The 144,179-nt window shown below is 51.0% G+C and overlaps 3 protein-coding genes and 2 non-coding genes across 5 annotated transcripts; 2 read left to right on the top strand and 3 right to left on the bottom strand.

Annotated features, from left to right (window-relative positions):
• Positions 1-26,316: 26,316 nt before the first annotated feature.
• On the bottom strand, positions 26,317-47,707 carry IPO7 (importin 7). The gene is made up of 25 exons (XM_040410591.1): positions 47,498-47,707; positions 43,319-43,400; positions 42,945-43,098; positions 42,116-42,274; positions 41,882-42,038; positions 41,710-41,799; positions 41,536-41,630; positions 41,354-41,438; positions 40,923-41,057; positions 40,738-40,837; positions 40,403-40,479; positions 35,614-35,730; positions 34,564-34,653; positions 34,324-34,489; positions 33,468-33,628; positions 31,418-31,546; positions 30,957-31,023; positions 30,757-30,882; positions 29,297-29,394; positions 29,050-29,145; positions 28,734-28,954; positions 28,454-28,659; positions 28,168-28,371; positions 27,956-28,072; positions 26,317-27,362 (listed from the first exon to the last, which is right to left on the bottom strand). Exons 1-25 carry the CDS (start codon positions 47,579-47,581, stop codon positions 27,265-27,267), a joined length of 3,114 nt encoding a protein of 1,037 aa, XP_040266525.1. The 5' UTR covers positions 47,582-47,707; the 3' UTR covers positions 26,317-27,264.
• On the bottom strand, positions 31,616-31,796 carry LOC120981271. The gene has a single exon (XR_005774683.1). It is a non-coding gene; the product is annotated as a small nucleolar RNA SNORA23 (small nucleolar RNA).
• On the bottom strand, positions 41,105-41,283 carry LOC120981272. Its single transcript, XR_005774684.1, has one exon. It is a non-coding gene; the product is annotated as a small nucleolar RNA SNORA23 (small nucleolar RNA).
• A 15,788-nt stretch (positions 47,708-63,495) lies between the features above and the next one.
• TMEM41B (transmembrane protein 41B) lies at positions 63,496-73,397 on the top strand. The gene is made up of 7 exons (XM_040410196.1): positions 63,496-63,707; positions 70,811-70,928; positions 71,005-71,133; positions 71,387-71,480; positions 71,980-72,084; positions 72,179-72,317; positions 72,514-73,397. The coding sequence occupies exons 1-7, from the start codon at positions 63,617-63,619 to the stop codon at positions 72,681-72,683; spliced, it is 846 nt and encodes a 281-aa protein (XP_040266130.1). The 5' UTR covers positions 63,496-63,616; the 3' UTR covers positions 72,684-73,397.
• A 10,724-nt stretch (positions 73,398-84,121) lies between these two features.
• DENND5A (DENN domain containing 5A) lies at positions 84,122-141,407 on the top strand (the record flags this gene model as incomplete). Its single annotated transcript, XM_040409406.1, is given in 34 exon segments — positions 84,122-84,224; positions 103,754-103,813; positions 106,279-106,294; positions 107,823-107,928; positions 108,148-108,191; positions 108,193-108,231; positions 108,233-108,278; positions 108,280-108,511; positions 108,514-108,563; positions 108,565-108,633; positions 108,635-108,800; positions 111,577-111,599; positions 111,601-111,765; positions 113,330-113,342; positions 113,345-113,617; positions 113,620-113,645; positions 115,080-115,295; positions 115,495-115,728; positions 115,789-115,794; positions 122,704-122,849; positions 122,978-123,071; positions 128,638-128,769; positions 128,900-129,052; positions 129,131-129,212; positions 131,481-131,565; positions 131,670-131,798; positions 131,943-132,064; positions 135,104-135,249; positions 135,399-135,517; positions 135,868-136,049; positions 136,118-136,200; positions 139,956-140,079; positions 140,192-140,360; positions 140,457-141,407. Coding segments are annotated over 34 exon segments (3,837 nt in total), but the record flags the coding sequence as incomplete, so codon positions are not given.
• Between the last annotated feature and the right edge of the window lie 2,772 nt (positions 141,408-144,179).

The following is a 144,179-nucleotide window of genomic DNA, read 5'->3' as shown; positions in this document are numbered from 1 at the left end:
ACCGGGCCAAAGGGATGGCGAATAGAGAGGAACAGTTGTGGGATGTCCGCCGAGCGGTGAGCCTGAGTGCGCAACTCATATTCCCGTAAGCAAGCTACCGGGCAGAGCGCCGGAGAAGAGTGAAAAGAGGGATAGGACACAGACCGAATATTGGTCTTGGTGCGCCGCGTGATGTTAAAAGTAACACCCTCGGGAGTAAAGGATCTGGCATCATGATCCAGAGCCCTGACATCAGAGACCCTCTTACAGGAAATCAGGCAAAAGAGGGTCAGCAATTTGGCCGACAGTTGACGGAGGGAAAGAGCCGCATTGTCTGGCCAAGCCGAGAGGAAAGAAAGGACCAGGGAAACATCCCAGGTAGTGGTGAAACGGGGCCGAGCCAAGCGAGAACCCCGTAATAAGCGAGACACCAAAGGGTGTTGACCAGCAGGAACGCCGTCAAACCCCTGATGAGTAGAAGAAAACGCTGAACGGAATAAATCGATGGTCCGATAAGCTTTTCCTGGTTTAAAGAGAGACGTAAGGAACTGCAACAAATGGGTCACAGGTGCCGAAATGGGATCCAGGTCCCGTTCCATGCACCAGCTAACCCAAGCTGCCCGGTAAGATTTTCGGGTGCTGGGAGCCCAAGCGTTGTCCAGGAGGCGTCTAGTTGCCTCCGAAATTCCCTCGACCTCTCCTGGAGTCCTGAGATTCGGCACGCTAGAAGTTGAAGGGAGCCCTCGACCAGCAGGGGATGTGGTGCACCTAGAGGGTCCTGGAGGAGATCCGTCCGAGCCGGAAGGAGGAGAGGTACATCCACTAGGAGATTCAGGAGGATCGGGAACCAGGCCTGAGACCCCCAGAAGGGTATCACCACCACCAATTCCGCCGACTGACGACGAGTCTGTAGCAGCATCCTCGGAATCATGGCAAACGGAGGAAACGCGTAATGTAGGGCTAAAGACCAGTCCTGGAGAAACGCATCCACCGCCTCTGCTTCCGGATCCGGGCGCCAGCTGAAGAACCTGGGCAGGTGAGTATTGAGCCGGGAGGCAAAGAGGTCTATCGAGCAAGGACCCCAGATGTCCGAGATTGTGGAGAACATCTCCGGATTCAGCCTCCAGTCGCTGCCGTCCGTGAAGCATCGGCAACTCCGATCCGCTCGGTAGTTGTGAAGACCCGGAAGGTACTCCGCTTGAATCATGATGTCCCTGGATAGACAGTAGGACCAGAACTCCTTCGCCAGCCTGGCTAAGGTGGCAGATTGGGTGCCGCCTAGATGATTGACATATCTGACCGCCGACACATTGTCCATGCGTAGACGGATACATGCGTGAGCTATGCCCTTGGTGAAACTCCTGATGGCAAACGAGCCCGCTAGAAGTTCCAGAGCGTTGATGTGCAGATGGGTCTCGGTCTCCGACCAACGACCCCCAGTGGAAATACCATCGCAGTGGGCACCCCAGCCCTGGAGACTCGCGTCCGACTCCACCGTGAAATCTGGTTGGTATCCGAAGATTGCTCTGCCGTTCCAGGCTTCCAAGTTGCTTATCCACCAACGAAGTTCCTCCCGGGCTTCCTGATCCAGAACCACCGCGTCTGCAAACGAGGCCCCGGCACGGAGGTGGGCGATCTTCAGACGCTGTAGAGCCCGATAATGGAGTGGAGCGGGGAAGACTGCCTGGATAGAGGAGGCTAGTAGCCCAATGATGCGAGCCAGGTGGCGTAGGGATAGGGAGGAAGTTGAGAGAGCATGTCTCAACTCCTTGCGTATCGTCCGCAACTTCTATGAAGGAAGACTGAGAGATTCCGCAACAGAGTCTACCGTGAAGCCCAGGAACTCCATCCGTCGAGACAGTGTGAGGCAGGATTTCTCGAGATTGAGTAGAAAACCCAGACCCGTCAGAAGATCCGAGGTCCACTGGAGGTGTTGTAGCAGAGACGCCTGACATTGGTGCATAATGAGGATGTCGTCCAGGTATATGACCAGACGAACCCCACGACTCCACAGCCAGGCCATGACTGGGCGCAGTAACTTGGTGAAGCACCAAGGCGCTGAGGAAAGGCCGAACGGTAGGCAAGTGAAGCGCCACACTTCGCCCTTCCACAGGAAGCGCAGGAGATCCCTGGATGAGGAGGCAATTGGGACCGTAAAATAAGCATCTTTGAGGTCCAGCTTCACCATCCAGTCCCCCGGAATCAGCAAGTCCCGAAGGAGGTGAATCCCCTCCATTTTGAAGTGGCGATAGCGCACCACCGCATTCAGGGTCCGGAGATTTATCACTGGACGCATTTGACCACCTTTTTTCTCCACTAGAAAAATGTGGCTGAGAACGCCCCCCGGGGTGGAAGGGGCCCTTTCTATTGTATCCTTGCGAAGAAGGGAAAACAATTCTACATCCACTAGTTCCCTGTCTGGTAGTGCCAGGGGTGCGGGTGAAAGGACGAGATCTGGTGAACCCGTCAGTTCTATGTGGAACCCCTGTACCGTGCTCAGCACCCATGGGTCTGATGTAATGCTGGACCAAACGTGGGAACATAGACGGAGTATATCCCCGACACAAGGAACCAAAGAAGTCCCCACTGGGGAAAGACTTACCGAAAGATTTTCGGAAGTTCGGATTCCCTCTAACGGACCTGGAACGCCATTGGCCGCCTCTGGCCGGGAAGAACGGAGGATGATTCCTTTGGTCCTGGAAGGGAGGTCTCTGGCTGAAGGAGCCTCTACCCGAGCTGCGGGCATGAAAACTGGAGCGGCCGGACAGACGGCCCTAGTGGAGACCCACCCCTGAAAGACCCTTTTCATGGAAGACTGGGCCTTGTCTAGGGCGGTAAATGCACCTACGTATCTGCTGAGGTCCTTAATGAAGAAATCCCCGAATAGCAGACCCTGAGCATCCTTCCCTGTCTCAGTGAGTGCCAGGTTGGCCAATTTCGGGTCAATTTTGAACAGTATGGCTTTACGCCGTTCAATGGCCAGGGAGGAGTTGGTGCTGCCAGCAATACAAATGGCTCTCTGTATCCAGCAAGTAAGCTCCTCCGGATCTATCGGAGAGCCGTCCACTCTGGCCGATTCGGCCATCTCAAAGATTTTGGCGAGGGGGCCAAATATGTCAAGGAGCTTGTCCTGACAACTCTTAATTGCGGAATCTAGCCCCTTACGGGGGTTCCAGCCGGTTTTAGCCAAAAACTGTGTCATTTTTGGATCCACAGGTGGTGTTTCACAGACCTTGTTGGGGATCAATGGTCTGGGGCATTCAGCTCTGAGCTTGCTGCGCGCCTCTTTGCTCAGAGGACGGCGCACCCAATGCTCAAGGTAATCGCTCACATGAGCTACCGGTAGCCACTCCGCCGACCTAGGGTGGTGGAGGGCATCAGGATCAAATAATGGGTTGCCTGAGGGATCCACCAGGGTAGAAGCCCTGTTAGAGGCAGTGGCGGATGCGCCCACGGACCCAGAGGTGGAAGGCCTAGGGCCAGCGGTATCTGGAAACTCAGATTCCATTTCCCTCTCTCTATCAGAGTGGTCGCTAGCCTCCGCATAAGCCTCCATATCAGATTCAATATCCGAATCTATATCAGTATTTTGTGCTCTAGCACATTTCCACGTTCGCGCCCTTTCTGCCTGGCGCGGCAAGGCTCTTTTGCGCGATCTAAGCACGCTATCATGGGTGGCTTGGATCACACCAGTCAAAGTCTCCTGGGCAGGAGGTTCAATGGTAGGCTGCGGGCTAGTAAGTACAGGCAACTGAGCAGAGGGGCCAGGGGCATGGGCAGACAAGGCCTGGGAGATGGTTTGGGATATCATAGAGGACATGGATCCCATTGCCTCAATAATAGCGCTGGAGACCGAGCGTTGTAGCTCCAGGGCCTGTGCACTGATGGCCGGTGAGTTGGGGTCCCCAGTGGATGGGGGGGGATTAGGCCCAGAGGGAGAGCGGTCAGAAGACATGATCCTGTATATTATATGTGTATCCTGAATGCAGGGGAACTAATAGGGCTGCCTAGTATAAGGGTCGCTAATCTGGGGCAGAGAGAAAACCTAAAGAGGGGTTAATCACCCCAAGCGCCGCAATGTAGGAGCCGAGCGACCGACCTGCACGGCAGTATCCTCCGAAATCCCGCGAGAGGACGGGCGGGATCTCCCCAAGATGGCCGCCGAGATCTCGGAGCCGCGGGAAGCAAGCTGAATATGCCGCCGACACCTGAGCCGCCGGGAACCAGCGGGGAGGAATCGGAGCGGCGAATGAAGGTAGGGAGGAAGGAGGGGGGACGCAGAGCGCACTCCAAGTAAGAACGGAACAACCAAGGAAAATAAAATCGCAGGATGGAGCGAGGAAGGGGGGGGGGGAGAGGGGGAACGACCCCCTGATGAAAACGCAAGGCGTAGGGGAAATATAGCAGTATAGTAATCAAATACCCACAATGAGGGGAAAAAAAGAGACCCTGTCAAAGGGCAGAAAGCTATTTATAATAGACAAGCCCTAAAGACACAGGGTACTGACATAATGGCTTCATAACATGTAAAACACTCCATGAACTACAGAAATCACTTAGCTTTTGGTGGAGCAGCAAAGAAAGAGGAAGTGATGCAAGAGGACACTGCTTATTATAGGATCTGTCAGGGGAGGGGCCTGTATTGTTATGATTATGTTAATTTCTCCTTTGCTGCTATTGGTGGAAGTAAAGAAGGAGAAAGCAATATCAGCCTCCGTGTCTTGCTGTAAAACTCAGGATCAGTACAGGATAAGTAATGTATGTACACAGTGACTGCACCAGCAGAATAGTGAGTGCAGCTCTGGAGTATAATACAGGATGTAACTCAGGATCAGTACAGGATAAGTAATGTATGTACACAGTGACTGCACCAGCAGAATAGTGAGTGCAGCTCTGGAGTATAATACAGGATGTAACTCAGGATCAGTACAGGATAAGTAATGTCTGTACACAGTGACTGCACCAGAAGAATAGTGAGTGCAGCTCTGGGGTATAATACAGGATGTAACTCAGGATCAGTACAGGATAAGTAATGTATGTACACAGTGACTGCACCAGCAGAATAGTGAGTGCAGCGCTGAAGTATAATACAGGATGTAACTCAGGATCAGTACAGGATAAGTAATGTATGTACACAGTGACTCCACCAGCAGAATAGTGAGTGCAGCTCTGGAGGATAATACAGGATGTAACTCAGGATCAGTACAGGATAAGTAATGTATGTACACAGTGACTGCACCAGCAGAACAGTGAGTGCAGCTCTGGAGTATAATACAGGATGTAACTCAGGATCAGTACAGGATAAGTAATGTATGTACACAGTGACTGCACCAGCAGAATAGTGAGTGCAGCGCTGAAGTATAATACAGGATGTAACTTAATGATTTTCCTATTTCATGACGTAAAGTCATAGTTTTATTAAAGACACGGAGGCGAGTATTGCTTTCTCCTTCTTTACTGAACCACCAATAGCAGCAAAGAGAAAAAATTTACATACAAGGAACCGTAGCAACCAAGGTCCCTCCCCACTGGCCCCTATAATAGGCCGCTCTTCCTCTGTAACTTCCTCTTTCTTTGAAAACTGATGCTGACATCCCGAACATCCACACGAAAACGCCGAACTTTAAACTGGAACGGAACATCCAACGCCCATTTAGCGCAACCAACTAGCCAACCTGGCTAAACTGCAGAAGACCTCAACCGATAATACGGCAACCGATAGCGGAAATAGCTTCATCCTGAAAAATAAAGCAGACCATAGGCCTAGGTGAAACCAACGTGTCAGGACATAATGTACGGGAGCCATCTACGCAACTGACTCAACAAGTGTAAAATGTCAGAAGACAATATAAATGGCTAAATAACATGCAAACAATGGCAATGAAACAAACATTAGGACAATCAATACCTAAAACAAAATAACTTAAGGTTAATAATACATAGAGGTAATGATGCATGACCCCTGTAACAAAAAACCGCAAGACAAAACCCCAAGGGAGGGAATAGGGTGAGCAATACTCGCCTCCGTGTCTTTAATAAAACTATGACTTTACGTCATGAAATAGGAAAATCATTAAGTTTTACATCAAGACACGGAGGCTTCGTATTGCAAGTTCAAAGCCCGTCAAAGATTGCAGTGAACAATTCAGATGGAGGCCGAAAGCAGTACTCCCTGAACTTGGAAACCTCGGACCCATCAGGAAGACGTATAACATCCCCAAATCTAGCCCCCCAAAACCGCCCAAACGGTGACAGAGGTCCTATACGCAGAAGGGGCCCTGAAGATAGACGTGTCTACACCCGCCAAGACCTGACCCCTAAAAGCCAGCGTGCTAACGTAGGGGAAAAAACCCCATCCGAAAAGATGACAATAGGAAAAATAAATGAAAAACTGGCCGAACACCAATGTGCCAGGGTCCTGGACACGTATTCCCCAAAGGAACGCCCTGGAACAAAAGATCAGGGAAGAATAAAACTGGGAAGGACATAAGACAATGCTAGTCATGATGTGACGCGGAATGTTACAAATGACCCCCTCCGGGGTAACAGAACATGCGTCGTAATCAAGAGTCCTCACCATCGAGACCCTAATGAATGCAAAATAACGCCAGGAAAAAAGCTGACAACTGCCTAAATGTGAAAGCGCCACAGCAGGGATCCGTCGAGGATAAAGGGAATGGCGCAGACCCCGAGGGTTGTGTGGGAGATCCAACCGGCTCGAAGAAGGACCGGGGTCTTCTTCCTAATCTACAAAAATGAAGGGAAACAGACCTGGGACCCCTAGAACGGAACCACTATAACCTGGGCCCCCCGAAGGCGGAGAAACTGTGTAAGTGTCCTCTGGGTCAATGAAAATGGATAAAACCTGTATAGGCGGGACACAGACCCGTCCTGGAGGACTGCGTCCGTCGAGATAGCCTTCGGGTCCGCACGTCCGCTGAAGAACCGGGTGCGATGACTGTAGAGCCGAAAAGCGAACGACGGACCTCGGACCCATAAACCTGAAGTTGTCGTGAACACCCCGTCAGGAGCTCCAACACCAGATGTGTAGGAGGGTTACATCCGCCAACCAGGGACCCCAGTGGAGAGCCCGTAGCCCTGGGTACCCCCGCCCTGGAGGTTCGCATCCGATTAGATGGCCAACTCCGGTAGAGATCCACAGACCACAGTCACGATCTATGTCTCTAGGCTGACTATCCCCCAACTCAACTCCTCCCGAACCCGGAAACACCGCGTCCGCAAGGAGGCACCGTACCGAAGAAGGGCGATCTTCGGTCGCAAGAGCGCCCGATAATGCAGTGGGGCATGGGAAAACAACCTGCCATGATGAGACCAACCGGACCGAAATGCGGGCTAGGTGGCGAAACGGGAGATGAGGAGCGCATGTTGCAACTCCTAGCGGAAACCTCCGCCACTTCGCCGCCGGCAGACTGAGGGACCCTGAGGGTAAATCCAAAGGATTCCAACCTTTGGGTCGGAGTAAGGCAGAATCTATCCCAGTTGAGGGGGCAACCGAGATCAGACAATAGGTCCGCCCTGGACGTTTCAGCGACCCCGCTGGATCCCCTTCATTTCGAAGAGATGGTAAGAAATTACCGCCTTCAAAATGTGAAGGTTGATGCCCTGTCACATCCGCCCATCTTCCTTCTGCACGAGGGAGATAAAGCTGATCCCCCCCGCCCATGCCGGGTGTGTCGGCTCTAGGGACAACCTCTGTCAGATGGACTGCAATTCCGCGTCCACCGATGCACGAACCGTGCTACCGGGTGAACTAGCGGAGGGGAAGGAATTAGATAAGGGGACCTCCTGAGGTCTATGTGAAATCCCCTCCCTGGTAAGTACCCATGGGACCGTGGCAATACGGCTTCAAGCGTGGGAACAAATCGGCAGTCCGCTCCCTGGCCAAGGTAACATAGAAATGTAAGAGGCTGAAAAAGGGGGGTAAGAACACAGAAATACTGGATATGAGTCAATTGCTATAACACTGAATTATTAGCTTATGCGCTAGCATAGAAATCCCCAAACCGGGGAGCACTTACCCAATGGTCTGCGAATGTTCGGGTTGCCCCGGAAGGAGCGAGAACGCCATTGATGTCCTCTTGTGGCGAAGAACGGAGCTGCGTTGCCTTGGTCCTGAAACTGAGGACGATGTCCACCTGGACCTCTGTATGTTCCACGGGCCTGGAAATTTGCACGGCCGGATATGCGGCCCCTACCACTGCCGGCCCGATGAGAGGCCCTTCCCTGGAAGACCCTACGCATGGATGCTTGGGCCTTGTCTAGCGCTGTAAAAGTGCCCACGAACCGGCTCATGTCCTTGATGAAGGACTCGCCGAAGAGGAGGCCCTGGGCGTCCTTCCCTGCCTCAGTGAGCGCCAAATTGGCCAATTTGGGGTCTATCTTGAACAAGATAGCCTTGCGCCTCTCAATTGCAACGGCCGTATTAGCGTTGCCAGTAAGGCATATGGCCCTCTGGGCCCAACCCCTCAATTCCATAGGGTCAATCGGGGTACCCTCAAGCCTAGCCGCCTCAGCCATCTCCAAAATCCTGGTCAATGGACCAAAGACGTCTAAAATCTTGTCCTGGCAGCTGCGGAGCGCTGAATCTAGGCCCTTTTTTGGGTTCCAACCCGTTTTAGCTAGAAACTGCGACATCTTGGGGTCCACCAACGGGGTGTCACACACCTTATTGGGGACCACTGGCCGGGGACACTCGGACCTAAGCTTATTGCGTGACTCGCGGCTGAGCGAGTGACGCACCCAATGCTCCAAATACGCTCCCACATGAGGGGAGGGGAGCCATTCCGCCGAACGAGGGTGATGAAGCGACTCGGGGTCGAACATCGGTTCGCCCAAATCATCCAACACAACCTCAGAACGGGTAGCAGCGGAAGTCGACGCCACCTCCTTGGCAGAGGAGGCCGCCGCAGCGGAGGCCGAAGGTCCCTGACCTGGGGGGGGTGAGATCCTCATCTGTGCCGTAATCCAAATCCGCTAACTCCTCCTCGTCTGAAGCTCGTTCCGAGTCAGACAGGTCCGGTAATTGCGCTCTAGCGCATTTCCATGTCCGCGCCCGTTCTGCCTGGCGGGAAGAGGCCCTTTTCCGTGATCTAAGCACGGCTTCTGGGGTGGCAAGGTGCGCACCAGTCAAATTCCCCTGTAATACAGGGGGTTCAATAGAGGTAGGCTGCGGTACGGCAATGGGGTCTAGCAAGGGAGCACTAGCAGGACGTGCGGACATAGCCTGAACAATAGTCTGTGACAACACCGACGACATGGAGCCCATGGCTGCCACAATCGCGTCCGAAACTGATCGTTGCAGGGCAAGTGCCTGCGCATCAGTGTCAGTGGGGTGAAGTCCCACCGGAGAGGATGGGGGGCGACTGGCCGTAGGAGGTGGGGTAGGGGCAGACATGTCTGAGGTGAATGCCTAACAAAGTTAGCCTAAATGCCTAACTGGGGCAGCGTTGGGGCAAGATTAACCCAGGGGACCAGGTCTGATGTCACCTGAAGCGTTAGGAGCCGAGGAGCAGGAGCGCAGGAGCCGCCGACCGTGCAGGGAGTCGGAACGAGTGACCGGAAGCCGGAACTGTGGAAGGACCGCCCCCGGAAGCCCGCGCAATGCGATCGACCTCACCAAAATGGCCGCCGAGATCTCGCGGCTGGCCGATCGCAGAGGGCTTCCAAGATGGCCGCCGAGATCTCGCGGCCGGCCGATCGCAGAGGGCTTCCAAGATGGCCGTCGAGATCTCGCGGCCGGCGATCACAGAGGGCCATCGAGATGGAAGGAAACGCCGGGAATGGCGCCGCCGAAATAGAGGGTGTGGCGCCAGCGCAGGTAGGAATGCATCTGGGGGGTGGGGAAGCAATGAGGCGAACGGCCATACTAAAATACCTCCAGCAGAGTAATATGAGGAATGAGCTAGGGGAAGTTCTGGGCACAAGTGGAGTACAAGGCTGGTTGTCAGGACCTGAACCTAGAGACGCCTGTGTCCTAGGCTGTAACTCATCAAGCTGGGCATTCAGACTTCTGGACAAATGCAAGCCCAGAATGAACAGAACCCGGTTGGGGAGGAGGGAAGGAGGGAGAGCCCATATGCGGCCGCATGAATATCCCCAAAGCGCGAGGATAAGCGCAGAGGTACATAAACCCCCCACCTGCAAAGCAAGATGCAAACGCAAGCGGAGCGCTGAGCAGCAAACAGGGTTAGTCACCCTATGTACGCAGCTCAAAACTACAAGAGATAACAATACAGTAGCTAAAAACAGCAGAAACTAAATGATGTACTTAGCTTGGCAGCAGCAAAGAAAGAGGAAGTTACAGAGGAAGAGCGGCCTATTATAGGGGCCAGTGGGGAGGGACCTTGGTTGCTATGGTTCCTTGTATGTAAATTTTTTCTCTTTGCTGCTATTGGTGGTTCAGTAAAGAAGGAGAAAGCAATACGAAGCCTCCGTGTCTTGCTGTAAAACTCAGGATCAGTACAGGATAAGTAATGTATGTACACAGTGACTGCACCAGCAGAATAGTGAGTGCAGCTCTGGAGTATAATACAGGATGTAATTCAGGATCAGTACAGGATAAGTAATGTATATACACAGTGACTCCTCCAGCAGAATAGTGAGTGCAGCTCTGGAGTATAATACAGGATGTAACTCAGGATCAGTACAGAATAAGTAATGTATGTACACAGTGACTGCACCAGCAGAATAGTGAGTGCAGCTCTGGAGTATAATACAGGATGTAACTCAGGATCAGTACAGGATAAGTAATGTATGTACACAGTGACTGCACCAGCAGAATAGTGAGTGCAGCTCTGGAGTATAATACAGGATGTAACTCAGGATCAGTACAGGATAAGTAATGTATGTACACAGTGACTGCACCAGCAGAATAGTGAGTGCAGCTCTGGGGTATAATACAGGATGTAAGTCAGGATCAGTACAGGATAAGTAATGTATGTACACAGTGACTGCACCAGCAGACTAGTGAGTGCAGCTCTGGAGTATAATACAGGATGTAACTCAGGATCAGTACAGGATAAGTAATGTATGTACACAGTGACTGCACCAGCAGAATAGTGAGTGCAGCTCTGGAGTATACTACAGGATGTAACTCAGGATGAGTACAGGATAAGTAATGTATGTACACAGAGACTGCACCAGCAGAATAGTGAGTGCAGCTCTGGAGTATAATACAGGATGTAACTCAGGATCAGTACAGGATAAGTAATGTACAGTATGTACACAGTGACTCCTCCAGCAGAATAGTGAGTGCAGCTCTGGAGTATAATACAGAATGTAACTCAGGATCAGTACAGGATAAGTAATGTATGTACACAGTGACTGCACCAGCAGAATAGTGAGTGCAGCTCTGGAGTATAATACAGGATGTAACTCAGGATCAGTACAGGATAAGTAATGTATGTACACAGTGACTCCTCCAGCAGAATAGTGAGTGCAGCTCTGGAGTATAATACAGGATGTAACTCAGGATCAGTACAGGATAAGTAATGTATGTACACAGTGACTGCACCAGCAGAATAGTGAGTGCAGCTCTGGAGTATAATACAGGATGTAACTCAGGATCAGTACAGGATCAGTAATGTATGTACACAGTGACTGCTCCAGCAGAATAGTGAGAGTGCAGCTCTGGAGTATAATACAGAATGTAACTCAGGATCAGTACAGGATAAGTAATGTATGTACACAGTGACAGCACCAGCAGAATAGTGAGTGCAGCTCTGGAGTATAATACAGGATGTAACTCAGGATCAGTACAGGATAAGTAATGTATGTACACAGAGACTCCTCCAGCAGAATAGTGAGTGCAGCTCTGGAGTATAATACAGGATGTAACTCAGGATCAGTACAGGATAAGTAATGTATGTACACAGTGACTGCACCAGCAGAATAGTGAGTGCAGCTCTGGAGTATAATACAGGATGTAACTCAGGATCAGTACAGGATCAGTAATGTATGTACACAGTGACTGCTCCAGCAGAATAGTGAGAGTGCAGCTCTGGAGTATAATACAGAATGTAACTCAGGATCAGTACAGGATAAGTAATGTATGTACACAGTGACTGCACCAGCAGAATAGTGAGTGCAGCTCTGGAGTATAATACAGGATGTAACTCAGGATCAGTACAGGATAAGTAATGTATGTACACAGTGACTCCTCCAGCAGAATAGTGAGTGCAGCTCTGGAGTATAATACAGGATGTAACTCAGGATCAGTACAGGGTAAGTAATGTATGTACACAGTGACTGCACCAGCAGAATAGTGAGTGCAGCTCTGGAGTATAATTCAGGTTAAGTAATGTATGTACACAGTGACTGCACCAGCAGAATAGAGAGTGCAGCTCTGGAGTATAATACAGGATGTAACTCAGGATCAGTACAGGATAAGTAATATATGTACACAGTGACTGCACCAGCAGAATAGTGAGTGCAGCTCTGGAGTGTAATACAGGATGTAACTCAGGATCAGTACAGGATAAGTAATGAATGTATGTACACAGTGACTGCACCAGCAGAATAGAGAGTGCAGCTCTGGAGTATACTACAGGATGTAACTCAGGATCAGTACAGGATAAGTAATGTATGTACACAGTGACTGCACCAGCAGAATAGTGAGTGCAGCTCTGGGGTATAATACAGGATGTAACTCAGGATCAGTACAGGATAAGTAATGTATGTACACAGTGACTGCACCAGCAGAATAGTGAGTGCAGCTCCGGAGTATAATACAGGATGTAACTGAGGATCAATACAGGGTAAGTAATGTATGTAAACAGTGACTGCACCAGCAGAATAGTGAGTGCAGCTCTGGAGTATAATACAGGAGGTAACTCAGGATCAGTACAGGTTAAGTAATGTATGTACACAGTGACTGCACCAGCAGAATAGTGAGTGCAGCTCTGGAGTATAATACAGGATGTAACTCAGGATCAGTACAGGATAAGTAATGTATGTACACAGTGACTGCACCAGCAGAATAGTGAGTGCAGCTCCGGAGTATAATACAGGATGTAACTCAGGATCAGTACAGGATAAGTAATGTATGTACACAGTGACTGCACCAGCAGAATAGTGAGTGCAGCTCTGGAGTATAATACAGGATGTAACTCAGGATCAGTACAGGATAAGTAATGTATGTACACAGTGACTGCACCAGCAGAATAGTGAGTGCAGCTCTGGAGTATAATACAGGATGTAACTCAGGATCAGTACAGGATAAGTAATGTATATACACAGTGACTCCTCCAGCAGAATAGTGAGTGCAGCTCTGGAGTATAATACAGGATGTAATTCAGGATCAGTACAGGATAAGTAATGTATGTACACAGTGACTGCACCAGCAGAATAGTGAGTGCAGCTCTGGAGTATAATACAGGATGTAACTCAGGATCAGTACAGGATAAGTAATGTATGTACACAGTGACTGCACCAGCAGAATAGCGAGTGCAGCTCTGGAGTATAATACAGGATGTAACTCAGGATCAGTACAGGATAAGTAATGTATGTACACAGTGACTGCACCAGCAGAATAGTGAGTGCAGCTCTGGGGTATAATACAGGATGTAACTCAGGATCAGTACAGGATAAGTAATGTATGTACACAGTGACTGCACCAGCAGAATAGTGAGTGCAGCTCTGGAGTACGCAGGTTCGCACAGTGTTGTTCTGCCTCCGGTGATAGATTCAGTAGGAGGAATGAATGTACTTTGTAAGGAATGTTATATGCTCTTGACTGGCAGCTATGAAATTATAAAGGTGGCTCTACACATCAGTCTTAAAGTTGATCAAAATTCAGAATTTCAACCAGAATTATTATTTTTTGGATGAAAGTAAACAAATGATCATTTACAGACCATTTTTACATGAAAAGAGGTTGCGGCGTTTGAGGTTTTGCCGGATAGTTGTAGACCAGCTCGGCTATTTTAGGTGAGATTGTTGGTCCGGCTGTTCCCCTGCTGCTCAGTCCGTGTCCGGCCGCCTTGATCTGCGTTGTCTCTTCTTGTATATAGAAGACCACCGAGTGTAACACCGCCCTCCATAGTGACTGATTATCAGGGTGGGAGGGCCATGCTGCCATTCCTCAGCCTGCAGCGCCCCCCTGAGGCTGTCCCCTGTCAGTGTCTTTCCCTCTTCTGTAAGTGCACTGTGTTTGTAAAGTGTGGCCCTGGTGGTGGAGCAGCTCCTCCGGCCGGGGCCCTGCCTCTCTGGGCTGTTTTCTGACGTGAAGCTAAGTTGGAATATTAGCTATCAGGAGGGTAACAGTTGAAGTGCGTTAGTGCTCACGGCCCCACATTGATGAGATGTCTGTACACCCCCCTCCCGCACAAGTCATACAGTAACTGCCTGGTCCTGTCAATCAAAGCAGTCAGGGAGGGGCTGGCCACAGACTGGGGCAGAGCTTGTGTGCAACAGTGACACCCTCATTGCTCCAAAAGCCTAATTTGCATATTAACCACCTCCGGACCGCCTAACGCAGGATCGCGTTCCGGAGGTGGCAGCGCTGCGCACAGTCACGCATATACGCGTCATCTCGCGAGACGCGAGATTTCCTGTGAACGCGCGCACACAGGAACGGAAGGTAAGAGAGCTGATCTCCAGCCTGCCAGCGGCGATCGTTCGCTGGCAGGCTGGAGATGTGTTTTTTTAACCCCTAACAGGTATATTAGACGCTGTTTTGATAACAGCGTCTAATATACCTGCTACCTGGTCCTCTGGTGGTCCCCTTTGTTTGGATTGACCACCAGAGGACACAGGCAGCTCAGTAAAGTCCCACCAAGCACCACTACACTACACTACACCCCCCCCGTCACTTATTAACCCCTTATTAACCGCTGATCACCCCATATAGACTCCCTGATCACCCCCCTGTCAGTGATCACCCCCCTGTAAAGCTCCATTTAGACGTCCACATGATTTTTACGGATCCACTGATAGATGGATCGGATCCGCAAAACGCATACGGACATCTGAATGGAGCCTTACAGGGGGTGATCACCCCATATAGACTCCCTGATCACCCCCCTGTCATTGATCACCCCATATAGACTCCCTGATCACCCCCTGTCATTGATCACCCCCCTGTCATTGATCACCCCCCTGTCATTGATCACCCCCCTGTCATTGATCACCCCCCTGTCATTGATCACCCCCCTGTCATTGATCACCCCCCTGTCATTGATCACACCCCCTGTCATTGATCACACCCCCTGTCATTGATCACACCCCCTGTCATTGATCACACCCCCTGTCATTGATCACACCCCCTGTCATTGATCACACCCCCTGTCATTGATCACCCCCCTGTCATTGATCACCCCCCTGTAAGGCTCCATTCAGACATTTTTTTGGCCCAAGTTAGCGGAATTTATTTTTTTTTTCTTACAAACTCTCATATTCCACTAACTTGTGACAAAAAATTAAATCTCACATGAACTCACCATACCCCTCACGGAATCCAAATGCGTAAAATTTTTTAGACATTTATATTCCAGACTTCTTCTCACGCTTTAGGGCCCCTAGAATGCCAGGGCAGTATAAATACCCCACATGTGACCCCATTTCGGAAAGAAGACACCCCCAGGTATTCCGTGAGGGGCATATTGAGTCCATGAAAGATTGAAATTTTTGTCCCAAGTTAGCGGAAAGGGAGACTTTGTGAGAAAAAAATATCAATTTCCGCTAACTTGTGCCAAAAAAAAAAAATTCTATGAACTCGCCATGCCCCTCATTGAATACCTTGGGGTGTCTTCTTTCCAAAATGGGGTCACATGTGGGGTATTTATACTGCCCTGGCATTCTAGGGGCCCCAAAGCGTGAGAAGAAGTCTGGTATCCAAATGTCTAAAAATGCCCTCCTAAAAGGAATTTGGGCACCTTTGCGCATCTAGGCTGCAAAAAAGTGCCACACATCTGGTATCGCCGTACTCAGGAGAAGTTGGGGAATGTGTTTTGGGGTGTCATTTTACATATACTCATGCTGGGTGAGATAAATATCTTGGTCAAATGCCAACTTTGTATAAAAAAATGGGAAAAGTTGTCTTTTGCCAAGATATTTCTCTCACCCAGCATGGGTATATGTAAAATGACACCCCAAAACACATTCCCCACCTTCTCCTGAATACGGAGATACCAGATGTGACACTTTTTTGCAGCCTAGATGGGCAAAGGGGCCCATATTCCAAAGAGCACCTTTAGGATTTCACAGGTCATTTACCTACTTACCACACATTAGGGCCCCTAGAATGCCAGGGCAGTATAACTACCCCACAAGTGACCCCATTTTGGAAAGAAGACATCCCAAGGTATTCGCTGATGGGCATAGTGAGTTCATGGAAGTTTTAATTTTTTGTCACAAGTTAGCGGAAAATGATGATTTTTTTTTTTTTTTCTTACAAAGTCTCATATTCCACTAACTTGTGACAAAAAATAAAAAGTTCTATGAACTCACTATGCCCATCAGCGAATACCTTGGGATGTCTTCTTTCCAAAATGGGGTCACTTGTGGGGTAGTTATACTGCCCTGGCATTTTAGGGGCCCAAATGTGTGGTAAGGAGTTTGAAATCAAATTCTGTAAAAAATGACCTGTGAAATCCGAAAGGTGCTCTTTGGAATATGGGCCCCTTTGCCCACCTAGGCTGCAAAAAAGTGTCACACATCTGGTATCTCCGTATTCAGGAGAAGTTGGGGAATGTGTTTTGGGGTGTCATTTTTACATATACCCATGCTGGGTGAGAGAAATATCTTGGCAAAAGACAACTTTTACAATTTTTTTATACAAAGTTGTCTTTTGCCAAGATATTTCTCTCACCCAGCATGGGTATATGTAAAATGACACCCCAAAACACATTGCCCAACTTCTCCTGAGTACGGAGATACCAGATGTGTGACACTTTTTTGCAGCCTAGGTGGGCAAAGGGGCCCACATTCCAAAGAGCACCTTTCGGATTTCACTCGTCATTTTTTACAGAATTTGATTTCAAACTCCTTACCACACATTTGGGCCCCTAGAATGCCAGGGCAGTATAACTACCCCACAAGTGACCCCATTTTGGAAAGAAGACATCCCAAGGTATTCGCTGATGGGCATAGTGAGTTCATGGAAGCTTTTATTTTTTGTCACAAGTTAGTGGAATATGAGACTTTGTAAGAAAAAAAAAAGAAAAAAATCATCATTTTCCGCTAACTTGTGACAAAAAATAAAAAGTTCTATGAACTCACTATGCCCATCAGCGAATACCTTAGGGTGTCTACTTTCCGAAATGGGGTCATTTGTGGGGTGTTTGTACTGTCTGGCCATTGTAGAACCTCAGGAAACATGACAGGTGCTCAGAAAGTCAGAGCTGCTTCAAAAAGCGGAAATTCACATTTTTGTACCATAGTTTGTAAACGCTATAACTTTTACCCAAACCATTTTTTTTTACCCGAACATTTTTTTTTATCAAAGACATGTAGAACAATAAATTTAGAGCAAAATTTATATATGGATCTCGTTTTTTTTGCAAAATTTTACAACTGAAAGTGAAAAATGTCATTTTTTTGCAAAAAAAATCGTTAAATTTCGATTAATAACAAAAAAAGTAAAAATGTCAGCAGCAATGAAATACCACCAAATGAAAGCTCTATTAGTGAGAAGAAAAGGAGGTAAAATTCATTTGGGTGGTAAGTTGCATGACCGAGCAATAAACGGTCAAAGTAGTGTAGGTCAGAAGTGTAAAAAGTGGCCTGGTCTTTCAGAGTGTTTAAGCCATGGGGGCTGAGGGGGTTAAAGAGGCACTCTCACCGCTCCTGATATGCGTGTTTTAATAGCTTTATGCATTCTCCATGTAATAATAATTCTGGAACATCTAATGGCTCCATGTTCTGCTGTTCCTTTATTACTACTGCTAGAAGTTATGAATTAATTGCTAGCAGTCTGCAGTAAGGGTACAGAGGGGCGGTAACCATTGGGGGGGGGGGGGGCTGCACAGTGCAGGGACACCCCCTAACTGGTTACCACCCCTCTGTACCCTTACTGCAGACTGCTAGCAATAACTTCTTGTAGGAATAATACAGGAACAGCAGAACATAGAGCCATCAGAATAGATGCTCCAGAATTGTCATCACATGGGGATGCATGAAGCTATAAAACCAGGCGTCAGGAGCGGCGAGAGGTCAAGAATGGACCCTCAGATCTACAAAGCACCTTTGTAATCCGATGCACCCCAGCCACGTGTCCGCAGATATGGAGGTCGCCAGCGAGAGACAGCTGTCCAGTCTGATACAAATAGGAAGTTCCCTTACGTCCTACCAGCAGCACAGATGGGGTTAACCACCCCCCATGGACTGGTAGGACCGGTGGAATTTTAATGAGCCCAAGTAATAATTAAACACTTAAACCTCCCCCATAAAGGAGGGAATCACCTCCAGCCCATTGTGTTTTTTTCTGTCCTCCGGACAGGTGGACTGGGCGGCGATTCCCCCTCTCTTAGGGGGGAATCTTTTTTTCATGTTATCTGAGGGCTTTGCCTCCGCTTTTACTACTATGGCTTGTCCGGCAGCTTACCTGCTGCCGGCACTGCTGTGCGTTTTTCGGCGTCCTTTTCCTTGCGGCTGCTGGGCGCCGACATCTTCCGAATCTGACGTCACTTCCGGAATTTTTACCTTGCGACGCGATTTCGCGTCATTATTGCGATTTTTTTTTTTAATATATAATCCGCGATTTTCCCTCTGGTTGGAGGTTTTATTATATTCCTTCCTGAGGGGAAACCTTTTTATTTACTGTTATGCGTTTTCTCCTCTGGGGGCGGGGACTCTGCTCTGAGGCCACTCCCTCCCTATTTAAGGAAGCATTGTGCACCAGGTCGTTCTCTGGCTGCACCTGCTTTTTAGGCTAGCTCCCAGAGTCCCATAAGCTGGTGTTCCTCCACTTGTTGGTGCCTTATTTCTGGTCCTCATTTTCAGCTTCCGCAAGTCCGCCTTTCTTTTACCTTTCTCCTGAAACATTTATTGGTTGTTTACAAATGTTTTACTTATCCTTTTTTTCTTTTTTCCCGCAGTGAGGTCGGTCAACGGTTATTCTAAGCTGAATTTACCTGCACTCGTCAGATCGCAGAAGATAAGCAGCTTGGTAGGAACCAGCTTAGGAGACTGGTTGGGAATCCCTTGTTCCGTTGACTTTAAGAAAAAAAAAAAAGCCTCCACGGGATTCGAATGGCAGAAACGCAGTTTCCAAGCGGAAACATTTTTCGTGCTATGATTGTAGCGCGCTTTTGGAGGATAGCTGTCCCTACTCCAGGTGTGACGGCTGCCGTCCGAGGGTTCAACCTTCCACCGAACCTACGCTGCAGGATATGTATCAGTGGGTAAAGACCTATGTTGATGGATCCATCAAAGGGGTTATAAGCCTGCTGGATGAGAGGCTTCCTACTCAGACTCCTTTGGAGTCTTAGGCTCCAGTAGAGAGACCGTCCGTAGTCTCCTTGAGTTTCTCCTCCTCGGATCAGGAGGAGCTTACTTCATGCTTCTTTCCTCCTGATAAGACGCAAAAGTTACTTAAGTCCATCAGGTCGGGGACCATGATGTTGACCCGGGGGGAGCCCTCTGATCCCGCTAGTCGGGCACTTCGTGTCTTTAAAGCGGATAAGACCCTCCTCACTGTCATGCGCACAGAGTGGAAGAAACCCGAAAGGGGTCCGATTCTAACTAAAGATTCAGAACCATGTTTCCGATGGCTAAACCCTTGGTGGAATTGTGGGGTTCCATTCCCAAGGTGGACATGGCGATTGCCAAACTGTCCAAGCGCACTCTGGTTCCTGCGGACGATGGGTCGAGTCTGCAGGATCCCCTTGCCAGGAGAGCAGAGTGCACACTCAGGAGAGGTTATACGGCAGCTGCAGCTTCCGCGTCTACGGCCATCGCTGCTACAGAAGTTTCTACCTTCCTCCGGTCTCGATTAAACCAGATCCAGATGGATGTGGATCAGAAGGTGTCTCGGGACGACATTCTGGCGGTTTTCAAGACAGTCAACCTGGCGATGAATTTACTGTCTGATACAGCGCAACAACAGCTGAAGTTGGCGGCCAAAACCATAACCCTGGTGTCAGCGGCCCGCAGGCCTTTGTGGCTTAAGCCTTGGGTCGCTGACAATTCCATGTAGCCTTCCCTTTGAGCCTAACCGTTTGTTCGACTCAGAGTTGGATAAGATTATGGAAGACCTGTCAGATTAAAAGGGGAAAAGTCTTCCCCAACAGTCCTTTCGGGGGCGGGGCAGACAAAACCGTGGTGGTCAAGAGCCCGGAGGGACTGGGGAGCGCAGCGAAGAGGTTCGAGACGCTCTCGTGAAGGAGCCAAGGATAAAAAATCCACCTTCTGACTACGGGCCTCCTCAAGGCTCTTGGATGACTCCTGCCATCCTGCCAGAAGACTTCCCCACTCCCCTGCCTCATCTTCCCATCGGAGGTCAACTCTCCCACTTCAAGGACATCTGGATCCGAGAGATTTCAGATCCCTGGGTCCTGAATGTCATATCAGAGGGGTACTCAATCAATCTTCTTTCTCTGTCTCCGGACAGGTTCATCAGAACCAAACTTCCACAGGCCGCAAGGCAGTCGGTTCTGGAGGCTTACATTCAGGATTACATCCACAAGGGGGCTCTGGAGGAGGTTCCGGCAGGGGAACGGGGCTTAGGGATTTACTCACCAGTGTTTCTGGTTCCCAAGGCGTCAGGGGATCTCCGGATGATTATCGATTTGAGATTCTTCAATCGATACGTAAGGAAAGTAAGGTTCCGAAACCATCAGGTCAGTGGTTCACGTTCTCAATCCTGGAGATGTGACGGCAACCCTGGACCTCAAGGATGCATATTTGCACATCCCAATTCATCCTGCTTCCAGGAAATATCTCAGGATCGCGGTCCAGGTTTCAGGTGTCACCAGACACCTTCAGTTCGTTGCCCTTCCCTTCGGCATTTCTTCTGCCCCTCACACTTTCACCAAGGTGGTAGTTTCTGTGGTGGCAGCTAGCACTCCAAGGACTGACCATCATTCCTTATCTGGACAATTGGCTTTTAAAAGCCTCTTACTTTGTGGTCCTGACCCACCATCTTCATGTAGCGATTTCCTTTCTGTTCCGCCTAAGGTGGATCATCAACTGGCAGAAGTCGAACGTGAGCCCGTCGACTTCAGTAAGATATTTAGGCTTCATAATCGACTCCGTTGGGAGATCTCTCCGGTTGACTCCAGAAAGAAGATCCCGAATACAGAACATGGCAGAATTCCTATCCGTGCCTTGGCGAGTTCCAATTTGGACTCTCATGAAGATGTTGGGGCTCATGTCTGCGTAAGCAGTCCCTTGGGCTTTATGGCACCTCCGGCCGCTGAAGTCGGAGGTTCTCTCCAAATGGAATGGCAGCCCCGCCGGGCTGAACTCCCTGTCTTGGCAAACTCAGCATTCCCTCAGATGGTGGAGCCATCTTTTAGACGGGAAGTCTATGACCCAGCCAACCTGGGTCATATTGACAACAGATGCGTCCCAAGTAGGCTGGGGTGCTCATCTAGACGATTCTCCAGTGCACAGATCCTGGGCTCCTCTCATCCAATCTCCGCAAGATTCAAGCTATCCGGCTAGCCCTCCTTCACTTCGCCCCTCAGATCCGGGGCAAAGCGTTGAAAGTCCAGTCAGACAATATGACTGTGGTACTTTACATCAACAAGCAGGGAGGCACAAGATCACTTACCCTCTTATCAGAGATCGGGGTGATTCTGGATTGGGCAGAATTGAACCTTTCACACTTATCTGCGATCCACATTCGAGGCTCCCTCAATATGATAGCGGATCGGTTGAGCCGCGGTCTTCCAACAGTGGAGTGGTCTTTACATCCGGAGATATTCAAGCAGATAGTCCTCAAGTGTGGAATGCCAGAGGTGGATCTTATGGCAACAAGGTTCAATGCCAAGGTGGAGAGGTTTTGCTCCCTTTACAGTGAGGACAACCCCCTGGCGATAGATGTTCTGTCAATATCCTGGAGGTTCAGGCTGGCTTACATCTTCCCTCCCTTTTCCATGATACCGAGGGTATTGATGAAAATTCTTCAGAATCAGGCTTCGGTAATAGCCATCATACCGTTTTGGCCCAAGAGATTCTGGTTTACCCAGCTCATTCAGATGAGTCGGGGACATTATTGGAGGCTCCCCCCACGGCAGCCCCTGGTGTCATGGGACACTCACCTCTGCCCAGATCTGCACAGGTTCAACCTGACAGCCTGGAGGTTGATCAGTCCCTTCCCAGAATAGAAGGGCTTTCAGAGTCGGTCCTGAGAACGCAGTCTCATTCAAGAGCAGACTCTATTAAGAGAGCCTACTCACAGATGAGGATTTTCTCTTCTTGGTGTTCCTCAAAGGAGGTGGCGTCTGCAGATCCGTCCCTCCCCATCATCCTTCAGTTTCTGCAAGATGGCCGTGACAAAGGCCTTGCGCCATCTACCTTGAGGGTTCAAGTTTCAGCCATTTCAGCTTGTTTCAACAAGTCTTTTTCGCAGGACCCACTCATTAAACGGTTCCTTAAAGGAGCTGAAAGATTAAAGCCTACAGTACTGAAACCCATCCCTCAATGGGATTTATCAGTAGTTCTCAGGGGGTTAGCATCTCCCCCCTTTGAGCCTTTGGAGGAGGTAGATTTCAAGTTTGTCACATGAAAACTTGTTTTTTCTTCTTGCTGTGACTTCGGCCAAGAGGGTCTCTGAGCTTCAAGCTCTATCAGCACACGAGCCCTATACCATTTTTTTGCAAGACCGGGTCCTTTTAAGATTTCTCCCGTACTTTAGGCCTAAGGTTCCTTCTTTCCAGAATATCAACCAGGTGATATCCCTCCCGGTTCTTTCTAGACCTTCTAACTCCTCCGAGGAACCTGCTATACATCCTTTGGATGAATCGAGATGCCTCTGGATTCAAACATTAGTGCCACTGATCATCATCTGCGGGCTTCAGTTCGGTGCACAATCCCGCGGCGCATGAGGTCTCGCGGGATTAAAATTGGTTATGAAGCACAGCGCAGCCACAATTAAAATATAAGGAGGGCCCGGTCGCCACACTTAAGGAAAAAAAGCACATGCAGGGCCCCTAGCCTGGCGTCTCCACTCCTCTGTATTGCCGCAGCCCAGCAAACAATCTTCCAGGGGCCGGTGGTTGGGGACCACTGCTGTAGAGCATCCAAATTATAGTCAGCAGCCGAATCCCTTTGCAGGGATGCATTAAAATTCCCCTGTTCACCGGCACCGTACGGCCATTCTCATCACTGACATATTCCACAGCACTGTACAGACATTCCCATCACTTATATATCACTGACATATTCCACAGCACTGTACAGACATTCTCATCACTTATATATCACTGACATATTCCACAGCGCTGTACAGACATTCTCATCCCTTATATATCACTGACATATCCCACAGCGCTGTACAGACATTTTCATCCCTTATATATCACTGACATATTCCACAGCGCTGTACAGACATTCTCATCCCTTATATATCACTGACATATTCCACAGCACTGTACAGACATTCTCATCACTTATATATCACTGACATATTCCACAGCTCTGTACAGACATTCCCATCACTTATATATCACTGACATATTCCACAGCACTGTACAGACATTCTCACTGATATATCACTGCCATATTCCACAGCGCTGTACAGACATTCTCATCCCTTATATATCACTGACCTATTCCACAGCGCTGTACAGACATTCTCATCCCTTATATATCACTGACATATTCCACAGCGCTGTACAGACATTCTCATCACTTATATATCACTGACATATTCCACAGCACTGTACAGACATTCTCATCCCTTATATATCACTGACATATTCCACAGCTCTGTACAGACATTCTCATCCCTTATATATCACTGACATATTCCTGTACAGACATTCTCATCCCTTATATATCACTGACATATTCCACAGCACTGTACAGACATTCTCATCACTTATATATCACTGACATATTCCACAGCACTGTACAGACATTCTCATCACTTATATATCACTGACATATTCCACAGCGCTGTACAGACATTCTCATCACTTATATATCACTGACATATTCCACAGCGCTGTACAGACATTCTCATCACTGACATATTCCACAGCGCTGTACAGACATTCTCATCACTTATATATCACTGACATATTCCACAGCTCTGTACAGACATTCTCATCACTTATATATCACTGACATATTCCACAGCGCTGTACAGACATTCTCATCACTTATATATCACTGACATATTCCACAGCGCTGTACAGACATTCTCATCACTTATATATCACTGACATATTCCACAGCGCTGTACAGACATTCTCATCACTTATATATCACTGACATATTCCACAGCGCTGTACAGACATTCTCATCACTTATATATCACTGACATATTCCACAGCGCTGTACAGACATTCTCCTCACTTATATATCACTGACATATTCCACAGCCCTGTACAGACATTCTCATCCTCAGTGGGGCTCACAATCTCATCCCTGACTACTCTGCATTCAGAGCAGGTCTCTTCTGCGGGGGGGGGGGGGGGGGGGGGGCAATGCTGTGAGGACCAGTAAGGCCAGCGGTCTGACATTTATTAAGAGGATTCTTTATCGTTTTGATGCTTTATCAGCAGAGTCTGACGTCATGTGACTTCCCTGCACTGATCATTGTTAATCCCGGTCTGGGGGCCGCTCACCCCGCTCATGTGACTTCCCTGCACTGATCATGGTTAATCCCGGTCTGGGGGCCGCTCATGTGACTTCCCTGCACTGATCATTGTTAATCCCGGTCTGGGGGCCGCTCACCCCGCTCATGTGACTTCCCTGCACTGATCATGGTTAATCCTGGTCTGGGGGCCGCTCACCCCGGTCATGTGACTTTCCTGCACTGATCATTGTTAATCCTGGTCTGGGCGCCGCTCACCCCGGTCATGTGACTTCCCTGCACTGATCATGGTTAATCCCGGTCTGGGCGCCGCTCACCCCGGTCATGTGACTTCCCTGCACTGATCATGGTTAATCCCGGTCTGGGGTCAGATTTGAACCGTGGACACCAGTGCTAACCACTGAGCCACCACTAAGCCACTGGATGGGAGACACGCCATCAGAAAATCTCCCTGCTCACCACCTTTCCTTCTCTCAGCTAGAAGACACCCTAAAACCCCTGAATGAAGACAGACTTCTGGTCACTAGTCCTCCACGAGGCCCGGCTTCACATATTTTCCAGCAAAACTACAAGAAGAACCACTTCCAAGTTCAGCCTAGACCCGACTCTCCCTGAGGATTGACCTCTGTAGCCACAATGAACGTAGACTAATGACCTCCCTCTCGAAGAACCTTGTATCTCAGGGGTTGACATCATCCAACACCTCCAGTTATTCTACAAATAAAAAAGGTAAACTTCTAGAACCAAGACATTCTGCAAGACCGCGTAATCAGAAGTCTCCAGCTATAAGAAATCAAGTGTTAGAATTTGGCTCATTTCAGACAAGTGTATTGAGTGTAGGAAACTCCTGCTCACATAATGGCGCCAGGGCAGGAACACCGCCGCCTTACACGGGATCATACCGTGGGTCATAGGAGCAGCGTGCAGGACACCATTGTATTTCTCGCACTGACTACGCTGGAGTCGGTGTGGAGAAGTAAAGGCCACATTTCAAGGGGTCGCTGGTTAGAGTTCCACCTGCTTCTTCACTGTGGTGGGGCCCCAACTCCCAACAGATCGGCTATTTGAATGTGTACAGCGCCGAGTAGGCTGTAGCGCCAGTTGTCAGACACCAAGGATCCTGAGGATAGGTCATCAATATTCTACTGCCGGAACTGCTTTAAGCTGACGACGTGAATTATCTTGGACAACCCCTCTGATCAACTAGGGTTTGTTACAATGTGTCAGCGAGGACAATATATCTGCAGCCCGCCTCACCGTTGCTTAGGGGATTTCACACAGTGTGAACCTAGCCTTAATTAGGGCAATTAGCTGAAGGCCACTCACATGGCCGTACTCTGCAGCGAGGTCGTGTCTGTCCTGGACACTTATCAGAAACCCTAAACATGGAAGCCCACCCAAAGCTTCCTGCAGACGGCTGGCAATTCATCTCTACGCTTCTAGGAGGTATAACAGAGTAATGGCTCAACAGTGATAAGAATGGGTGCTCCAGAAACGATTAGCGACATGTCAGCAGAAGGGAGAGGAGACGTGCGGCCAGGATGAGGTCTGCCGAACCTCCCTGATGTTGCCAGGCCCAGATACAAATCAGCACAAGGCAGGGATTAGCCGAATTCATCTTGGTATCTTTTTAATAGATTGCATATACAGATGTTTCAGCCACACACTTCAAACTCTTTGAGAGTAGAGATTCGTGTCCAATTATAACATGCGTCAGAAGATGAAGGCCGTCTGTCTCCGCTTACGTGACCGCTTCGAGTCCAAATTGAATCAAACATCTTAGAGGTTTAAGAGAAATGGAAGAAAAGAACAAAAAGGACAGAGGGTGTCGCTGACGGCAGCAGCAATGTCTTACCAACCCCTTCTAATTCAAGTTACCTCCAGGGAGCGACTCGGAGCCGCCAGAACAACCTGCAGCGAAGTGGACGCCGCCGCCGCCGGCCCCGCACATCCCTTCTAACGCAGAAACTGAAAAATCAGCTGCCAAATTCTTTTTTATTTCACGGGGCGGGAAGGTCAGGTATAAAAGTGCTGTTCATGTCCGTATTTCATAATTGGTGTAGTGCTACAAGTGTTCAACATTCTGCATCAGGAGCGGCCGGGTCTGTCCTATTCGGCTACAAATCATTGGCCGCCATTTTATTCTACAATAAAAAGAATGAACATTGATCTGAGGCAACAAATGTGTTTAGGCTAAAGACACTAAAACGGGTGAAGTAAAATTGGCCCTTGTGAGTCGTGAAAGATTTTAAATAGTCCCGCGTTTTCCACCAGATCGTGAAGATTTCTACCCCCTCCCACAGGAGAAGAAGAAAAAAAAAAAAGCTGCCACGATGACATGTCCCCCGTGGGCGCCAGATCTCCTCAGTTTGGAAGCAGAGCTCAAAAAATAAAAATAAAAAAGAATATAAAGGAAACCCCCGTGTGTTTGCCGTCCCAGGGCCGCATGATCCGCTCTCACACTCTCCAGAATCCTAGAGCCACTTCTGGATCCACTATCGGAGGAACACAAGCTTCTCACTACAATCAGTCACACGTCAGCAGGAAAAGGAAGTGACAGCTCAATTCATGCCTGGGGCCGGGCCGCCAAAATGGAAGGAACTTGGCACAACTGGAGCATTGAACTTGTATCCTCCGTGTTTCTCAATCATTTTGGATTCTGGAGAGAGAAGAAATGGTAAGAATCTGCGTGACACAATCTCATCCAGTGCCGGAGCGAGCCGTGTACTAACCGCCTCCGATTACACAGGGGCTGTAGAAAAGGCACACCTGCAGTGTAAAGCATGGACAGTGTACTGTCTATACTACATAGAACAGTATAGACGTGGTGCACATAGAACGCTTTATTCAGTTCAATACATTTAGGGCCGATTCACACGACCATGGTGGGCTGCATCCCCCAGACTGACGGCATCTATTGTATACGTGACGGGGTCAGTGCGACAGACCCGCAATCTGAAGTCATAAGTCACTAGTTCATGTTTCCCAGACCGGCCTCAGTCGTGTGAATCAGCTCCTACTCACACAATTTATTTATGGAAAAAACCGTGTGCGCGTTTGTTCTCACTCCCATCAGTAGAAATGACTCATCTGCAAAAACATCCCGAAATACGACAAGCATTTATAAAAAACGGATGTTACCAGCCCCAAGGACTTGAGGGTTCACGTGCTGTGAAATAGTTAAAGCGCGATTATAACGTGGTGACATTAGTGTTCCGAGGAGCAGCGCCCACCATTAGGCGGTTCCCTTACCATGAGCCGCCCGCCTCTGATCTGCCAGCGTGGCGATGTCCTGTAACTGCTTTCCTTGCTCTTCATTTAGTCCTTGTGTGAGAGCCTGATACCAGGCCGGGTCCAGACCCTGCAGCTCTGAAACAAGGCGATCACAGCGATTAGCCCCCGCCCGTCCGGACCCGTGAAATGCAGGACACGGCCCGGGGGGGGGGTCACCGACTGGTACTTACTTTGAAATATAGCTTTAAATATCTGATATTCATCTACAGGGTTGTCTTCATCATCGATCAGCGTGGTATAACCCTCAAGTGCCGTTTCCTCTGCATCATCTTCCTCCCAATCCTCATCATCCCCATCCTCTCCCGCTTGCTTAGCCAACATCTCCAGGTATTCCTGGCCGTCTTCATCTATGTCATCCTCATCACTACCAAGTTCTGGAAGCAGGTAAAAAGAAGCTACAACCCCAAAATCAAAAATCACCAACGCAAAATCCTGTCAGGAGTTGGCATTTCTTACCAGCTTCGTCTTCCTCCTCGCCATCCTCCTCATCGTCACTGTCGTTTTCTTGCTCTGCATGGCAGGCATAAGCTCTCTTCAGACCATTAAATAAGAGGATGAAGGCGGGCAGAATTTGTGCGGAGATCTCGGCCAGGACTTGGGGCCGCTGCTCCAGTTCTATAATGGCACACAGTCCCAGGACGCAGATCTTCCGATCATGTAACCTGCACGGGGAGAACGGCTCGTGTCAGTGCTTGTATTACCAGGGCGGCGGACCCCCAGAGCCGAAGACACTCACCCCAGGAAACAGTCCACATCGTTCAGCCACTGCTTGATGAAGTGGTTTGTGACGGGCTCCACGGTGTTGGGGAAGCGCAGGTTTTCCAAGGTGTTGAGAAGGAGGGGAGGACTGTAGTACAAAGCAGCTATGGCCACCTGGAGGCACATGGTTCTCAGCTCACTCGTCTTCACTTCCCGGGTCAACCTCTCCAGAGCGGCTTCAACAAATAACGGGATGCACTGCACAAGGGGAACAGAGCGGGCAAAAGCTGACGACCAATAACCAGGAGAAACGGGCGGCCACCTGCCGAGATGCATCAGCCCTCAAACCTCACCTGGTCAATCCCACGTCCCTTACACTGTAAGATGACAACTTCTAGCAGCTTAGCTGCGTGACATTCAGCGTCTTCCCCAGCCACACCCGTCAGCACCTGTCAGGAAGAATATCCACGTTACACCAGGACCACATCATGTAATCCCTGACGTCGGAGGCGTTTCTTCCGATATATGGAGCTGCAGTCACACCCGCGCATCCAGGGGTCATTACTGGGGCCGTGGACCACCGCCATAGTGTGCACCCACCTTTTTACACATACTGTAGATCATCTCCAGGTACTTGGTGTCTGACAGGAGGGTGTCCGTGTCCACAGTCACATAGTTATGCAGCAGAGGCATCATATCTGGTCGGGATACACAAGACCGTTACACACACTTCATCTTTAATTATTAATTAAACCCATTATGAAGGGAAAGTGCAGGACAAATGAGCTCCTTAAGTTTGAAGTTACCCCGACAGCAAAGCCAAAGAAAAAAGGCCCCCCCCCCTGTGAACACCGCCCCCCCCCCCCCACCTGTGAACACCGCCCCCCCCCCACCTGTGAACACCGCCCCCCCCCCCACCTGTGAACACCGCCCCCCCCCCACCTGTGAACACCGCCCCCCCCCCCTGTGAACACCGCCCCCCCCCCCCACCTGTGAACACCGCCCCCCCCCCTGTGAACACCGCCCCCCCCCCCCACCTGTGAACACCGCCCCCCCCCCCCCACCTGTGAACACCGCCCCCCCCCCACCTGTGAACACCGCCCCCCCCCCCACCTGTGAACACCGCCCCCCCCCCACCTGTGAACACCGCCCCCCCCCCACCTGTGAACACCGCCGCGCCCCCCCCCACCTGTGAACACCGCCGCGCCCCCCCCCTGTGAACCCCGCCCCCCCCCCCCCCCTGTGAACACCGCCGCCCCCCCCCCCACCTGTGAACACCGCCGCCCCCCCCCCCACCTGTGAACACCGCCGCCCCCCCCCCACCTGTGAACACCGCCGCCCCCCCCCCACCTGTGAACACCGCCGCCCCCCCCCCACCTGTGAACACCGCCGCCCGCCCCCCCCCTGTGAACACCGCCGCCCCCCCCCCCACCTGTGAACACCGCCGCCCGCCCCCCCCCCTGTGAACACCACCCCCCCCCCACCTGTGAACACCGCCCCAAATGTGAACACCGCCCCAAATGTGAACACCGCCCCCCCCCCACCTGTGAACACCGCCGCGCCCCCCCACCTGTGAACACCGCCCCCCCCCACCTGTGAACACCGCCCCAAATGTGAACACCGCCCCAAATGTGAACACCGCCCCCCCCCCCACCTGTGAACACCGCCGCGCCCCCCCACCTGTGAACACCGCCCCCCCCCCCCCCCTGTGAACACCCCCCCCCCCCCCCCCCCTGTGAACACCGCCCCCCCCCCCCTGTGACCCCCCCCCCCCCCCCCCCCTGTGAACACCCCCCCCCCCCCCCCACCTGTGAACACCGCCGCCCCCCCCCCCCACCTGTGAACACCGCCCCCCCCCCCCCCCCTGTGAACACCGCCCCCCCCCCCCCCCCCCCTGTGAACACCGCCCCCCCCCCCCCTGTGAACACCGCCCCCCCCCCCCCTGTGAACACCGCCCCCCCCCCCCCTGTGAAAACCCCCCCCCCCCCCCCCCACCTGTGAACACCGCCCCCGAGCAGATGGATCCTGGAGCAGGAGGGAGAAATCTGCGTCAGACTAACCCGTGAAGTAGTCAAATCCGTCCTGCTGAAAGACCTCAAACACCAGTGGAAGGAGCTGCCACATCTGAGCCGACACCTGCTGGCAGGTGAGACTGTGCGCCAGGGAGAAGATCTCTTCATAAAACTCTAGATGCACAAAGATGGAGTCATTTTTCAGATCCCGAACCCTAACCCCAACATTCCCCAGAGCTGCGGCCTACCTAGAACGTGCTGCTGCAGAACGGTGCCGATGACCTGGAGGCAGATCCCTTCCAGCTGCTGAGTGATCTGAGGAAAAACACAAAACCGTTCAGTCGCCAACACACCCAAGACGTCTCCGAAGGCCGTTTGATCCAGCTGGAGGTAAAAAGGCTACATCCGTGATTCCAGCCCTAAAAGGGCTATTCCCACCTCGCCTCCGCCAGCCCGAGGCCAGGACTACAGAAGCAGACGATAGCGTGTGAGATGTAGAACCATGCTGCTCGCTGTGCCTGTAGTCCCACCGGCTCTAGAGATGGGCGCAGGTCCTGCCTCAGACAGGTACTTCCTGAGGATATGGCATAAATGGTTGAGAAGGGAATAACCCTTTAAAGTGACAGACCCTAAAAAAGAACGGATGCTACTGAATGATGCAGGCACAGATCGGGCGGCCCGAGGGTCACTGACTACTTGTGCTGCCCACCTCTTTATGATCCTCCACAACGCTGAGAAGGGTGTCGATCGTGTTGAGGATTCCCATGGCTGTAACGGCCTTATCATCGCTGCCCTCTTCATCGGGACCCGTCTGAATGACTTGATTGAAAGTCATTGCCTAGAAAACGAGCACAAGAATTCCAGTCTCACCTTTATTATTAAAAGGGTCGATCCGATCACCATCATGCCTTGTCAGAGACTTTGGAGGCTGGCCAGTGGTGGGAGCGTCCAGAAGACGTCACTAGACCAGTACTATGAACTCCTTATTATCTCGGGCCGCAGGATTCGTGTGAGTGCAGCAGCCAGCCAGCAGGACGCCAACAAGCTGCTTTACTAGACACAGACCGACACTGTGCACACAGCCCTGCAGCCACCGGGTACTAGACACAGACCGACACTGTGCACACAGCCCTGCAGCCACCGGGTACTAGACACAGACCGACACTGTGCACACAGCCCTGCAGCCACCGGGTATTAGACACTGTGCACACAGCCCTGCAGCCACCGGGTACTAGACACAGACCGACACTGTGCACACAGCCCTGCAGCCACCGGGTACTAGACACAGACCGACACTGTGCACACAGCCCTGCAGCCACCGGGTACTAGACACAGACCGACACTGTGCACACAGCCCTGCAGCCACCGGGTACTAGACACAGACCGACACTGTGCACACAGCCCTGCAGCCACCGGGTACTAGACACAGACCGACACTGTGCACACAGCCCTGCAGCCACCGGGTACTAGACACAGACCGACACTGTGCACACAGCCCTGCAGCCACCGGGTACTAGACACAGACCGACACTGTGCACACAGCCCTGCAGCCACCGGGTACTAGACACAGACCGACACTGTGCACACAGCCCTGCAGCCACCGGGTACTAGACACAGACCGACACTGTGCACACAGCCCTGCAGCCACCGGGTACTAGACACAGACCGACACTGTGCACACAGCCCTGCAGCCACCTGGTACTAGACACAGACCGACACTGTGCACACAGCCCTGCAGCCACCGGGTACTAGACACAGACCGACACTGTGCACACAGCCCTGCAGCCACCGGGTACTAGACACAGACCGACACTGTGCACACAGCCCTGCAGCCACCGGGTACTAGACACAGACCGACACTGTGCACACAGCCCTGCAGCCACCAGGTACTAGACACTGTGCACACAGCCCTGCAGCCACCGGGTACTAGACACAGACCGACACTGTGCACACAGCCCTGCAGCCACCGGGTACTCGACACAGACCGACACTGTGCACACAGCCCTGCAGCCACCGGGTACTAGACACAGACCGACACTGTGCACACAGCCCTGCAGCCACCAGGTACTAGACACAGACCGACACTGTGCACACAGCCCTGCAGCCACCGGGTACTAGACACAGACCGACACTGTGCACACAGCCCTGCAGCCACCGGGTACTAGACACAGACCGACACTGTGCACACAGCCCTGCAGCCACCGGGTACTAGACACAGACCGACACTGTGCACACAGCCCTGCAGCCACCGGGTACTAGACACAGACCGACACTGTGCACACAGCCGTGCAGCCACCGGGTACTAGACACAGACCGACACTGTGCACACAGCCCTGCAGCCACCGGGTACTAGACACAGACCGACACTGTGCACACAGCCCTGCAGCCACCAGGTACTAGACACAGACCGACACTGTGCACACAGCCCTGCAGCCACCGGGTACTAGACACAGACCGACACTGTGCACACAGCCCTGCAGCCACCGGGTACTAGACACAGACCGACACTGTGCACACAGCCCTGCAGCCACCGGGTACTAGACACAGACCGACACTGTGCACACAGCCCTGCAGCCACCGGGTACTAGACACAGACCGACACTGTGCACACAGCCCTGCAGCCACTGGGACGGTCCTGCTTTACAAGACCCAAATGTACACTTCAGATCCTGTGTAACATCCACTGAGTATCTGCCATGATGCCCACTGGCTAGTCAGTCCCTATAATAAGCATTTAGCAGTTCTATAAACAGACTCACCAGGTGCTGCGTCATCTCCACCGCTATGGGCGTCACCTCTTCGCTGTACTCGCAGATCATCTTCTGGATGACATTGGTGAGGTCATCGTTCTCAGTCTCGCGGATGATGTGCAGCAAGGCTTGCATCACAGGCCTGATGAAGGGGGCGATATACTCCTTGGCTGAAAAGTAAGACTTTATTATATAGGCTGCACAGGGCAGTGCTTGGGGCGCTCAGATATCCATGGCTGTCAATGTCTGCAGGTTATCAGCCTCTCGTCCTTTTCAATGGGAAACCTGTAGCGGAGTCTGTGGATAGGGATAGAGCAGCGCGGCAGCCATGAGGAGACGGCCCCATTGATGCGAGTACCGCAACAAATACACTTGAGAAATCAGAGCGGCGCCTCAACTTCCAAGGTGAATTCTTCTGGGTTTATAGTTCTGCCCAGCAGCGTCTATGACCTAATGCCCCCCTCGCCTGCTCCCCGCCGCTCCTGTCGGCCATATGCTATATTTTATGAATATGCTTCCGCACTACGAAGCGGATGTGGGAAATGAAGCAGTCAGTGCTTGTCGGAAACATCAAGCTATTTGCAGACTAGCCTCACAGCTCCAGAGGATTGAGGTCTCCGTCCAGCCCCATTCACTATAATGCATGCAGCAATGTTTTTCCAGCCTGCTGAATCTCTGCGGCTAGCCTGCAACCAGCCATAAGCAGCTTAGCCCTATTGAATGCAGACAGACGGCAAATCTGCAGCAGGAATCAAAGGCCATCACATGCCGTTCTACATCTGTCTCCCTGCAGCCACCACTAGGGGCACCTACGGCGTACCTACCTACACACTGGGCAGAGACTAGAGCCACAGATAGGACGCACCTTTCTCCTGATTGCTGATGAGAACCTGAAGGGCGATGGCGGCCTCCACTTTCACAGGCATCTCCCGGTCATCGATGAGACACCGTCTGGTCAGCTCTAAAGCCGTCTGCAGGTTCTGGTCATTCTTGAACTTCACTTCACAGAAATAGTGGAGCACCCAGCAGGCCTGCGGAGGGAGGACGACCAGTCAGAGGAGCCCCCGCACTGACGGTGGAGACGCTGCCCCACAGAGCCACTTACCCTCGCCCTCATGTAGCCCAGCTCGCTGCTGAAGAGGGGGAACACGTGGTTCTGCAGCATGAACTCCATCTGATCCTTGTAGATCTTTTTCTGCAAGAAAGTAATAAGACCAGAATAAACGGACGCTGAAGACGTCGGAATATTAGACCCAACTGTCCAGAACTTGCAGGGAAGAGTTACCTGTACAACAGCGAGTGCCGCTCTGAAGGAACAGTACAAGGCGACTCCCGTTAATGATACTGAGCCCTGGGGAGGTACGTATATGACCGCCATTTATACCAGGCGGAGGCAGTGTGCATTGCTCCAGTCCACAACCTTGAAGGGGTCCTCTCTCTTCAGTAAGTGGCTCTTACTAATGTACAGCGATTCTCCATGTCGCCTCCGTCACTGGCTGGATTCGTTTTTCCATCACATTATACACGGCTCGTTTCCACGGTTACAGACCACCCTGCAATCCATCAGTGGTGGTCGTGCTTTCACAATATAGGAAAAAGCTATGTGCGCTGCCATGGTCGCGGCCACCAGAGAGGCTGATGCTTTTTCCTATAGTGTGCAAGCACGACCACCGCTGATGGATTGCAGGGTGGTCCTGTAACCATGGAAACGAGCCGTGCAATGCGACGGTAAGATTAATCCAGCCAGCGAAGTAGGCAATACGAAGAATCCCAATACATTAGGAACGGCTTGCCACTTACTGAAGTGAGAGGACCCCTTTAAAAGGATCTTCTGGGACTTGGATATTGAGGACGTCCTCTGAATCAATATCAGATCGATGGGGGTCCGACACCCCACCTGCGCCATGTAAATCCTGGTGCGCTGCGGCACACCAGAATGGTCACTGCACGTGGACAGAACCTTCTGCTTCCAGTCCACACCAGTGGCCGCCACAAACCGCTGACATCCTCAGGACAGGCCATAGAAATACCAGAAAACCCCTTTAAGATTCAAGGACTCAGACGCAACAAGAACTGCAGATTCAGGAACCCCCCCCGCAGAATATAAGGCAGACCACCGACAGCGGGCGCGCCCTGGAGGAGGCGGCGCAGGTACCTTCAGTAGGATTTCTGCCAAGGACCCGATCATATGGAGGGCGCCGTCTTTCTTTCGGGGATCCGCTGCGGGCTCCGTCAGAATCTGGTAACAATATCCCATCGTCTTCTGCAAAACCTGGAGGAAAGAGCGTAATGTGAACCCCACCATGACGGAGAGGACAATCACCCCCAACATCTCATACCAGAGCGTCTGCACTTATCAAGATCTCTGCTCACTGTCAGTAAAGAGAAACACTTGTTTACATTCAAAGGCTGAAACAAAAGTACTTCAACCTAGACCTGCTCACAGCTGACTGGCTCGTTACAATGTACAAGTGCCACCCCGGCCTAGTCCTGCTCACAGCTGACTGGCTCGTTACAATGTACAAGTCCCACCCCGGCCTAGTCCGGCTCACAGCTGACTGGCTCGTTACAATGTACAAGTCCCACCCCGGCCTAGACCTGCTCACAGCTGACTGGCTCGTTACAATGTACAAGTGCCACCCCGGCCTAGTCCTGCTCACAGCTGACTGGCTCGTTACAATGTACAAGTCCCACCCCGGCCTAGTCCGGCTCACAGCTGACTGGCTCGTTACAATGTACAAGTCCCACCCCGGCCTAGACCTGCTCACAGCTGACTGGCTCGTTACAATGTACAAGTGCCACCCCGGCCTAGTCCTGCTCACAGCTGACTGGCTCGTTACAATGTACAAGTCCCACCCCGGCCTAGTCCTGCTCACAGCTGACTGGCTCGTTACAATGTACAAGTGCCACCCCGGCCTAGTCCTGCTCACAGCTGACTGGCTCGTTACAATGTACAAGTCCCACCCCGGCCTAGTCCTGCTCACAGCTGACTGGCTCGTTACAATGTACAAGTCCCACCCCGGCCTAGTCCTGCTCACAGCTGACTGGCTCGTTACAATGTACAAGTCCCACCCCGGCCCAGTCCTGCTCACAGCTGACTGGCTCGTTACAATGTACAAGTCCCACCCCGGCCTAGTCCGGCTCACAGCTGACTGGCTCGTTACAATGTACAAGTCCCACCCCAGCCTAGTCCTGCTCACAGCTGACTGGCTCGTTACAATGTACAAGTCCCACACCGGCCTAGTCCTGCTCACAGCTGACTGGCTCGTTACAATGTAGAAGGCCCACCCCAGCCTAGACCTGCTCACAGCTGACTGGCTCGTTACAATGTACAAGTGCCACCCCGGCCTAGTCCTGCTCACAGCTGACTGGCTCGTTACAATGTACAAGTCCCACCCCGGCCTAGTCCTGCTCACAGCTGACTGGCTCGTTACAATGTACAAGTCCCACCCCGGCCTAGTCCTGCTCACAGCTGACTGGCTCGTTACAATGTACAAGTCCCACCCCGGCCCAGTCCTGCTCACAGCTGACTGGCTCGTTACAATGTACAAGTCCCACACCGGCCTAGTCCTGCTCACAGCTGACTGGCTCGTTACAATGTAGAAGGCCCACCCCAGCCTAGACCTGCTCACAGCTGACTGGCTCGTTACAATGTACAAGTGCCACCCCGGCCTAGTCCTGCTCACAGCTGACTGGCTCGTTACAATGTACAAGTCCCACCCCGGCCTAGTCCTGCTCACAGCTGACTGGCTCGTTACAATGTACAAGTGCCACCCCAGCCTAGTCCTGCTCACAGCTGACTGGCTCGTTACAATGTACAAGTGCCACCCCGGCCTAGTCCTGCTCACAGCTGACTGGCTCGTTACAATGTACAAGTGCCACCCCGGCCTAGTCCTGCTCACAGCTGACTGGCTCGTTACAATGTACAAGTGCCACCCCGGCCTAGTCCTGCTCACAGCTGACTGGCTCGTTACAATGTACAAGTCCCACCCCGGCCTAGTCCTGCTCACAGCTGACTGGCTCGTTACAATGTACAAGTCCCACCCCGGCCTAGACCTGCTCACAGCTGACTGGCTCGTTACAATGTACAAGTCCCACCCCGGCCTAGTCCTGCTCACAGCTGACTGGCTCGTTACAATGTACAAGGCCCACCCCAGCCTAGTCCTGCTCACAGCTGACTGGCTCGTTACAATGTACAAGTCCCACCCCGGCCTAGTCCTGCTCACAGCTGACTGGCTCGTTACAATGTACAAGTCCCACCCCGGCCTAGTCCTGCTCACAGCTGACTGGCTCGTTACAATGTAGAAGGCCCACCCCAGCCTAGACCTGCTCACAGCTGACTGGCTCGTTACAATGTACAAGTCCCACACCGGCCTAGTCCTGCTCACAGCTGACTGGCTCGTTACAATGTAGAAGGCCCACCCCAGCCTAGACCTGCTCACAGCTGACTGGCTCGTTACAATGTACAAGTCCCACCCCGGCCTAGTCCTGCTCACAGCTGACTGGCTCGTTACAATGTACAAGTCCCACCCCGGCCCAGTCCTGCTCACAGCTGACTGGCTCGTTACAATGTACAAGTCCCACCCCGGCCCAGTCCTGCTCACAGCTGACTGGCTCGTTACAATGTACAAGTCCCACACCGGCCTAGACCTGCTCACAGCTGACTGGCTCGTTACAATGTACAAGTCCCACCCCGGCCTAGTCCTGCTCACAGCTGACTGGCTCGTTACAATGTAGAAGGCCCACCCCAGCCTAGACCTGCTCACAGCTGACTGGCTCGTTACAATGTACAAGTCCCACCCCGGCCTAGACCTGCTCACAGCTGACTGGCTCGTTACAATGTAGAAGGCCCACCCCAGCCTAGACCTGCTCACAGCTGACTGGCTCGTTACAATGTACAAGTCCCACACCGGCCTAGTCCTGCTCACAGCTGACTGGCTCGTTACAATGTAGAAGGCCCACCCCAGCCTAGACCTGCTCACAGCTGACTGGCTCGTTACAATGTACAAGTCCCACCCCGGCCTAGTCCTGCTCACAGCTGACTGGCTCGTTACAATGTACAAGTCCCACCCCGGCCCAGTCCTGCTCACAGCTGACTGGCTCGTTACAATGTAGAAGTCCCACCCCGGCCTAGTCCTGCTCACAGCTGACTGGCTCGTTACAATGTACAAGTCCCACACCGGCCTAGTCCTGCTCACAGCTGACTGGCTCGTTACAATGTAGAAGGCCCACCCCAGCCTAGACCTGCTCACAGCTGACTGGCTCGTTACAATGTACAAGTCCCACCCCGGCCTAGTCCTGCTCACAGCTGACTGGCTCGTTACAATGTACAAGTCCCACCCCGGCTTAGTCCTGCACACAGCTGACTGGCTCGTTACAATGTACAAGTCCCACCCCGGCCTAGTCCTGCTCACAGCTGACTGGCTCGTTACAATGTACAAGTGCCACCCCAGCCTAGACCTGCTCACAGCTGACTGGCTCGTTACAATGTACAAGTCCCACCCCGGCCTAGTCCTGCTCACAGCTGACTGGCTCGTTACAATGTACAAGTCCCACCCCGGCCCAGTCCTGCTCACAGCTGACTGGCTCGTTACAATGTACAAGTCCCACACCGGCCTAGACCTGCTCACAGCTGACTGGCTCGTTACAATGTACAAGTCCCACCCCGGCCTAGTCCTGCTCACAGCTGACTGGCTCGTTACAATGTAGAAGGCCCACCCCAGCCTAGACCTGCTCACAGCTGACTGGCTCGTTACAATGTACAAGTCCCACCCCGGCCTAGACCTGCTCACAGCTGACTGGCTCGTTACAATGTAGAAGGCCCACCCCAGTCCTGCTCACAGCTGACTGGCTCGTTACAATGTACAAGTCCCACCCCGGCCCAGTCCTGCTCACAGCTGACTGGCTCGTTACAATGTACAAGTCCCACACCGGCCTAGACCTGCTCACAGCTGACTGGCTCGTTACAATGTACAAGTCCCACACCGGCCTAGACCTGCTCACAGCTGACTGGCTCGTTACAATGTACAAGTCCCACACCGGCCTAGACCTGCTCACAGCTGACTGGCTCGTTACAATGTACAAGTCCCACACCGGCCTAGACCTGCTCACAGCTGACTGGCTCGTTACAATGTACAAGTCCCACCCCGGCCTAGTCCTGCTCACAGCTGACTGGCTCGTTACAATGTACAAGTCCCACCCCGGCCTAGACCTGCTCACAGCTGACTGGCTCGTTACAATGTAGAAGGCCCACCCCAGTCCTGCTCACAGCTGACTGGCTCGTTACAATGTACAAGTCCCACCCCGGCCCAGTCCTGCTCACAGCTGACTGGCTCGTTACAATGTACAAGTCCCACACCGGCCTAGACCTGCTCACAGCTGACTGGCTCGTTACAATGTACAAGTCCCACACCGGCCTAGACCTGCTCACAGCTGACTGGCTCGTTACAATGTACAAGTCCCACACCGGCCTAGACCTGCTCACAGCTGACTGGCTCGTTACAATGTACAAGTCCCACCCCAGCCTAGTCCTGCTTACAGCTGACTGGCTCGTTACAATGTACAAGTCCCACCCCGGCCTAGTCCTGCTCACAGCTGACTGGCTCGTTACAATGTACAAGTCCCACCCCGGCCCAGTCCTGCTCACAGCTGACTGGCTCGTTACAATGTACAAGTCCCACCCCGGCCTAGACCTGCTCACAGCTGACTGGCTCGTTACAATGTACAAGTCTAGACATTACTATGAGCTAAACAGCAGCACAATCTCACTTCTGCCCTGTATTTTGGTACAATGTATCTGCGCAGGTAAAATGTATTTGTCTGGAGTCCGGGCAGTTTAGTTCAGAGGATTATCTAGACACAATCAGCTGTGTGGACAGGATTCTTTCCCTGACAGCAAGCAGAGTCCTTGAACAAGGTGAAGAATGAGCGGTCCCCGGCCGTACCTCCTTCCTCTTACTGCAGGACGTGAAGAGCAGGGTCTGGGCCGCAGTCGTGGGGGAGATAAAGTCCTCAAACACGTCTAGGAGGAGAGAGAAGATGTCAGACAAGCGAATTCCTCTAAGGTAACCAGAAGCTGTGCCGACACGACACCCGCTGATAGGCTACTCGCGTTTGCATATATCTTCACGCCCGCAGGTTGCTGCTGCAATTGTGTGTTTTAGAGGGTCTTTAGGCGACAGCTGAAGCCCACGCGAGGAGGTTCAGCCTCCGCAGTCTCTCCGAGTCCAGCTGACGACTTCCGATTCAGCCACAGACTCGCCTCGTTTAATTATCTTACCAAATTTCATGCGGATGTATTCATAGGGGTCCTCCTGCCATAGCTCTTCATCAGAGTCCGTGTAGCACATCAGAGGGAAGATGACGTCCTGAATGATGCCCTGAGGCCACGGAGAGAAGAAGGTGGTCAGCCACAAGGGCCACGCACAGCAGAGGACGACCAGGGGGTACAACGTGGACACTCACCTGGATGTGCGGCTTCAAGTTCTTCCACGTCAGAGCATGGGACACCCCCTGGTTGAGATAGTTGAGCGTCTGCTGCAGGACTCGGGGCGCCAGGTATTGCTTCTCCTTGTACTGGTAGAGAACCTTCAGCAGAACCTAAACCAAGAAGAGGACATGAGCTGCCAACCCCACCCTTCTATGGAGCGTGTCTGAGAGTTTGGAGGCTGGCCAGCGGGGAGAGCGTCCAGGAGACGTCACTAGACCAGTACTATGATCTCATCATTATCTCGGGCCGCAGGAATAGGTAGTGGAGCAGCCGCCGGCAGGACGCCAGCAAAACTGCTCTACCAGACACAGACGGACACTGTGCACACAGCCCTGCAGCCGCCATATACCAGCAGGTAGGTACTGCTTTATGCTGTGTTCAATCCCATTGTCCCCACTGCACGAACCTGCTGAGCGCCAACTGCAAAGGCCTTCAGAAACACTTCAGCAAATTCATTGTACTCCTTGGACACGTTGCCCGGACTCCCGTACCTTAAACGCGAGGAACAAACGTTTTACTGTCAGTCGTAGAATATTCTATTCCCCCCCCCCCCCCCCCCCCCAATCCAAATCCCAGGGCGCCGGGTACCTCTCAAACAGCCGGGCCAAGATGTGCAGCGCCCACTTCTTACACTTCCACCATGGCAGCTCAGGCCGGTCATCCTCATCAACCTGGAGGGTCTCCTGCAGGAGAAGGGACCATGATGGACAATATGGCAGAGCAGCCATCAACCAGGGTGACCCCAGATCCAGGGATACTCACGGCAGGAACGTCCCGATCCACCACAGTCTTCAGGATCTCTATCCATTCAGTCAGGTTCGGCTGATTAATCAACTCCAGCGGCAACGTATACTGCAGGATGCACAAGATGGCGGAGTCAGCAGAGCCCGGTACTGTACAGGCGGCAGCCGTGACGACAGCGCCCACCGCTCACCTGGACCAGGGCGTAGAAAATCTTAAAGATCTGTTTCTGGATCAGGACCGACTGCTCGGAGGGGTCAGGAAGCAGACGGATGAAGCGCTCCTTCAGCATGGGCAGGAAGTGTTGCATAGCGGCAATGAGCGGACTCCTCTCCTCCGGTTTCTTATATCTGCGGAGGGAACAGAACATGGAAATATAATGGAGGGGAAGACCACTGCTATCTGGGTGTGAATGGACGGCACTTACTCGTAGTTTTTCACCAGCTGGTAGAGGCAGAGCAGGATCCCCAGCCAGCAGGCGCTGTTATCCGACTGCAGATAGAAGCCGATCTTCTCCACGACGGCGGTCCAGCGGTTCGGGTAGTCGTGTTTGATGATGTGATGGATGCAGGTGGTGAGCTGGACCCTGCAGCGGGGATCGCACACACAAAAGCATTACGTACCAGCCGCGCGTAAACTGCATGGACGTCACAAGAGAAACGGCCAAACCCTGCGCTTTATTACAGTGAGAACCAGCACCGCGTGCGCACGGAGAAGTGTGTCCGAACACAAAACCGCATTTTCATTCAGTGACAGCAAACATCTTAAATGGCGAGAGAATCACTGATAAAACAGTAAAAGTGAAGAGTTCTGCACCTCGCTGATGCACTTTCACTCCCGACCATTCCCAAGATGTCCGCTTGCTGGGAACATTAAAGGGGTTCTGCAGTTTGTTTAAACTGATGAGCATCAGACTGGCGGGGGTCCCAGGGGGCGGACCCCCGCCGGTCAGATGCTGATGATCTATCCAGAGGATACCCCTTTAAATGTTTATGTTCAGAGACTGGAAACCCATTTGACCTAGTCCAGCTGATGCGTTTGTTACAATGTATCAGTACAGCCAAGAGTGAACTGCTGCGTGGACAGGAGTAGGTCAGGATATATTTTCAGCTTTTGGAGACGAGATGTCTTTCACTGACTGCAAGCAGAGGAATGATGAGGAAATGATAGGAAGTTCATTAGAAACTTGCAGAACTTCCCATGATACAACAAGGAGGTGCCTGGCCCTTTAAGAGTGCTGCAGACGAGGACCTCACCTGATCAGCTCTGGGGACTGGATGATGGCCTCCACAATATTCTCTCGGATGCAGTGGCGATCCTCCTCGGGGATCGTGTGAGTGGGCACTTCTCCGGGGGTCACTTCGCGATCCGGCCAATACTGAGTGATCATATTCTTCAGGTATATGACACCTGCAGGGAGGAGGGGGAATGACAACCTGTGATATCAGCTCCTGGGAAAGCTGGGTGGATGAACTAGCAGGATTGCGACACCCAGCTTTCCCAGGACGACTCGAGGAAGGTTCCGTCTGAGCCGCTCCCTTAAATTACGGATCGGCTTTAGAGGCGGCGAGCAGCTGCACGGACACCGCGTATCCTGCAGATTCTAATCCTCGCCCGGGGCGGCACTCACCTGCTTGCCGCACTGGCAGCTCCAGCTGCTCGGACATGGTGATCTGCAGCAGGGTGGACACGAAGTTCACAGACTTGTGGGACTGGAGGGGGAAAAAGAAAACAAGCAGGAATGAAAGACTGATACACTGTAACAAACCCTCAGCTGTGCGCAGGACAGGTTGGCTGCTTCTGGATGTAAAGATTGGCTTTCTATTTATTGACAGCAAACAGAGTTCTTGAAAACGATGAAGTGATACAGAAAGTAAGACCCTGAACGGCGCCCGATCGTCCCTCGCGTCTGCAGGCGCCAAAGGGAATTGGGTGAAGGGGACACCTGCATGCAAACTCTTAAAGGGACCATCACATTTTCTGGATGCAACTGTAGCAAAGCCTCAGCTGTGTGTGAAGGACTAAGTCTCTGGGTTTCAATCTTTGGAGAAACGGGTTTCCATCTACTGACAGCAAGCAGAGCTCCTGTAATTGTCAGACATTGACACCAGGTGTATGAACAGTTTATCTACATAGGACTGGACCGTCCCTCTCCCAGCAGACTTTCAGTCCTGTCATGATAAGCGGCCGGCGCGGGGGAGGGGGATCAGCGTCACCTGGGGTCACACGGCCACAGGGAGCGGAGGTACAGACTGCAGAGAATGCGCTGAACGTTGCACATCCGACAGGCCCGGCTCTGCTTCATCAGCCGCCACCCAGCTTTCCACGGACCCTGAAAGACCCTACCAGTCTCTGACTGCTGTGCCCACGTCAGTTCATGGACCCGGAGGCTCAGGATGAGCACGACTATCCGATTAAGGGTCCATTCACACGTCTAAGTGTTTAGCGGATCCGCAAGACACGGACCGCACATCACAGACAATATAATAGAAAATGCCTTTTCTGGTCGGCGGACAAGAATAGGGGACATGTTCTATTTTCTTCAGGAACGGAATTGCGGATCCCGAAAATGCGGATGTGGATCCGTTCAAGCCCCATTGAAAGTGAATGGGTCCGCAAATTGCGGAACGAACGCGGACCCAAATTACGGACATGTGAATGGACCCTAAACAGGAATATGAATGGTGACATATGGGGCCCCCAGGATCTAGAAGGCCTGTGTTTCCATTCCTCACCATATTAGGAGATTTCTGCTTGCTGTCAGTGAATTTAATCTGTTCTATGCTGCGTGACGATGCAAGGGGAACCTGATGGTGCGCGACCGCAAGGTCTGATCCGCTCAGGGAGAAGAGCTCCGTTTGGGGGCGACTCTGGGGAGACTAGCACCCGCCATGCAGCGAGCAGGCAGGACAGATGCATCGCGCTCTCTTCAACAAACTTTATTCACAAAGGCCCAGAGAACGGCGTGTCGGAATGTCACTGCATGACGAGAAGCAGAAGGGCCCCAGAGAGGGGAGGAGCCCGGGGGCCGCGTCAGCTGCTGTGAGTCACCGCACAGAACAGGAAGTGGAGAGAACGAGGAGCCGGCAGCCGGGGAGGGGGATGGAGCTGCAGAACCGCAACACCCTGAACTACAGGGCTCCCCCGTCACCTCTCCTGGGGTGTGACCGCCACCGGACGGCCCAAAGCTTCCTCAAACCCCTGCAGGTCTTCTGACCCATCACAACAAGGCCTCAGCGGTCAGAACACGCTCCCCAACATCCTCACTACCACTCCCAGCAGCTGCGGACAATGAGCTGTAGTACTATGCAGAGACTGAATCTTAACCCTGCCAACATCTGACCGGCAGGGGTCCGACACCCGGGGCCCCCACTGACCAGCTGTTAGAAGAGGCGGCTTCCTGGTCACTACACCGCCCAGCGTCTCGGAGTGCTTGTGATTACACTACACATGGCAGGAAGACCCCTTTAAAGGAAGGCCCTCCCCGGATCATCACAGTAACAACTTTTTCAATGGTACTCTTAATGAGCCAGTTATACGTCGTGGACCGCTCACCGGAGAGCAGCGCCGCCCCCCCGCTCACCAGACCCGGAGAGCAGCGCCGCCCCCCGCTCACCGGACCCGGAGAGCAGCGCCGGCCCCCGCTCACCATACCCGGAGAGCAGCGCCGCCCCCCCCCGCTCACCGGACCCGGAGAGCAGCGCCGCCCCCCCCGCTCACCGGACCCGGAGAGCAGCGCCGCCCCCCCGCTCACCGGACCCGGAGAGCAGCGCCGCCCCCCGCTCACCAGACCCGGAGAGCAGCGCCGCCCCCCCGCTCACCAGACCCGGAGAGCAGCGCCGCCCCCCCGCTCACCAGACCCGGAGAGCAGCGCCGCCCCCCCGCTCACCAGACCCGGAGAGCAGCGCCGCCCCCCCGCTCACCAGACCCGGAGAGCAGCGCCGCCCCCCCCCCCGCTCACCAGACCCGGAGAGCAGCGCCGCCCCCCGCTCACCGGACCCGGAGAGAACCCTCATCCTCCGCAGCTGAGACTCGTGGGACTCCCGATGCAATCACTACTGTAAATAAGACAGAAGTGAACGTCTGCAGAGTAGACAGACCGGGGCCATCCGAAGTCAATTCGCTCATTCCTACTCATTTCCATGGTTACGACCACCCTGAAACCCAGCAGTGGTGGTCGTGCTTGCACGCTATAGATAAAAGCACAGCCCTGTGTGAGCTCCCGTGGTACTTGGCAGCCGAGAGGCCACGCTTTTTACTACAGTGGGTAAGTGCGACCACCGCTGCTGGGTTGCAGGATGGCCGTTACCATGGAAACGAGCCGTGTATAATGTGATGGAAAAATGAATCCAGCCAGAAGGAGGCGACATGGAGAATCGCTGTACATTAGGAAGCGCCCGGTTACTGAGGTCAGAGAACCCCTTTAAAGGGAACCTGTCATCAAGATTCCCGATAAGAAGCCGTTCATATCCTCCGTCTCCATTATCTAATAGAGAACACACTAGTCTTACCCCCACCTGTGCCCAGCGTCGCCCGCTGCTAATTGTGCACTCCGCTCATTGCCCATGGTGCGCCCCTAAATCCACTAGTCAGCTCCCGCGGGCAAAGTGCGCAGACAGCTGGTGCATGCGCGCTTCGTTCGCTGAGGCTGCTGCCAGGACTGACCAGTGGATTTAGGGGCGCACCATGGGCAATGAGCGGAGTGCACAATTAGCAGCGGGCGGCGCTGGGCACAGGTGGGGGTAAGACCAGTGTGGATATGAACGGCTCCTTATCGGAACTCTTGATGACAGAATCCCTTTAAGTCTCTCACAGCTGAAGGTTTGTTACAACGTTTAGACAATGTTCTGTGGGCGGAACACACCCTGACATTCTGGTACAATGTGTCAGTGCAGGTAAGATTATCAGTCCGGAGTCCTGACCGTTCACAAAAGGTTGTACAGACAGGAAACTGTAACAAACCCTCAGCAGCGCAAAGCGTTAGGTCAGGAAGGGCTCACAACCTCTAGATATAAAGGAGTGGCTCAATTCATTGACAGTAAGCAGAGATCTTGAAAATGAGAACTAAAATTTAACTACTTTCACACTTGCGTTTTGGGTGGATCCGTAACAATAATCCAACCGCCTGCATCCGTTCTGAACAGATCCGTTTTATCTGTAATCTAGCCAAGTCGGATCCATCCCCATTGACTTTGTGCGCCAGGACGGATCCGTTTTCTATTGCGCCAGTTTGGCTGCAGGCAGCGTTTGGTGTCCGTCTCAAGAGCGGATCGGAGGCAAACGGACGCATTCTGAGCGGATCCTTCTACATCCAGAACGCATCAGGGCAGAACTGATCCGTTTTGGACGCTGACCCCTAAACGGATCTCAGAAACGGAGACCAGAACGCCCGCGTGAGCGTGGACTCCGTATAAACAGTTAATATTCAACTATTTATAAAAAAAACACATTCTCCCGGATTAAGACATTTTCTCGGATTCTTGCTCCCGCTGTTTTCCGCGGTGGAGCGTCCATATTTACATAAAGTCACATGTCCACCGGTATTCGCGGCGATGACATCACTACGGACACACGGTAATGACAGCGCAGAAAATGTCTGGGAAATCCTAATAAAATGTATTAATTGTTCAGATCTTAAATTATTACAACTTTATTTATATTCCAGTCTGTCCCTTTAAGAGGATTTTTTTTGTTTTTTATTGTTATTTCTCTTCATTTTTTAGAAGGAAATGTCTGAACCGGGGGGAAACTACGGACGTGACACGGAGTAGACAGGAGCTGCCACCCTGGAGCGGGCCCCGGCTCTCACCTCGTTGAGCTGCCGCTCGGCCGCCTCCCTCAGGGCCGGGTCCATGGTGCCCCGCAGGGCCTCGATCAGAATGCTGGGGTCCATGGTGCCGGAGACGCGCCGCTTCCCTGTCACAGTCCGGGGCTAGAGACGAGCTGCGCACATGGAGCCGCCACACAGCTCAGCGCCCGGCGCGAAAGGAAGGAGAGCGCCAAGGCCCCGGATGGATCCGCCCCCCCCGAAGCGTCGGACAACGTCACTTCCGGCCCTCACCGCGCTGCCTCATGGGACTTGTAGTCTCTGCTGGTAACGGGTGGAGGCGTTCTGAGCGTCACAAAATGTCTGCCAGAAAGACACAGTGAGGAGCGGCGGCCCCAGCAGGTTACAGGTCCCAAATGCTGGGAGTTGTAGTGCAGCAGGCTGAGGGGAGTCCCTGGGTGACTACTGCAGTACACGGAGCCTCTAGTGTGTAAATGAGGAGATAATACCGGGCCACAGCTTCCTCTGTGACTGCTCATCCTGAGCTTCTCGGTTCATGAATAGAATGCTAGCCATAGAGGGAAGACGACTAGCAGCCCAGTGCAGACGAGCGCGTCCTCCGTGCTGCAGGCAATTAGCGGTCCCGGCTGAGCATTCGCTGTTTGCGGAACCGTTGGTCCGTGATCTGCGATACGAGCCAAGGTCCCACGGAAGCACTTCGTAGCGCCGCCGCTCCGTATCTAGCGTTTTGCGGACCGTTCGAGGCTGGTCCCCGTATATTGCGGACCCACGCTCGTGTGCATAAGCCCTAAGACGGGGAGCTGTGGCTGCCACGCGTGGTGGCCGAAGACGTGGCTCCGGGTAATACTCGCAGGGACGTAAGGTGAACGCTCCGGAACGTGCGGCGCCGTCTTCTACCACCTCAGATATCTTTAGTCACTGACTATAAATATCTTGTATCTGCTGCAGCGATTGTGGCGCCATCTCACCACCACCCGTCATATCATCCGCCGTCGCTGAGGACGACACGTAGGACCCTGATCAAACTGGTGTCACAGCAAACGACGCAGAGAACCGATCCGTCATGGAGCCTCAGCGCTACGATCCGGGTGAGCGAGCTCTGGCGATGGGCGTCCATGATGCCACCCCGGATACCGTCCCGTGGAAGGGCTCATGAGTGGGAAAAACAGGCTCCATTCGCACCACCGGATATGTTCTGCCGCCCCCAAATTGCAGATCCGCAAACCACATTCCGAATTTAGCAGAACACCGCCGGCCCTAGGGTAGAAATGCCTGTTCTTGTCTGCAGTTGCGGGCGATAGGAGATGTCCTATCTTTTCTGCAGGACCACAAATCCGAAGTACAAATCCGGACGGCACACGGTGTTCTGTGCGAAATCAACCTGTCACGTGGATTTGGAAATAGAAGCCTAGAATGTGTCGGCGGATAAGAGCCATGTGGCCCATCTAGTCTGCCCAATATACTGAGTACTATGGATAGCCCCCGGCCCTATCTTATATGAAGGATAGCCTTATGCCTATCCCATGCATGCTTAACCTCCTCCACTGTATTTGTAGCTACCACTTCTGCAGGAAGGCTATTCCATGCATCTACTACTCTCTCAGTACAGTAATACTTCCTGATATTACTGTTAACCCTTTGCCCCTCTAATCTAACCCTATGTCCTCTTGTAGCAGTTTTTCTTCTTGTAAATCTTCTCTCCTCTTTTCCCTTGTTGATTCCCTTTACATGGAGTGCAGAATTATTAGGCAAGTTGTATTTTTGAGGATTAATTTTATTATTGAACAACAACCATGTCCTCAATGAACCCAAAAAACTCATTAATATCAAAGCTGAATATTTTTGGAAGTAGTTTTTAGTTTGTTTTTAGTTTTAGCTATTTTAGGGGGATATCTGTGTGTGCAGGTGACTATTACTGTGCATAATTATTAGGCAACTTAACAAAAAACAAATATATACCCATTTCAATTATTTATTTTTACCAGTAAAACCAATATAACATCTCAACATTCACAAATATACATTTCTGACATTCAAAAACAAAACAAAAACAAATCAGTGACCAATATAGCCACCTTTCTTTGCAAGGACACTCAAAAGCCTGCCATCCATGGATTCTGTCAGTGTTTTGATCTGTTCACCATCAACATTGCGTGCAGCAGCAACCACAGCCTCCCAGACACTGGTCAGAGAGGTGTACTGTTTTCCCTCCTTGTAAATCTCACATTTGATGATGGACCACAGGTTCTCAATGGGATTCAGATCAGGTGAACAAGGAGGCCATGTCATTAGATTTTCTTCTTTTATACCCTTTCTTGCAAGCCACGCTGTGGAGTACTTGGACGCGTGTGATGGAGCATTGTCCTGCATGAAAATCATGTTTTTCTTGAAGGATGCAGACTTCTTCCTGTACCACTGCTTGAAGAAGGTGTCTTCCAGAAACTGGCAGTAGGACTGGGAGTTGAGCTTGACTCCATCCTCAACCCGAAAAGGCCCCACAAGCTCATCTTTGATGATACCAGCCCAAACCAGTACTCCACCTCCACCCTGCTGGCGTCTGAGTCGGACTGGAGCTCTCTGCCCTTTACCAATCCAGCCACGGGCCCATCCATCTGGCCCATCAAGACTCACTCTCATTTCATCAGTCCATAAAACCTTAGAAAAATCAGTCTTGAGATATTTCTTGGCCCAGTCTTGACGTTTCAGCTTGTGTGTCTTGTTCAGTGGTGGTCGTCTTTCAGCCTTTCGCCCCACAAGCTCATCTTTGAGGATACCAGCCCAAACCAGTACTCCACCTCCACCTTGCTGGCGTCTGAGTCGGACTGGAGCTCTCTGCCCTTTACCAATCCAGCCACGGGCCCATCCATCTGGCCCATCAAGACTCACTCTCATTTCATCAGTCCATAAAACCTTAGAAAAATCAGTCTTGAGCTATTTCTTGGCCCAGTCTTGACGTTTCAGCTTGTGTGTCTTGTTCAGTGGTGGTCGTCTTTCAGCCTTTCTTACCTTGGCCGTGTCTCTGAGTATTGCACACCTTGTGCTTTTGGGCACTCCAGTGATGTTGCAGCTCTGAAATATGGCCAAACTGGTGGCAAGTGGCATCTTGGCAGCTGCACGCTTGACTTTTCTCAGTTCATGGGCAGTTATTTTGCGCCTTGGTTTTTCCACACGCTTCTTGCGACCCTGTTGACTATTTTGAATGAAACGCTTGATTGCTTGATGATCACGCTTCAGAAGCTTTGCAATTTTAAGAGTGCTGCAACCCTCTGCAAGATATCTCACTATTTTTGACTTTTCTGAGCCTGTCAAGTCCTTCTCTTGACCCATTTTGCCAAAGGAAAGGAAGTTGCCTAATAATTATGCACACCTAATATAGGGTGTTGATGTCATTAGACCACACCCCTTCTCATTACAGAGATGCACATCACCTAATATGCTTAATTGGTAGTAGGCTTTCGAGCCTATACAGCTTGGAGTAAGACAACATGCATAAAGAGGATGATGTGGTCAAAATACTCATTTGCCTAATAATTCTGCACGCAGTGTATGTATTTAGCAGTTTCTCTCATATCCCCTCTGTCTCGTCTTTCTTCCAAGCTCTACATGTTAAGGTCCTTTAATCTTTCCTGGTAAGTTTTATCCTGCAATCCATGGACCAGTTTAGTAGCTCTTCTCTGAACTCTCTCCAAAGTATCAGTATCCTTCTGGAGATATGGCCTCCAGTACTGAGCACAATACTCCAGATGAGGTCTCACTAGTGCTCTGTCTACTGGTAATGCCTCTCCCTATACACCCCAGCATTCTGCTGGCATCTCCTGCTGCTCTATGACATGGTCTGCCTACCTTTAAGTCTTCTGAAATAATGACCCCTAAACCCCTTTCCTCAGATACTGAGGTTAGGACTGTGTCACTGATTGTATATTCTGCTCTTGGCTTTTTACGCCCCAGGTGCATTATCTTGCACTTATCAACATTACATTTCAGTTGCCAGATTTTTGACCATTCCTCTAGTTTTCCTAAATCCTCTTCCATTTGGTGTATCCCTCCAGGAACATCAACCCTGTTACAAATCTTTGTGTCATCAGCAAAAAGACCCACCTTACCATCGAGGCCTTCTGCAATTTCTCTGATATTAAACAATATGGGTCCCAGAACAGATCCCTGAGGTACCCCACTGGTAACAAGACCTTGTTCTGAATATACTCCATTGACTCCAACCCTCTGCTGTCTGTCCCTCAGCCACTGCCTAATCCATTCAACAATATGGGAGTCCAAGCCCAATGACTGCACTTTATTGATAAGCCTTCTATGTGGGACAGTATCCAAAGCCTTACTAAGGTCCAGATAAGAGATGTCTACTGCACCTCCGCCATCTATTATTTTAGTCACCCAATCAAAAAAATCTATAAGATTAGTTTGACGTGATCTCCCTGAAGTAAACCCAGGCTGTTCTTCATCTTTCAATCCATGGGATTTTAGATGTTCCACAATCCTCTCCTTAAGTCTGGTTTCCATTAGTTTCCCCACTATTGATGTCAGGCTTACTGGCCTATAGTTGCCCGATTCCTCCCTACTACCTTTCCTGTGAATGGGCACAACATTTGCCAATTTCCAATCTTCTGGGACGACTCCTGTTGCCAGTGATTGGTTAAATAAATCTGTTAATGGTTTTGCTAGTTCACCGCTGAGCTCTTCTAATAGCTTTGGGTGTATCCCATCAGGCCCCTGTGACTTATGTGTATTAATTTTAGACAGCTGACTCAGAACCTCTTCCTCTGTAAAGACACATGCATCAAAAGATTAATTAGTCTTCCTTCCCAACTGAGGTCCTTCTCCTTCATTTTCCTTTGTAAAAACTGAACAGTATTCACTGAGGCAGTCAGCTAGTTCTTTATCTTCTTCCATATACCCCAACATATCAATTCTGAAGATTTCACTCTGCAGAAAAAACCACATCAAATCTGCACCAAAAAAAAAAAAAGCAAAGGAATCCACACAGAATCTCTGTAAAACATCCCGCACCCGTGTGCAGGTAGACATATACTCCACAGCTGCGCTCACTATTCTGCTGGTGCAGTCACTGTGTACATACAATACTTATCCTGTACCGATCCTGAGTTACATCCTGTATTATACTCCACAGCTGCGCTCACTATTCTGCTGGTGCAGTCACTGTGTACATACAATACTTATCCTGTACCGATCCTGAGTTACATCCTGTATTATACTCCACAGCTGCGCTCACTATTCTGCTGGTGCAGTCACTGTGTACATACATTACTTATCCTGTACTGATCCTGAGTTACATCCTGTATTATACTCCAGAGCTGCACTCACTATTCTGCTGGTGCAGTCACTGTGTACATACATTACCTATCCTGTACTGATCCTGAGTTACATCCTGTATTATACTCCAGAGCTGCACTCACTATTCTGCTGGTGTAGTCACTGTGTACATACATTACATATCCTGTACTGATCCTGAGTTACATCCTGTATTATACTCCAGAGCTGCACTCACTATTCTGCTGGTGCAGTCACTGTGTACATACATTACTTATCCTGCACTGATCCTGAGTTACATCCTGTATTATACTCCAGAGCTGCACTCACTATTCTGCTGGTGCAGTCACTGTGTACATACATTACTTATCCTGTACTGATCCTGAGTTACATCCTGTATTATACTCCAGAGCTGCACTCACTATTCTGCTGGTGCAGTCACTGTGTACATACATTACTTATCCTGTACTGATCAGGAGTTACATCCTGTATTATACTCCAGAGCTGCACTCACTATTCTGCTGGTGCAGTCACTGTGTACATACATTACTTATCCTGTACTGATCCTAAGTTACATCCTGTATTATACTCCAGAGCTGCACTCACTATTCTGCTGGTGCAGTCACTGTGTACATACATTACTTATCCTGTACTGATCCTGAGTTACATCCTGTATTATACTCCAGAGCTGCACTCACTATTCTGCTTGTGCAGTCACTGTGTACAGACATTACTTATCCTGTACTGATCCCGAGTTCCATCCTGTATTATACCCCAGAGCTGGACTCACTATTCTGCTGGTGCAGTCACTGTGTACATACATTACTTATCCTGTACTGATCCTGAGTTACATCCTGTATTATCCTCCGGAGCTGCACTCCCTATTCTGCTGGTGCAGTCACTGTGTACATACATTACTTATCCTGTACTGATCCTGAGTTACATCCTGTATTATACTCCAGAGCTGCACTCCCTATTCTGCTGGTGCAGTCACTGTGTACATACATTACTTATCCTGTACTGATCCTGAGTTACATCCTGTATTATACTCCAGAGCTGCACTCCCTATTCTGCTGGTGCAGTCACTGTGTACATACATTACTTATCCTGTACTGATCCTGAGTTACATCCTGTATTATACTCCAGAGCTGCACTCACTATTCTGCTGGTGCAGTCACTGTGTACATACATTACTTATCCTGTACTGATCCTGAGTTACATCCTGTATTATACTCCAGAGCTGCACTCACTATTCTGCTGGTGCAGTCACTGTGCACATACATTACTCATCCTGTGCTGATCCTGAGTTACATCCTGTATTATACCCCAGAGCTGCACTCACTATTCTGCTGGTGCAGTCACTGTGTACATACATTACTTATCCTGTACCGATCCTGAGTTACATCCTGTATTATACTCCAGAGCTGCACTCACTATTCTGCTGGTGCAATCACTGTGTACATACATTACTTATCCTGTACCGATCCTGAGTTACATCCTGTATTATACCCCAGAGCTGCACTCACTATTCTGCTGGTGCAGTCACTGTGTACATACATTACCTATCCTGTACTGATCCTGAGTTACATCCTGTATTATACTCCAGAGCTGCACTCACTATTCTGCTGGTGTAGTCACTGTGTACATACATTACATATCCTGTACTGATCCTGAGTTACATCCTGTATTATACTCCAGAGCTGCACTCACTATTCTGCTGGTGCAGTCACTGTGTACATACATTACTTATCCTGTACTGGTCCTGAGTTACATCCTGTATTATACTCCAGAGCTGCACTCACTATTCTGCTGGTGCAGTCACTGTGTACATACATTACTTATCCTGTACTGATCCTGAGTTACATCCTGTATTATACTCCAGAGCTGCACTCACTATTCTGCTGGTGCAGTCACTGTGTACATACATTACTTATCCTGTACTGATCAGGAGTTACATCCTGTATTATACTCCAGAGCTGCACTCACTATTCTGCTGGTGCAGTCACTGTGTACATACATTACTTATCCTGTACTGATCCTAAGTTACATCCTGTATTATACTCCAGAGCTGCACTCCCTATTCTGCTGGTGCAGTCACTGTGTACATACATTACTTATCCTGTACTGATCCTGAGTTACATCCTGTATTATACTCCAGAGCTGCACTCACTATTCTGCTGGTGCAGTCACTGTGCACATACATTACTTATCCTGTACTGATCCTGAGTTACATCCTGTATTATACTCCAGAGCTGCACTCACTATTCTGCTGGTGCAGTCACTGTGTACATACATTACTTATCCTGTACTGATCCTGAGTTACATCCTGTATTATCCTCCAGAGCTGCACTCACTATTCTGCTGGTGCAGTCACTGTGTACAGACATTACTTATCCTGTACTGATCCCGAGTTACATCCTGTATTATACTCCAGAGCTGCACTCACTGTTCTGCTGGTGCGGTCACTGTGTACATACATTACTTATCCTGTACTGATCCTGAGTTACATCCTGTATTATACTCCAGAGCTGCACTCACTATTCTGCTGGTGCGGTCACTGTGTACATAAATTACTTATCCTGTACTGATCGTGAGTTACATCCTGTATTATACTCCAGAGCTGCACTCACTATTCTGCTGGTGCAGTCACTGTGTACATACATTACTTATCCTGTACTGATCCTGAGTTACATCCTGTATTATACTCCAGAGCTGCACTCACTATTCTGCTGGTGCAGTCACTGTGTACATACATTACTTATCCTGTACTGATCAGGAGTTACATCCTGTATTATACTCCAGAGCTGCACTCACTATTCTGCTGGTGCAGTCACTGTGTACATACATTACTTATCCTGTACTGATCCTAAGTTACATCCTGTATTATACTCCAGAGCTGCACTCCCTATTCTGCTGGTGCAGTCACTGTGTACATACATTACTTATCCTGTACTGATCCTGAGTTACATCCTGTATTATACTCCAGAGCTGCACTCACTATTCTGCTGGTGCAGTCACTGTGCACATACATTACTTATCCTGTACTGATCCTGAGTTACATCCTGTATTATACTCCAGAGCTGCACTCACTATTCTGCTGGTGCAGTCACTGTGTACATACATTACTTATCCTGTACTGATCCTGAGTTACATCCTGTATTATCCTCCAGAGCTGCACTCACTATTCTGCTGGTGCAGTCACTGTGTACAGACATTACTTATCCTGTACTGATCCCGAGTTACATCCTGTATTATACTCCAGAGCTGCACTCACTGTTCTGCTGGTGCGGTCACTGTGTACATACATTACTTATCCTGTACTGATCCTGAGTTACATCCTGTATTATACTCCAGAGCTGCACTCACTATTCTGCTGGTGCGGTCACTGTGTACATAAATTACTTATCCTGTACTGATCGTGAGTTACATCCTGTATTATACTCCAGAGCTGCACTCACTATTCTGCTGGTGCAGTCACTGTGTACATACATTACTTATCCTGTACTGATCCTGAGTTACATCCTGTATTATACTCCAGAGCTGCACTCCCTATTCTGCTGGTGCAGTCACTGTGTACATACATTACTTATCCTGTACTGATCCTGAGTTACATCCTGTATTATACTCCAGAGCTGCACTCACTATTCTGCTGGTGCAGTCACTGTGTACATACATTACTTATCCTGTACTGATCCTGAGTTACATCCTGTATTATACTCCAGAGCTGCACTCACTATTCTGCTGGTGCAGTCACTGTGCACATACATTACTCATCCTGTGCTGATCCTGAGTTACATCCTGTATTATACCCCAGAGCTGCACTCACTATTCTGCTGGTGCAGTCACTGTGTACATACATTACTTATCCTGTACCGATCCTGAGTTACATCCTGTATTATACTCCAGAGCTGCACTCACTATTCTGCTGGTGCAATCACTGTGTACATACATTACTTATCCTGTACCGATCCTGAGTTACATCCTGTATTATACCCCAGAGCTGCACTCACTATTCTGCTGGTGCAGTCACTGTGTACATACATTACCTATCCTGTACTGATCCTGAGTTACATCCTGTATTATACTCCAGAGCTGCACTCACTATTCTGCTGGTGTAGTCACTGTGTACATACATTACATATCCTGTACTGATCCTGAGTTACATCCTGTATTATACTCCAGAGCTGCACTCACTATTCTGCTGGTGCAGTCACTGTGTACATACATTACTTATCCTGTACTGGTCCTGAGTTACATCCTGTATTATACTCCAGAGCTGCACTCACTATTCTGCTGGTGCAGTCACTGTGTACATACATTACTTATCCTGTACTGATCCTGAGTTACATCCTGTATTATACTCCAGAGCTGCACTCACTATTCTGCTGGTGCAGTCACTGTGTACATACATTACTTATCCTGTACTGATCAGGAGTTACATCCTGTATTATACTCCAGAGCTGCACTCACTATTCTGCTGGTGCAGTCACTGTGTACATACATTACTTATCCTGTACTGATCCTAAGTTACATCCTGTATTATACTCCAGAGCTGCACTCCCTATTCTGCTGGTGCAGTCACTGTGTACATACATTACTTATCCTGTACTGATCCTGAGTTACATCCTGTATTATACTCCAGAGCTGCACTCACTATTCTGCTGGTGCAGTCACTGTGCACATACATTACTTATCCTGTACTGATCCTGAGTTACATCCTGTATTATACTCCAGAGCTGCACTCACTATTCTGCTGGTGCAGTCACTGTGTACATACATTACTTATCCTGTACTGATCCTGAGTTACATCCTGTATTATCCTCCAGAGCTGCACTCACTATTCTGCTGGTGCAGTCACTGTGTACAGACATTACTTATCCTGTACTGATCCCGAGTTACATCCTGTATTATACTCCAGAGCTGCACTCACTGTTCTGCTGGTGCGGTCACTGTGTACATACATTACTTATCCTGTACTGATCCTGAGTTACATCCTGTATTATACTCCAGAGCTGCACTCACTATTCTGCTGGTGCGGTCACTGTGTACATAAATTACTTATCCTGTACTGATCGTGAGTTACATCCTGTATTATACTCCAGAGCTGCACTCACTATTCTGCTGGTGCAGTCACTGTGTACATACATTACTTATCCTGTACTGATCCTGAGTTACATCCTGTATTATACTCCAGAGCTGCACTCCCTATTCTGCTGGTGCAGTCACTGTGTACAGACATTACTTATCCTGTACTGACCCTGAGTTACATCCTGTATTATACTCCAGAGCTGCACTCACTATTCTGCTGGTGCAGTCACTGTGTACAGACATTACTTATCCTGTACTGATCCTGAGTTACATCCTGTATTATACTCCAGAGCTGCACTCACTATTCTGCTGGTGCAGTCACTGTGTACATACATTACTTATCCTGTACTGATCCTGAGTTACATCCTGTATTATACTCCAGAGCTGCACTCACTATTCTGCTGGTGCAGTCACTGTGTACATACATTACTTATCCTGTACTGATCCTGAGTTACATCCTGTATTATACTCCAGAGCTGCACTCACTATTCTGCTGGTGCAGTCACTGTGTACATACATTACTTATCCTGTACTGATCCTGAGTTACATCCTGTATTATACTCCAGAGCTGCACTCCCTATTCTGCTGGTGCAGTCACTGTGTACATACATTACTTATCCTGTACTGATCCTGAGTTACATCCTGTATTATACTCCAGAGCTGCACTCACTATTCTGCTGGTGCAGTCACTGTGTACATACATTACTTATCCTGTACTGATCCTGAGTTACACCCTGTATTATACTCCAGAGCTGCACTCACTATTCTGCTGGTGCAGTCACTGTGTACGTACATTACTTATCCTGTACTGATCCTGAGTTACATCCTGTATTATACCCCAGAGCTGCACTCACTATTCTGCTGGTGCAGTCACTGTGTACATACATTACTTATCCTGTACTGATCCTGAGTTACATCCTGTATTATACTCCAGAGCTGCACTCCCTATTCTGCTGGTGCAGTCACTGTGTACATACATTACTTATCCTGTACTGATCCTGAGTTACATCCTGTATTATACTCCAGAGCTGCACTCCCTATTCTGCTGGTGCAGTCACTGTGTACATACATTACTTATCCTGTACTGATCCTGAGTTACATCCTGTATTATACTCCAGAGCTGCACTCCCTATTCTGCTGGTGCAGTCACTGTGTACATACATTACTTATCCTGTACTGATCCCGAGTTACATCCTGTATTATACTCCAGAGCTGCACTCACTATTCTGCTGGTGCAGTCACTGTGTACATACATTACTTATCCTGTACTGATCCTGAGTTACATCCTGTATTATACTCCAGAGCTGCACTCACTATTCTGCTGGTGCAGTCACTGTGCACATACATTACTCATCCTGTGCTGATCCTGAGTTACATCCTGTATTATACTCCAGAGCTGCACTCACTATTCTGCTGGTGCAGTCACTGTGTACATACATTACTTATCCTGTACTGATCCTGAGTTACATCCTGTATTATACTCCAGAGCTGCACTCACTATTCTGCTGGTGCAGTCACTGTGTACATACATTACTTATCCTGTACTGATCCTGAGTTACATCCTGTATTATACTCCAGAGCTGCACTCCCTATTCTGCTGGTGCAGTCACTGTGTACATACATTACTTATCCTGTACTGATCCTGAGTTACATCCTGTATTATACTCCAGAGCTGCACTCACTATTCTGCTGGTGCAGTCACTGTGTACATACATTACTTATCCTGTACTGATCCTGAGTTACATCCTGTATTATACTCCAGAGCTGCACTCACTATTCTGCTGGTGCAGTCACTGTGTACATACATTACTTATCCTGTACTGATCCTGAGTTACATCCTGTATTATACTCCAGAGCTGCATTCACTATTCTGCTGGTGCAGTCACTGTGTACATACATTACTTATCCTGTACTGATCCTGAGTTACATCCTGTATTATACCCCAGAGCTGCACTCACTATTCTGCTGGGGCAGTCACTGTGTACATACATTACTTATCCTGTACTGATCCTGAGTTACATCCTGTATCATACTCCAGAGCTGCACTCACTATTCTGCTGCTATAAGTTTGGGGGAGTGCGATTCTCCATAGATGGTGCAGCCATTGACCAAGCAGGGGATACAGGGAGAGTTCAGCCATGTTTGTCCGGTCCCCATGATGTCCTGGCGCTGGGCGGTCACCTTGCTGTAAGGATGAGTTCTATTGGACGATCTTGTCACGTACAGAATATTGTTGCGCTGGTTTTACATGAAGCAGAGTCCGTCCAGCGTCTCCGTGAATGCTGCTCTGAGCCGCGTCACTGTTTTGTAGCTGGGGGGGCACCGCAGTGACTCAGCTGCAGCGCTCCTTCATCTGGGAGGAAACTACAGATCTGCTCATCTTGGTCCATAAACAGAATGCTAAAAATACAGTGAAGACTGACACTCATAGCAGGAGTGCATATAGCCCAATGGTCGAGCACCTTCTCCCGGGATCTGACACCGGACTGATGCATTGTAACAAACTACCTGCACAGGTGTCTGTTGCTGATGTATTTCATAGAGGATCGTGTACACTGTAACAACCCCTCAGCTGTGAGAAGTACTTGGACAGAACACAGTTTCAGCTACTGAGCGTAAGCAGTTTTCCTATTCACTGACAGCAAGCAGAGATCCTGCTTTACATAGGACTGCCAGCATCCGCTATCTCTTGCGGGACAATCCACAGAGTTTAGTAGCAGAACTCCCAGCATCTCAGGAGAAGACATGGGGGGGGGGGGGGGAGGGGAATCCTGACTGCAGATGAGCCTGCCCCCCCATTCCATACGGGGGAGGGGGGTTGTATTAGGCCTTATTCACACAAGCGATATTGCGTTCAGTGTCTCACGCACGTGAAGAGTAACGATCTACATCTCCGAGCAGCCGCCAGGGAACGCCTCCTATCCCAACGCCTTCCGTTTATCTCTTCTATGGAGCCAGAGCTCCGTGAAAAACGCAGAAAATAGAACCGGTTTGCTTCACGCCTCGCAGCCGGACAGAGATCTCCCTCGTGTGACCTCCGGCACTGCAGCTGTGGCGAAACTACCACTCCCAGCATGCACCATTCCTTTCTGTAGAGTTCTGAGAACAGCCAAGTGTACATGTTGGGAGTCGTAGTCTTACCACTGCCGGAGGTCAGCCGTCACAGACGCGGGACATAATGATAGTCAATGGTGTCGCAGGTGACAACCATTAGGCTAGGTCTACACGACGACTGCGCCAATGTCACCCAACAGCTAGGGCACAACTACACCGCCAATGTCACCCAACAGATAGGGCACAACTACACCGCCAATGTCACACAACAGATAGGGCACAACTGCACCGCCAATGTCACCCAACAGATAGGGCACAACTACACCGCCAATGTCACACAACAGATAGGGCACAACTGCACCGCCAATGTCACCCAACAGATAGGGCACAACTGCACCGCCAATGTCACACAACAGATAGGGCACAACTACACCGCCAATGTCACACAACAGATAGGGCACAACTACACCGCCAATGTCACCCAACAGATAGGGCACAACTACACCGCCAACGTCACACAACAGATAGGGCACAACTGCACCGCCAATGTCACCCAACAGATAGGGCACAACTGCACCGCCAATGTCACCCAACAGATAGGGCACAACTGCACCGCCAATGTCACACAACAGATAGGGCACAACTACACCGCCAATGTCACACAACAGATAGGGCACAACTACACCGCCAATGTCAAGCAACAGATAGGGCACAACTGCACCGCCAATGTCACCCAACAGATAGGGCACAACTACACCGCCAATGTCACACAACAGATAGGGCACAACTACACCGCCAATGTCAAGCAACAGATAGGGCACAACTGCACCGCCAATGTCACACAACAGATAGGGCACAACTACACCGCCAATGTCACACAACAGATAGGGCACAACTACACCGCCAATGTCAAGCAACAGATAGGGCACAACTACACCGCCAATGTCACCCAACAGATAGGGCACAACTACACCGCCAATGTCACCCAACAGATAGGGCACAACTACACCGCCAATGTCACGCAACAGATAGGGCACAACTACACCGCCAATGTCACCCAACAGATAGGGCACAACTACACCGCCAATGTCACACAACAGATAGGGCACAACTACACCGCCAATGTCACGCAACAGATAGGGCACAACTACACCGCCAATGTCACGCAACAGATAGGGCACAACTACACCGCCAATGTCACACAACAGATAGGGCACAACTACACCGCCAATGTCACACAACAGATAGGGCACAACTACACCGCCAATGTCACGCAACAGATAGGGCACAACTACACCGCCAATGTCACGCAACAGATAGGGCACAACTACACCGCCAATGTCACGCAACAGATAGGGCACAACTACACCGCCAATGTCACACAACAGATAGGGCACAACTACACCGCCAATGTCACACAACAGATAGGGCACAACTACACCGCCAATGTCACACAACAGATAGGGTACAACTACACCGCCAATGTCATCCAACAGATAGGGCACAACTACACCGCCAATGTCACGCAACAGATAGGGCACAACTACACCGCCAATGTCACGCAACAGATAGGGCACAACTACACCGCCAATGTCACCCAACAGATAGGGCACAACTACACCGCCAATGTCACGCAACAGATAGGGCACAACTACACCGCCAATGTCACACAACAGCTAGAGCACAACTACACCGCCAATGTCACCCAACAGATAGGGTACAACTACACCGCCAATGTCACACAACAGATAGGGTACAACTACACCGCCAATGTCATCCAACAGATAGGGCACAACTACACCGCCAATGTCATCCAACAGATAGGGCACAACTACACCGCCAATGTCACGCGCCAATTTTTATCATTTCAGTCTATGCTGTCGCACTGCAACATGCGACGTGATGCAACAGTCACCAAATCCATCTCGAGTGGCGTGGCAGCATGTTGCAGTGCGACACCACAGACTGCCATCGTAAAGATGTGACAAATGTCGTGTAGCCCTGGCCTTAAAGGGAACCTGTCACCCAGAAACCGCCTATTGAGCTGTTCAGAGCACCTTATAGCGCCACATAGTTGTGTCCTATCGCACATTTATCGTCACTGAGAAATCGATGTTTTAATCAGCCGCTGCCCCGTGTTTCAAGTCAGGCTTGCAGTCAAGGGGGCAGCGGCCTAGGCGTCTCCAATCCTGCTTTTCCGGCCTCTCGCCGGAAAAGCAGGATTGGAGACGCCTAGGCCGCTGCCCCCTTGACTGCAAGCCTGACTTGAAACACGGGGCAGCGGCTGATTAAAACATCGATTTCTCAGTGACGATAAATGTGCGATAGGACACAACTATGTGGCGCTATAAGGTGCTCTGAACAGCTCAATAGGCGGTTTCTGGGTGACAGGTTCCCTTTAAAGTTTTGCTCCACTTGAGATGAAAGTCGCAGTGTGAACAGGCGCCTAATACCGCAGGCTCCCTCTGACACGGCGCAAAGTGCCACAGAGAACCGCTCCAGCAAACAGAGCGTCAGATAAACCATGGAGACACGAATCCCCGCCCAGAGCGTCCACCGGATTTCCGGATACGTCCCGCTGCCATGGTGATGCCGGCGCATGCGTACTACCTGCACCCGGCAGTGAAAGGTTTGCGCAGGCGGAAGTGTCGGCTGTCAGATCTCGGAGACTTCGCCGGGTACCGGCAATTTTAGGGGGGGGTCTCATTTCTTGTCATGGTCAGGCCTCGGACCGCAGGAGCCGCCACGGCGGCGGAGCAGAGTACCGACAGCGGCCTGAAGGAGGAGGAGGCGAAACTGATCCAAGGTGAGAAGTGACCCCTGCTGCTCGGTGTGACGTCACAAGTCTCCCAAAACACCCCTCACTTACTGATTCCTTCTGATAGTGATGTCAGAGTGTTGGCTAGTAACCGCCCCCTATCTAGTGGGTAGGAGGAACTTTTTGGGGTGTCCTGAGGATAGGGGCACTGGCTGACCCTTCTCTGGGGTGTCTTACAGGAGGCCTGGTCTCACAGTGGAGTAATACAGGAACATTGGGGGTTGATTCCCCCCCCCCCCCCCCCAATTATTATTAGACCACCCACCATTGATTTGGGGGTCTCAGCTGTACTGAGCCTCGCCTGTATCTTCTGGTGGACTACAAGTCCCAGCAAGCTGTGTGGCAGCCGCAGGGTCATGTGATCGTGCTCCGTACATTCCCTGCACTCCCAGCCTTCCTGCTGAACCGGATCCGGGACCGGATTCCAGTAATAACCTATAATTATACCGTCACCAAGACTCCGCCCACAGATCCCGGGGATCCGCCGGGTCAAAGGTCACTCCAGGAACCGCTGCGCACAATGGATTCTAGGATTTATCAGCCATTTCAGGGGAGAGGATGACTGTAGGACAGAAGAATACAATCTATTGCCCCCTGGTATCAGCCATTTCAGGGGAGAGGATGACTGTAGGACAGGAGAATACAGTCTATTGCCCCCTGTTATCAGCCATTTCAGGGGAGAGGATGACTGTAGGACAGGAGAATACAGTCTATTGCCCCCTGTTATCAGCCATTTCAGGGGAGAGGATGACTGTAGGACAGGAGAATACAGTCTATTGCCCCCTGTTATCAGCCATTTCAGAGGAGAGGATGACTGTAGGACAGGAGAATACAGTCTATTGCCCCCTGTTATCAGCCATTTCAGGGGAGAGGATGACTGTAGGACAGGAGAATACAGTCTATTGCCCCCTGTTATCAGCCATTTCAGGGGAGAGGATGACTGTAGGACAGGAGAATACAGTCTATTGCCCCCTGTTATCAGCCATTTCAGGGGAGAGGATGACTGTAGGACAGGAGAATACAATCTATTGCTCCCTGTAATCAGCCATTTCAGGGGAGAGGATGACTGTAGGACAGGAGAATACAGTCTATTGCTCCCTGTTATCAGCCATTTCAGGGTAGAGGATGACTGTAGGACAGGAGAATACAGTCTATTGCTCCCTGTTATCAGCCATTTCAGGGGAGAGGATGACTGTAGGACAGGAGAATACAATCTATTGCCTCCTGTTATCAGCCATTTCAGGGGAGAGGATGACTGTAGGACAGGAGAATACAGTCTATTACCCCCTGTTATCAGCCATTTCAGGGGAGAGGATGACTGTAGGACAGGAGAATACAGTCTATTGCCCCCTGTTATCAGCCATTTCAGGGGAGAGGATGACTGTAGGACAGGAGAATACAATCTATTGCTCCCTGTTATCAGCCATTTCAGGGGAGAGGATGACTGTAGGACAGGAGAATACAGTCTATTGCCCCCTGTTATCAGCCATTTCAGGGGAGAGGATGACTGTAGAACAGGAGAATACAGTCTATTGCCCCCTGTTATCAGACATTTCAGGGGAGAGGATGACTGTAGGACAGGAGAATACAATCTATTGCTCCCTGTTATCAGCCATTTCAGGGGAGAGGATGACTGTAGGACAGGAGAATACAGTCTATTGCCCCCTGTTATCAGCCATTTCAGGGGAGAGGATGACTGTAGGACAGGAGAATACAGTCTATTGCCCCCTGTTATCAGCCATTTCAGAGGAGAGGATGACTGTAGGACAGGAGAATACAGTCTATTGCTCCTGTTATCAGCCATTTCAGGGGAGAGGATGACTGTAGGACAGGAGAATACAGTCTATTGCCTCCTGTTATCAGCCATTTCAGGGGAGAGGATGACTGTAGGACAGGAGAATACAGTCTATTGCTCCCTGTTATCAGCCATTTCAGGGTAGAGGATGACTGTAGGACAGGAGAATACAGTCTATTACCCTCTGTTATCAGCCATTTCAGGGGAGAGGATGACTGTAGGACAGGAGAATACAATCTATTGCCTCCTGTTATCAGCCATTTCAGGGGAGAGGATGACTGTAGGACAGGAGAATACAGTCTATTGCCCCCCTGTTATCAGCCATTTCAGGGGAGAGGATGACTGTAGGACAGGAGAATACAGTCTATTGCCCCCTGTTATCAGCCATTTCAGGGGAGAGGATGACTGTAGGACAGGAGAATACAGTCTATTGCCCCCTGTTATCAGCCATTTCAGGGGAGAGGATGACTGTAGGACAGGAGAATACAGTCTATTGCCCCCTGTTATCAGCCATTTCAGGGGAGAGGATGACTGTAGAACAGGAGAATACAGTCTATTGCCCCCTGTTATCAGACATTTCAGGGGGGTAGAGTATGACTGTAGGACAGGAGAATACAGTCTATTGCCCCCCTGTTATCAGCCATTTCAGGGGAGAGGATGACTGTAGGACAGGAGAATACAGTCTATTGCTCCCTGTTATCAGCCATTTCAGGGTAGAGGATGACTGTAGGACAGGAGAATACAGTCTATTGCTCCCTGTTATCAGCCATTTCAGGGGAGAGGATGACTGTAGGACAGGAGAATACAGTCTATTGCCCCCTGTTATCAGCCATTTCAGGGGGGAGGATGACTGTAGGACAGGAGAATACAGTCTATTGCCCCCTGTTATCAGCCATGTCAGGGGAGAGGATGACTGTAGGACAGGAGAATACAGTCTATTGCCCCCCGTTATCAGCCATGTCAGGGGAGAGGATGACTGTAGGACAGGAGAATACAATCTATTGCTCCCTGTTATCAGCCATTTCAGGGGAGAGGATGACTGTAGGACAGGAGAATACAGACTATTGCCCTCTGTTATCAGCCATTTCAGGGGAGAGGATGACTGTAGGACAGGAGAATACAGTCTATTGCCCCCTGTTATCAGCCATTTCAGGGGAGAGGATGACTGTAGGACAGGAGAATACAGTCTATTGCTCCCTGTTATCAGCCATTTCAGGGGAGAGGATGACTGTAGGACAGGAGAATACAGTCTATTGCCCCCTGTTATCAGCCATTTCAGGGGAGAGGATGACTGTAGGACAGGAGAATACAGTCTATTGCTCCTTGTTATCAGCCATTTCAGGGGGGGAGAGGATGACTGTAGGACAGGAGAATACAATCTATTGCCCCCTGGTATCAGCCATTTCAGGGGAGAGGATGACTGTAGGACAGGAGAATACAGTCTATTGCCCCCTGTTATCAGCCATTTCAGGGGAGAGGATGACTGTAGGACAGGAGAATACAGTCTATTGCCCCCTGTTATCAGCCATTTCAGGGGAGAGGATGACTGTAGGACAGGAGAATACAGTCTATTGCCCCCTGTTATCAGCCATTTCAGAGGAGAGGATGACTGTAGGACAGGAGAATACAATCTATTGCTCCCTGTTATCAGCCATTTCAGGGGAGAGGATGACTGTAGGACAGGAGAATACAATCTATTGCCCCCTGGTATCAGCCATTTCAGGGGAGAGGATGACTGTAGGACAGGAGAATACAGTCTATTGCCCCCTGTTATCAGCCATTTCAGGGGAGAGGATGACTGTAGGACAGGAGAATACAGTCTATTGCCCCCTGTTATCAGCCATTTCAGGGGAGAGGATGACTGTAGGACAGGAGAATACAGTCTATTGCCCCCTGTTATCAGACATTTCAGGGGAGAGGATGACTGTAGGACCGGAGAATACAGTCTATTGCCCCCTGTTATCAGCCATTTCAGAGGAGAGGATGACTGTAGGACAGGGGAATACAGTCTATTGCCCCCTGTTATCAGCCATTTCAGGGGGGAGGATGACTGTAGGACAGGAGAATACAGTCTATTGCCCCCTGTTATCAGCCATTTCAGAGGAGAGGATGACTGTAGGACAGGGGAATACAGTCTATTGCCCCCTGTTATCAGCCATTTCAGGGGAGAGGATGACTGTAGGACAGGAGAATACAGTCTATTGCTCCCTGTTATCAGACATTTCAGGGGGGAGGATGACTGTAGGACAGGAGAATACAATCTATTGCCCCCTGTTATCAGCCATTTCAGGGGGGAGGATGACTGTAGGACAGGAGAATACAGTCTATTGCCCCCTGTTATCAGCCATTTCAGGGAGGAGGATGACTGTAGGACAGGAGAATACAGTCTATTGCCCCCTGTTATCAGCCATTTCAGGGGAGAGGATGACTGTAGGACAGGAGAATACAGTCTATTGCCCCCTGTTATCAGCCATTTCAGAGGAGAGGATGACTGTAGGACAGGAGAATACAGTCTATTGCCCCCTGTTATCAGCCATTCATGCTATAACACTGCTGTATTTTAAAATGTAGACATCAGGGTTACTGGCCCTTTAAGAGGTCTCCCGCTGCCCATGTTTTTATGCTGCTACTCTTGTGTAGTTAATGGTCGTGGATTTTTGAGCCATTTCCGTTTTTATTACGTTATTTCATCACATTTGACGCGCTGCGGCCGCTTAGATCTCCGGGCTGTAGATAATGGAAGCTTCCTGCTTTCTGTACATTAGGAACTGCAGCAGCTTTCTAATACTAATGTAATCCAGGGTTGGAGTGGGGGGACTGTAATATGGGCCTGGGGGGTGGGGGACTGTAATATGGGTGGGGGACTGTAATATGGGCCTGGGTGGGGGTGGGGGACTGTAATATGGGCCGGGGTGGGGGACTGTAATATGGGCCTGGGTGGGGGTGGGGGACTGTAATATGGGCCTGGGTGGGGGTGGGGGACTGTAATATGGGCCTGGGTGGGGGTGGGGGACTGTAATATGGGCCTGGGTGGGGGTGGGGGACTGTAATATGGTCCTGGGTGGGGGACTGTAATATGGTCCTGGGTGGGGGACTGTAATATGGTCCTGGGTGGGGGACTGTAATATGGTCCTGGGTGGGGGACTGTAATATGGTCCTGGGTGGGGGACTGTAATATGGTCCTGGGTGGGGGACTGTAATATGGTCCTGGGTGGGGGTGGGGGACTGTAATATGGGCCTGGGTGGGGGACTGTAATATGGGCCTGGGTGGGGGACTGTAATATGGGCCTGGGTGGGGGTGGGGGTGGGGGACTGTAATATGGGCCTGGGTGGGGGACTGTAATATGGGCCTGGGCCGGGGTGGGGGACTGTAATATGGGCCTGGGTGGGGGACTGTAATATGGGCCTGGGCCGGGGTGGGGGACTGTAATATGGGCCTGGGTGGGGGACTGTAATATGGGCCTGGGCCGGGGTGGGGGACCGTAATATGGGCCTGGGTGGGGGACTGTAATATGGGCCTGGGTGGGGGACTGTAATATGGGCCGGGGTGGGGGACTGTAATATGGGCCGGGGCGGGGGACTGTAATATGGGCCTGGGCCGGGGACTGTAATATGGGCCGGGGTGGGGGACTGTAATATGGGCCGGGGTGGGGGACTGTAATATGGGCCTGGGTGGGGGACTGTAATATGGGCCTGGGTGGGGGACTGTAATATGGGCCTGTGGGGGGGGACGACGACTGTAATATGGGCCTGTGGGGGGGGGGGGGACGGGGGACGACTGTAATATGGGCCTGTGGGGGGGGGGGGTGAGGACTGTAATATGGGCCTGGGGGGGGGACTGTAATATGGGCCTGGGGGGGGGACTGTAATATGGGCCTGGGGGGGGGACTGTAATATGGGCCTGTGGGGGGGAGCGACGACTGTAATATGGGCCTGTGGGGGGGGGACGGGAGACGACTGTAATATGGGCCTGTGGGGGGGGACGGGGGACGACTGTAATATGGGCCTGTGGGGGGGGGCGGGGGACGACTGTAATATGGGCCTGTGGGGGGGGACGGGGGACGACTGTAATATGGGCCTGTGGGGGGGGGGGTGAGGACTGTAATATGGGCCTGGGGGGGGACTGTTAATCGGGTCTTGGGGGGGCTGTAATATGGGCCTGGGGGGGGAACGACGACTGTAATATGGGCCTGGGGGGGGGGGTGAGGACTGTAATATGGGCCTGGGGGGGGGCTGTTAATCGGGTCTTGGGGGGGGCTGTAATATGGGCCTGGGGGGGTGGGGGACGACTGTAATATGGGCCTGTGGGGTGGGGGACGACTGTAATATGGGCCTGGGGGGGGGGGGGGGGGTGAGGACTGTAATATGGGCCTGGGGGGGGACTGTTAATCGGGTCTTGGGGGGGCTGTAATATGGGCCTGGGGGGGGGGGGGAACGACGACTGTAATATGGGCCTGGGGGGGGGGGGGTGAGGACTGTAATATGGGCCTGGGGGGGACTGTTAATCGGGTCTTGGGGGGGCTGTAATATGGGCCTGGGGGGGTGGGGGACGACTGTAATATGGGCCTGTGGGGTGGGGGACGACTGTAATATGGGCCTGGGGGGGGGGGGGGGGGGTGAGGACTGTAATATGGGCCTGGGGGGGGACTGTTAATCGGGTCTTGGGGGGGCTGTAATATGGGCCTGGGGGGGTGGGGGACGACTGTAATATGGGCCTGTGGGGTGGGGGACGACTGTAATATGGGCCTGTGGGGGGGGACGGGGACGACTGTAATATGGGCCTGTGGGGGGGGACGACTGTAATATGGGCCTGTGGGGGGGGGGGGGGGGACGACTGTAATATGGGCCTGTGGGGGGGGGGGGACGACTGTAATATGGGCCTGTCGGGGGGGGGGGACTGTAATATGGGCCTGTGGGGGGGACGGGGGGGACTGTAATATGGGCCTGGGGGGGGGGGGGGCGACGACGACTGTAATATGGGCCTGTGGGGGGGGGGGGGCGACGACGACTGTAATATGGGCCTGTGGGGGGGGGGCGACGACGACTGTAATATGGGCCTGTGGGGGGGGGGGGGGCGACGACGACTGTAATATGGGCCTGTGGGGGGGGGGGGGCGACGACGACTGTAATATGGGCCTGTGGGGGGGGGGGGCGACGACGGCTGTAATATGGACCTGGGGGGGGAGGGACGGGGCACGACTGTAATATGGACCTGGGGGGGGGGAGACTGTTAATCGGGTCTTGTTGGGGCTGTAATCTGGGTCTGGGGTATAATTGTGGCCGTTCTGTGTTGCAGGGAAGGCGCAGTCGGAAGGGGGCTCGGCCCGCGCCTCGCTCCTCATCCTGGTCTCCATCTTCCTCTCCGCTGCCTTCATCATGTTCCTGGTCTACAAGCATTTCCCGCAGCTCAGCGAGTAAGTGTCACCCGAGCGCGGGGCGCCGCCATCTTTATGTGCAGATTATGTCATCTTCTTCTTTCCCTCCGCGCAGAGAAGAGAGAGAGACGATAAAGATCCCGCGGGACATGGACGACGCCAAGGCGCTGGGGAAGGTGCTCTCCAAGTACAAGGACACCTTCTACGTGGAGGTGTTGGTGGCGTACTTCACCACCTACGTCTTGTATCCTTCGTGGAAGTTACAGCCTGCTCTGCTCGCGTGTCAGTCCTCACTGCAGGGCTGGCCTTCTATTTATGGGCAGTGCAGGGAATTGACTCCTCTCACCCGCTGCCGAGTCTGTAAGGCTCCTGGGGGATCCGGTATTTGGCCACCTTAATCCCAAGCCCCATCCAGCGCTGAGATCCCGCTCCTCTTGTCGCGCGGAGTGCCTCCTTCACCCTCTGCTGCCTCTTCTCCTTAACCCTTACCTGTCCAGTCTGCAGACGTTCGCTATCCCGGGCTCCATATTCCTGAGCATCCTCTCCGGATTCCTCTACCCCTTCCCCCTGGCCCTGTTTCTGGTCTGTCTGGTGAGTTTTTGTCTGTGATGCTTATGATGTTAAATTCTTGATTGTGACGGTGAGAACATCCATCATTACACTCCAGTCACAGCCAGAGCTGCATCCATCATGTCTTAGGCCTCATGCACACGACCATTGTTTGGGTCTGCATCTGAGTTGCAGTTTCTGCGGCTCGGATGCGGACCCATTCACTTTAATAAGGCCGCAAAAGATGCAGACAGCACTCCGTGTGTCCGTTGCTCCGTTCCGAGGCCCCGCAAAAAAATATAGAACATGTCCTATTCTTGTCCGTTTTGTGTACAATAGGCATTTCTACAATGCGGACCGAAAAAACCTGAACGGTCGCGTGTATGAGGCCTTACACTCCAGTCACAGCCAGAGCTGCCTCCATCGTGTCTTTCTTACACTCCAGTCACAGCCAGAGCTGCCTCCTGAAGTCTTGTGGTTTCCTGTTTGCTGTGGATGCTGAGGCTTCTTGATCCGACCCTCACTCTCCCCTCTGTTTCAGTGCTCTGGTCTGGGCGCCTCCTTCTGCTACCTCCTGTCTTACCAAGTTGGGCGGCCGGTGGTTTACAAGTATCTGACGGAGAAGGCGGTGAAATGGTCGCAGCAGGTAAGTGTCCTGAGAATCCAGCGGAGAGACGAATGTGTAACGTGATCTCCGATTCCGCAATGTGATCTGCTGAGGATTTCTGTTCTGTCTCCAGGTGGAGCGGCATCGGGATCATCTCATCAATTATATCATCTTCCTGCGGATAACACCGTTCCTGCCAAACTGGTTCATCAACATCACGTCCCCCATTATCAACGTCCCCCTCAAAGTCTTCTTCCTGGGAACATTTCTAGGTGAGAGCTGTAACCAGAGCGCCCTCCAGTGGAGGAGAGGAATCACTGTGCTTACATGACGTTATTTACCTTGTATTATACTCCAGAGCTGCACTCACTATTCTGCTGCTATAAGTCTGGCCGGTTGTAGTAAATGGTTGTCTCTCATGCTGCTGTGACGTCCTGTAATCCTAAGCTCCGCCCCTTTCTCTTGTAGGTGTGGCTCCTCCCTCCTTTGTCGCTATTAAAGCGGGCACGACGCTCTACCAGCTGACCACGGCGGGGGAGGCGGTGTCCTGGAACTCTGTCATCGTCCTCATGGTCCTCGCCGTTCTCTCCATCCTTCCAGCCATTTTTCAAAACAAACTTAAAAAGAAATTTGAGTGATTTTCCCCCCTCTGGATTCGCCGGCCGCCATCTCAGGACGCTGTGGGAGGAGTCGAGGAACATGATCTCATTTTACGGACTTGCGGACCTTTTAAAGTAAATGGATTTATTTTGAGAACCGTTTTCCTCTCTGCGGCGCCCCCTCCTGTCTGAGGTTCACAGCGCGGGCCCTGGCTGTGACGTGGGGGGAGGGGATGGACACGGCGTCTAATCATTTTCTGATTTTAAGATGACGGAGTGTTAATATTTGGGGCTGGATCGGGAAGCGCTCGCCCAGAAACGGAGGCGCGATCCTGCTCTGCATCCCATAGGGTGTGTATTATATGGTGGTGCTGACCTGAGTGTAAGCTCTGCAGCCTAATGCCATCTGCCCCCTGTGCTCACTGGGACCTGGCAGCCATTGTTCCTTGAACATCCATGGGGCGGCCAATTCTGCAGCTCGGATGGCGACTGCCTGGAGGAAAGCGCTCTGAAGCTGCGCCGTGATAATTAAAGGGACCCTGCGCAGGAAGATCAGGGCTTGGTGGTATGCCCCCTCCCCCACCCCCGTTACCGGCTCTCACTGCGGCGCCCCCTAGTGGAGTCTTCTGATACATGCAGAGGTGATGCCCCCCATAGTTAGCACTTCAGTGCCGCATTGTATCTCCCCCCCCGTGCCGCCATGTTGGTATTGGATCCATCAGTGTTCACACAAAGTCTCATCCTTTCATTTACTGTCTCGCTTCTTTGTGTTTGATAAAGGCCTTGGTTGCCGCCTCAGCCTCCTGTAGAGCGGCCGCCATTAAATATCATACTCGTTGTCAGCTGCCAGAGGGGAAAGGAGACTGATTCTGAGGGCAAGTACGAATACTCCTCACTGAGGACTACATGTACCATCAGGGGAAGGAGACTGAGGGTTGTCTTTACTACCAGAGGGGGAACTAGATCTACACTGATGCGGGGAAAGGAGACCAACAAGGGGGTCACTGAGGGGGAAGAAGACGGACTGGGGACAGTGAATGGCCTGTGCAAAACCAGTTACAATATTGGTTACAAGCCTTTTGGGAATCTTTGTGTTATTTGAGTCGTGTGACAACCCCTTTAAGGATTTTACTGCTGGGTGGGGCTCTTTACCAATTTCTGCTGTCTATTTAGTCTGGTACTGAGTGCCCCCGCCTTAGGACCCCCACAATGTAATCTCCTGACCTCCCAGAAGATAAGAAACCTTCCCGTGTGGCGCCACCTGCAGGTCGCTACATTATAAGTCAGGGCTCTGCACCGCTGCTCGGCGAAGTGCTGTGCCTGTTGTCAGCCGCTGCATAGAGCGGTTGTCGGGCCCTAGGGCTGGTGTGTCCTGTCTGCCAGGGTTCGTATGATGGGTGCAGGTGAATTCCCTGGCGGGTGCCTGAGCGAGGTGGGCCCCTAGTCCCACACCCCCTGCCCGAGTGGCACATACAGACACGGCAGCCTGGCTGGATCATTTAAGGAGGACCTCTCGCCGCTCCTGACGCCTGGTTGAATAGCTTCATGCATCCCCGTGTAATACCTATTCTTATGAGTCTATGTTGTGCCGTTCCTGTATTATTCCTACAAGAAGTGTATAAATTAATTTCCAGCTGTCTGCAGTAAGGATACAGATGGGTGTTACCAGTAGTGGGTGCGTCCCTACACAGTCTGACACTGGCAGCAATGCTTGGATAATGTAAAACTCCGCAGGGACTCACCTGGACCCTTACTGCCGACTGTGGGAAATTCATTTATAAACTTCTAGCAGGAATAATGCAGAATTGGCACAACATCGACCCCTAAGAACGGATGCTCCAGAATTGGTATTACACGGGCATACGCGGACTTACTGTCTGGAGCAGAGACAGAGCGGCCGCATCCTCTTTACCCAGGGATCTACCGCCTGGCAGTCGCTGCAGAGACCCCCTTAATCATCGTGTAGGGTCCTGCCCCCGACGTGGCATCAGGTAGGGGTACTTTCACACTAGCGTTGCCAGAACTGCCTGCCGGATCCGGAAATCCGTGTGCAAACAGATGGCATCCGTATGACAAATGCATTGAAATACCGGATCCGTCTCTCTGGTGTCATTCGGAAAAACGGATCCAGTATTTATTTTTTTCACATTTTTAAAGGTCGGCGCATGCGCAGTCCAGAAAACCGGATCAGTTTTTCCAGAACACTTGGTGCCAGATCCGGCATTAATACATTTCAATGGAAATTCATGCCGGATCCGGCATTCCGACAAGTGTTCCGGAATTTTGGCCGGAGAAAATACCGCATGAGCTGCAGTATTTTCTCCGGCCAAGAAACGTAAGAGTGACTGAACTGAAGACATCCTGAACGGATCGCTCTCCATTCAGAATGCATGGGGATAAAACTGATCAGTTCTTTTCCGGTATTGAGCCCCTAGGATGGAACTCAGCGCTGGAAAAGAATAACGCTAGTGTGAAAGTAGCCTAATATTTGCCTGTAGCTGTACAGCGCCCAGAATGAATTTTCCTGGCGGCCCCGGATGGCGGCCTGGACCACGAGTTTCAGAAATATATCTCATCCTCTGGGCGAGAAGAGGAAATAAGGAGACGTGATAAGAATGTGAGAGAACCGAGAGGTCTGGGGTCTCGTATAGAGAGGGGGTATTCGGGGGTGGGGGTCTCATATAGAGAGGGGTATTCTGGGGGAGGGTCTCGTATAGAGAGGGGTATTCTGGGGGGAGGGTCTTGTATAGAGAGGGGTATTCTGGGGGGAGGGTCTCGTATAGAGAGGGGTATTCTGGGGGGAGGGTCTCGTATAGAGAGGGGTATTCTGGGGGGAAGGTCTCGTATAGAGAGGGGTATTCTGGGGGGAGGGTCTCGTATAGAGAGGGGTATTCTGGGGGGAGGGTCTCGTATAGAGAGGGGTATTCTGGGGGGAGGGTCTCGTATAGAGAGGGGTATTCAGGAGGAGTCTCATATATACACTGCTCAAAAAAATAAAGGGAACACAAAAATAACATCCTAGATCTGAGTTAATTAAATATTCTTCTGAAATACTTTGTTCTTTACATAGTTGAATGTGCTGACAACAAAATCACACAAAAATTAAAAAATGGAAATCAAATATTTCAACCCATGGAGGTCTGGATTTGGAGTCACACTCAAAATTAAAGTGGAAAAACACACTACAGGCTGATCCAACTTTGATGTAATGTCCTTAAAACAAGTCACAATGATGCTCAGTAGTGTGTGTGGCCTCCACGTGCCTGTATGACCTCCCTACAACACCTGTGCATGCTCCTGATGAGGTGGCGGACGGTCTCTTGAGGGATCTCCTCCCAGACCTGGACTAAAGCATCTGCCAACTCCTGGACAGTCTGTGGTGCAACGTGACATTGGTGGATAGAGCAAGACATGATGTCCCAGATGTGCTCAATTGGATTCAGGTCTGGGGAACGTGCGGGCCAGTCCATAGCATCAATGCCTTCGTCTTGCAGGAACTGCTGACACACTCCAGCCACATGAGGTCTAGTATTGTCTTGCATTAGGAGGAACCCAGGGCCAACCGCACCAGCATATGGTCTCACAAGGGGTCTGAGGATCTCATCTCGGTACCTAATGGCAGTCAGGCTACCTCTGGCGAGCACATGGAGGGCTGTGTGGCCCTCCAAAGAAATGCCACCCCACACTATTACTGACCCAATGCCAAACCGGTCATGCTGGAGGATGTTGCAGGCAGCAGAACGTTCTCCACGGCGTCTCCAGACTCTGTCACGTCTGTCACATGTGCTCAGTGTGAACCTGCTTTCATCTGTGAAGAGCACAGGGCGCCAGTGGCGAATTTGCCAATCTTGGTGTTCTCTGGCAAATGCCAAACGTCCTGCACGGTGTTGGACTGTAAGCACAACCCCCACCTGTGGACGTCGGGCCCTCATGGAGTCTGTTTCTGACCGTTTGAGCAGACACATGCACATTTGTGGCCTGCTGGAGGTCATTTTGCAGGGCTCTGGCAGTGCTCCTCCTGTTCCTCCTTGCACAAAGGCGGAGGTAGCGGCCCTGCTGCTGGGTTGTTGCCCTCCTACGGCCTCCTCCACGTCTCCTGATGTACTGGCCTGTCTCCTGGTAGCGCCTCCATGCTCTGGACACTACGCTGACAGACACAGCAAACCTTCTTGCCACAGCTCGCATTGATGTGCCATCCTGGATAAGCTGCACTACCTGAGCCACTTGTGTGGGTTGTAGACTCCGTCTCATGCTACCACTAGAGTGAAAGCACCGCCAGCATTCAAAAGTGACCAAAACATCAGCCAGGAAGCATAGGAACTGAGAAGTGGTCTGTGGTCACCACCTGCAGAACCACTCCTTTATTGGGGGTGTCTTGCTAATTGCCTATAATTTCCACCTGTTGTCTATCCCATTTGCACAACAGCATGTGAAATTGATTGTCACTCAGTGTTGCTTCCTAAGTGGACAGTTTGATTTCACAGAAGTGCGATTGACTTGGAGTTACATTGTGGTGTTTAAGTGTTCCCTTTATTTTTTTGAGCAGTGTGTATATATATATATATACAGTCCTGATCAAAAGTTTAAGACCACTTGATAAATGGCAAACAATCCTATGTATCATGGCTGGGTCTGAACAAGGTTCCAAGTGGAGCTTCAACATGCAACAAGAAGAGATGGGAGGGAGACAGAACATTTTTTGAGCATTTAATGAAAACATCATTATGGCGCCCCCTCCACTGTGGCGGGTAGAAAACATCTCCGGTGGGATCTGCTGGTCAGGCCAGTAACGTTGGAAACCATCAGGACCATCAAGGTTACATTTTTTCTCATCAGAGAATAAAACTTTCTTCCACCTTTGAATGTCCCATGTTTGGTGCTCTCTTGCAAAGTCCAAACGAGCAGTTCTGTGGTGTTCAAGGAGACGAGGTCTTTGAAGACGGTTTTTGTTTTTGAAGCCCTTCAGTCTCAGATGCCGTCTGATGGTTATGGGGCTGCAGTCAGCACCAGTAAGGGCCTTAATTTGGGTCGAGGATCGTCCAGTGTCTTGACCGACAGCCAATTGGATCCTCCGCCTCAGTGCTGGTGAAAATTTTTGGGGTCTTTCACTTGACTTTTTTGTTCCATAACCCTCAGGATCATTTAAGAAATTCCAAATGACTGTCTTACTGCGTCCCACCTCCGCAGCGATGGCGGCTGTGAGAGACCCTGCTTATGCAGCTCAACAACCCGACCACCTTCAAAAAGGGAGAGTTTATTTGCCTTTGTCATCGCAACGTGTGACTACCTGACAGAAGATGACAATGAATCCACATCTTTGCACAGATTTGGCCTTTTAAAGGCATCTGGTCCTAAACTTTGGATCAGCTGAAAAACAGCCTGTTTCAGTTTATTCGTTGTTTTCATTAAACTGAATGCTCAATAAATGTTCTGTCTCCTCCCATCTCTTCTTGTTGCATGTTGAAGCTCCACTTGGAACCTTGTTCAGATCCAGCCATGCTACATAGGAGTTTTTGCTATTTTTCAAGTGGTCATAAACTTTTGATCAGGACTGTATATATATATATATATATATATATATATACAGTACAGACCCTGCAGTTTGGACACACCTTCTCATTCAAAGAGTTTTCTTTATTTTCATGACTATGAAGGCATCAAAACTATGAATTAACACATGTGGAATTATATACATAACAACCAAGTGTGAAACAACTGAAAATATGTCATATTCTAGGTTCTTCAAAGTAGCCACCTTTTGCTTTGATTACTGCTTTGCACACTCTTGGCATTCTCTTGATGAGCTCCAAGAGGTAGTCCCCTGAAATGGTCTTCACTTCACAGGTGTGCCCTGTCAGGTTTAATAAGTGGGATTTCTTGCCTTATAAATGGGGTTGGGACTATCAGTGGCGTTGAGGAGAAGTCAGGTGGATACACAGCTGATAGTCCTACTGAATAGGCTGTTAGAATTTGTATTATGGCAAGAAAAAAGCAGCTAAGTAAAGAAAAACGAGTGGCCATCATTACTTTAAGAAATGAAGGTCAGTCAGTCAGCCGAAAAATTGGGAAAACTTTGAAAGTAAGGGCTATTTGCCCATGAAGGAGAGTGATGGGGTGCTGCGCCAGATGACCTGGCCTCCACAGTCACCGGACCTGGACCCAATCGAGATGGTTTGGGGTGAGCTGGACCGCAGAGTGAAGGCAAAAGGGCCAACAAGTGCTAAGCATCTCTGGGAACTCCTTCAAGACTGTTGGAAGACCATTTCAGGGGACTACCTCTTGGAGCTCATCAAGAGAATGCCAAGAGTGTGCAAAGCAGTAATCAAAGCAAAAGGTGGCTACTTTGAAGAACCTAGAATATGACATATTTCCAGTTGTTTCACACTTGTTTGTTATGGATATAATTCCACATGTGTTAATTCATAGTTTTGATGCCTTCATAGTCATGAAAATAAAGAAAACTCTTTGAATGAGAAGGTGTGTCCAGACTTTTGGTCTGTACTGTATATATATTTATTGAGGGGGGTATTTTATATATAGATGGGGTACTCTGTTGTGAGGGTCTCAAATAGAGGGGATATTTTGGGGTGAGGGTCTTGTATATAGATGGGGTGTTCGGGAGGGGTCCCGTATAGGGAGGGGGTACTCTGGAGTGGGGGTCTCATATTGATAGAAGATATTCTGGGGAGGGCGTCTCATATAGAGGGGGGTATTCTGGGGTGGTGGTCTCATACAGAGGGGATATTCTGGTGAGGGGGTCTCATATTGAGAGGGGATATTCTGGTGAGGGGGTCTCATAGAGATGGGGTATTCTGGGGCGGGGGTCTCATATAGAGGAAGGGTATTCTGGGAAGGGGCTCTCATAGAGATGGGGTATTCTGGGGCGGGGGTCTCATATAGAGGAAGGGTATTCTGGGAAGGGGCTCTCATAGAGATGGGGTATTCTGGGGCGGGGGTCTCATATAGAGGGGGTATTCTGGGAGGATGTCTCATATAGGGGGGATTCTGGGGACGGGGTCTCATATAGAGGGGGGGTATTCTGGGGTGGGGGTCTCATAGAGGGGGGATATTCTGGGGTGGGGGTCTCATATAGGGGGGATATTCTGGGGTGGGGGTCTCATATAGGGGGGGTATTCTGGGGTGGGGGTCTCATATAGAGAAGGGATATTCTGGGGAGGGGATCTCATATAGAGGGGGGTATTCTGGGGAGGGGATCTCATATAGAGGGGGGTATTCTGGGGAGGGGATCTCATATAGAGGGGGGTATTCTGGGGTGGGGGTCTCATATAGAGAGGGGATATTCTAGGGAGGAGGTCTCAGAGGGGAGGTATTCTGGGGAGGGGATCTCATATAGAGGGGGGTATTCTGGGGAGGGGGTCTCATATAGAGGGGGGTATTCTGGGGTGGGGGTCTCATATAGAGGGGGTATTCTGGGGTGGGGGTCTCATATAGAGGGGGTATTCTGGGGTGGGGGTCTCATATAGAGGGGGGGTATTCTGGGGTGGGGGTCTCATAGAGAAGGGATATTCTGGGGAGGGGGTCTCATATAGAGAGGGGATATTCTGGGGAGGGGGTCTCATATAGAGGAAGGGTATTCTGGGGTGGGGGTCTCATATAGAGGGGGGTATTCTGGGGTGGGGGTCTCATATAGAGGGGGTATTCTGGGGTGGGGGTCTCATATAGAGAAGGGATATTCTGGGGAGGGGATCTCATATAGAGGGGGGTATTCTGGGGAGGGGGTCTCATATAGAGGGGGTATTCTGGGGTGGGGGGCTCATATAGAGGGGGTATTCTGGGGTGGGGGTCTCATATAGAGGGGGTATTCTGGGGTGGGGGTCTCATATAGAGGGGGTATTCTGGGGTGGGGGTCTCATAGAGAAGGGATATTCTGGGGTGGGGGTCTCATAGAGAAGGGATATTCTGGGGAGGGGGTCTCATATAGAGAGGGGATATTCTGGGGAGGGGGTCTCATATAGAGGAAGGGTATTCTGGGGTGGGGGTCTCATATAGAGGGGGGTATTCTGGGGTGGGGGTCTCATAGAGAAGGGATATTCTGGGGAGGGGGTCTCATATAGAGAGGGGGTATTCTGGGCAGGGGGTTTCATATAGAGAGGGGGTATTCTGGGGAGGAGGTCTCATATAGAGAAGGGATATTCTGGGGAGGAGGTCTCAGGAGGAGGTATTCTGGGGAGGGGGTCTCATATAGAGGGGGTATTCTGAGGTGGGGGTCTCATTTAGAGAAGGGATATTCTGGGGAGGGGATCTCATATAGAGGGGGGTATTCTGGGGAGGGGGTCTCATATTGAGGGGGGTATTCTGGGGTGGGGGTCTCATATAGAGGGGGTATTCTGGGGTGGGTGTCTCATTTAGAGAAGGGATATTCTGGGGAGGGGGTCTCATATAGAGGGGGGTATTCTGGGGTGGGGGTCTCATATAGAGGGGGTATTCTGGGGTGGGGGTCTTATTTAGAGAAGGGATATTCTGGGGAGGGGATCTCATATAGAGGGGGGTATTCTGGGGAGGGGGTCTCATATAGAGGGGGATATTCTGGGGAGGAGGTCTCATTTAGAGAGGGGATATTCTGGGGAGGAGGTCTCAGGGGGAGGTATTCTGGGGAGGGGGTCTCATATAGAGGAAGGGTATTCTGGGGTGGGGGTCTCATATACAGGGGGGTATTCTGGGGTGGGGGTCTCATATAGAGGGGGTATTCTGGGGTGGGGTTCTCATATAGAGGGGGGTATTCTGGGGTGGGGGTCTCATATAGAGGGGGTATTCTGGGGTGGGGTTCTCATATAGAGGGGGGTATTCTGGGGTGAGGGTCTCATATAGAGGGGGTATTATGGGGTGGGGGTCTCATTTAGATAAGGGATATTCTGGGGAGGGGATCTCATATAGAGTGGGGTATTCTGGGGAGGGGGTCTCATATACAGGGGGGTATTCTGGGGTGGGGGTCTCATATAGAGGGGGTATTCTGGGGTGGGGGTCTCATATAGAGGGGGGTATTCTGGGGTGGGGGTCTCATATAGAGGGGGTATTCTGGGGTGGGGTTCTCATATAGAGGGGGGTATTCTGGGGTGAGGGTCTCATATAGAGGGGGGGTATTCTGGGGTGGGGGTCTCATAGAGAAGGGATATTCTGGGGAGGGGGGTCTTATATAGAGAGGGGATATTCTGGGGAGGGGTCTCATATAGAGGGGTGGGTATTCTAGGGTGGGGGTCTCATATAGAGGGGTGGGTATTCTAGGGTGGGGGTCTCATATAGAGGGGGGGGGGGGGGTTGGGGGGGGGGGGGCTGATATTGAGGGGATATTCTGGGGTGGAGGTATGAGACCCCCTTCCCAGAATCCCCCCCCCCCCTCTATATGAGACCTCATATAGAGGGGGTATTCTGGGGAGGGGGTCTCATATTGAGAGAGGATACTCTGGCGTGGGGGTCTCATATAGAGGGGGTATTCTGGGGAGGGGGGATATTCTGTGGTGGGGGTCTCATATAGAGGAGGGGGGATATTCTGGGGTGGGGGTCTCCTATACAGGGGGGTTTCTGGGGTGAGGGTCTCATATAGATGGGGGTATTCTGGGGTGGGGTCTCATGGGGAGGGGGGCTCATATAGAGGAGGGGTTCTGAGGTGGGGGTCTTATATAGGGGGGTATTCTGGGGAGGGGGTCTGATATTGAGGGGGTATTCTGGGGTGGGGGTCTCATATAGGTGGGGGTCTCATGGGGAGGGGGTCTCATATAGAGGGGGGGTTCTGAGGTGGGGGTCTAATATAGGGGGGGATTCTGGGGAGGGGGTCTGATATTGAGGGGGGTATTCTGGGGTTGGGGTCTCATAGAGGGAGGGGGTCTGAAATTGAGGGGGGTATTCTAGGGTGGGGGTCTCATATAGAGGGGGGTTCTGAGGTTCTTATATAGGGGGGGGTTTCTGGGGAGGGGGTCTCATATAGAGGGGGTATTCGGGGGGGGGGGGTCTCATATAGAGGGAGGGGGTCTGATATAGAGGGGGGTATTCTGGGGAGGGGGTCTGATATTGAGGGGGGTATTCTGAGGTGGGGGTCTCATATAGAGGGGGGTTCTGAGGTAGGGGTCTCATATAAGGGGTATTCTGGGTTGGGGGTCTGATATAGAGGGAGGTATTCTGGGGTGGGGGTCTCATATAGAGGGGGGGTTCTGAGGAGGGGGTCTCATATAGAGGGGGGTATTCTGGGGTGGGGGTCTCATATAGAGGGGGGGTTCTCATATAGAGGGGGGTATTCTGGGGTGGGGGTCTCATATAGAAGGGGGGTTCTGAGGAGGGGGTCTCATATAGAGGGGGGTATTCTGGGGTGGGGGTCTCATAGAGGGGGGGTTCTGAGGAGGGGGTCTCATATAGAGGGAGGTATTCTGGGGTGGGGGTCTCATATAGAGGGGGGTTCTGAGGAGGGGGTCTCATATAGAGGGGGTTATTCTGGGGTGGGGGTCTCATAGAGGGGGGGTTCTGAGGAGGGGGTCTCATATAGAGGGGGTATTCTGGGGTGGGGGTCTCATATAGAGGGGGTATTCTGGGGTGGGGGTCTCATATAGAGGGGGGGTTCTGAGGAGGGGGTCTCATATAGAGGGGGTATTCTGGGGTGGGGTCTCATAGAGGGGGGTATTCTGAGGTGGGGGTCTCATATAGAGGGGGGATTCTGGGGTGGGGGTCTCATATAGAGGGGGGGTTCTGAGGTGGGGGTCTCATATAGAGGGGGGGTTCTGAGGTGGGGGTCTCATATAGAGGGGGTATTCTGGGGTGGGGGTCTCATATAGAGGGGGGGTTCTGAAGTGGGGGTCTCATATAGAGGGGGGTATTCTGGGGGGGGGGTCTCATATAGAGGGGGTATTCTGGGGTGGGGGTCTGATATTGAGGGGGGTATTCTGGGGTGGGGGTCTCATATAGAGGGGGGTTCTGAAGTGGGGGTCTCATATAGAGGGGGTATTCTGGGGTGGGGGTCTCATATAGAGGGGGGTTCTGAAGTGGGGGTCTCATATAGAGGGGGTATTCTGAGGTGGGGGTCTGATATTGAGGGGGGTATTCTGGGGTGGGGGTCTCATATAGAGGGGGTATTCTGAGGTGGGGGTCTGATATTGAGGGGGGTATTCTGGGGTGGGGGTCTCATATAGAGGGGGTATTCTGAGGTGGGGGTCTGATATTGAGGGGGGTATTCTGGGGTGGGGGTCTCATATAGAGGGGGTATTCTGAGGTGGGGGTCTGATATTGAGGGGGGTATTCTGGGGTGGCGGTCCTTATTGGGGGCGGCTCACGCGGGGTGGGGGGGGGGGATCGGGGCAATCTCGGTCACCGTCTGAATAGTAAATACAATGACATCACCCTAGTCACGCACTGCGCCTGCGCTCACAGGCTCCTCCCCCTGCGCAGAGGCTCCGCCCGCTCTCGGTGCACAGCTGTCCGGACATCCCGTGATGCAGTGCGGGACTCCCGGGGGCCGCTGACCGGAGATATGAGTGGGGGGAGGGGGGAATAGCTCGGCGCCCGGACGCTTCGCAGACTATTTCGTTATCAGCGGTCTGGATACCGACACCGGGCTGGAACCGGACGAGCTCTCCGGTAAGTGGCACCGGGAATGGGGGGCTCCAGAGGGAGGCACTGGGGAAGGGGGGGAAGGGGGGGCACATGCATCACCGAGGGCAGAGGCGGGAGGAGAGGACGTCACATAGCGGGACCTGAAGATAACGGTGCAGCTCACATCCGCTCCCCTCCCTGCACCGGCGCCGTGCAATGTACCGGGGTCTATATACAGTGTAACCGGGCTGTGCCCTATATATACCCACTGCTGTCACCTATATACACTGTACCCGGCTGTGCCCTATATATACCCACTGCTGTCACCTATATACAGTGTACCCGGCTGTGCCCTATATATACCCACTGCTGTCACCTATATACACTGTACCCGGGCGGTGCCCTATATATACCCACTGCTGTCACCTATATACACTGTACCCGGCTGTGCCCTATATATACCCACTGCTGTCACCTATATACACTGTACCCGGCTGTGCCCTATATATACCCACTGCTGTCACCTATATACACTGTACCCGGCTGTGCCCTATATATACCCACTGCTGTCACCTATATACAGTGTACCCGGGCTGTGCCCTATATATACCCACTGCTGTCACCTATATACACTGTACCCGGCTGTGCCCTATATACACCCACTGCTGTCACCTATATACACTGTACCCGGCTGTGCCCTATATATACCCACTGCTGTCACCTATATACACTGTACCCGGCTGTGCCCTATATATACCCACTGCTGTCACCTATATACAGTGTACCCGGGCTGTGCCCTATATATACCCACTGCTGTCACCTATATACACTGTACCTGGGCTGTGCCCTATATATACCCACTGCTGTCACCTATATACAGTGTACCCGGGCTGTGCCCTATATGTCCCCACTGCTGTCACCTATATACAGTGTACCCGGGCGGTGCCCTATATATACCCACTGCTGTCACCTATATACACTGTACCCGGCTGTGCCCTATATATACCCACTGCTGTCACCTATATACACTGTACCCGGGCTGTGCCCTATATATACCCACTGCTGTCACCTATATACACTGTACCCGGCTGTGCCCTATATATACCCACTGCTGTCACCTATATACACTGTACCCGGCTGTGCCCTATATATACCCACTGCTGTCACCTATATACACTGTACCCGGCTGTGCCCTATATATACCCACTGCTGTCACCTATATACACTGTACCCGGGCTGTGCCCTATATATACCCACTGCTGTCACCTATATACAGTGTACCCGGCTGTGCCCTATATATACCCACTGCTGTCACCTATATACAGTGTACCCGGCTGTGCCCTATATATACCCACTGCTGTCACCTATATATAGTGTACCTGGGCTGTGCCCTATATATACCCACTGCTGTCACCTATATACAGTGTACCCGGCTGTGCCTTATATATACCCACTGCTGTCACCTATATATAGTGTACCTGGGCTGTGTGACAGCAGTGGGTATATATAGGGCACAGCCGGGTACACTGTATATATAGGGGTGTATAGGAGACAACAGTGGGTATATATAGGGCACAGCCGGGTACACTGTATATAGGTGACAGCAGTGGGTATATATAGGGCACAGCCGGGTACACTGTATATAGCACAGCCGGGTACACTGCTGTCACCTATATACACTGTACCCGGGCTGTGCCCCATATATACCCACTGCTGTCACCTATATACACTGTACCCGGCTGTGCCCTATATATACCCACTGCTGTCACCTATATACAGTGTACCCGGCTGTGCCCTATATATACCCACTGCTGTCACCTATATACACTGTACCCGGCTGTGCCCTATATATACCCACTGCTGTCACCTATATACACTGTACCCGGCTGTGCCCTATATATACCCACTGCTGTCACCTATATACAGTGTACCCGGGCTCCGCCCTATATGTCCCCACTGCTGTCACCTATATACAGTGTACCCGGCTGTGCCCTATATGTACCCACTGCTGTCACCCATATACAGTGTACCCGGGCTGTGCCCTATATATACACCCACTGCTGTCACCTATATACAGTGTACCCGGGCTGTGCCCTATATATACCCGCTGTTGTCTCCTATACACCCCTATATATACAGTGTACCCGGGCTGTGCCCTATATATACCCACTGCTGTCATCTATATACAGTGTACCCGGCTGTGCCCTATATATACCCACTGCTGTCACCTATATACACTGTACCCGGGCTGTGCCCTATATACACCCACTGCTGTCACCTATATACAGTGTACCCGGCTGTGCCCAATATATACCCACTGCTGTCACCTATATACACTGTACCCGGCTGTGCCCTATATATACCCACTGCTGTCACCTATATACAGTGTACCCGGCTGTGCCCTATATATACCCCACTGCTGTCACCTATATACACTGTACCCGGCTGTGCCCTATATATACCCACTGCTGTCACCTATATACAGTGTACCCGGCTGTGCCCTATATATACCCACTGCTGTCACCTATATACACTGTACCCGGCTGTGCCCTATATATACCCACTGCTGTCACCTATATACACTGTACCCGGCTGTGCCCTATATATACCCACTGCTGTCACCTATATACAGTTTACCCGGGCTGTGCCCTATATATACCCACTGCTGTCACCTATATACACTGTACCCGGGCTGTGCCCTATATATACCCACTGCTGTCACCTATATACAGTGTACCCAGCTGTGCCCTATATGTCCCCACTGCTGTCACCTATATACAGTGTACCCGGCTGTGCCCTATATATACACCCACAGCTGTCACCTATATACAGTGTACCCGGGCTCGCCCTATATGTCCCCACTGCTGTCACCTATATACAGTGTACCCGGCTGTGCCCTATATGTACCAACTGCTGTCACCCATATACAGTGTACCCGGGCTGTGCCCTATATATACACCCACTGCTGTCACCTATATACAGTGTACCCGGGCTGTGCCCTATATATACCCGCTGTTGTCTCCTATACACCCCTATATATACAGTGTACCCGGGCTGTGCCCTATATATACCCACTGCTGTCATCTATATACAGTGTACCCAGGCTATGCCCTATATGTACCCACTGCTGTCACCCATATACAGTGTACCCTGGATGTGCCCTATATATACCCTACACTGCTGTCACCTATATACAGTGTACCCGGGCTGTGCCCTATATATACCCACTGCTGTCACCTATACACCCCTATATACAGTTTACCCGGACTGTGCCCTATATATACACCCCACTGCTGTCACCTATATACAGTGTTCCCGGCTGTGCCCTATATACACCCACTGCTGTCACCTATATACAGTGTACCCGACTGTGCCCTATATATACCCACTGATGTCACCTATATACAGTGTACCCGGGATGTGCCCTATATATACCCACTGCTTTTACCTATACACCCCTATATACAGTGTACCCGGGATGTGCCCTATATATAACAACTGCTGTCACCCATACACCCCTATATATAGTGTACCCGGGCTGTGCCCTATATATACCCACTGCGGTCACCTATATACAGTGTACCCGGGCTGTGCCCTATATACACCCACTGCTGTCACCCATCTTCAGTGTACCCTGGCTGTGCCCTATATATACACCCACTGCTGTCACCTATATACAGTGTACCCGGGCTGTGCCCTATATATACCCGCTGTTGTCTCCTATACACCCCTATATATACAGTGTACCCGGGCTGTGCCCTGTATATACCCACTGCTGTCATCTATATACAGTGTACCCGGCTGTGCCCTATATATACCCACTGCTATCACCTATATACAGTGTACCCGGCTGTGCCCTATATATACCCGCTGTTGTCTCCTATACACCCCTATATATACAGTGTACCCGGGCTGTGCCCTATATATACCCACTGCTGTCATCTATATACAGTGTACCCGGCTGTGCCCTATATATACCCACTGCTATCACCTATATACAGTGTACCCGACTCTGCCCTATATATACCCACTGCTGTCACCTATATACACTGTACCCGGGCTGTGCCCCATATATACCCACTGCTGTCAACTATATACAGTGTACCCGGCTGTGCCCTATATATACACCCACAGCTGTCACCTATATACAGTGTACCTGGGCTCCGCCCTATATGTCCCCACTGCTGTCACCTATATACACTGTACCCGGCTGTGCCCTATATATACCCACTGCTGTCATCTATATACAGTGTACCCAGGCTATGCCCTATATGTACCCACTGCTGTCACCCATATACAGTGTACCCTGGATGTGCCCTATATATACCCTACACTGCTGTCACCCTATATACAGTGTACCCGGGCTGTGCCCTATATATACCCACTGCTGTCACCTATACACCCCTATATACAGTTTACCCGGACTGTGCCCTATATATACACCCACTGCTGTCACCTATCCACCCCCTATATATAGTGTACCTGGGCTGTGCCCTATATATACCCACTGCTGTCACCTATATACAGTGTTCCCGGCTGTGCCCTATATACACCCACTGCTGTCACCTATATACAGTGTACCCGACTGTGCCCTATATATACCCACTGATGTCACCTATATACAGTGTACCCGGGATGTGCCCTATATATACCCACTGCTTTTACCTATACACCCCTATATACAGTGTACCCGGGATGTGCCCTATATATAACAACTGCTGTCACCCATACACCCCTATATATAGTGTACCCGGGCTGTGCCCTATATATACCCACTGCTGTCACCTATATACAGTGTACCCGGCTGTGCCCTATATATACCCACTGCTGTCACCCATCTTCAGTGTACCCTGGCTGTGCCCTATATATACACCCACTGCTGTCACCTATATACAGTGTACCCGGGCTGTGCCCTATATATACCCGCTGTTGTCTCCTATACACCCCTATATATACAGTGTACCCGGGCTGTGCCCTATATATACCCACTGCTGTCACCTATATACAGTGTACCCGGCTGTGCCCTATATATACACCCACAGTTGTCACCTATATACAGTGTACCCCCGGGCTCCGCCCTATATGTCCCCACTGCTGTCACCTATATACAGTGTACCTGGCTGTGCCCTATATATACCCACTGCTGTCACCTATATACAGTGTACCTGGCTGTGCCCTATATATACCCACTGCTGTCACCTCATATACAGTGTACCCTGGATGTGCCCTATATATACCCACTGCTGTCACCTATATACAGTGTACCCGGGCTGTGCCCTATATATACCCACTGCTGTCACCTATATACACTGTACCCGGGCTGTGCCCTATATATACCCACTGCTGTCACCTATATACACTGTACCCGGGCTGTGCCATATATATACCCACTGCTGTCACCTATATACAGTGTACCTGGCTGTGCCCTATATATACCCACTGCTGTCACCTATATACAGTGTACCTGGCTGTGCCCTATATATACCCACTGCTGTCACCTATATACACTGTACCCGGCTGTGCCCTATATATACCCACTGCTGTCACCTATATACAGTGTACCCGGCTGTGCCCTATATATACCCACTGCTGTCACCTATATACACTGTACCCGGCTGTGCCCTATATACACCCACTGCTGTCACCTATATACAGTGTACCCGGGCTGTGCCCTATATATACCCACTGCTGTCACCTATACACCCCTATATACAGTTTACCCGGACTGTGCCCTATATATACACCCACTGCTGTCACCTATCCACCCCCTATATATAGTGTACCTGGGCTGTGCCCTATATATACCCACTGCTGTCACCTATATACAGTGTTCCCGGCTGTGCCCTATATACACCCACTGCTGTCACCTATATACAGTGTACCCGACTGTGCCCTATATATACCCACTGATGTCACCTATATACAGTGTACCCGGGATGTGCCCTATATATACCCACTGCTTTTACCCATACACCCCTATATATAGTGTACCCGGGCTGTGCCCTATATATACCCACTGCGGTCACCTATATACAGTGTACCCGGGCTGTGCCCTATATACACCCACTGCTGTCACCCATCTTCAGTGTACCCTGGCTGTGCCCTATATATACACCCACTGCTGTCACCTATATACAGTGTACCCGGGCTGTGCCCTATATATACCCGCTGTTGTCTCCTATACACCCCTATATATACAGTGTACCCGGGCTGTGCCCCATATATACCCACTGCTGTCACCTATATACAGTGTACCCGGCTGTGCCCTATATATACACCCACAGCTGTCACCTATATACAGTGTACCCGGGCTCCGCCCTATATGTCCCCACTGCTGTCACCTATATACAGTGTACCTGGCTGTGCCCTATATATACCCACTGCTGTCACCTATATACAGTGTACCTGGCTGTGCCCTATATATACCCACTGCTGTCACCTATATACACTGTACCCGGCTGTGCCCTATATATACCCACTGCTGTCACCTATATACAGTGTACCCGGGCTGTGCCCTATATATACCCACTGCTGTCACCTATATACAGTGTACCTGGCTGTGCCCTATTATATACCCACTGCTGTCACCTATATACACTGTACCCGGCTGTGCCCTATATATACCCACTGCTGTCACCTATATACACTGTACCCGGGCTGTGCCCTATATATACCCACTGCTGTCACCTATATACACTGTACCCGGGCTGTGCCATATATATACCCACTGCTGTCACCTATATACACTGTACCCGGCTGTGCCCTATATATACCCACTGCTGTCACCTATATACAGTGTACCCGGCTGTGCCCTATATATACCCACTGCTGTCACCTATATACACTGTACCCGGCTGTGCCTTATATATATACCCACTGCTGTCACCTATATACAGTGTACCCGGCTGTGCCCTATATACACCCACTGCTGTCACCTATATACAGTGTACCCGGCTGTGCCCTATATGTCCCCACTGCTGTCACCTATATACACTGTACCCGGCTGTGCCCTATATATACCCACTGCTGTCACCTATATACAGTGTACCCGGCTGTGCCCTATATATACACCCACAGCTGTCACCTATATACAGTGTACCCGGCTGTGCCCTATATATACCCACTGCTGTCACCTATATACAGTGTACCCGGGCTGTGCCCTATATATACCCACTGCTGTCACTTATATACAGTGTACCCGGGCTGTGCCCTATATATACCCACTGCTGTCACCTATACACCCCTAAATATACAGTGTACCCGGGCTGTGCCCTATATATACCCTACACTGCTGTCATCTATATACAGTGTACCCGGCTGTGCCCTATATGTACCCACTGCTGCCACCTATATACAGTGTACCCGGGCTGTGCCCTATATATTCCCACTGCTGTCACCCATATACAGTGTACCCGGGCTGTGCCCTATATTTACCCGCTGTTGTCTCCTATACCCCCCTATATATACAGTGTACCCGGGCTGTGCCCTATATATACCCACTGCTGTCATCTATATACAGTGTACCCAGGCTATGCCCTATATGTACCCACTGCTGTCACCCATATACAGTGTACCCTGGATGTGCCCTATATATACCCTACACTGCTGTCACCCTATATACAGTGTACCCGGGCTGTGCCCTATATATACCCACTGCTGTCACCTATACACCCCTATATACAGTTTACCCGGACTGTGCCCTATATATACACCCACTGCTGTCACCTATCCACCCCCTATATATAGTGTACCTGGGCTGTGCCCTATATATACCCACTGCTGTCACCTATATACAGTGTTCCCGGCTGTGCCCTATATACACCCACTGCTGTCACCTATTTACAGTGTACCCGACTGTGCCCTATATATACCCACTGCTGTCACCTATATACAGTGTACCCGGCTGTGCCCTATATATCCCCACTGCTGTCACCTATATACAGTGTACCCGGCTGTGCCCTATATATACCCCACTGCTGTCACCTATATACACTGTACCCGGCTGTGCCCTATATATACCCACTGCTGTCACCTATATACAGTGTTCCCGGCTGTGCCCTATATACACCCACTGCTGTCACCTATATACAGTGTACCCGACTGTGCCCTATATATACCCACTGATGTCACCTATATACAGTGTACCCGGGATGTGCCCTATATATACCCACTGCTTTTACCTATACACCCCTATATACAGTGTACCCGGGATGTGCCCTATATATAACAACTGCTGTCACCCATACACCCCTATATATAGTGTACCCGGGCTGTGCCCTATATATACCCACTGCGGTCACCTATATACAGTGTACCCGGGCTGTGCCCTATATACACCCACTGCTGTTACCCATCTTCAGTGTACCCTGGCTGTGCCCTATATATACACCCACTGCTGTCACCTATATACAGTGTACCCGGGCTGTGCCCTATATATACCCGCTGTTGTCTCCTATACACCCCTATATATACAGTGTACCCGGCTGTGCCCTATATATACCCACTGCTGTCATCTATATACAGTGTACCCGGCTGTGCCCTATATATACCCACTGCTATCACCTATATACAGTGTACCCGACTCTGCCTATATATACACCCACTGCTGTCACCTATATACACTGTACCCGGGCTGTGCCCCATATATACCCACTGCTGTCACCTATATACAGTGTACCGGCTGTGCCCTATATATACACCCACAGCTGTCACCTATATACAGTGTACCCGGGCTCCGCCCTATATGTCCCCACTGCTGTCACCCATATACAGTGTACCGGGCTGTGCCCTATATATACCCACTGCTGTCACCTATACACCCCTATATATACAGTGTACTCGGGCTGTGCCCTATATATACCCTACACTGCTGTCATCTATATACAGTGTACCCGGCTGTGCCTTATATGTACCCACTGCTGCCACCTATATACAGTGTACCCGGGCTGTGCCCTATATATTCCCACTGCTGTCCCCCATATACAGTGTACCCGGGCTGTGCCCTATATATACACCCACTGCTGTCACCTATACACAGTGTACCCGGGCTGTGCCCTATATATACCCGCTGTTGTCTCCTATACACCCCTATATATACAGTGTACCCGGGCTGTGCCCTATACAGTGAGGGGTCAAATAATTATTTGACCCCTCACTGATTTTGTAAGTTTGTCCAATGACAAAGAAATGAAAAGTCTCAGAACAGTATCATTTCAATGGTAGGTTTATTGTAACAGTGGCAGATAGCACATCAAAAGGAAAATCGAAAAAAATAACTTTAAATAAAAGATAGCAACTGATTTGCATTTCATTGAGTGAAATAAGTATTTGAACCCCTACCAACCATTAAGAGTTCTGGCTCCCACAGAGTGGTTAGACACTTCTACTCAATTAGTCACCCTCATTAAGGACACCTGTCTTAACTAGTCACCTGTATAAAAGACACCTGTCCACAGAATCAATCAATCAAGCAGACTCCAAACTCTCCAACATGGGAAAGACCAAAGAGCTGTCCAAGGATGTCAGAGACAAAATTGTAGACCTGCACAAGGCTGGAATGGGCTACAAAACCATTAGCAAGAAGCTGGGAGAGAAGGTGACAAACTGTTGGTGCGATTGTTCGAAAATGGAAGGAGCACAAAATGACCATCAATCGACCTCGCCCTGGGGCTCCACGCAAGATCTCACCTCGTGGGGTGTCAATGGTTCTGAGAAAGGTGAAAAAGCATCCTAGAACTACACGGGAGGAGTTAGTTAATGACCTCAAATTAGCAGGGACCACAGTCACCAAGAAAACCATTGAAACACATACACCGCAATGGATTAAAATCCTGCAGGGCTCGCAAGGTCCCCCTGCTCAGGAAGGCACATGTGCAGGCCCGTCTGAAGTTTGCCAATGAACACCTGAATGATTCAGAGAGTGACTGGGAGAAGGTGCTGTGGTCTGATGAGACCAAAATAGAGCTCTTTGGCATTAACTCAACTCGCTGTGTTTGGAGGAAGAAAAATGCTGCCTATGACCCCCAAAACACCGTCCCCACCGTCAAGCATGGGGGTGGAAACATTTTGCTTTGGGGGTGTTTTTCTGCTAAGGGCACAGGACAACTTATTCGCATAAACGGGAAAATGGACGGAGCCATGTATCGTGAAAATCCTGAGCGACAACCTCCTTCCCTCTGCCAGGAAACTGAAAATGGGTCGTGGATGGGTGTTCCAGCACGACAATGACCCAAAACATACAGCAAAGGCAACAAAGGAGTGGCTCAAGAAGAAGCACATTAAGGTCATGGAGTGGCCTAGTCAGTCTCCGGACCTTAATCCAATCGAAAACCTATGGAGGGAGCTCAAGCTCAGAGTTGCACAGAGACAGCCTCGAAACCTTAGGGATTTAGAGATGATCTGCAAAGAGGAGTGGACCAACATTCCTCCTAAAATGTGCGCAAACTTGGTCATCAATTACAAGAAACGTTTGACCTCTGTGCTTGCAAACAAGGGTTTTTCCACCAAGTATTAAGTCTTTTTTTGTTAGAGGGTTCAAATACTTATATCACTCAATGAAATGCAAATCAGTTGCTATCTTTTATTTCAAGTTATTTTTTCGATTTTCCTTTTGATGTGCTATCTGCCACTGTTACAATAAACCTACCATTGAAATGATACTGTTCTGAGACTTTTCATTTCTTTGTCATTGGACAAACTTACAAAATCAGTGAGGGGTCAAATAATTATTTCCCCCACTGTATATACCCACTGCTGTCATCTATATACAGTGTACCCGGGCTATGCCCTATATGTACCCACTGCTGTCACCCATATACAGTGTACCCTGGATGTGCCCTATATATACCCTACACTGCTGTCACCTATATACAGTTTACCCGGACTGTGCCCTATATATACACCCACTGCTGTCACCTATCCACCCCCTATATATAGTGTACATGGGCTGTGCCCTATATATACCCACTGCTGTCACCTATATACAGTGTTCCCGGCTGTGCCCTATATACACCCACTGCTGTCACCTATATACAGTGTACCCGACTGTGCCCTATATATACCCACTGCTGTCACCTATATACAGTGTACCCGGGATGTGCCCTATATATACCCACTGCTTTTACCTATACACCCCTATATACAGTGTACCCGGGATGTGCCCTATATATAACAACTGCTGTCACCCATACACCCCTATATACAGTGTACCCGGGCTGTGCCCTATATATACCCACTGCTGTCACCTATATACAGTGTACCCGGGCTGTGCCCTATATATACCCACTGCTGTTGCCTATGTACACTGTGCCCTATACACACACTCATTGCGGTCACCTATACACCACTATATACAGTGTACCCGGGCTGTGCCCTATATATATCCACTCCTGTCATCTATACACCCCCTATATAGAGTGTACCTGAACTGTGCCCTATATATACACCCACTGCTGTCACCTATACACCCCCTATATATATAGTGTACCTGGGCTGTGCCCTATATATACCCACTGCTGTCACCTATACACCCCCTATACACAGTGTACCCAGGCTATGCCCTGTATATACCCACTGCTGTCAACTATATACCCCATATATACAGAGTACCCGCTCTGTGCCCTATATATACCCACTGCTGTCAGCTATACACCCCCTAGATACAGTGTACCTGAGCTGTGCCCCATATATACCCACTCATGTCACCTATATACCCTCTATATACAGTGTACCCCAGCAGTGCCCTATATATACCCTCTCATGTCACCTATATACAGTGTATTCGGGCTGTGCCCTATATATACTCACTTCTGTCACCTATATACAGTGTACCCCGGGCTGTGCCTTATATATACCCGCTGCTGTCACCTATACACCCCCTATATACAGTGTACCTAAGCTGTACCCCTATATACACACCCACTCATGTAACCTATATACCCCCTATATACAGTGTCCCTGAGTTGTGCCCTATATGTACACCCACTCCTTTCACCTATACACCTCTATATACAGTGTACCTGAGCTCTGCCCTATATACACACCCACTCTTGTCACCTTTATACTCTCTATATTCAGTGTACCTTAGCTGTGCCCTATATAGACCCACTCCTGTCACCTATACACCCCCTATATACAGTGTACCTGAGCTGTGCCCTATATAGACCCACTCCTGTCACCTATATACCCTCTATATACAGTGTCCCTGAGTTGTGCCCTATATGTACACCCACTCCTTTCACCTATACACCCACTGTGGGTTGGGCACTGCATATACTGTGGGGCCACTGTGGGTCGGGAACTGTATTTACTGTAGGGTCACTGTGCGTAGGACACTGCATATACTGTAGGGTCACTGTTGGTGAGGCACTGCATATACTGTGGGGCCACTGTGGGTCGGTCACTGCATATACTGTGGGGCCACTGTGGGTCGGGCACTGCATTACTGTGGGGCCACTGTGGGTCGGTCACTGCATATACTGTGGGGCCACTGTGGGTCGGTCACTCATATACTGTGGGGCCACTGTGGGTCGGTCACTCAATATACTGTAGGGCCACTGTGGGTCGGTCACTCAATATACTGTAGGGCCACTGTGGGTCGGTCACTCAATATACTGTAGGGCCACTGTGGGTCGATCACTCAATATACTGTATGGCCACTGTGGGTCAGTCACTGCATATACTGTGGGGCCACTGTGGGTCAGTCACTGCATATACTGTGGGTCAGTCACTGCATATACTGTAGGGTCACTGTGGGTCGGTCACTGCATATACTGTGGGGCCACTGTGTATCAGTCACTGCATATACTGACCGTCGGGCACTGCATATACTGTGGGATCACTGTGGGTTGGTCACTGCATAATACTGTGGGGCCACTGTGGGTCGGGCCCCTATATATACTGTGGGGTCACTGTTGGTGAGGCACTGCTTATACTGTGGGGTCACTGTGGGTCGGGAAATGCATATACTGTGGGCCCAATGTGGTTAGGTCACTGCATATACTGTGGGCCCAATGTGGTTTGGTCACTGCATATACTGTAGGATAACTCTTGGTGAGGCACTGCATATACTGTGGGGTCACTGTTGGTGAGGCACTGCATATACTGTGGGGTCACTGTTGGCTAGGCACTGCATATACTGTGGGGTCACTGTTGGTGAGGCACTGCATATACTGTGGGGTCACTGTTGGCTAGGCACTGCATATACTGTGGGGTCACTGTTGGTGAGGCACTGCATATACTGTGGGGTCACTGTTGGTGAGGCAGTGCATATACTGTGGGGTCACTGTTGGGGAGGCACTGCATATACTGTGGGGTCACTGTTGGTGAGGCACTGCATATACTGTGGGGTCACTGTTGGTGAGGCACTGCATATACTGTGGGGTCACTGTTGGTGAGGCACTGCATATACTGTGGGGTCACTGTTGGTGAGGCACTGCATATTCTGTGGGGGACACTGTTGGTCGGGCACTGCATATACTGTGGGGACACTGTTGGGTCGGTCACTGCGTATACTGTGGGGTCATTGTGGGTCGGTCACTGCATATACTGTGGGGTCACTGTTGGTGAGGCACTGCATATACTGTACGGCCAATGAGTCGGTCACTGCATATATTGTAGGGTCACTGTTGGCGAAGCACTGCATACACTGTGGGGTCACTGTTGGTGAGGCACTGCATATACTGTGGGGTCACTGTTGGTGAGGCACTGCGTATACTGTAGGGCCACTGTGGGTCGGTCACTGCATATACTGTGGGTTCACTGTGGGTCGGTCACTGCATATACTGTGGGGTCACTGTTGGTGAGGCACTGCATATACTGTAGGGCCACTGTGGGTCGGTCACTGCGTATACTGTGGGGTCACTGTGGGTCGGTCACTGCATATACTGTGGGGTCACTGTTGGTGAGGCACTGCATATACTGTACGGCCAATGAGTCGGTCACTGCATATATTGTAGGGTCACTGTTGGTGAAGCACTGCATACACTGTGGGGACACTGTTGGTGAGGCACTGGATATACTGTGGGGTCACTGTTGGTGAGGCACTGCATATACTGTAGGGCCACTGTGGGTTTTTCACTGCATTTACTGTGGGTTCACTGTTGGTGAGGCACTGCGAATATTGTAGGGCCACTGTGGATCGGGCACTGCATATACTGTACGGCCAATGAGTCGGTCACTGCATATATTGTGGGGACACTGTTGGTGAGGCACTGCATATACTGTGGGGACACTGTGGGTCGGGCACTGCATATACTGTGGGGTCACTGTTGGTGAGGCACTGCATATACTGTGGGGCCACTATGGGTCGGTCACTGCATATACTGTGGGTCGAGCACTGCATATACTGTGGGGTCACTGGGGGTCGGGCACTGCATATACTGTGGGGTCACTGTTGGTGAGGCACTGCATATACTGTGGGGCCACTATGGGTCGGTCACTGCATATACTGTGGGTCGAGCACTGCATATACTGTAGGGTCACTGTGGGTCGGGCACTGCATACACTGTAGGGTCACTGTTGGTGAGGCACATACACAAGCAGAGCCCTTGTAGCACTCAGTGGATGTTCTGCTGGAGTAGGGTTCCCACCCCTTTAACAATAGATACAAAGTCTCCAGCTAAGTCGTATTTTGATGCAACTTGTTTGGGGGCACACACAGTATCACAGCACCCAGCTTCTCCAGACGGTGAAATGGCAAACCTGACCAATCAGAAGCCAGGAAGAGCTGGGCGACTACAGACGGGTCCAGTACTATAGTGCCAGCCCCTGGTCACAGCAGGAGATCTGCTCCAGTCTCGTCGGCTCCTATCGGGTATTAATGGCCAGGACGCCATCTTGGGACAGAATCTCTATTATTTCTCCTTTTACAGAAATACCCACAACGTTGCCGACTCCTCAGAGCGCCCCGCTAAGACGGCGACCCCTGACATCATGGAAACAAGCATGGCCACATTAACCCTGCGTGGGCACAGCTGGGAGAGCCACTGCACATACAAATAATACACCCAGCATAACACACAGTGACCCCATGGAATACATAGTGCCGCGACCTATGGTATATCCACTGCCCAACCCACAGTGGCCCCACAGTAAATGCAGTGACCGACCCACAGTGGGCCCCTCAGTGAATGCAGTGCCCGAACCACAGTGACCCCCCAGTATATCCAGTGCCCAACCCACAGTGACCCACAGTATATGCAGTGACCAGGCCACAGTGGCCCTACAGTATATCCAGTGACCGACCCACAGTATATCCAGTGTTCAACCCACAGTGGCCCCACAATATATGCAGTGACTGACCCACAGTGGCCCCACAATATATGCAGTGACTGACCCACAGTGACCCCCACTGTATATCCAGGGACCGACCCACAGTTGCCCTACAGTATATGCAGTGCCCAACCCACAGTGGCCCCACAATATATGCAGTGACTGACCCACAGTGACCCCACTGTATATCCAGGGACCCGACCCACAGTATATGCAGTGACTGACCCCACAGTTGCCCTACAGTATATGCAGTGCCCGAACCACAGTGGCCCCACAATAAATGCAGTGATCGACCCACATAGGCGCCTCTATCTCCCAGCGGTACTACCGCATGTTACATCCCTTACTGCGTCCACACCAACGTGACTTCTTGTCCCACTAGCGGCACTAGTCTGATGAAGGCACAGAGTTGCCGAAATGTCACTTCGCCGCAGCAACCACCTTTATACGCAAAATAAACAAGTTGCATCAAAATACGACTAGCTGGAGTGTTGGTGAGGGACTGCATATACTGTTGGGGGTCACTATGAGTCAGTCACTGCATATACTGTGGGGTCACTATGAGTCAGTCACTGCATATACTGTGGGGTCACTATGAGTCAGTCACTGCATATACTGTGGGGTCACTATGAGTCAGTCACTGCATATACTGTGGGGTCACTATGAGTCAGTCACTGCATATACTGTGGATCGGGCACTGGATATACTGTGGGGTCACTGTGGGTCAGTCACTGCATATATTGTGGGGCCACCCTGGGTGGGGCACTGCATATACTGTGGGGCCATTATGGGTCGGGCACTGCATATACTGTGGGGCCACTATGGGTCGGGCACTGAATTTACCTGTGGGTCGGGCACTGCATTTACTGTGGGGGCCACTGTGGGTCGATCACTGCATTTACTGTGGGGCCACTGTGGGTCGGGCACTGCATATACTGTAGGGGCCACTGTGGGTTGGGCACTGATATACTGTGGGGTCACAGTGGGTCAGTCACTGCATGTAATGTGGGGCCACTATGGGTCGGGCACTGCATATACTGTAGGGCAAACTGTGGGTCGGTCACTGCATATACTGTGGGTCGGTCCCTGGATATACTGTGGGGTCACTGTGTGTCAGTCACTGCATATATTGTGGGGCCACTGTGGGTTGGGGCACTGGATATACTGTGGGGTTACTGTGGTTCGGGCACTGCATTTACTGTGGGGCCACTGTGGCCTGGTCACTGCATATATTGTGGGGCCACTGTGGGTTGGGCACTGGATATACAGTGGGGGTCACTGTGGTTCGGGCACTGCATTTACTGTGGGGTCCCACTGTGGGTCGGTCACTGCATTTACTGTGGGGCCCACTGTGTGTTGGGCACTGGATTTACTGTGGGGTCGGTCACTGCATATACTGTAGGGCCACTGTGGGTTGGGCACTGCATATACTGTAGGGCCACTGTGGTTGGGCACTGCATATACTGTGGGGTCACTGTGGGTTGGGCACTGCATATACTGTGGGGTCACTGTGGTTCGGGCACTGCATATACTGTGGGGTCACTGTGGTTCGGGCACTGTAATAACTGTGGGGTCACTGTGGTTTGGGCACTGGAATATACTGTAGCGTCACTGCAGGTCGGGCACTGGATATACCATAGGTCCGGGCACTATGTATTCCATGGGGTCACTGTGTGTTATGCTGGGTGTATTATTTGTATGTGCAGTGCTCTCCAGCTGTGCCCACGCAGGGTTAATGTGGCCATGCTGTTTCCATGATGTCAGGGGTCGCCGTCTTCGCGGGCGCTCTGAGGAGTCGGCAACGTTGTGGGTATTTCTGTAAAAGGAGAAATAATAGAGATTCTGTCCCAAGATGGCGTCCTGGCCATTAATACCCGATAGGAGCCGACGAGACTGGAGCAGATCTCCTGCTGTGACCCGGGGCTGGCACTATAGTACTGGACCCGTCTGTAGTCGCCCAGCTCTTCCTGGCTTCTGATTGGTCAGGTTTGCCATTTCGCGTCTGGGTGCTGTGATACTGTGTGTGCCCCCATCCTTGTGATGTCATAGCCAGGGCGTTCTCCCGTAATCGCTGTCCACTCTCTCAGGGTCGGTGACATCATGTCTTTGATGACATCACACAATGTAAATATTTTCCGTGACAACAACCAGCCCTCCTTGTTGCTCAGAATACATAACGGCGGTACCTGACCCGAGTCACAGGTGCGCTACACGCTATCCTTCTGGGGCCACAAGGGCCCCCGGGAACCTTACTCACATCAGATACAGGGGGCTGTGAGACGCATGGCTGACGACGTTCACATATTTTGCCGCCATCTTTACCATGTGATGTGCTGCCTAGTAACAGTCATCACCTTGGCTCCCGACCGGTCACTACAATTGTTCTGGCGATTATTTTGGCGCATAGCGAGCGGACGCTGGCGGACGGTGTACCCCCCCCACGTAACAATAAGGCTGTGTTCACATAACCACTTAACATTCTTTTTCGTAGTTATCCTTGATTTTTGGTTGCAATTCTGTCTAGTAAATAAAAACTGACACATTGTGACGAATGAGAACTGACGGGATGGATCCGCAGCTTTATAGTAGAAAGCTTTTTCAATTGTTAAGGTTTCTGCTTGCTGTCAGTGAATGGGAATGTTAATTGACTAGATCCAGAGGCTGAAAACCTGTCCTGACGTAGTCCTGCTACCACAGCTGAGGGTTTGTGTTACAGTTGTATCCCCCCATAGACAATCGTCTGCACAATGAACACATCAGCAGCACAGATCTCTCCCCTGACAGTTTGTTACACTGTATTAGTCCAGGAGGTTTAGGTTTGGTCTCCACAGTCACTTGGGTTTCACTGGTGAGCAGGACTAGGTTTTCATTCACTGGCAACAAGCAGAGATCTTGTGAATGCCTGCGAAGATGAAACATAGTCTGTTCTGAAGGTCAGGTTTGTGGATGTTGCTGAGGCCTCCATAATCCTGGCTGTCGTCGTCTCCATGGTTCTGCAGCGCTGTCTGCAGGGACCCGGCTGAGCCCAGGAGTCTCCCTCTGGTGTCATGGCTGCAGAACGGCCGCTCCAGGAGAGCAGGGCTGCAGTGTAAAAGCACGAGGGAGGGAGAAAGCAGCAGCCTGAGCCTCTGACAGTCAGTCATAGCTGTATGCTAATGTAGTAGTGCTGCAGTATAAAGAATGGGGAAAAGAGAAAGCAGCAGCCTTGAAACCTCTGACAGTGCAGCTGATCTGGAGTCACTGAACATAGCTGTATGCTAATGTAGTAGTGCTGCAGTGTAAAGAATGGGGAAAGGAGAAAGCAGCAGCCTGAACCTCTGACAGTGCAGCTGATCTGGAGTCACTGATCATAGCTGTATGCTAATGTAGTAGTGCTGCAGTATTAAAGAATGGGGAAAAGAGAAAGCAGACAGCCTGAGCCTCCGACAGTGCAGCTGAGCTGGAGGACGCTGATCATAGCTGCATCCTAATGTAGTAGTGCTGCAGTGTGAAGCATGGGGAAAGAGGAAGCAGCAGCCTGAGCCTCCGACAGTGCAGCTGAGCTGGAGGACGCTGATCGCAGTTGTGGAGCAGAGATGAACAGCAGCCGACTCTGAAGCTGGTATGAGGTATCGCACAGCATGGACACTTACTTGGCCGGAGGGTTGGTACACTGCAGCCGGAATTCCACTTTTACATTCTAATGGTTTATGGAGTAATGTTAAATGATCTGTAGCCGTCTTATACTCCAGTCACATCAAGATCTGCATCCAGAATCCTGCAGGGGGACACACAGCCCAGATAGTCATGGTCTTCTAGTGCGTTGCTTCCTAGGAGTTGTAGTTTTTGCTCGGCGTCAGCGATCGGACGAGGCACTGCATGGCGGCTCATGTTCTTACCGTGTCTTCCAGCCTCTGCATTTCCAGCTGTCCTGAAACTACAACTCCCAGCATGCCCTGACAACAACTGCAGAGCTGAAGGTTGCCGACCTCTATTTAGTACACAAGATCCTGCAGCCTGAGCTGACAGTAAAGTTGCATAATTGTGGTTGCAGCTCTGGATGTGACTGAAGTGGGTAACAGAGGTGAGAAGTGGCGGCCTCTGTTACTCTGCCGATAGCGGCTGCTGTCACCCAGCTTTCCACAGACCCTGAATGCCAGATACATCTGTATTGTTGTGCCCATTCCCTCCACTTGCAGTCCTGACTTGCAGTTCTAGGATTCTGCTCATGCAGCAGGAAGCTCAGGATGACTCTGCAGCCGTGCAGGGAATGGTGGGGGTCCGGGGTGGGACGTGCTGATAACTCCTGTTGTTTTGTTGTTTAGCCCTGTGTGATTACATTCGCGCCTCTAGAGACAGAGATGGCCTTGGACGGTTCCAGTCCTGTGCGCCGAAGGTAATCGGAGGAGGGCGGCGGCCGAAAGCCGTACCCGTCCTACTAAAACCGCTGTAGAGCCGACACTCCCGCAGGCTGCGGCTACCCGGTGACTGTCCTGCTGGGACTTGTAGTTCTGCAAAAGGCCTGATAGTCATCGGATGCCCAGACTGGTGGGTAAGATGTAGCCTCCATGTGTAAGACATTGATTAAAGGGGCACTCCAGCCTGGAGGGACCTCGACGCCATCTTGGATGTGTGATTTCCACCCATATTCTTAGTATTACTAATTCTTAAAGGGCCGGTGTACAATCTTCTGTAAATGAAGATTAATCCCATAAGGCCTCTTTCACACGGGCGACATTTCCGCGCGGATGCGATGCGTGAGGTGAACGCATTGCACCCGCACTGAATCCGGACCCATTCATTTCTATGGGGCTGTGCACATGAGCAGTGATTTTCACGCAATCACTTGTGCGTTGCGTGAAAATCGCAGCATGCTCTATTTTGTGCGTTTTTCCACGCGACGCATTCCCCATAGAAGTGAATGGGGCTGCGTGAAAATCGCAAGCATCCGCAAAGCAAGTGCGGATGTGGTGCGATTTTCACGCACGGTTGCTAGGAGACGATCGGGATGGAGACCCGATCATTATCATTTACCCTTTATAACATGGTATAAGGGAAAATAATAGCAATCTTAATACAGAATGCATACTACAATAGGGCTGAAGGGGTTAAAAAAAAATAAAAAATTTAACTCGCCTAATCCATTTGTTTGCGCAGCCGGCATCTCTTCTGTCTTCATCTTTGCTGTGCACAGGAAAAGGACCCGTGGGTGACGTCACTACGCTCGTCACATGGTCCATCACCATGGTAAAAGATCATCTGATTGACCATGTGATAAGCGCAGTGATGTCATCAAAGGTCCTATTCCTGTGCACAGCAAAGAAGAAGACAGAAGAGAAGCCGGCTGCGCGAACAAGTGGATTAAGGGGAGTTAAATAATTTTTTATTTTTTTTAACCCCTCCAGCGCTATTGTACTATGCAGTCTGTATTCAGAATGCTATTATTTTCCCGTGTAACCATGTTATAAGGGGAAATAATACAATCTACACAACCCCGATCCCAAGCCTGAACTTCTGTGAAGAAGTTCGGGTTTGGATACAAACATGCCGATTTTTCTCACGCGCGTGCAAAACACATTACAATGTTTTGCACTCGCGCGGAAAAAATTGTGCAGTGTTCCCGCACCTTTTCCCGCAACGCCCGTGTGAAACCAGCCTAAGAAAAGTTTTATAACTATATAATAGACTTTTTGTTACAATTTCAAGCTCACTGCTTCCTGCCAGCGATTGAGAGCATTCTTGTTTGCATCTAAAGGCTGAAAGCTTGTCTTGACACAATACTTTCTTATAGCTGAGGGTTTGTTACAATGGGTCATTGTAGCTGAGATATGCAAACAAGAGTGTTTCCTTTTGGTGGACTGCAAGCAGAGGTCTTAAAAAAGGTGAGGAACTGAACACAGAGACTTTATTCAATGATTCATGTTTTGCATAAGACTCAAAAAAAAACGCTGAAAATAAGTGCTCGCGGACCGCGCACATCCAAGATGGCGTCTACTGTGCCGAACCTGTGGGCCCCCAGGTTGGGTTTCTGATCACGTTCTCCCCGTCTGCTCCGAGGCTACATCTGTGGAGTGGAGCTTCAGTGATCTGTGTGCCTCTTACTGACACTGAGCTTTCTAGCCTCTTACTGACACTGAGCTTTCTAGCCTCTTACTGACACTGAGCTTTCTAGCCTCTTACTGACACTGAGCTTTGTAGCCTCTTACTGACCCTGAGCTTTGTAGCCTCTTACTGACACTGAGCTTTGTAGCCTCTTACTGACACTGAGCTTTGTAGCCTCTTACTGACCCTGAGCTTTGTAGCCTCTTACTGACCCTGAGCTTTGTAGCCTCTTACTGACACTGAGCTTTGTAGCCTCTTACTGACCCTGAGCTTTGTAGCCTCTTACTGACCCTGAGCTTTGTAGCCTCTTACTGACCCTGAGCTTTGTAGGCCTCTTACTGACACTGAGCTTTGTAGCCTCTTACTGACACTGAGCTTTGTAGCCTCTTACTGACACTGAGCTTTCTAGCCTCTTACTGACACTGAGCTTTGTAGCCTCTTACTGACCCTGAGCTTTGTAGCCTCTTACTGACACTGAGCTTTCTAGCCTCTTACTGACACTGAGCTTTCTAGCCTCTTACTGACACTGAGCTTTCTAGCACTTTACTGACACTTAGCTTTCTAGCCTCTTACTAGCACTGAGCTTTCTAGCCTCTTACTGACACTGAGCTTTCTAGCCTCTTACTGACACTGAGCTTTGTAGCCTCTTACTGACCCTGAGCTTTGTAGCCTCTTACTGGACACTGAGCTTTGTAGCCTCTTACTGACCCTGAGCTTTCTAGTCTCTTACTGACACTGAGCTTTCTAGCCTCTACTGACCCTGAGCTTTCTAGCCTCTTACTGACCCTGAGCTTTCTAGCCTCTTACTGACCCTGAGCTTTGTAGCCTCTTACTGACACTGAGCTTTGTAGCCTCTTACTGACACTGAGCTTTCTAGCCTCTTACTGACCCTGAGCTTTCTAGCCTCTTACTGACCCTGAGCTTTCTAGCCTCTTACTGACCCTGAGCTTTGTAGTTCTCTTACTGACACTGAGCTTTCTAGCCTCTTACTGACACTGAGCTTTCTAGCCTCTTACTGACACTGAGCTTTCTTCTTACTGACACTGAGCTTTCTAGCCTCTTACTGACATGAGCTTTGTAGTCTCTTACTGACCCTGAGCTTTGTAGCCTCTTACTGACCCTGAGCTTTGTAGCCTCTTACTGACCCTGAGCTTTGTAGCCTCTTACTGACCCTGAGCTTTGTAGCCTCTTACTGACCCTGAGCTTTGTAGCCTCTTACTGACACTGAGCTTTGTAGCCTCTTACTGACACTGAGCTTTGTAGTCTCTTACTGACCCTGAGCTTTGTAGTCTCTTACTGACCCTGAGCTTTGTAGTCTCTTACTGACCCTGAGCTTTGTAGTCTCTTACTGACCCTGAGCTTTGTAGTCTCTTACTGACCCTGAGCTTTGTAGTCTCTTACTGACCCTGAGCTTTGTAGTCTCTTACTGACCCTGAGCTTTGTAGTCTCTTACTGACCCTGAGCTTTGTAGTCTCTTACTGACCCTGAGCTTTGTAGTCTCTTACTGACCCTGAGCTTTGTAGTCTCTTACTGACCCTGAGCTTTGTAGTCTCTTACTGACCCTGAGCTTTCTAGTCTCTTACTGACCCTGAGCTTTCTAGTCTCTTACTGACCCTGAGCTTTCTAGTCTCTTACTGACCCTGAGCTTTTCTAGTCTCTTACTGACCCTGAGCTTTCTAGTCTCTTACTGACCCTGAGCTTTCTAGTCTCTTACTGACCCTGAGCTTTCTAGTCTCTTACTGACCCTGAGCTTTCTAGTCTCTTACTGACCCTGAGCTTTCAGTCTCTTACTGACCCTGAGCTTCTAGTCTCTTACTGACCCTGAGCTTTCTAACCCCTAGTGCCTCCGGTCTGTGGCTCCTCTGGAGCAGATCGCTGGACTTTCTCTTCGGATATTGTAACTTATCATTTTTGCTTTTTTGCCCGCACTTCCTCTTTGTGTCTCTTCTAATTTTGGCTTTTTAGCGTCGGTTGTTGTTTTCTAGTTTTCTCGTCCTTTTCTGTGCTGTCGGAGATGATTTCAATCGGCCTCTGGATCCCCCTGTTCTATAGATGTCATTTATATAGAACTGCCCTGCCCATACAATGGCTCCCGCTCCCCTTTCTGTGCCGCTATCCTGGAGCCTGGTGCTCGCCACGGGGATCTTCTTGTTTTTCAGCCTCCTCTAGAGGCTCGGGGTCTGTCTCCTGGAGCGCCCTGTCTCTGACCCTGCTGATCCCCGCTGGACTCTGTTTCCAGGCTCCTGTGTCTTCTCTAACTTTCCTGCTTGTTCCGTTTTTCCCTTCCAGGAGAAACTTCGAGCAGACCCCCCTCAGGCGCACTTTTAAGTCGAAGGTCCTGGCACGATATCCTGAAAATGTGGAGTGGAATGCGTTTGACCAGGACGCGGTGGGCATGGTACGTGGATGGTCCGCTCTGCAGTACTAATTTGCTTTACCTACCGTAGCCTTGTGTTTAACTCCAGTCACATCCAAAGCTTTGCAGTTCTGCTGTGTTCACTTCAGACAGGTCCAGAGCTGCAGGCACACTATAGTCATGGCTTTGGCGCAGCTCTGGATGTGACTGAGTGTAGGGTCCAATGATAAATGCTGTGATGGTGTTTGCGGTGTCTTGCAGCTGTGTATGCCCAAGGGCTTGTCATTCAAGACTCTGCCGACTGCCGGAGCCTCAGTTCCACTCCTTCATCATCACCCGGAGGACGCTCCAGGACCTTCGTTTTGCTCTCAACCTTCTTTGAGGAGGTCACTCAGCAAGCAGATCTGTAGCGCCATGCAAACCTTGTACCACATGCACAACGCAGAGTATGACATCATCCACATGTCCGCCACCAACGGCGGGACAGACTGCGCCGAGGACTGCAGCGACTCCTCTGTGACCAAACTGCAGAGGTTCAACTCCTACGACATCACCCGCGATACCTTGTATGTCTCCAAGTGCATATGTCTCATCGCCCCCATGTCCTTCACGACGGCGTGTAAGAAGGTCTTGAGCAGCTCCACCAGGCCGTCACCTCCGCCCAGCCCCCGCCGCTGGCCGCTGGAGAGCTACATCTACAACATCCTTTACGAAGTCCCTCTGCCGCCCGCCGGGAGGTCCTTGAAGTTTTTCAGGGGTCTACGGGTCAATCATATGTCATCGGGCCGAGCACCAATGAGTTACCGCTCTTGTACTTTCCGTAAAAGAGGTTTTTGAATTACTTGGTGTAGAAAATGTAGTTCAGCTCTTCACCTGCGCCCTGCTGGAACTCCAGATCCTGCTGTACTCACAGCGTAAGTGCTTCCGAAACCTCCCTTCTATCAGGTGTGCCTGGGACATAGGGGGCGTATTATAGTAGTTCGAATCCCTGGACAAAGGGGGGCGGTATTAATAGTAGTCGTATCCCTGGATATAGGGTGGCGGTATTATAGTAGTCGTATCCCTGGACAGTAGGGGGCGGTATTATAGTAGTCGTATCCCTGGACAAAGGGGGCGGTATTATAGTAGTCGTATCCCTGGATATAGGGGCGGTATTTATAGTAGTCGTATCCTGGACAAAGGGGGCGGTATTATAGTAGTCGTATCCCTGGATATAGGGGGCGGTATTATAGTAGTCGTATCCCTGGACATAGGGGGCGGTATTATAGTAGTCGTATCCCTGGACAAAGGGGGCGGTATTATAGTAGTCGTATCCCTGGATATAGGGGGCGGTATTATAGTAGTCGTATCCCTGGACATAGGGGGCGGCATTATAGTAGTCGTATCCCTGGACATAGGGGGCGGTATTATAGTAGTCGTATCCCTGGACATAGGGGGCGGTATTATAGTAGTCGTATCCCTGGACAAAGGGGGCGGTATTATAGTAGTCGTATCCCTGGATATAGGGTGCGGTATTATAGTAGTCGTATCCCTGGACATAGGGGGCGGTATTATAGTAGTCGTATCCCTGGACATAGGGGGCGGTATTATAGTAGTCGTATCCCTGGACATAGGGGGCGGTATTATAGTAGTCGTATCCCTGGACATAGGGGGCGGTATTATAGTAGTCGTATCCCTGGACATAGGGGGCGGTATTATAGTATTCGTATCCTGGACATAGGGGCGGTATTATAGTAGTCGTATCCCTGGATATAGTGCGGTATTATAGTAGTCGTATCCCTGGACATAGGGGGCGGTATTATAGTAGTCCGTATCCCTGGACATAGGGGGCGGTATTATATAGTAGTCGTATCCTGGACATAGGGGGCGGTATTATAGTAGTCGTATCCCTGGACATAGGGGGCGGTATTATAGTAGTCGTATCCCTGGACATAGGGGGCGGGTATTATAGTAGTCGTATCCCTGGACAAAGGGGGCGGTATTATAGTAGTCTTATCCCTGGATATAGGGTGCGGTATTATAGTAGGTCGTATCCCTGGACATAGGGGGCGGTTATTATAGTAGTCGTATCCCTGGACATAGGGGGCGGTATTATAGTAGTCGTATCCCTGGACATGGGGGGCGGTATTATAGTAGTCGTATCCCTGGACATAGGGGGCGGTATTATAGTAGTCGTATCCCTGGACATAGGGGGCGGTATTATAGTAGTCGTATCCCTGGACATAGGGGGGGGCGGTATTATAGTAGTCGTATCCCTGGACATAGGGGGGCGGTATTATAGTAGTCGTATCCCTGGACATAGGGGGCGGTATTATAGTAGTTATATACTTGTACATAGGGGCAGTATTATAGTAGTTATATTCTTGTACATAGGGGCAGTATTATAGTAGTTTATATTCTTGTACATAGGAGCAGTATTATAGTAGTTATATTCTTGTACATAGGAGCAGTATTATAGTAGTTATATTCTTGTACATAGGGCAGTATTATAGTAGTTATATTCTTGTACATAGGGCAGTATTATAGTAGTTATATTCTTGTATATAGGAGCAGTATTATAGTAGTTATATCCTTGTACATAGGAGCAGTATTATAGTAGTTATATTCTTGTACATAGGAGCAGTATTATAGTAGTTATATTCTTGTACATAGGAGCAGTATTATAGTAGTTATATTCTTGTACATAGGAGCAGTATTATAGTAGTTATATTCTTGTACATAGGAGCAGTATTATAGTAGTTATATTCTTGTACATAGGAGCAGTATTATAGTAGTTATATTCTTGTACATAGGGGCAGTATTATAGTAGTTATATTCTTGTACATAGGGGCAGTATTATAGTAGTTATATTCTTGTACATAGGAGGCAGTATTATAGTAGTTATATCCTTGTACATAGGAGCAGTATTATAGTAGTTATATTCTTGTACATAGGAGCAGTATTATAGTAGTTATATCCTTGTACATAGGAGCAGTATTATAGTAGTTATATTCTTGTACATAGGAGCAGTATTATAGTAGTTATATTCTTGTACATAGGAGCAGTATTATAGTAGTTATATCCTTGTACATAGGAGCAGTATTATAGTAGTTATATTCTTGTACATAGGAGGCAGTATTATAGTAGTTATATTCCTGTACATAGGAGGCAGTATTATAGTAGTTATATTCCTGTACATAGAGGGCAGTATTATAGTAGTTATATTCTTGTACATAGGAGCAGTATTATAGTAGTTATTTTCTTGTATATAGGAGCAGTATTATAGTTTATATTCCTGTACATAGGAGGCAGTATTATAGTAGTTATATTCTTGTACATAGGAGCAGTATTATAGCAGTTATATTCCTGTACATAGGAGCAGTATTATAGCATTATATTCTTGTACATAGGAGCAGTATTATAGTAGTTATTTTCTTGTACTTGGAGGGCAGTGTTTTAATATTTGTACGCTGCTATGTGGCCGCTCATTTTGTGAGGTAGAAATGTTATGTGAAGTTTGTCAGATCCCTTCCCCCACTTCTCTTGAGCACAGGAGGGGGCATGATATTTGATGTGTCCTGATGTATGATGGTGTGAATCATGTTTTGAGCTCCGTCCATTAGTCTTCTGTCTGCACTGGACAGTAGATGGCGGTTGTTTTTTTGGAGTGCCGTTCCTCATCTGAGTTGTCCGTGTTCCCTTGACTTACAGATTACCAGAGGTTGATGACGGTGGGCGGAGACCATCACCGGCCTCATGTTTCCGTTCCAGTGGCAGCACGTCTACGTCCCCATTCTGCCAGCGTCACATCCTGCACTTTCTGGACGCTCCGTGCCATATTTGATGGGTTTACACTCCAACGGTTTGGATGACAGGTCGAAGCTGGAGCTGCCGCAGGAGGTGAGACTGATCTTGATGGTTGGGGGTTGGGAGGTGATGTGTGGGGATGAGAGATGTCGGGCAGCCATCATGGTTGCCTGGGTTATTTCTGTGTCTGATAAGAGAGGAATCTGAGAGATCTGCGGCACAGTATAGGAAGTTACCGGCCCCTATTAATGGGGGATGTCTGTTGTGGTCCCGGATCCCGTACCCCTAGCAATAGGCTGATACTGTGCCCCTGCAGGGCAATGCAAGCTTACATGGCGACCCTTCATTCTGGCTCACAGTGGGGTTCCTGAGCGGGGGCCTGCCATGTATTGCTGCCATATGGGAAGAAATATGGCTGACAGGAGGTGGCCCCTTCTTTGGTTAGCGTTAGGGCCCTTGTGTCTTCCTACCTGTTGATATGAATACAGCGATAGACTCTCGCCCGGTCCCTCGCTTTCCGCTCGTATTTAGACATGTCAGTCCCAGAATGCACTGCTTCCTTCTGGTTCATATCGAGACGGCACAAGCCCCGGAACAGATGTGACTGCAGGCCTCGGGGCTCGCATCATCTTCCGTGTACAGAAAAAATAATTCTCTTCCTAATGGCCGAGGGCACAGCGAGCGCAACTCTCACTACAATCCCCTGATTGTTCTGGGCTCTCAATGGTTCCTTGTCTGCAGAGAGAACGAGCCGGGAGCCTCATGTCTGCAACGCTTTGTGTAACGGACCCACCCCGTGATGGCCCCGCTGATCCCCGGTGATGGCCCCGCTGATCCCCGGTGATGGCCCCGCTGATCCCCGGTGATGGCCCCGCTGATCCCCGTGATGGCCCCGCTGGTCCCCGTGATGGCCCCGCTGGTCCCCCCGGTGATGGCCCCGCTGGTCCCCGGTGATGGCCCCGCTGGTCCCCGTGATGGCCCCCGCTGGTCCCCGGTGATGGCCCCGCTGGTCCCCGTGATGGCCCCGCTGGTCCCCGGTGATGGCCCCGCTGGTCCCCGGTGATGGCCCCGCAGGTCCCCGTGACGGCCCCGCTGGTCCCCCGGTGATGGCCCCGCTGGTCCCCGGTGATGGCCCCTGCTGGTCCCCGTGATGGCCCCGCTGGTCCCCGGTGATGGCCCCGCTGGTCCCCGTGATGGCCCCGCTGTGTCCCCGGTGATGGCCCCGCTGGTCCCCGGTGATGGCCCCGCTGGTCCCCGGTGATGGCCCCGCTGATCCCCGGTGATGGCCGCCGCTGATCCCCGTGATGGCCCCGCTGATTCCCCGGTGATGGCCCCGCTGATCCCCGTGATGGCCCCCGCTGATCCCCAGTTAATGGATAGGCGGCATTCTCAGTGATGTCAACCCGCTGATCTCTAGTCAATGGATAGGCGGCATTCTCAGTGATGTCACCGCTGATCCCTAGTCAATGGATAGGCGGCATTCTCAGTGATGTCACCGCTGATCCCTAGTCAATGGATAGGCGGCATTCTCAGTGATGTCACCGCTGATCCCTAGTCAATTGATAGGCGGCATTCTCAGTGATGTCTGGTCACCGGTAGACCCTTGTGTTGCTGGTTTGTCACCCTCTCCGTCTCCTCCATGTCCCCCGTACTCCAGGCCAACCTCTGCTTCGTGACATTGACAACCATTTCATTGAGTTACCAGAAGATCTCCCCCAGTTCCCTAACAAGCTGGAGTTCATCCAGGAGGTGTCTGAGGGTCCTCATGTCCTTCGGCATCCCCCCCGAGGGAACCTGCACTGCTGCGAAAGCGTCTCCAAGCTGAAGAACCTGAAGAGCGCCGACCTGTGGTCCGACAAGAAGAACGGGAACCTGGCCGGGTCACCCCTCAATTCTTTCGAACTTTTGAAGGAGAATGAAACCTTGGCACGAATCCAGGCACTGGTGAGAGGACGGGCGTGAGCTTGGAGAAGGTGAGGCACTAACCTTAATATCCACAGGGTAGGATTCATGAAGGCAGGACCCCCACCAGCCTCCAGGGTCCTGTGCCCCCTCTTTGAATGGAGCAGCAGTCGAGCATGCACGCTGCCGCTCTTCTTGCAGTCCTCGCAGTAGGCGAGCGCTGTTCTCCACCACCAGTTTGAATGGAGCGGTGGAGTGACCGCATTCTGGGGGGGGGGGGGGCAAAGCGAGCTGACCCGCGTCGTGCCCGAACAGAAGGGCGCTTTAAAACGCTGCAGGGCGGCCTCAGAAAAGCAGATTCTTCTGTATTGCAGCATATCCACAGAATACAGGGAAGTAGATGGAAAACCTCCCCTGCAATAACGGAGGAGACCGCCCCCGCAGCGTCCTTCGTCTGCTCTGGATTGGCGTTAAAGGGGTTGTCCAGGTTCAGAGCTGAACCCGGACAGACCCCCTGGTGTTGGCATCAGAGCACCTCATGCTCCGATGCGTTCCCGTGCCCTGCACTAGATCGCGCAGGGCACGGGCCTCTTTTGTTTACAGTAACACACTGCTGGGTGGAAGCTTCTGCCCGACAGTGTGTTCAGTGACATCACCGGCCCTGACGGCGGGATTTAGCGCTGCCCTAGCTGTTTTAACTGGCTAGGGTAGCGCTAAAGCCCGCACATCAGTTGCGGTGACGTCACCGGGCTTCCTAGCAGCCCCATGGAGAGCCCGGTACGTCACCAGAACTCCAGAAAATTGCCTTTGGCCCTGCGCGATTTAGAGTGAACTGCTCCGATGCTCAAGTCAGGGGGGCTGCCGGGGTGAAAATGGAGGTATGTCCGGGTTCAGCTCTGAACCTGGCCACCCCTTTAAATCCGGTGCTTTTCTGCTCTTGTATTATGGGCTCAGATCACCCGATCTGACAGGCATCTTAGGTCCTTAAACCCTCCAACTCCATCCCCGTGAGATAACTGCACAAATCTCCCTCTGCTCCCTCTGATACACTGTATCACTCGTACATTGTAGCAAACCCTCAGCTTTGAGACACATAGCTATACAACTTTTCAGTGAATATAAACAAGATGGTTCTGGTTTGCTGACAGCAAGCATAGATCTTGAAAATGGTGCAGAATTTAAGCACATAGGGGGAGATTTATCAAAACTGGTGCTAAGGAAAAATGACTTGTTTGCCCATAGAAGCCAATCTGGTTCCACCTTTCGTCTTTTAGCTTGGAATCTGATTGGTTGATCTGGATCAATAGGTTATGCCAGAGGCAAACTCTGTCCTCTTAAGAACAGGGCCCCTCCGAGAATGAATGGAGAGGCTGCTGCACATGCGCTGCGTGCTGTTCATTCATTGCAGGGCCCCATTATTCAGATAGGAGTGGGTCCCATCGCACGTTTATTGCATAGCCTATTCATGGGGCCTGCAGTCTTACTCTTGATTCCCTTTACTGCAGGTGGAAGTTAAAGAAGAGACGACTGATAAGAAGGAGGCGAAATTCCAGTGTGATGAGGAGGAACTCCGCATCCATCAGCTGAACATCCACGTTCGAGAAGTATTTGCTAACCGCTTCACCCAGATGTTTGCCGACTACGAAGTGTTTGTCATCCAGCCGAGCCAAGACAAGGAGTCGTGGTTCACAAACCGCGAGCAGATGCAGAACTACGACAAGGTGAGTCATTCAGTGTCTCGCCGTCTTCAAGATCTGTGCTTGCTGTAAGTCCAGACAGAGGATTGTCCTCAGCTGTGTGGGCATGAATCTCAGCCTAGAATGATTTCAGTCACTGACAGCATGCTGCAGAGATATTGGAAATGGTGAAGAACTGATGGACTATTAGAAAGTTGTATCTGAGCCCGTCCTTTCCACGCAGGCCTCCTTCCTCTCCGACCAGCCAGAGCCGTACTTGCCTTTTCTGTCACGTTTCTTAGAGACACAGATGTTTGCCTCCTTCATTGATAATAAGATCATGTGCCACGAAGATGACGATAAAGACCCGATTTTACGTGTTTTTGACGCAAGAGTAGACAAGATCCGACTGCTAAATGTCCGGACGCCGACCCTGCGCACGTCCATGTACCAGAAGTGCACCGCCTTTGAGGAGCAGGTGAGGGGGGCACTTACTTCTGAGAGGTGAGAGAGTAATGAGGCGAGAGGAAGGAGGGAGGAGAGAGTAATGAGGAAGGAGGGGGGGAGAGTATGAGGGAAGGAGGGAGGAGAGAGTAATGAGGAGGAGGAGAGAGTAATGAGTAGGGAGGAGAGAGTAATGAGGAGGGAGGAGAGAGTAATGAGGAGGGAGGAGAGAGTAATGAGGAGGGAGGAGAGAGTAATGAGGAGGGAGGAGAGAGTAATGAGGAGGGAGGAGAGAGTAATGAGGGGGGGAGAGAGTAATGAGGAGGGAGGAGAGAGTAATGAGGAGGGAGAAGAGAGTAATGAGGTGAGAGAGTAATGAGGAGGAGGAGAGAGTAATGAGGCGAGAGGAGGAGAGAGAATGAGGCGAGAGGGAGGAGAGAGTAATGAGGAGGGAGGAGAGAGTAATGAGGCGAGAGGGAGGGAGAGAGTAATGAGGCGAGAGGGAGGAGAGAGTAATGAGGCGAGAGGGAGGAGAGAGTAATGAGGCGAGAGGGAGGAGAGAGTAATGAGGCGAGAGGAAGGAGGGAGGAGAGTGTAATGAGGAGGGAGGAGAGAGTAATGAGGAGGGAGGAGAGAGTAATGAGGAGGGAGGAGAGAGTAATGAGGAGGGAGGAGAGAGTAATGAGGAGGGAGAGAGTAATGAGGAGGGAGGAGAGAGTAATGAGGAGGGAGGAGAGAGTAATGAGGGGGGGAGAGGAGTAATGAGGAGGGAGGAGAGAGTAATGAGGAGGGAGAAGAGAGTAATGAGGTGAGAGAGTAATGAGGCGAGAGGAAGGAGGGAGGAGAGAGTAATGAGGAGGGAGGAGAGAGTAATGAGGAGGGGGGAGAGAGTAATGAGGAGGGAGGAGAGAGTAATGAGGAGGGAGGAGAGAGTAATGAGGAGGGAGGAGAGAGTAATGAGGAGAGGAGAGAGTAATGAGGAGGGAGGAGAGAGTAATGAGGAGGGAGGAGAGAGTAATGAGGAGGGAGGAGAGAGTAATGAGGGGGGAGAGAGTAATGAGGGGGGAGGAGAGAGTAATGAGGAGGGAGGAGAGAGTAATGAGGAGGGAGGAGAGAGTAATGAGGAGGGAGGAGAGAGTAATGAGGAGGGAGGAGAGAGTAATGAGGAGGAGGACAGCGTAATGAGGAGGGAGGAGAGTAATGAGGAGGGAGGAGAGAGTAATGAGGAGGGAGGAGAGAGTAATGAGGAGGGAGGAGAGAGTAATGAGGAGGGAGGAGAGAGTAATGAGACAAGAGGAAGGAGGGAGGAGAGAGTAATGAGGTGAGAGGAAGGGGAGAGTAATGAGACAAGAGGAAGGAGGGAGGAGAGAGTAATGAGGAGGGAGGAGAGAGTAATGAGGAGGGAGGAGAGAGTAATGAGGAGGGAGGAGAGAGTAATGAGGAGGGAGGAGAGAGTAATGAGGAGGGAGGAGAGAGTAATGAGACAAGAGGAAGGAGGGAGGAGAGAGTAATGAGGAGGGAGGAGAGAGTAATGAGGAGGGAGGAGAGAGTAATGAGGAGGGAGGAGAGAGTAATGAGGAGGGAGGAGAGAGTAATGAGGAGGGAGGAGAGAGTAATGAGGAGGGAGGAGAGAGTAATGAGGAGGGAGGAGAGAGTAATGAGGAGGGAGGAGAGAGTAATGAGGAGGGAGGAGAGAGTAATGAGGTGAGAGTAATGAGGAGGGAGGTGAGAGTAATGAGGAGGGAGGAGAGAGTAATAGAGGAGGAGAGAGTAATGAGGAGGGAGGAGAGAGTAATGAGGAGGGAGGAGAGAGTAATGAGGTGAGAGGGAGAGAGTAATGAGGTGAGAGGGAGGAGAGTATGAGGAGGGAGGAGAGAGTAATGAGAGAGGGAGGAGAGTAATGAGGCGAGAGGAGGGAGAGTATGAGGCGAGAGGGAGGAGAGAGTAATGAGGCGAGAGGGAGGGGAGAGTAATGAGGTGAGAGGAAGGAGGGAGGAGAGAGTAATGAGGAGGGAGGACAGAGTAATGAGGCGAAAGGAGGGAGGACAGAGTAATGAGGAGAGAGGCGAGAGGGAGGACAGAGTAATGAGGAGAGAGGCGAGAGGGAGGACAGAGTAATGAGGAGAGAGGCGAGAGGGAGGACAGAGTAATGAGGCGAGAGGGAGGGGAGAGTAATGAGACAAGAGGAAGGAGGGAGGAGAGAGTAATGAGACAAGAGGAAGGAGGGAGGAGAGAGTAATGAGACAAGAGGAAGGAGGGAGGAGAGAGTAATGAGGTGAGAGGAAGGAGGGAGGAGAGAGTAATGAGGAAGGAGGGGGGGAGAGTAATGAGGAGGGAGGAGAGAGTAATGAGGAGGGAGGAGAGAGTAATGAGGAGGGAGGAGAGAGTAATGAGGGGGGAGGGGAGAGTAATGAGGCGAGAGGGAGGAGAGAGTAATGAGACAAGAGGAAGGAGGGAGGAGAGAGTAATGAGACAAGAGGAAGGAGGGAGGAGAGAGTAATGAGACAAGAGGAAGGAGGGAGGAGAGAGTAATGAGGTGAGAGGAAGGAGGGAGGAGAGAGTAATGAGGAAGGAGGGGGGAGAGAGTAATGAGGAGGGAGGAGAGAGTAATGAGGGGGGAGGACAGCGTAATGAGGGGGGGAGGCGAGAGGGAGGACAGAGTAATGAAATGAGAGGAAGAAGGGAGGACAGAGTAATGAGGCGAGAGGGAGGGAGAGTAATGAGACAAGAGGAAGGAGGGAGGAGAGAGTGAATGAGGTGAGAGGAAGGAGAGAGGACAGAGTAATGAGGAAGGAGGGGGGAGAGAGTAATGAGGAGGGAGGAGAGAGTAATAGGCGAGAGGGAGGGGAGAGTAATGAGACAAAGAGGAAGGAGGGAGGAGAGAGTAATGAGGTGAGAGGAAGGAGGGAGCAGAGAGTAATGAGGAAGGAGGGGGGAGAGAGTAATGAGGAGGGAGGAGAGAGTAATGAGGAGGGAGGAGAGAGGAATGAGGAGGGAGGAGAGAGTAATGAGGAGGGAGGAGAGAGTAATGAGGAGGAGGAGAGAGTTATGGAGTGGGAGGAGAGAGTAATGAGGCCGAGAGGGAGGGGAGAGTAATGAGACAAGAGGAAGGAGGGAGGAGAGAGTAAGAGGTGAGAGGAAGGAGAGAGGACAGAGTAATGAGGAAGGAGGGGGGAGAGAGTAATGAGGAAGGAGGAGAGAGTATTTGAGGAGGGAGGAGAGAGTAATGAGGAGAGAGGGAGGGGAGAGTAATGAGACAAGAGGAAGGAGGGAGGAGAGAGTGAATGTGGTGAGAGGAAGGAGGGAGGTGAGAGTAATGAGAAGGAGGGGGGAGAGAGTAATGAGGGGGGAGGACAGCGTAATAAGGGGGGAGGACAGCGTAATGAGGGGGGAGGACAGCGTAATGAGGGGGGAGGACAGCGTAATGAGGGAGGAGGAGAGAGTAATGAGGAGGGAGGAGAGAGTAATGAGGAGGGAGGAGAGAGTAATGAGGAGGGAGGAGAGAGTAATGAGGAGGGAGGAGAGAGTAATGAGGAGGGAGGAGAGAGTAATGAGGGAGGAGAGAGTAATGAGGAGGGAGGAGAGAGGAATGAGGCGAGAGGAAGGAGGGAGGAGAGAGTAATGAGGTGAGAGGAAGGAGAGAGGACAGAGTAATGAGGAAGGAGGGGGGAGAGAGTAATGAGGAAGGAGGAGAGAGTAATGAGGAGGGAGGAGAGAGTAATGAGGAGGGAGGAGAGAGTAATGAGGAGGGAGGAGAGAGTAATGAGGAGGGAGGAGAGAGTAATGAGGTGAGAGGAAGGAGGGAGGAGAGAGTAATGAGGTGAGAGGAAGGAGAGAGGACAGAGTAATGAGGAAGGAGGGGGGAGAGAGTAATGAGGAAGGAGGAGAGAGTAATGAGGAGGGAGGAGAGAGTAATGAGGCGAGAGGGAGGGGAGAGTAATGAGACAAGAGGAAGGAGGGAGGAGAGAGTAATGAGGTGAGAGGAAGGAGGGAGGAGAGAGTAATGAGGAAGGAGGGGGGAGAGAGTAATGAGGAGGGAGGAGACAGTAATGAGGAGGGAGGACAGCGTAATGAGGGGGGAGGACAGCGTAATGAGGGGGGAGGACAGCGTAATGAGGGGGGAGGACAGCGTAATGAGGGGGGAGGAGAGAGTAATGAGGGGGGAGGAGAGAGTAATGAGGAGGGAGGGGAGAGTAATGAGACAAGAGGAAGGAGGGGGGAGAGAGTAATGAGGTGAGAGGAAGGAGGGAGGAGAGAGTAATGAGGTGAGAGGAAGGAGGGAGGAGAGAGTAATGAGGCGAGAGGGAGGGGAGAGTAATGAGGCGAGAGGGAGGAGAGAGTAATGAGGAGGGAGGAGAGAGTAATGAGGCGAGAGGGAGGGGAGAGTAATGAGGCGAGAGGGAGGAGAGAGTAATGAGACAAGAGGAAGGAGGGAGGAGAGAGTAATGAGACAGGAGGGAGGAGAGAGTAATGAGGTGAGAGGAAGGAGGGAGGAGAGAGTAATGAGGAAGGAGGGGGGAGAGAGTAATGAGGAGGGAGGAGAGAGTAATGAGGGGGGAGGACAGCGTAATGAGGGGGGAGGCGAGAGGGAGGACAGAGTAATGAAATGAGAGGAAGAAGGGAGGAGAGAGTAATGAGGCGAGAGGGAGGGGAGAGTAATGAGACAAGAGGAAGGAGGGAGGAGAGAGTAATGAGGTGAGAGGAAGGTGGGAGGAGAGAGTAATGAGGAAGGAGGGGGGAGAGAGTAATGAGGAGGGAGGAGAGAGTAATGAGGAGGGAGGAGAGAGTAATGAGGAGGGAGGAGAGAGAGTAATGAGGAGGGAGGAGAGAGTAATGAGGAGGGAGGAGAGAGTAATGAGGCGAGAGGGAGGGGAGAGTAATGAGACAAGAGGAAGGAGGGAGGAGAGAGTAATGAGGTGAGAGGAAGGAGAGAGGACAGAGTAATGAGGAAGGAGGGGGGAGAGAGTAATGAGGAAGGAGGAGAGAGTAATGAGGAGGGAGGAGAGAGTAATGAGGCGAGAGGGAGGGGAGAGTAATGAGACAAGAGGAAGGAGGGAGGAGAGAGTAATGAGGTGAGAGGAAGGAGGGAGGAGAGAGTAATGAGGAAGGAGGGGGGAGAGAGTAATGAGGGGGGAGGACAGCGTAATGAGGGGGGAGGACAGCGTAATGAGGGGGGAGGAGAGAGTAATGAGGGGGGAGGACAGAGTAATGAGGAGGGAGGAGAGAGTAATGAGGAGGGAGGAGAGAGTAATGAGGAGGGAGGAGAGAGTAATGAGGAGGGAGGAGAGAGTAATGAGGAGGGAGGAGAGAGTAATGAGGCGAGAGGAAGGAGGGAGGAGAGAGTAATGAGGTGAGAGGAAGGAGAGAGGACAGAGTAATGAGGAAGGAGGGGGGAGAGAGTAATGAGGAAGGAGGAGAGAGTAATGAGGAGGGAGGAGAGAGTAATGAGGCGAGAGGGAGGGGAGAGTAATGAGACAAGAGGAAGGAGGGAGGAGAGAGTAATGAGGTGAGAGGAAGGAGGGAGGAGAGAGTAATGAGGAGGGAGGAGACAGTAATGAGGAGGGAGGACAGCGTAATGAGGGGGGAGGACAGCGTAATGAGGGGGGAGGACAGCGTAATGAGGGGGGGAGGACAGCGTAATGAGGGGGGAGGAGAGAGTAATGAGGGGGGAGGAGAGAGTAATGAGGAGGGAGGGGAGAGTAATGAGACAAGAGGAAGGAGGGAGGAGAGAGTAATGAGGTGAGAGGAAGGAGGGAGGAGAGAGTAATGAGGTGAGAGGAAGGAGGGAGGAGAGAGTAATGAGGCGAGAGGGAGGGGAGAGTAATGAGGCGAGAGGGAGGAGAGAGTAATGAGGAGGGAGGAGAGAGTAATGAGGCGAGAGGGAGGGGAGAGTAATGAGGCGAGAGGGAGGAGAGAGTAATGAGACAAGAGGAAGGAGGGAGGAGAGAGTAATGAGACAGGAGGGAGGAGAGAGTAATGAGGTGAGAGGAAGGAGGGAGGAGAGAGTAATGAGGAAGGAGGGGGGAGAGAGTAATGAGGAGGGAGGAGAGAGTAATGAGGGGGGAGGACAGCGTAATGAGGGGGGAGGCGAGAGGGAGGACAGAGTAATGAAATGAGAGGAAGAAGGGAGGAGAGAGTAATGAGGCGAGAGGGAGGGGAGAGTAATGAGACAAGAGGAAGGAGGGAGGAGAGAGTAATGAGGTGAGAGGAAGGAGGGAGGAGAGAGTAATGAGGAAGGAGGGGGGAGAGAGTAATGAGGAGGGAGGAGAGAGTAATGAGGAGGGAGGAGAGAGTAATGAGGAGGGAGGAGAGAGTAATGAGGAGGGAGGAGAGAGTAATGAGGAGGGAGGAGAGAGTAATGAGGCGAGAGGGAGGGGAGAGTAATGAGACAAGAGGAAGGAGGGAGGAGAGAGTAATGAGGTGAGAGGAAGGAGAGAGGACAGAGTAATGAGGAAGGAGGGGGGAGAGAGTAATGAGGAAGGAGGAGAGAGTAATGAGGAGGGAGGAGAGAGTAATGAGGCGAGAGGGAGGGGAGAGTAATGAGACAAGAGGAAGGAGGGAGGAGAGAGTAATGAGGTGAGAGGAAGGAGGGAGGAGAGAGTAATGAGGAAGGAGGGGGGAGAGAGTAATGAGGGGGGAGGACAGCGTAATAAGGGGGGAGGACAGCGTAATGAGGGGGGAGGACAGCGTAATGAGGGGGGAGGACAGCGTAATGAGGGGGGAGGAGAGAGTAATGAGGGGGGAGGACAGAGTAATGAGGAGGGAGGAGAGAGTAATGGGGAGAGAGGAAGGAGGGAGGAGAGAGTAATGAGGAGAGAGTAGTGAGACGAGAGGGAGGAGAGTAATGAGGAGAGAGGGAGGAGAGTAATGAGGAGAGAGTAGTGAGACGAGAGGGAGGAGAGAGTTATGAGGAGAGAGTAGTGAGACGAGAGGGAGGAGAGTAATGAGGTGAGAAGTGAGAGAGGTGAGCGGGTCAGTTTAGATGATTTTGTGCTTTTCTGTAGTGAAGGCCATTGAGCTGCGACTCTCCAAGATTGATCACACCGCCATCCACCCTCATCTTTTGGATATGAAGATTGGACAGGGGAAGTATGAGCCGGGGTTCTTCCCTAAGCTGCAGTTTGATGTGTTGTCCACAGGACCGGCAACCAACAAGTAAGGAAAATGTGTAACACTACCCTTCTCAGCGTTGGGATGATAGTCCTTCTAGCTGTAGTCTCCTCTGAGCTCGGATCATCCCCTGCTCTGCGTCTTCCATGTTCTTAAATGTTATAATATTACAGGTGGACAAAGAGGAACGCTCCAGCACAATGGAGACGGAAGGACAGACAGAAGCAGCACACAGAGCACCTGAGACTGGATAATGACCAGAGGGAGGTGAGCCGCTGCTCTTATAACGCTCCAGAGACATTACATCATATGTGACTGATATCAGCCGCTGCTCTTATAACGCTCCAGAGACATTACATCATATGTGACTGATATCAGCCGCTGCTCTTATAACGCTCCAGAGACATTACATCATATGTGACTGATATCAGCCGCTGCTCTTATAACGCTCCAGAGACATTACATCATATGTGACTGATATCAGCCGCTGCTCTTATAACGCTCCAGAGACATTACATCATATGTGACTGATATCAGCCGCTGCTCTTATAACGCTCCAGAGACATTACATCATATGTGACTGATATCAGCCGCTGCTCTTATAACGCTCCAGAGACATTACATCATATGTGACTGATATCAGCCGCTGCTCTTATAACGCTCCAGAGACATTACATCATATGTGACTGATATCAGCCGCTGCTCTTATAACGCTCCAGAGACATTACATCATATGTGACTGATATCAGCCGCTGCTCTTATAACGCTCCAGAGACATTACATCATATGTGACTGATATCAGCCGCTTCTCTTATAACGCTCCAGCACTGATATAACCTCCAGAGACATTACATCATATGTGACTGATATCAGCCGCTCCTCTTATAACGCTCCAGCCCTGATATAACCTCCAGAGACATTACATCACATGTGACTGATATCAGCCGCTCCTCTTATAACGCTCCAGAGACATTACATCACATGTGACTGATATCAGCCGCTGCTCTTATAACGCTCCAGAGACATTACATCATATGTGACTGATATCAGCCGCTGCTCTTATAACGCTCCAGAGACATTACATCATATGTGACTGATATCAGCCGCTGCTCTTATAACGCTCCAGAGACATTACATCATATGTGACTGATATCAGCCGCTGCTCTTATAACGCTCCAGAGACATTACATCATATGTGACTGATATCAGCCGCTTCTCTTATAACGCTCCAGTACTGATATAACCTCCAGAGACATTACATCATATGTGACTGATATCAGCCGCTCCTCTTATAACGCTCCAGCGCTGATATAACCTCCAGAGACATTACATCATATGTGACTGATATCAGCCGCTCCTCTTATAACGCTCCAGTACTGATATAACCTCCAGAGACATTACATCATATGTGACTGATATCAGCCGCTCCTCTTATAACGCTCCAGTACTGATATAACGTCCAGAGACATTACATCATATGTGACTGATATCAGCCGCTCCTCTTATAACGCTCCAGTACTGATATAACCTCCAGACATTACATCATATGTGACTGATATCAGCCGCTCCTCTTATAACGCTCCAGTACTGATATAACCTCCAGAGACATTACATCATATGTGACTGATATCAGCCGCTCCTCTTATAACGCTCCAGTACTGATATAACCTCCAGAGACATTACATCATATGTGACTGATATCAGCCGCTCCTCTTATAACGCTCCAGTACTGATATAACCTCCAGAGACATTACATCATATGTGACTGATATCAGCCGCTGCTCTTATAACGCTCCAGAGACATTACATCACATGTGACTGATATCAGCCGCTGCTCTTATAACGCTCCAGAGACATTACATCATATGTGACTGATATCAGCCGCTGCTCTTATAACGCTCCAGCACTGATATAACCTCCAGAGACATTACATCATATGAGACTGATATCCGCCGCTCCTCTTATAACGCTCCAGCACTGATATAACCTCCAGAGACATTACATCATATGTGACTGATATCAGCCGCTCCTCTTATAACGCTCCAGTACTGATATAACCTCCAGAGACATTACATCATATGTGACTGATATCAGCCGCTCCTTTTATAACGCTCCAGTACTGATATAACCTCCAGAGACATTACATCACATGTGACTGATATCAGCCGCTCCTCTTATAACGCTCCAGCCCTGATATAACCTCCAGAGACATTACATCATATGTGACTGATATCGGCCGCTCCTCTTATAACGCTCCAGCGCTGATATAACCTCCAGAGACATTACATCATATGTGACTGATATCGGCCGCTCCTCTTATAACGCTCCAGCGCTGATATAACCTCCAGACATTACATCACATGTGACTGATATCAGCCGCTCCTCTTATAACGCTCCAGCACTGATATAACCTCCAGAGACATTACATCATGTGACTGATATCAGCCGCTCCTCTTATAACGCTCCAGTACTGATATAACCTCCAGAGACATTACATCATATGTGACTGATATCAGCCGCTCCTCTTATAACGCTCCAGCGCTGATATAACCTCCAGAGACATTACATCATATGTGACTGATATCAGCCGCTCCTCTTATAACGCTCCAGCGCTGATATAACCTCCAGAGACATTACATCATATGTGACTGATATCAGCCGCTCCTCTTATAACGCTCCAGTGCTGATATAACCTCCAGAGACATTACATCATGTGACTGATATCAGCCGCTCCTCTTATAACGCTCCAGTACTGATATAACCTCCAGAGACATTACATCATGTGACTGATATCAGCCGCTCCTCTTATAACGCTCCAGTACTGATATAACCTCCAGAGACATTACATCCTATGTGACTGATATCGGCCGCTCCTCTTATAACGCTCCAGCGCTGATATAACCTCCAGACATTACATCACATGTGACTGATATCAGCCGCTCCTCTTATAACGCTCCAGCACTGATATAACCTCCAGAGACATTACATCATGTGACTGATATCAGCCGCTCCTCTTATAACGCTCCAGTACTGATATAACCTCCAGAGACATTACATCATATGTGACTGATATCAGCCGCTCCTCTTATAACGCTCCAGCGCTGATATAACCTCCAGAGACATTACATCATATGTGACTGATATCAGCCGCTCCTCTTATAACGCTCCAGCGCTGATATAACCTCCAGAGACATTACATCATATGTGACTGATATCAGCCGCTCCTCTTATAACGCTCCAGCGCTGATATAACCTCCAGAGACATTACATCATATGTGACTGATATCAGCCGCTCCTCTTATAACGCTCCAGCGCTGATATAACCTCCAGACATTACATCACATGTGACTGATATCAGCCGCTCCTCATATAACGCTCCAGTACTGATATAACCTCCAGAGACATTACATCATGTGACTGATATCAGCCGCTCCTCTTATAACGCTCCAGTACTGATATAACCTCCAGAGACATTACATCATATGTGACCGATATCAGCCGCTGCTCTTATAACGCTCCAGAGACATTACATCATATGTGACTGATATCAGCCGCTCCTCTTATAACGCTCCAGTACTGATATAACCTCCAGAGACATTACATCATGTGACTGATATCAGCCGCTCCTCTTATAACGCTCCAGTACTGATATAACGCTCCAGAGACATTACATCATATGAGACTGATATCAGCCGCTCCTCTTATAACGCTCCAGCGCTGATATAACCTCCAGACATTACATCATATGTGACTGATATCAGCCACTCCTCTTATAACGCTCCAGCACTGATATAACCTCCAGAGACATTACATCATATGTGACTGATATCAGCCGCTGCTCTTATAACGCTCCAGTACTGATATAACCTCCAGAGACATTACATCATATGAGACTGATATCAGCCGCTCCTCTTATAACGCTCCAGCGCTGATATAACCTCCAGACATTACATCATATGTGACTGATATCAGCCACTCCTCTTATAACGCTCCAGCACTGATATAACCTCCAGAGACATTACATCATATGTGACTGATATCAGCCGCTCCTCTTATAACGCTCCAGTACTGATATAACCTCCAGAGACATTACATCATATGTGACTGATATCAGCCGCTCCTCTTATAACGCTCCAGTACTGATATAACCTCCAGAGACATTACATCATATGTGACTGATATCAGCCGCTCCTCTTATAACGCTCCAGTACTGATATAACCTCCAGAGACATTACATCATATGTGACTATTAAAACAGCTTGAACCGCTTCAAACAGACTCTGTTCAGAGTTGTCCTATGTATTTTATTACTTAAAAAAAAAAAAATTTGTTTGAAAAAATAAAAATAAATCCCCCATAGAAATGAAAGGTGGAATGTCCGGAGAGTCAAAGTTTGACTGCCATGGCAGATGTCGCAGTGTAACTACCACCCTGTCTCACAGACACGGCCTCTCTTCTCTCTGTCCAGCACGGTCACAAAGAGACATACACAAAACACTTACAGTTTCTCTCTGTCACACACAATGTTAAATGCACACACACACAGTCAGACACTCACACACAGACACACACATATAGTCACAGGCACTCGCACACACATACAGTCACACTGTCACAGACACACACACACAGTCGGGCGCGCGTACGCACACACGCATAGTCGGGTACGCACACACGTAGTCGGGCACACACGCACACACAGTCGGGCACACACGCACACACAGTCAGGCACACACACACAGACGGGCAGGCACAGTCGGGCACACATACAGTCACACACTGTCACAGACACTCACACACACACTGTCACAGACACTCACACACACACTGTCACAGACACTCACACACACACTGTCACAGACACTCACACACACACTGTCACAGACACTCACACACACACTGTCACAGACACTCACACACACACTGTCACAGACACTCACACGCATAGTCGGGGACGCGCGCACGCAGTCGGGCGCGCACGCAGTCGGGCACACACAGTCAGACACACACAGTCAGACACACACACGCACACAGTCGGGCACACACACAGTCAGACACACACACACGCACACAGTCGGGCACACACACAGTCAGACACACACACGCACACAGTCGGGCACACACACAGTCGGACACACACACGCACACAGTCGGGCACACACACAGTCGGACACACACACGCACACAGTCGGGCACACACACAGTCAGACACACACACGCACACAGTCGGGCACACACACGCACACAGTCGGGCACACACACAGTCAGACACACACACGCACACAGTCGGGCACACACACAGTCAGACACACACACACGCACACAGTCGGGCACACACACAGTCAGACACACACACGCACACAGTCGGGCACACACACAGTCAGACACACACACGCACACAGTCGGGCACACACACAGTCAGACACACACACGCACACAGTCGGGCACACACACAGTCAGACACACACACGCACACAGTCGGGCACACACACAGTCAGACACACACACGCACACAGTCGGGCACACACACAGTCAGACACACACACGCACACAGTCGGGCACACACACAGTCAGACACACACACGCACACAGTCGGGCACACACACAGTCAGACACGCACACAGTCGGGCACACACACAGTCAGACACACACACGCACACAGTCGGGCACACACACAGTCAGACACACACACGCACACAGTCGGGCACACACACAGTCAGACACACACACGCACACAGTCGGGCACACACACAGTCTCCCTCACAATCCCACATGCCGCTCTTTTCAAGCACTATGTATTTCAGTGCAAATATTTTTTCTTAATTTTTTGCAGAAATACATCCAGGAGGCGAGGAGTATGGGCAGCAGCATCCGGCAGCCCAAGCTGTCGAACCTCTCTCCCTCTGTCATTGCTCAGACTAACTGGAAGTTTGTAGAAGGTTTGCTGAAGGAGTGCCGTAACAAGGTGCGCCCCCCTTCCCCAGTCCTGGGACTGAACTTGTGCTATTTTTCTGGATTGCTGGAATTCATGCACCACAAGGCCCAGACTATTGAATCTTCAGCAGACATTGACCTTTTGTCTCATTTTCTTACAGACTAAGAGGATGCTGGTGGAGAAGATGGGTCGGGAGGCGGTGGAACTGGGCCACGGCGAGGTCAGTATAACGGGCGTGGAGGAGAACACGTTGATCGCCAGCCTCTGTGATCTTCTGGAACGCATCTGGAGCCACGGCCTTCTTGTGAAGCAGGTAGCGTCCCACCTGTGGTAGGTCATGTGACCCCCGTCTGCCGCAGGCTTCACCTCATGTCCTGTGTTTGTGCCGCAGGGGAAGTCGGCCTTGTGGTCCCATCTGTTACATTACCAGGACAACAGGAGGAGGATGGTGGCCGGGAGCCTCGGACACACAGGTTATTACTCGCCTCATGAGTCGCCCTCCGTCCCCTGTACGCATCCTAATCTATGACATGTACTAATATATGGGGGGGACATCTATGACATGTACTAATATATGGGGGGGGGGCATCTATGACATGTACTAATATATGGGGGGGGACATCTATGACATGTACTAATATATGGGGGGGGACATCTATGACATGTACTAATATATGAGGGGGGACATCTATGACATGTACTAATATATGGGGGGGGACATCTATGACATGTACTAATATATGGGGGGGGACATCTATGACATGTACTAATATATGGGGGGGGACATCTATGACATGTACTAATATATGAGGGGGACATCTATGACATGTACTAATATATGGGGGGGGACATCTATGACATGTACTAATATATGGGGGGGGGCATCTATGACATGTACTAATATATGGGGGGGGACATCTATGACATGTACTAATATATGGGGGGGGGACATCTATGACATGTACTAATATATGGGGGGGGACATCTATGACATGTACTAATATATGAGGGGGACATCTATGACATGTACTAATATATGGGGGGGGACATCTATGACATGTACTAATATATGGGGGGGGACATCTATGACATGTACTAATATATGGGGGGGGACATCTATGACATGTACTAATATATGGGGGGGGGGACATCTATGACATGTACTAATATATGGGGGGGACATCTATGACATGTACTAATATATGGGGGGGGACATCTATGACATGTACTAATATATGGGGGGGGACATCTATGACATGTACTAATATATGGGGGGGGACATCTATGACATGTACTAATATATGGGGGGGGGACATCTATGACATGTACTAATATATGGGGGGGGACATCTATGACATGTACTAATATATGAGGGGGACATCTATGACATGTACTAATATATGGGGGGGGGACATCTATGACATGTACTAATATATGGGGGGGGGCATCTATGACATGTACTAATATATGGGGGGGGGCATCTATGACATGTACTAATATATGGGGGGGGACATCTATGACATGTACTAATATATGGGGGGGGACATCTATGACATGTACTAATATATGAGGGGGACATCTATGACATGTACTAATATATGGGGGGGGACATCTATGACATGTACTAATATATGGGGGGGGACATCTATGACATGTACTAATATATGGGGGGGACATCTATGACATGTACTAATATATGAGGGGGGACATCTATGACATGTACTAATATATGGGGGGGGGTACATCTATGACATGTACTAATATATGAGGGGGGACATCTATGACATGTACTAATATATGGGGGGGGGGACATCTATGACATGTACTAATATATGAGGGGGGACATCTATGACATGTACTAATATATGGGGGGGGGGACATCTATGACATGTACTAATATATGGGGGGGACATCTATGACATGTACTAATATATGAGGGGGGGCATCTATGACATGTACTAATATATGGGGGGGGGGCATCTATGACATGTACTAATATATGGGGGGGGGGCATCTATGACATGTACTAATATATGGGGGGGACATCTATGACATGTACTAATATATGGGGGGGGACATCTATGACATGTACTAATATATGGGGGGGGGACATCTATGACATGTACTAATATATGAGGGGGGACATCTATGACATGTACTAATATATGGGGGGGGGGCATCTATGACATGTACTAATATATGGGGGGGGCATCTATGACATGTACTAATATATGAGGGGGGACATCTATGACATGTACTAATATATGGGGGAGACATCTATGACATGTACTAATATATGAGGGGGGACATCTATGACATGTACTAATATATGGGGGGGGGACATCTATGACATGTACTAATATATGAGGGGGGACATCTATGACATGTACTAATATATGAGGGGGGACATCTATGACATGTACTAATATATGGGGGAGACATCTATGACATGTACTAATATATGGGGGGGACATCTATGACATGTACTAATATATGAGGGGGGACATCTATGACATGTACTAATATATGAGGGGGGGCATCTATGACATGTACTAATATATGAGGGGGGGCATCTATGACATGTACTAATATATGGGGGGGGGGCATCTATGACATGTACTAATATATGAGGGGGGGCATCTATGACATGTACTAATATATGGGGGGGGGACATCTATGACATGTACTAATATATGGGGGGGGGACATCTATGACATGTACTAATATATGATGTCTTCTAGTTTTGTTTTTAGATATAGAAAGACGGAAATCCGATCCCAACCCAGTGATGGCTCCGATGAAGATCTCTCTTGTCCAGGACATGTTGTGAGTATTCCAGGGTTGGAATGTCCTGGGGAGACCATATCTGGGGGGCAGCGGGGCGCCCCTGGGGTATACCACTGCTGCATCCCTGTGATTTCTGCTGCCAGGCACATTCAGAACATTGGGGAGATAAAGACTGATGTGGGGAAGGCTCGAGCCTGGGTCAGATTGTCCATGGAGAAGAAACTTCTGTCCAGACACTTGAAGCAGCTTCTGTTGGATCATGAATTAACCAAGTATGTCCCCAGCGTCCTCCATCATACCGTATCGTCTCATGCCTCATAAACCCCCTGCGTCCAGGGTATCAGGGAATAAAGCCCCCATCTTCTGTCTGTCCCATCACTGTAAGGATGTTCTTAAAACTTTATTTTTTGCTCTAGAAAATTATACAAGCGCTACGCCTTCCTGCGATGTGATGATGAGAAGGAGCAGTTCCTTTACCATCTTCTCTCCTTCAATGCCGTTGATTATTTTTGTTTCACCAATGTCTTCACAACAATAAGTGAGTACAAGACTGATTCCTGATAGTATAATATGTATTGTAATTCGTATTATACTTCAGAGCTGCACTCACTATTCTGCTGGTGCAGTCACTGTGTACATACATTACTTATCCTGTACTGATCCTGAGTTACATCCTGTATTATACTTCAGAGCTGCACTCACTATTCTGCTGGTGCAGTCACTGTGTACATACATTACTCATCCTGTGCTGATCCTGAGTTACATCCTGTATTATACTCCAGAGCTGCACTCACTTTTCTGCTGGTGCAGTCACTGTGTGCATACATTACTTATCCTGTACTGATCCTGAGTTACATCCTGTATTATACTGCAGAGCTGCACTCACTATTCTGCTGGTGCAGTCACTGTGTACATACATTACTTATCCTGTACTGATCCTGAGTTACATCCTGTATTATACTCCAGAGCTGCACTCACTGTTCTGCTGGTGCAGTCACTGTGTACATACATTACTTATCCTGTACTGATCCTGAGTTACATCCTGTATTATACTCCAGAGCTGCACTCACTATTCTGCTGGTGCAGTCACTGTGTACATACATTACTTATCCTGTACTGATCCTGAGTTACATCCTGTATTATACTCCAGAGCTGCACTCACTATTCTGCTGGTGCAGTCACTGTGTACATACATTACTTATCCTGTACTGATCCTGAGTTACATCCTGTATTATACTCCAGAGCTGCACTCACTATTCTGCTGGTGCAGTCACTGTGTACATACATTACTTATCCTGTACTGATCCTGAGTTACATCCTGTATTATACTCCAGAGCTGCACTCACTATTCTGCTGGTGCAGTCACTGTGTACATACATTACTTATCCTGTACTGATCCTGAGTTACATCCTGTATTATACTCCAGAGCTGCACTCACTATTCTGCTGGTGCAGTCACTGTGTGCATACATTACTTATCCTGTACTGATCCTGAGTTACATCCTGTATTATACTCCAGAGCTGCACTCACTATTCTATAGTGCAGTCACTGTGTACATACATTACTTATCCTGTACTGATCCTGAGTTACATCCTGTATTATACTCCAGAGCTGCACTCACTATTCTGCTGGTGGAGTCACTGTGTACATACATTACTTATCCTGTACTGATCCTGAGTTACATCCTGTAATATACTCCAGAGCTGCACTCACTATTCTATAGTGCAGTCACTGTGTACATACATTACTTATCCTGTACTGATCCTGAGTTACCTCCTGTATTATACTCCAGAGCTGCACTCACTATTCTGCTTGTGCAGTCACTGTGTACATACATTACTTATCCTGTACTGATCCTGAGTTACATCCTGTATTATCCTCCAGAGCTGCACTCACTATTCTGCTGGTGCAGTCACTGTGTACATACATTACTTATCCTGTACTGATCCTGAGTTACATCCTGTATTATACTCCAGAGCTGCACTCACTATTCTGCTGGTGCAGTCACTGTGTACATACATTACTTATCCTGTACTGATCCTGAGTTACATCCTGTATTATACTCCAGAGCTGCACTCACTATTCTGCTGGTGCAGTCACTGTGTACATACATTACTTATCCTGTACTGATCCTGAGTTACATCCTGTATTATACTCCAGAGCTGCACTCACTATTCTGCTGGTGCAGTCACTGTGTACATACATTACTTATCCTGTACTGATCCTGAGTTACATCCTGTATTATACTCCAGAGCTGCACTCACTATTTTATAGTGCAGTCACTGTGTGCATACATTACTTATCCTGTACTGATCCTGAGTTACATCCTGTATTATACTCCAGAGCTGCACTCACTATTCTATAGTGCAGTCACTGTGTACATACATTACTTATCCTGTACTGATCCTGAGTTACATCCTGTATTATACTTCAGAGCTGCACTCACTATTCTGCTGGTGCAGTCACTGTGTACATACATTACTTATCCTGTACTGATCCTGAGTTACATCCTGTATTATATTCCAGAGCTGCACTCACTATTCTGCTGGTGCAGTCACTGTGTACATACATTACTTATCCTGTACTGATCCTGAGTTACATCCTGTATTATACTCCAGAGCTGCACTCCCTATTCTGCTGGTGCAGTCACTGTGTACATACATTACTTATCCTGTACTGATCCTGAGTTACATCCTGTATTATACTCCAGAGCTGCACTCACTATTCTGCTGGTGCAGTCACTGTGTACATACATTACTTATCCTGTACTGATCCTGAGTTACATCCTGTATTATACTCCAGAGCTGCACTCACTATTTTATAGTGCAGTCACTGTGTGCATACATTACTTATCCTGTACTGATCCTGAGTTACATCCTGTATTATACTCCAGAGCTGCACTCACTATTCTATAGTGCAGTCACTGTGTACATACATTACTTATCCTGTACTGATCCTGAGTTACATCCTGTATTATACTCCAGAGCTGCACTCACTATTCTGCTGGTGCAGTCACTGTGTACATACATTACTTATCCTGTACTGATCCTGAGTTACATCCTGTATTATACTCCAGAGCTGCACTCACTATTCTGCTGGTGCAGTCACTGTGTACATGCATTACTTATCCTGTACTGATCCTGAGTTACATCCTGTATTATACTCCAGAGCTGCACTCACTATTCTGCTGGTATTATACTCCAGAGGTCTCCGATTGAGAGACTGGCCAAGACCTCTTTCCTGAGGTTGCTGCATTCAGATAGACTGGATATTTTAGGCGCCCCTGTCTGGTAATTGAAGATCACAGACGAGGGGGCACACATCGGTGCACGTCCCTCTCCAGGCATAGCTGCTCTGCTGGAAACAGTCAGCAAGCTCGGCTGGGCTCAGTGATGCAGTTAGTGTTTCCTGATGTAAAGCTGACACTTACCATAATGATAATATCCCAAGTGACCCGGGCAGGCCGTGAGTGAGCAGGGAATGCTGGGAGATTCCAGCTCTGCAGGCTATGTAATGTGATGTGATGTGACTGGTTATTTAGATGATATTTATGGGCCCCGTTCTTGCGCCTCCCCAGTGATCCCCTACCACATCCTCATCGTTCCCAGCAAGAAGCTTGGGGGCTCCATGTTCACTGCCAACCCCTGGATCTGTATCTCGGGAGAGATGGGCGAGACGGGCGTGCTGCAGGTTCCCAGGAGTATCTTGGAGATGACTTACGAGGTGGGTTGTGACCCCTGACCCTGCTCTGTGCACACGTGTGAGTGGTCAGGGAAGTCACACACGTGCCCTGATACGTGTGCACAGTGGGCCCCGCTCAGATATGGCGGATCTGCACCGTGTAAACTGCGTCTATGTCTCTCCCCACACAGTGCCAGAACCTCGGCAAGCTGACAACCGTGCAGATCGGGCACGACAACTCTGGGCTGTATGCCAAGTGGCTGGTGGAGTATGTTATGGTCCGGAACGAGATTACAGGCCACACGTACAAGTGAGAACCTGGCAGCTTCTGCTCCACAGCGGTGGGTCCAGCCCAGTGTATCGGGCCAGCGTGGAGGGTGGTGGATGAAGTGTAATGATGTAGTCTCCCCAATGCCGCTGTAATTCTTGTACTCCAGTCACATCCAAAGCTGCTTGCACTACTCTGTTGGTTATTGCAGCACTGACTGTGAAGATTAATTTAACTGCAGCTCTAGATGTGACTGGAGTGTAATTCTGGATCTCCATGATACGTAGGAATTGTGAGGTGTAAAGCAGATGGCAGCGCAGGACCTCCGCCTATTCAGGTTATGGTTTCCCCGCCCCCCACTGGTTTACCAGCTAATGTTTTATCACTCCCAGGTTCCCTTGCGGCCGATGGTTGGGGAAGGGGATGGATGATGGGAGTTTGGAGAGGGTTTTAGTTGGAGATCTTCTCACATCCACGCCAGACACTGAAGAAAGACCCTGCCGGACGCCTCCTCTGCAGCACTCCCCGGGCATGATCCGGAGACTCGTGGCCATATCCCCCAGCAGCAGACCCAGTAAGTACCCAGTGGCCCCCCCCCCCCGTTTCTCGTCCGTCCTCCTTGTGACATTGTCCTCCCCACAGAATTAAATACGGGGCAGATTCAGGAGGCCATAGGAGAAGCTGTGAACGGCATCGTCAAGCATTTCCACAAGCCGGAGAAGGAGGTAGCGTGGAAACTGGACAGCGGCCGCCCTCCTCTCCTCTTCCATCCCTTCTGCCCATTTCTCCTCCCTCTGTCATCTCTTCCCTCCCTCTCTATCCTTTCCTATCCCACCTCCACTCCCCTCCTCCCTCCACTCCTCCCTCCCTCCACTCCTCCCTCCCTCCACTCCTCCCTCCCTCCACTCCTCCCTCCACTCCCCTCCACTCCTCCCTCCCTCCACTCCTCCCTCCTCCTCCCTCCACTCCCCTCCACTCCTCCCTCCCTCCACTCCCCTCCACTCCCCTCCACTCCTCCCTCCCTCCACTCCCCTCCACTCCTCCCTCCCTCCACTCCCCTCCACTCCTCCCTCCCTCCACTCCCCTCCACTCCTCCCTCCCTCCACTCCCCTCCACTCCTCCCTCCCTCCACTCCCCTCCACTCCTCCCTCCACTCCCCTCCACTCCTCCCTCCCTCCACTCCTCCCTCCACTCCACTCCTCCCTCCCTCCACTCCCCTCCACTCCTCCCTCCCCTCCACTCCTCCCTCCCCTCCACTCCTCCCTCCCCTCCACTCCTCCCTCCCTCCACTCCTCCCTCCCTCCACTCCCCTCCACTCCCCTCCACTCCTCCCTCCACTCCTCTCCACTCCTCCCCTCCCACCTCTCTCCACCCCCCTCCCACCTCTCTCCACCCCCCTCCTCCCCTCCCACCTCTCTCCACCCCCCTCCTCTCCTCCCTCTCTCCACCCCCCCTCCACTCCTCCCTCCCTCTCTCCATCCCCACCTCTCTCCACCCCCCTCCTCTCCTCCCTCTCTCCACCCCCCCTCCTCCCCTCCCACCTCTCTCCACCCCCCTCCTCTCCTCCCTCTCTCCACCCCCCCTCCACTCCTCCCTCCCTCTCTCCATCCCCACCTCTCTCCACCCCCCTCCTCTCTCCACCCCTCCCTCCCACCTCCTCCCCTCCCACCTCTCTCCATCCCTCCCTTTCTCCACTCCCACCTCTCTCCATCCCCCTCCTCTCTCCCTCCCTCTCTCCATCCCCCTCCCACCTCTCTCCATCCTCCTCCTCCTCCCTACCTCTCTCCACCCCCTCATCTCCTCCCTCCCTCTCTCCATCCCCCATCTCTCCACCCCCTCCTCTCCTCCCTCTCTCTCCTCCCTCCCTCCCTCCCCCCCTCTCTCCACCCCCTCCTCTCCTCCCTCCCTCCCTCCCACCTCTCTCCACTCCCACCTCTCTCCATCCCCCTCCTCTCCTCTCTCCACCCCCCTCCATTCCTCCCTCCCACTTCTCTCCACCCCCTCCTCTCCTCTCTCCATCCCCCTCCTCTCTCCATCCCCCTCCTCTCTCCATCCCCCTCCTCTCTCCATCCCCCTCCACTCCTCCCTCCCACTTCTCTCCACCCCCTCCTCTCCTCCCTCCCTCCCACCTCTCTCCATCCCCCTCCTCTCCTCTCTCCATCCCCCTCCATTCCTCCCTCCCACTTCTCTCCACCCCCTCCACTCCTCCCTCCCACTTCTCTCCACCCCCTCCTCTCCTCCCTCCCTCCCACCTCTCTCCATCCCCCTCCTCTCTCCATCCCCCTCCATTCCTCCCTCCCACTTCTCTCCACCCCCTCCTCCCTCCCACCTCTCTCCATCCCCACCTTTCTCCACTCCCACCTCTCTCCATCCCCCTCCTCTCCTATCTCCATCCCCCCTCCATTCCTCCCTCCCACTTCTCTCCACCCCCTCTTCTCCTCTCTCCATCCCCCTCCACTCCTCCCTCCCACTTCTCTCCACCCCCTCCTCTCCTCCCTCCCTCCCACCTCTCTCCATCCCCCTCCTCTCTCCATCCCCCTCCATTCCTCCCCCTCCATTCCTCCCTCCCACTTCTCTCCACCCCCTCCTCTCCTCCCTCCCTCCCACCTCTCTCCCCCCCCCCTCCCCCCCCCCTCCTCCCCCCCCCCCTCCCCCCCCCTCCCCCCCCCCCCCCCCCCCTCCCCCCCCCCCCCCTCCCCCTCCCCCCCCCCCTCCCTCCCCCCCCCCTCCCCCCTCCCCCCTCCCCCCCCCCCCCCCCCTCCCCCCCCCCCTCCCCCCCCCCCCCCCCCCCTCCTCCTCCCCCCCCCCCCCCCCTCTCGCCCCCCCCCCCCCCCTCCCCCCCCTCCCCCCCCCCCCCCCCTCCCCCCCCCCTCCCCCCCCCCCCCCCCTCCCCCCTCCCCCCCCCCCCCTCCCTCCCCTCCCCCCCCCCCCCCCCCCCCCTCCCTCCCCCCCCCCCTCCCCCCCCTCCCCCCCCCCTCCCCCCCGCCTCCCCCCCCCCCCCCCCCTCCCCCCCTCCCCCCCCTCTCCCCCCCTCCCTCCCGCCCCCACCCCTCCCCCCCCTCCCCCCCTCCCACTTCTCTCCACCCCCTCCTCTCCTCTCTCCATCCCCCTCCTCTCTCCATCCCCCTCCATTCCTCCCTCCCACTTCTCTCCACCCCCTCCTCTCCTCCCTCCCTCCCACCTCTCTCCATCCCCCTCCATTCCTCCCTCCCACTTCTCTCCACCCCCTCCTCTCCTCCCTCCCTCCCACCTCTCTCCATCCCCCTCCATTCCTCCCTCCCACTTCTCTCCACCCCCTCCTCTCCTCCCTCCCTCCCACTTCTCTCCACCCCCTCCATTCCTCCCTCCCACTTCTCTCCACCCCCTCCTCTCCTCCCTCCCACCTCTCTCCATCCCCCTCCATTCCTCCCTCCCACCTCTCTCCATCCCCCTCCATTCCTCCCTCCCACTTCTCTCCACCCCCTCCTCTCCTCTCTCCATCCCCCTCCTCTCTCCATCCCCCTCCACTCCTCCCTCCCACTTCTCTCCACCCCCTCCTCTCCTCCCTCCCTCCCACCTCTCTCCATCCCCCTCCTCTCCTCTCTCCATCCCTCCTCCATTCCACTCATCTCCTCCACTTCTCTCCACCCATCCTCTCCTCCCTCCCTCCTCCCACTCTCTCCTCCCCCTCCTCTCCTCTCTCCATCTCCCCCTCCATTCCTCCCACCCATTCTCTCCACCACTCCTCTCCTCCCTCCTCCCACCTCTTCCATCCCCTCCATTCCTCCCTCCACTTCTCTGCCACCCCTCCTCTCTCCCTCCTCCCACTTTCTCCACCCCTCCATTCCTCCCTCCCACTTTCTCTCCACCCCCTCCTCTCCTCCCTCCCCACTCCTCTCCATCCCCCTCCATTCCTCCCCTCCCACCTCTCTCCATCCCCCCTCCATTCCTCCCTCCCACTTCTCTCCACCCCCTCCTCTCTCCTAACCATCCCCCTCCTCTCTCCATCCCCCTCCATTCCTCCCCCTCCATTCCTCCCTCCCACTTCTCTCCACCCCCCTCCTCTCCTCCCTCCCTCCCACCTCTCTCCATCCCACCTCTCTCCATCCCCCTCCATTCCTCCCTCCCACTTCTCTCCACCCCCTCCTCTCCTCCCTCCCTCCCTCCCACCTCTCTCCATCCCCCTCCTCTCCTCTCTCCATCCCCCTCCATTCCTCCCTCCCACTTCTCTCCACCCTCTCCTCCCTCCCTCCCACCTCTCTCCATCCCCCTCCATTCCTCCCTCCCACTTCTCTCCACCCCCTCCTCTCCTCCCACCTCTCTCCACCCCCTCATCTCCTCTCTCCATCCCCCCCCTCTCCTCCCTCCCTCCCACCTCTCCTCCCTCCCTCCCACCTCTCCTCCCTCCCTCCCACCTCTCTCCATCCCCCACCCCTACTTGGCATGGACACTGTGGATCATAGGATGGGGGCGCAGGTATTTACTCATTTTTCTGTTGCAGAGGGGCAGCCTGACGTTGCTGCTGTGTGGAGAGTGTGGACTGGTTGCTGCATTGGAGCAAGTTTTCCAGCACGGATTCAAATCCCCCAGACTTTTTAAAAGTATCTTCATATGGGACTTTTTAGGTAATGCCCTTCCCCCATGATGTGTCTCGGCCCATATGTCAGGCTGTAGGTAACGCATTCTGGAGCTTTTCTCCCATTATCAGTGAATGGTTCTGTGTGTTCTCATTTGTAGAAAAAGCACAAGCCCACTATGATGCCCTGGACCCGAGTGACGCAGCGCTGGGCGAGGACTGGCAGAAACGAGTCCGCACCTTCAGCCGCTTCATCACCGCCATAAACAGCACTCCCAGAAACATCGGCAAAGATGGAAAGTTCCAGATGTTTGTGTGTCTAGGAGCGCGGTGAGTGTGCGCTGATGACTTTTGGTGAAATGCCAGAAATTTGCGCCATTGCCTTCAGTTTAGTACGTAACGACCTCTCTTCTGCCATTTTTGCAGGGATCACCATTTGCACCACTGGATTGCCCTCCTGGCCGATTGCCCCATCATAGCACAGATGTACGAGGACACGGCGTTAATAAAGGACCACACCCTCGTCAACTCATTAATCCGCGTCCTGCAGACGCTGCAGGAGTTTAACATAACCCTGGAGAGCTCCCTTATCAAAGGGATCAACATCTGACCCTCACCCCACAGCGTAGCCAAGCCTGTCAGTGCACGGAGCGGTGCCGCCATCTCGCCGTGCAATATATTAGAGTATCTCTATGTATGTAAATGCTATATGACTGGTTCCATCCTTTCGTATGTGAGAGGTGACCGTGAATATCGCACAGCTTATTGTCAAGCTGTTCTATTTAATCGCCATGGAGGCCACGTGGAGAGTCGCCGCTTCCCCGTCTGTTACATTTTCGGATATTTGCTTCATCGGCGTCTCATCCTTTGTTTGCTATTACAGGAATGAAAACAGATTCTATATTTTTAACTCCTCTCGTGCTGGACCACTGTGTTCCGGAGTTATGTGGGGTTTTCCTCGTCAGTATTAACTTGTGATTAGCTGGACGTGGAGAGAGTGTTTCTAGATTGCGCCATAAATGCACAAAGCGTGTTTTTTTATTCTTATGCATCATTTTATTTATTTAACTCTTCATGTTCTCCTAACGGCTTACAGGCCTCTCCCCGGCACAGAGGGCACATGATGAAGGAGGGCATTCTCTTTTGGATTGCCCCCTTGCCGGCCATTCGCTCCTTGTCTGCCCAGAACGCGGCTGAGGTTTACTTTATTATGTGTTTTGTCTGGGATGAGTTCATTAGGCTGCTCCATGCAATAAACAGGCGGCAGTCCGGCCACTCATCGTCTCCTCGCCACCGTCGGCTGTCTGGTTCTGGCGCAGGAGGCATTTTGCACAGGTCAGGTTAGAAAACAGAAAAAAATAAATACATTTACACAATTGTCGTCTTCTGTATTGTTTTGTCGTTCTTGAGCGATCTGAATAAAGTTGTTGCTATGTATAGGGGGGTATATGAAGGTTTCTGGATTTTGTGGTGCACACAGGGACACAATAATAATAATAAATTGTATTTCTATAGCGCCACCATATTCCGCAGCGCTTTACCATTTCATAGGGTTCATGTACAAAACAAAACTAACTGGCTAATATGCAACTATAGCAGAAGGAGTCAGGGCCCTGCTCGCAAGAGCTTACAATCTATCAGGAATTGAGGGTGACACATCAGGTGGTTGATTGTGATAAGTGGGATTCGAGCCATTATTTAACTGACAGACAACTGGGTGGTGCCGGCCGGTCTGCTTCGGGTTTGGGACTACTAGAGGATCGAGTTCTGGTGGGGGAGGGGTTTAGTCTGGGAAAAGTCATTTTAGGGTAGCTTGATAAGCCTGCCTGAAAAGATGTGTTTTTAAGGTGGAGAAGTTTTTAAGGTTTACGTTTGAAGGTGGAGAAGTTGTCAATTGACCTAATATTCCGGGGCAGAGTATTCCAGAGAGTAGGTGCTGCTCGAAAAACGTCTTGAAGACGGGAGTGAGAGGAACGAATTATGGAGGTTATTAATCTTAGGTCGCTAACAAAACGGAGAGCAGGAGTAGGGTGGTAGATGGAGATGTATGGAGGAGCAGCACTGTGGAGAGCAGGAGTAGGGTGGTAGATGGAGATGAGGGAGGAGATGTATGGAGGTGCAGCGCTGTGGAGAGCAGGAGTAAGGGTGGTAGATGGAGATGTATGGAGGTGCAGCACTGTGGAGAGCAGGAGTAGGGTGGTAGATAGAGATGAGGGAGGAGATGTATGGAGGTGCAGCACTGTGGTGAGCAGGAGTAGGGTGGTAGATGGAGATGAGGGAGGAGATGTATGGAGGTGCAGCACTGTGGTGAGCAGGAGTAGGGTGGTAGATGGAGATGAGGGAGAAGATGTACGGAGGTGCAGCACTGTGGTGAGCAGGAGTAGGGTGGTAGATAGAGATGAGGGAGGAGATGTATGGAGGTGCAGCACTGTGGTGAGCAGGAGTAGGGTGGTAGATGGAGATGAGGGAGGAGATGTATGGAGGTGCAGCACTGTGGTGAGCAGGAGTAGGGTGGTAGATGGAGATGAGGGAGAAGATGTACGGAGGTGCAGCACTGTGGTGAGCAGGAGTAGGGTGGTAGATAGAGATGAGGGAGGAGATGTATGGAGGTGCAGCACTGTGGTGAGCAGGAGTAGGGTGGTAGATGGAGATGAGGGAGGAGATGTATGGAGGTGCAGCACTGTGGAGAGCAGGAGTAGGGTGGTAGATGGAGATGAGGGAGGAGATGTATGGAGGTGCAGCACTGTGGAGAGCAGGAGTAGGGTGGTAGATGGAGATGAGGGAGGAGATGTATGGAGGTGCAGCACTGTGGAGAGCAGGAGTAGGGTGGTAGATGGAGATGAGGGAGGAGATGTATGGAGGTGCAGCACTGTGGAGAGCAGGAGTAGGGTGGTAGATGGAGATGTATGGAGGTGCAGCACTGTGGAGAGCAGGAGTAGGGTGGTAGATGGAGATGAGGGAGGAGATGTATGGAGGTGCAGCACTGTGGAGAGCAGGAGTAGGGTGGTAGATGGAGATGTATGGAGGTGAAGCACTGTGGAGAGCAGGAGTAGGGTGGTAGATGGAGATGAGGGAGGAGATGTATGGAGGTGCAGCACTGTGGAGAGCAGGAGTAGGGTGGTAGATGGAGATGAGGGAGGAGATGTATGGAGGTGCAGCACTGTGGAGAGCAGGAGTAGGGTGTTAGATGGAGATGAGGGAGGATATGTATGGAGGTGCAGCACTGTGGAGAGCAGGAGTAGGGTGGTAGATGGAGATGAGGGAGGAGATGTATGGAGGTGCAGCACTGTGGAGAGCAGGAGTAGGGTGTTAGATGGAGATGAGGGAGGAGATGTATGGAGGTGCAGCACTGTGGTGAGCAGGAGTAGGGTGGTAGATGGAGATGAGGGAGGAGATGTATGGAGGTGCAGCACTGTGGAGAGCAGGAGTAGGGTGGTAGATGGAGATAAGGGAGATGTATGGAGGTGCAGCACTGTGGAGAGCAGGAGTAGGGTGGTAGATGGAGATGAGGGAGGAGATGTATGGAGGTGCAGCACTGTGGAGAGCAGGAGAAGGGTGGTACAGGGAGATGAGGGAGGAGATGTATGGAGGTGCAGCACTGTGGAGAGCAGGGTGTTAGATGGAGATGAGGGAGGAGATGTATGGAGGTGCAGCACTGTGGAGAGCAGGAGTAGGGTGGTAGATGGAGATGAGGGAGGAGATGTATGGAGGTGCAGCACTGTGGAGAGCAGGAGTAGGGTGGTAGATGGAGATGAGGGAGGAGATGTATGGAGGTGCAGCACTGTGGTGAGCAGGAGTAGGGTGGTAGATGGAGATGAGGGAGGAGATGTATGGAGGAGCAGCACTGTGGAGAGCAGGAGTAAGGTGGTAGATGGAGATGTATGGAGGTGAAGCACTGTGGAGAGCAGGAGTAGGGTGGTAGATGGAGATGAGGGAGGAGATGTATGGAGGTGCAGCCCTGTGGAGAGCAGGAGTAGGGTGGTACAGGGAGAAGTATGGAGGTGCAGCACTGTGGTGAGCAGGAGTAGGGTGGTAGATGGAGATAAGGGAGATGTATGGAGGTGCAGCACTGTGGAGAGCAGGAGTAGGGTGGTAGATGGAGATGAGGGAGGAGATGTATGGAGGTGCAGCACTGTGGTGAGCAGGAGT

Source organism: Bufo bufo, chromosome 10 (assembly GCF_905171765.1).
Source record: "Bufo bufo chromosome 10, aBufBuf1.1, whole genome shotgun sequence".
In the NCBI taxonomy this organism is placed as follows: Eukaryota; Metazoa; Chordata; class Amphibia; order Anura; family Bufonidae; genus Bufo; species Bufo bufo.
This window is presented reverse-complemented; position numbering and strand designations above follow the sequence as displayed.

Coding starts and splice junctions, on each gene's coding strand:
- IPO7 (XM_040410591.1), bottom strand. CDS start 47,581: ATGGACCCCAGCATTCTGATCGAGGCCCTGCGGGGCACCATGGACCCG. Junction 41,631..41,709: donor TGGATCGGGACGTTCCTGCC/GTGAGTATCCCT, acceptor CTTCTCCTGCAG/GAGACCCTCCAGGTTGATGA. Junction 29,395..30,756: donor CGGATTTGACTACTTCACGG/GTTAGTCTGACG, acceptor TATCCCGACCAG/ATATGATGCCTCTGCTGCAT.
- TMEM41B (XM_040410196.1), top strand. CDS start 63,617: ATGGTCAGGCCTCGGACCGCAGGAGCCGCCACGGCGGCGGAGCAGAGT. Junction 72,085..72,178: donor CGGTGAAATGGTCGCAGCAG/GTAAGTGTCCTG, acceptor TTCTGTCTCCAG/GTGGAGCGGCATCGGGATCA. Junction 72,318..72,513: donor CTTCCTGGGAACATTTCTAG/GTGAGAGCTGTA, acceptor TTTCTCTTGTAG/GTGTGGCTCCTCCCTCCTTT.